Raw genomic sequence first — 144,179 nt, 5'->3', positions numbered from 1 at the left:
TTTGATTTATTGCGCTATCTCTAATAGCACCCGAGATATCACCAGATATATATTGGATTTTTCCTTGACCCTGACAGTCCGGCCCCATGTGTCGACGGTTTTCTCGGTCCCTCGTGGTCCGAGGTCGATCCCGCTGCACAGATTCATGCGACAGGGCCTCCTGCAGATAATTCACTTTGGTTTATTGCGCTATCTCTAATAGCACCCGAGATATCACCAGATATATATTGGATATTTCCCTGACCCTGAGTGTCCGGCCCCATGAGACGGTAGTTTTCTCGGCCCCTGGTGGTCCGAGGTCGTTCCCGCTGCACAGATTCATGTTCCAGGGCCTCCTGCAGATAATTCACTTTGGTTTATTGCGCTATCTCTAATAGCACCCGAGATATCTCCAGATATATATTGGAATTTTCCCTGACCCTGACAGTTCGGCACCATGAGACGGTGACTTTCTCGGCCCCTGGTGGTCCGAGGTCGATCCCGCTGCACAGATTCATGCGCTACGGCCTCCTACAGACAATGCACTTTGATTTATTGCGCTATCTGGAATAGCACCCGAGATATCACCAGATATATATTGGATTATTCCCTGACCCTGACAGTTCGGCCCCATGAGACGGTGATTTTCTCGGCCCCTGGTGGTCCGAGGTCGATCTCGCTGCACAGATTCATGCGCCAGGGCCTCCTGCAGACAATGCACTTTGGTTTAATATGCTATATCTAATCGCACCCGAGATATCACCAGATATATATTGGATTTTCCCCTGACCCTGAATGTCCGGCCCCATGAGACGGTAGTTTTCTCGGCCGCTGGTGGTCCGAGGTCGATCCCGCTGCACAGATTCATGCGCCAGGGCCGCCTGCAGATAATTCACATTGGTTTAGTGCGCTATCTGTAAGGGCACCCGAGATATCACCAGATATATATTGAATTTTTCCCCGACCCTGAGTGTCCGGCCCCATGTATCGGTGGTTTTCTCGGCCCCTGGTATTCCGAGGTCGATCCCGCTGCACAGATTCATGCGCCAGGGCCTCCTACAGACAATGCACTTTGATTTAATGGGCTATCTGTAATAGCACCCGAGATATCACCAGATATATATTGGACTTTTCCCTGACCATGACAGTTCGGCCCCATGAGACGGTGATTTTCTCGGCCCCTGGTGGTCCGAGGTCGATCCCGCTGCACAGACTCATGCGCCACGGCCTCCTACAGACAATGCACTTTGATTTATTGCGCTATCTGGAATAGCACCCGAGATATCACCAGATATATATTGGATTTTTCCCTAACCCTGACAGTTCGGCCCCATGAGACGGTGATTTTCTCGGCCCCTGGTGGTCCGAGGTCGATCTCGCTGCACAGATTCATGCGCCAGGGCCTCCTGCAGACAATGCACTTTGGTTTAATATGCTGTATCTAATCGCACCCGAGATATCACCAGATATATATTGGATTTTTCCCTGACCCTGAGTGTCCGGCCCCATGAGACGGTAGTTTTCTCGGCCCCTAGTGGTCCGAGGTCGTTCCCGCTGCACAGATTCATGCGCTAGGGCCTCCTGCAGACAATGAACTTTGATTTATTGCGCTAACTGTAATAGCACCCGAGATATAAGCAGATATATATTGGATTTTTCCCTGACCCTGAGTGTCCGACTCCATGAGACGGTGGTTTTCTCGGCCCCTGGTGGTCCGAAGTCGTTCCCGCTGCACAGATTCATGCGCCAGGGCCGCCTGCAGATAATTCACTTTGGTTTAGTGCGCTATCTGTAAGGGCACCCGAGATATCACCAGATATATATTGGATTTTTCCCTGACCCTGAGTGTCCCACCCCATGAGACGGTGGTTCTCTCGGCCCCTGCTGGTCCGAGGTCGTTCCCGCTGCACAGATTCATGCGCCAGTGCCTCCTACAGACAATGCACTTTGATTTATTGCGTTATCTCTAATAGCACCCGAGATATAACCAGATATATATTGGATTTTTCCTTGACCCTGACAGTCCGGCCCAATGTTTCGATGGTTTTCTCGGTCCCTCGTGGTCCGAGGTCGATCCCGCTGCACAGATTCATGCGCCAGGGCCTCCTGCAGACAACGCACTTTGGTTTAATATGCTATCTCTAATCGCACCCGAGATATCACCAGATATATATTGGATTTTTCCCTGACCCTGAGTGTCCGGCCCCATGAGACGGTAGTTTTCTCGGCCACTAGTGGTCCGAGGTCGTTCCCGCTGCACAGATTCATGCGCTAGGGCCTCCTGCAGACAATGCACTTTGATTTATTGCGCTATCTGTAATAGCAGCCGAGATATCTCCAGATTTATATTGGATTTTTCCCTGACCCTGTGTGTCCGACCCCATGAGACGGTGGTTTTCTCGGCCCCTGGTGGTGCGAGGCCGTTCCCGCTGCACAGATTCATGCGCCAGGGCGTCCTGCAGACAATGCACTTTGATTTATTTCGCTATGTCTAATAGCAACCCAGATATCACCAGATATATATTGGATTTTTCCCTGACCCTGACAGTCCGGCCCCACGAGACGGTGATTTTCTCGACCCCTGGAGGTCCGAGGTCGATCCCGCTGCACAGATTCATGCGCCAGGGCCTCCTACAGACAATGCACTTTGATTTATTGCGTTATCTCTAATAGCACCCGAGATATAACCAGATATATATTGGATTTTTCCTTGACCCTGACAGTCCGGCCCAATGTTTCGATGGTTTTCTCGGTCCCTCGTGGTCCGAGGTCGATCCCGCTGCACAGATTCATGCGCCAGGGCCTCCTGCAGACAACGCACTTTGGTTTAATATGCTATCTCTAATCGCACCCGAGATATCACCAGATATATATTGGATTTTTCCCTGACCCTGAGTGTCCGGCCCCATGAGACGGTAGTTTTCTCGGCCACTAGTGGTCCGAGGTCGTTCCCGCTGCACAGATTCATGCGCTAGGGCCTCCTGCAGACAATGCACTTTGATTTATTGCGCTATCTGTAATAGCACCCGAGATATCACCAGATATATATTGGATTTATCCCTGACCCTGACAGTCCGACCCCATGAGACGGTAGTTTTCTCGACCCCTGGAGGTCCGAGGTCGATCCCGCTGCTCAGATTCATGCGCCAGGGCCTCCTACAGGCAATGCCCTTTGATTTATTGCGCTATCTGTAATAGCACCCGAGATATCACCAGATATATATTGGATTTTTCCCTGACCCTGAGTGTCCGAACCCATGAGACGGTGGTTTTCTCGGCCCCTGGTGTTCCGAAGTCGTTCTCGCTGCACAAATTTATGCGCCAGGGCCGCCTGCAGATAATTCACTTTGGTTTAGTGCGCTATCTGTAACAGCACCCGAGATATCCCCAGATATATATTGAATTTTTCCCCGACCCTGTGTGTCCGGCCCCATGTGTCGGTGGTTTTCTCGGCCCCTGGTGGTCCGAGGTCGATCCCGCTGCACAGATTCATGCGCTAGGGCCTCCTGCAGACAATGCACTTTGATTTATTGCGCTATCTGTAACAGCACCCGAGATATCACCAGATATATATTGGATTTTTCCCTGACCCTGAGTGTCCGGCCCCATGAGACGGAGGTTTTCTAGGCCCCTGGTGGTCGGAGGTCGATCCCGCTGCACAGCTTCATGCGCCAGGGCCTCCTACAGAAAATGCAGTTTGATTTATTGCGCAATCTGTAATAGCACCCGAGATATCACCAGATATATATTGGATTTATCCCTGACCCTGACAGTCCGACCCAATGAGACGGTGGTTTTCTCGGCCCCTGGTGGTCGGAGGTCGTTCCCGCTGCACAGATTCATGCGCCAGGGCTTCCTGCAGACAATTCACTTTGGTTTATTGCGCTATCTGTAATAGCACGCGAGATATCACCAGATATATGCTGGATTTTTACATGACCCTGGGTGACGGATTCCGAATATCTGTAATTTTCTCGGCGCCTGGTGGTCCGAGGTCGTTCCTGCTGCACAGATTCATTCGCCAGTGCCTCCTCCAGACAATGCACTTTGACTTATTGCGCTATCTCTAATAGCACCCGAGATATCACCGGATATATATTGGATTTTTCCTTGACTCTGACAGTCCGACTCCATGAGACGGTGGTTTTCTCGGCCCCTGGTGGTCCGAGGTCGTTCCCGCTGCACAGATTCATGCGCCAAGGCCTCGTGCAGACAATGCACCTTGGTTTATTATGCTATATCTAATAGCACCCGAGATATCACCAGATATATATTGGATTTTCCCCTGACCCTGAATGTCCGGCCCCATGAGACGGTAGTTTTCTCGGCCGCTGGTGGTCCGAGGTCGATCCCGCTGCACAGATTCATGCGCCAGGGCCGCCTGCAGATAATTCACATTGGTTTAGTGCGCTATCTGGAATAGCACCCGAGATATCACCAGATATATATTGGATTTTTCCCTAACCCTGACAGTTCGGCCCCATGAGACGGTGATTTTCTCGGCCCCTGGTGGTCCGAGGTCGATCTCGCTGCACAGATTCATGCGCCAGGGCCTCCTGCAGACAATGCACTTTGGTTTAATATGCTATATCTAATCGCACCCGAGATATCACCAGATATATATTGGATTTTTCCCTGACCCTGAGTGTCCGGCCCCATGAGACGGTAGTTTTCTCGGCCCCTAGTGGTCCGAGGTCGTTCCCGCTGCACAGATTCATGCGCTAGGGCCTCCTGCAGACAATGCACTTTGATTTATTGCGTTATCTCTAATAGCACCCGAGATATAACCAGATATATATTGGATTTTTCCTTGACCCTGACAGTCCGGCCCAATGTTTCGATGGTTTTCTCGGTCCCTCGTGGTCCGAGGTCGATCCCGCTGCACAGATTCATGCGCCAGGGCCTCCTGCAGACAACGCACTTTGGTTTAATATGCTATCTCTAATAGCACCCGAGATATAACCAGATATATATTGGATTTTTCCTTGACCCTGACAGTCCGGCCCAATGTTTCGATGGTTTTCTCGGTCCCTCGTGGTCCGAGGTCGATCCCGCTGCACAGATTCATACGCCGGGGCCTCCTATAGATAATTCACTTTGGTTTGTTGCGCTATCTCTAATAGCACCCGAGATATCACCAGATATATATTGAATTTTTCCCCGACCCTGAGTGTCCGGCCCCATGAGACGGTAGTTTTCTCGGCCGCTAGTGGTCCGAGGTCGTTCCCGCTGCACAGATTCATGCGCTAGGGCCTCCTGCAGACAATGCACTTTGATTTATTGCGCTATCTGTAATAGCACCCGAGATATCACCAGATATATATTGGATTTTTCCCTGACCCTGACAGTTCGGCCCCATGAGACGGTGATTTTCTCGGCCCCTGGTGGTCCGAGGTCGATCTCGCTGCACAGATTCATGCGCCAGGGCCTCCTGCAGACAATGCACTTTGGTTTAATATGCTATCTCTAATCGCACCCGAGATATCACCAGATATATATTGGATTTTTCCCTGACCCTGAGTGTACGGCCCCATGAGACGGTAGTTTTCTCGGCCGCTAGTGGTCCGAGGTCGTTCCCGCTGCACAGATTCATGCGCTAGGGCCTCCTGCAGACAATGCACTTTGATTTATTGCGCTATCTGTAATAGCACCCGAGATATCACCAGATATATATTGGATTTTTCCCTGACCCTGAGTGTCCGGCCCCATGAGACGGTAGTTTTCTCGGCCCCTAGTGGTCCGAGGTCGTTCCCGCTGCACAGATTCATGCGCTAGGGCCTCCTAGAGACAATGCACTTTGATTTATTGCGCTATCTGTAATAGCACCCGAGATATAAGCAGATATATATTGGATTTTTCCCTGACCCTGAGTGTCCGACTCCATGAGACGGTGGTTTTCTCGGCACCTGGTGGTCCGAGGTCGTTCCCGCTGCACAGATTCATGCGCCAGGGCCGCCTGCAGATAATTCACTTTGGTTTAGTGCGCTATCTGTAAGGGCACCCGAGATATCACCAGATTTATATTGGATTTTTCCCTGACCCTGAGTGTCCCACCCCATGAGACGGTGGTTCTCTTGGCCCCAGCTGGTCCGAGGTCGATCCCACTGCACAGTTTCATGCGCTAGGGCCTCCTGCAGACAATGCACTTTGATTTATTGCGTTATCTCTAATAGCACCCGAGATATAACCAGATATATATTGGATTTTTCCTTGACCCTGACAGTCCGGCCCAATGTTTCGATGGTTTTCTCGGTCCCTCGTGGTCCGAGGTCGATCCCGCTGCACAGATTCATACGCCGGGGCCTCCTATAGATAATTCACTTTGGTTTGTTGCCCTATCTCTAATAGCACCCGAGATATCACCAGATATATATTGAATTTTTCCCCGACCCTGAGTGTCCGGCCCCATGTGTCGGTGGTTTTCTCGGCCCCTAGTCGTCCGAGGTCGATCCCGCTGCACAGATTCATGCGCCAGGGCCTCCTACAGACAATGCACTTTGATTTATTGCGCTATCTGTAATAGCACCCGAGATATCACCAGATATATATTGGATTTTTCCCTGACCCTGAGTGTCCGGCCCCATGAGACGGTGGTTTTCTAGGCCCCTGGTGGTCGGAGGTCGATCCCGCTGCACAGATTCATGCGCCAGGGCCTCCTGCAGACAATGCACTTTGGTTTAATATGCTATCTCTAATCGCACCCGAGATATCACCAGATATATATTGGATTTTTCCCTGACCCTGAGTGTCCGGCCCCATGAGACGGTAGTTTTCTCGGCCGCTAGTGGTCCGAGGTCGTTCCCGCTGCACAGATTCATGCGCTAGGGCCTCCTGCAGACAATGCACTTTGATTTATTGCGCTATCTGTAATAGCACCCGAGATATCACCAGATATATATTGGATTTTTCCCTGACCCTGAGTGTCCGGCCCCATGAGACGGTGGTTTTCTAGGCCCCTGGTGGTCGGAGGTCGATCCCGCTGCACAGCTTCATGCGCCAGGGCCTCCTACAGAAAATGCAGTTTGATTTATTGCGCTATCTGTAATATCACCCGAGATATCACCAGATATATATTGGATTTATCCCTGACCCTGACAGTCCGACCCAATGAGACGGTGGTTTTCTCGGCCCCTGGTGGTCGGAGGTCGTTCCCGCTGCATAGATTCATGCGCCAGGGCTTCCTGCAGACAATTCACTTTGGTTTATTGCGCTATCTGTAATAGCACGCGAGATATCACAAGATATATGCTGGATTTTTACATTACCCTGGGTGACGGATTCCGAATATCTGTAATTTTCTCGGCGCCTGGTGGTCCGAGGTCGTTCCTGCTGCACAGATTCATTCGCCAGTGCCTCCTACAGACAATGCACTTTGACTTATTGCGCTATCTCTAATAGCACCCGAGATATCACCAGATATATATTGCATTTTTCCCTGAACCTGACACTCCGGCCCCATGAGACGGTGATTTTCTCGGCCCATGGTGGTCCGAGGTCGTTCCCGCTGCACAGATTCATGTTCCAGGGCCTCCTGCAGATAATTCACTTTGGTTTATTGCGCTATCTCTAATAGCACCCGAGATATCACCAGATATATATTGGAATTTTCCCTGACCCTGAGTGTCCGACTCGATGAGACGGTGGTTTTCTCGGCCCCTGGTGGTCCGAGGTCGTTCCCGCTGCACAGATTCATGCGCCAAGGCCTCGTGCAGACAATGCACCTTGGTTTATTATGCTATATCTAATAGCACCCGAGATATCACCAGACATATATTGAATTTTTCCCCGACCCTGAGTGTCCGGCCCCATGTATCGGTGGTTTTCTCGGCCCCTGGTATTCCGAGGTCGATCCCGCTGCTCAGATTCATGTTCCAGGGCCTCCTGCAGATAATTCACTTTGGTTTATTGCGCTATCTCTAATAGCACCCGAGATATCACCAGATATATATTGGAATTTTCCCTGACCCTGAGTGTCCGACTCGATGAGACGGTGGTTTTCTCGGCCCCTGGTGGTCCGAGGTCGTTCCCGCTGCACAGATTCATGCGCCAGGGCCTCCTACAGGCAATGCACTTTGATTTATTGCGTTATCTCTAATAGCACCCGAGATATAACCAGATATATATTGGATTTTTCCTTGACCCTGACAGTCCGGCCCAATGTTTCGATGGTTTTCTCGGTCCCTCGTGGTCCGAGGTCGATCCCGCTGCACAGATTCATGCGCCAGGGCCTCCTGCAGACAACGCACTTTGGTTTAATATGCTATCTCTATTCGCACCCGAGATATCACCAGATATATATTGGATTTTTCCCTGACCCTGAGTGTCCGGCCCCATGAGACGGTAGTTTTCTCGGCCACTAGTGGTCCGAGGTCGTTCCCGCTGCACAGATTCATGCGCTAGGGCCTCCTGCAGACAATGCACTTTGATTTATTGCGCTATCTGTAATAGCAGCCGAGATATCTCCAGATTTATATTGGATTTTTCCCTGACCCTGTGTGTCCGAACCCATGAGACGGTGGTTTTCTCGGCCCCTGGTGGTGCGAGGCCGTTCCCGCTGCACAGATTCATGCGCCAGGGCGTCCTGCAGACAATGCACTTTGATTTATTTCGCTATGTCTAATAGCAACCCAGATATCACCAGATATATATTGGATTTTTCCCTGACCCTGACAGTCCGGCCCCACGAGACGGTGATTTTCTCGACCCCTGGAGGTCCGAGGTCGATCCCGCTGCACAGATTCATGCGCCAGGGCCTCCTACAGACAATGCACTTTGATTTATTGCGTTATCTCTAATAGCACCCGAGATATAACCAGATATATATTGGATTTTTCCTTGACCCTGACAGTCCGGCCCAATGTTTCGATGGTTTTCTCGGTCCCTCGTGGTCCGAGGTCGATCCCGCTGCACAGATTCATGCGCCAGGGCCTCCTGCAGACAACGCACTTTGGTTTAATATGCTATCTCTAATCGCACCCGAGATATCACCAGATATATATTGGATTTTTCCCTGACCCTGAGTGTCCGGCCCCATGAGACGGTAGTTTTCTCGGCCACTAGTGGTCCGAGGTCGTTCCCGCTGCACAGATTCATGCGCTAGGGCCTCCTGCAGACAATGCACTTTGATTTATTGCGCTATCTGTAATAGCACCCGAGATATCACCAGATATATATTGGATTTATCCCTGACCCTGACAGTCCGACCCCATGAGACGGTAGTTTTCTCGACCCCTGGAGGTCCGAGGTCGATCCCGCTGCTCAGATTCATGCGCCAGGGCCTCCTACAGGCAATGCCCTTTGATTTATTGCGCTATCTGTAATAGCACCCGAGATATCACCAGATATATATTGGATTTTTCCCTGACCCTGAGTGTCCGAACCCATGAGACGGTGGTTTTCTCGGCCCCTGGTGTTCCGAAGTCGTTCTCGCTGCACAAATTTATGCGCCAGGGCCGCCTGCAGATAATTCACTTTGGTTTAGTGCGCTATCTGTAACAGCACCCGAGATATCCCCAGATATATATTGAATTTTTCCCCGACCCTGTGTGTCCGGCCCCATGTGTCGGTGGTTTTCTCGGCCCCTGGTGGTCCGAGGTCGATCCCGCTGCACAGATTCATGCGCTAGGGCCTCCTGCAGACAATGCACTTTGATTTATTGCGCTATCTGTAACAGCACCCGAGATATCACCAGATATATATTGGATTTTTCCCTGACCCTGAGTGTCCGGCCCCATGAGACGGAGGTTTTCTAGGCCCCTGGTGGTCGGAGGTCGATCCCGCTGCACAGCTTCATGCGCCAGGGCCTCCTACAGAAAATGCAGTTTGATTTATTGCGCAATCTGTAATAGCACCCGAGATATCACCAGATATATATTGGATTTATCCCTGACCCTGACAGTCCGACCCAATGAGACGGTGGTTTTCTCGGCCCCTGGTGGTCGGAGGTCGTTCCCGCTGCACAGATTCATGCGCCAGGGCTTCCTGCAGACAATTCACTTTGGTTTATTGCGCTATCTGTAATAGCACGCGAGATATCACCAGATATATGCTGGATTTTTACATGACCCTGGGTGACGGATTCCGAATATCTGTAATTTTCTCGGCGCCTGGTGGTCCGAGGTCGTTCCTGCTGCACAGATTCATTCGCCAGTGCCTCCTCCAGACAATGCACTTTGACTTATTGCGCTATCTCTAATAGCACCCGAGATATCACCGGATATATATTGGATTTTTCCCTAACCCTGACAGTTCGGCCCCATGAGACGGTGATTTTCTCGGCCCCTGGTGGTCCGAGGTCGATCTCGCTGCACAGATTCATGCGCCAGGGCCTCCTGCAGACAATGCACTTTGGTTTAATATGCTATATCTAATCGCACCCGAGATATCACCAGATATATATTGGATTTTTCCCTGACCCTGAGTGTCCGGCCCCATGAGACGGTAGTTTTCTCGGCCCCTAGTGGTCCGAGGTCGTTCCCGCTGCACAGATTCATGCGCTAGGGCCTCCTGCAGACAATGCACTTTGATTTATTGCGTTATCTCTAATAGCACCCGAGATATAACCAGATATATATTGGATTTTTCCTTGACCCTGACAGTCCGGCCCAATGTTTCGATGGTTTTCTCGGTCCCTCGTGGTCCGAGGTCGATCCCGCTGCACAGATTCATGCGCCAGGGCCTCCTGCAGACAACGCACTTTGGTTTAATATGCTATCTCTAATAGCACCCGAGATATAACCAGATATATATTGGATTTTTCCTTGACCCTGACAGTCCGGCCCAATGTTTCGATGGTTTTCTCGGTCCCTCGTGGTCCGAGGTCGATCCCGCTGCACAGATTCATACGCCGGGGCCTCCTATAGATAATTCACTTTGGTTTGTTGCGCTATCTCTAATAGCACCCGAGATATCACCAGATATATATTGAATTTTTCCCCGACCCTGAGTGTCCGGCCCCATGAGACGGTAGTTTTCTCGGCCGCTAGTGGTCCGAGGTCGTTCCCGCTGCACAGATTCATGCGCTAGGGCCTCCTGCAGACAATGCACTTTGATTTATTGCGCTATCTGTAATAGCACCCGAGATATCACCAGATATATATTGGATTTTTCCCTGACCCTGACAGTTCGGCCCCATGAGACGGTGATTTTCTCGGCCCCTGGTGGTCCGAGGTCGATCTCGCTGCACAGATTCATGCGCCAGGGCCTCCTGCAGACAATGCACTTTGGTTTAATATGCTATCTCTAATCGCACCCGAGATATCACCAGATATATATTGGATTTTTCCCTGACCCTGAGTGTCCGGCCCCATGAGACGGTAGTTTTCTCGGCCCCTAGTGGTCCGAGGTCGTTCCCGCTGCACAGATTCATGCGCTAGGGCCTCCTAGAGACAATGCACTTTGATTTATTGCGCTATCTGTAATAGCACCCGAGATATAAGCAGATATATATTGGATTTTTCCCTGACCCTGAGTGTCCGACTCCATGAGACGGTGGTTTTCTCGGCACCTGGTGGTCCGAGGTCGTTCCCGCTGCACAGATTCATGCGCCAGGGCCGCCTGCAGATAATTCACTTTGGTTTAGTGCGCTATCTGTAAGGGCACCCGAGATATCACCAGATTTATATTGGATTTTTCCCTGACCCTGAGTGTCCCACCCCATGAGACGGTGGTTCTCTTGGCCCCAGCTGGTCCGAGGTCGATCCCACTGCACAGTTTCATGCGCTAGGGCCTCCTGCAGACAATGCACTTTGATTTATTGCGTTATCTCTAATAGCACCCGAGATATAACCAGATATATATTGGATTTTTCCTTGACCCTGACAGTCCGGCCCAATGTTTCGATGGTTTTCTCGGTCCCTCGTGGTCCGAGGTCGATCCCGCTGCACAGATTCATACGCCGGGGCCTCCTATAGATAATTCACTTTGGTTTGTTGCCCTATCTCTAATAGCACCCGAGATATCACCAGATATATATTGAATTTTTCCCCGACCCTGAGTGTCCGGCCCCATGTGTCGGTGGTTTTCTCGGCCCCTAGTCGTCCGAGGTCGATCCCGCTGCACAGATTCATGCGCCAGGGCCTCCTACAGACAATGCACTTTGATTTATTGCGCTATCTGTAATAGCACCCGAGATATCACCAGATATATATTGGATTTTTCCCTGACCCTGAGTGTCCGGCCCCATGAGACGGTGGTTTTCTAGGCCCCTGGTGGTCGGAGGTCGATCCCGCTGCACAGATTCATGCGCCAGGGCCTCCTGCAGACAATGCACTTTGGTTTAATATGCTATCTCTAATCGCACCCGAGATATCACCAGATATATATTGGATTTTTCCCTGACCCTGAGTGTCCGGCCCCATGAGACGGTAGTTTTCTCGGCCGCTAGTGGTCCGAGGTCGTTCCCGCTGCACAGATTCATGCGCTAGGGCCTCCTGCAGACAATGCACTTTGATTTATTGCGCTATCTGTAATAGCACCCGAGATATCACCAGATATATATTGGATTTTTCCCTGACCCTGAGTGTCCGGCCCCATGAGACGGTGGTTTTCTAGGCCCCTGGTGGTCGGAGGTCGATCCCGCTGCACAGCTTCATGCGCCAGGGCCTCCTACAGAAAATGCAGTTTGATTTATTGCGCTATCTGTAATATCACCCGAGATATCACCAGATATATATTGGATTTATCCCTGACCCTGACAGTCCGACCCAATGAGACGGTGGTTTTCTCGGCCCCTGGTGGTCGGAGGTCGTTCCCGCTGCATAGATTCATGCGCCAGGGCTTCCTGCAGACAATGCACTTTGACTTATTGCGCTATCTCTAATAGCACCCGAGATATCACCAGATATATATTGCATTTTTCCCTGAACCTGACACTCCGGCCCCATGAGACGGTGATTTTCTCGGCCCATGGTGGTCCGAGGTCGTTCCCGCTGCACAGATTCATGTTCCAGGGCCTCCTGCAGATAATTCACTTTGGTTTATTGCGCTATCTCTAATAGCACCCGAGATATCACCAGATATATATTGGAATTTTCCCTGACCCTGAGTGTCCGACTCGATGAGACGGTGGTTTTCTCGGCCCCTGGTGGTCCGAGGTCGTTCCCGCTGCACAGATTCATGCGCCAAGGCCTCGTGCAGACAATGCACCTTGGTTTATTATGCTATATCTAATAGCACCCGAGATATCACCAGACATATATTGAATTTTTCCCCGACCCTGAGTGTCCGGCCCCATGTATCGGTGGTTTTCTCGGCCCCTGGTATTCCGAGGTCGATCCCGCTGCTCAGATTCATGTTCCAGGGCCTCCTGCAGATAATTCACTTTGGTTTATTGCGCTATCTCTAATAGCACCCGAGATATCACCAGATATATATTGGAATTTTCCCTGACCCTGAGTGTCCGACTCGATGAGACGGTGGTTTTCTCGGCCCCTGGTGGTCCGAGGTCGTTCCCGCTGCACAGATTCATGCGCCAGGGCCTCCTACAGGCAATGCCCTTTGATTTATTGCGCTATCTGTAATAGCACCCGAGATATCACCAGATATATATTGGATTTTTCCCTGACCCTGAGTGTCCGAACCCATGAGACGGTGGTTTTCTGGGCCCCTGGTGGTCCGAAGTCGTTCTCGCTGCACAGATTTATGCGCCAGGGCCGCCTGCAGATAATTCACTTTTGTTTAGTGCGCTATCTGTAACAGCACCCGAGATATCCCCAGATATATATTGAATTTTTCCCCGACCCTGAGTGTCCGGCCCCATGTGTCGGTGGTTCTCTCGGCCCCTGGTGGTCCGAGGTCGATCCCGCTGCACAGATTCATGCGCCAGGGCCTCCTACGGACAATGCACTTTGATTTATTGGGCTATCTGTAATAGCACCCGAGATATCACCAGATATATATTGGACTTTTCCCTGACCCTGAGAGTTCGGCCCCATGAGACGGTGATTTTCTCGGCCCCTGGTGGTCCGAGGTCGATCTCGCTGCACAGATTCATGCGCCAGGGCCTCCTGCAGACAATGCACTTTGGTTTAATATGCTATATCTAATCGCACCCGAGATATCACCAGATATATATTGGATTTTTCCCTGACCCTGAGTGTCCGGCCCCATGAGACGGTAGTTTTCTCGGCCCCTAGTGGTCCGAGGTCGTTCCCGCTGCACAGATTCATGCGCGAGGGCCTCCTGCAGACAATGCACTTTGATTTATTGCGCTATCTGTAATAGCACCCGAGATATAAGCAGATATATATTGGATTTTTCCCTGACCCTGAGTGTCCGGCCCCATGAGACTGTAGTTTTCTCGGCCCCTAGTGGTCCGAGGTCGTTCCCGCTGCACAGATTCATGCGCTAGGGCCTCCTGCAGACAATGCACTTTGATTTATTGCGCTATCTGTAATAGCACCCGAGATATAAGCAGATATATATTGGATTTTTCCCTGACCCTGAGTGTCCCACCCCATGAGACGGTGGTTCTCTCGGCCCCAGCTGGTCCGAGGTCGATCCCACTGCACAGTTTCATGCGCTAGGGCCTCCTGCAGACAATGCACTTTGATTTATTGCGTTATCTCTAATAGCACCCGAGATATAACCAGATATATATTGGATTTTTCCTTGACCCTGACAGTCCGGCCCAATGTTTCGATGGTTTTCTCGGTCCCTCGTGGTCCGAGGTCGATCCCGCTGCACAGATTCATACGCCGGGGCCTCCTATAGATAATTCACTTTGGTTTGTTGCGCTATCTCTAATAGCACCCGAGATATCACCAGATATATATTGAATTTTTCCCCGACCCTGAGTGTCCGGCCCCATGTGTCGGTGGTTTTCTCGGCCCCTAGTCGTCCGAGGTCGATCCCGCTGCACAGATTCATGCGCCAGGGCCTCCTACAGACAATGCACTTTGATTTATTGCGCTATCTGTAATAGCACCCGAGATATCACCAGATATATATTGGATTTTTCCCTGACCCTGACAGTTCGGCCCCATGAGACGGTGATTTTCTCGGCCCCTGGTGGTCCGAGGTCGATCTCGCTGCACAGATTCATGCGCCAGGGCCTCCTGCAGACAATGCACTTTGGTTTAATATGCTATCTCTAATCGCACCCGAGATATCACCAGATATATATTGGATTTTTCCCTGACCCTGAGTGTCCGGCCCCATGAGACGGTAGTTTTCTCGGCCGCTAGTGGTCCGAGGTCGTTCCCGCTGCACAGATTCATGCGCTAGGGCCTCCTGCAGACAATGCACTTTGATTTATTGCGCTATCTGTAATAGCACCCGAGATATCACCAGATATATATCGGATTTTTCCCTGACCCTGAGTGTCCGGCCCCATGAGACGGTGGTTTTCTAGGCCCCTGGTGGTCGGAGGTCGATCCCGCTGCACAGCTTCATGCGCCAGGGCCTCCTACAGAAAATGCAGTTTGATTTATTGCGCTATCTGTAATATCACCCGAGATATCACCAGATATATATTGGATTTATCCCTGACCCTGACAGTCCGACCCAATGAGACGGTGGTTTTCTCGGCCCCTGGTGGTCGGAGGTCGTTCCCGCTGCATAGATTCATGCGCCAGGGCTTCCTGCAGACAATTCACTTTGGTTTATTGCGCTATCTGTAATAGCACGCGAGATATCACAAGATATATGCTGGATTTTTCCCTGACCCTGAGTGTCCGAACCCATGAGACGGTGGTTTTCTCGGCCCCTGGTGGTCCGAAGTCGTTCTCGCTGCACAGATTTATGCGCCAGGGCCGCCTGCAGATAATTCACTTTTGTTTAGTGCGCTATCTGTAACAGCACCCGAGATATCCCCAGATATATATTGAATTTTTCCCCGACCCTGAGTGTCCGGCCCCATGTGTCGGTGGTTTTCTCGGCCCCTGGTGGTCCGAGGTCGATCCCGCTGCACAGATTCATGCGCCACGGCCTCCTACAGACCATGCACTTTGATTTATTGCGCTATCTGGAATAGCACCCGAGATATCACCAGATATATATTGGATTTTTCCCTGACCCTGACAGTTCGGCCCCATGAGACGGTGATTTTCTCGGCCCCTGGTGGTCCGAGGTCGATCGCGCTGCACAGATTCATGCGCCAGGGCCTCCTGCAGACAATGCACTTTGGTTTAATATGCTATATCTAATCGCACCCGAGATATCACCAGATATATATTGGATTTTTCCCTGACCCTGAGTGTCCGGCCCCATGAGACGGTAGTTTTCTCGGCCCCTAGTGGTCCGAGGTCGTTCCCGCTGCACAGATTCATGCGCGAGGGCCTCCTGCAGACAATGCACTTTGATTTATTGCGCTATCTGTAATAGCACCCGAGATATAAGCAGATATATATTGGATTTTTCCCTGACCCTGAGTGTCCGACTCCATGAGACGGTGGTTTTCTCGGCCCCTGGTGGTCCGAGGTCGTTCCCGCTGCACAGATTCATTCGACAGGTCGTCCTGCAGACAATGCACTTTGATTTATTTCGCTATGTCTAATAGCAACCGAGATATCACCAGATATATATTGGATTTTTCCCTGACCCTGACAGTCCGGCCCCACGAGACGGTGATTTTCTCGACCCCTGGAGGTCCGAGGTCGATCCCGCTGCACAGACTCATGCGCCAGGGCCTCCTACAGACAATGCACTTTGATTTATTGCGTTATCTCTAATAGCACCCGAGATATAACCAGATATATATTGGATTTTCCCCTGACACTGAGTGTCCGGCCCCATGAGACGGTGGTTTTCTCGGCCCCTGGTGGTCCCAGGACGTTCCAGCTGCACAGATTCATGCGCCAGGGCCCCCTGCAGATAATTCACTTAGGTTTATTGCGCTATCTGTAAGAGCACCCGAGATATCACCAGATATATATTGAATTTTTCCGCGACCCTGCGTGTCCGGCCCCATGTGTCGGTGGTTTCCTCGGCCCCTGGTGGTCCGAGGTCGATCCCGCTGCACAGATTCATGCGCCAGGTCCCCCTACAGATAATTCACTTTGATTTATTGCACTATCTGTAATAGCACACGAGATATCACCAGATATATATTGGATTTTTCTCTGACCCTGACAGTCCGGCCCCATGTGTCGGTGGTTTTCTCGGACCCTGGTGGTCCCAGGTCGTTCCAGCTGCACAGATTCATGCGCCAGGGCCTCCTGCACACAATGCACTTTGATTTATTGCGCTATCTCTAATACCACCCGAGATATCACCAGATATATATTGGATTTTTCCGTGACCCTGAGTGTCCGGCCCCATGAGACGGTAGTTTTCTCGGCCCCTGCTGGTCCGAGGTCGTTCACGCTGCACAGATTCATGCGCCAGGGCCTCCTACAGACAATGCACTTTGATTTATTGCGCTATCTGTAATAGCACCCGAGATATCACCAGATATATAGTGGATTTTTCCCTGACCCTGACAGTCCGGCCCCATGAGACGGTGGTTTTCTCGGCCCCTGGTGGTCCGAGCTCGATCCCGCTGCACAGATTCATGCGACAGGGCCTCCTACAGAGAATGCACTTTGATTTATTGCGCTATCTGTAATAGCACCCGAGATATCACCAGATATATATTGGATTTTCCCCTGACACTGAGTGTCCTGCCCCATGAGACGGTGGTTTTCTCGGCCCCTGGTGGTCCCAGGTCGTTCCAGCTGCACAGATTCATGCGCCAGGGCCCCCTGCAGATAATTCACTTAGGTTTATTGCGCTATCTGTAAGAGCACCCGAGATATCACCAGATATATATTGAATTTTTCCGCGACCCTGCGTGTCCGGCCCCATGTGTCGGTGGTTTCCTCGGCCCCTGGTGGTCCGAGGTCGATCCCGCTGCACAGATTAATGCGCCAGGGCCTCCTACAGACAATGCTCTTTGATTTATTGCGCTATCTGTAATAGCACCCGAGATGTCACCAGATATATATTGGATTTTGCCCTGACCCTGACAGTACGGCCCCATGAGACGGTGATTTTCTCGGCCCCTGGTGGTCCGAGGTCGATCCCGCTGCACAGATTCATGCGCCAGTGCCTCCTGCAGATAATGCACTTTTGTTTATTGCGCTATCTGTAATAGCACCCGAGATATCACCAGATATATATTGGATTTTCCCTGACCCTGAGTGTCCGGCCCCATGAGACGATGGTTTTCTCGGCCCCTGGTGGTCCGAGGTCGTTCCCGCTGCACAGATGCATGCGCCAGGGACTCCTGCAAGATAATTCACTTTGGTTTATGGCGCTATCTCTAATTTCACCCGAGATATCAGCAGATATATATTGGATTTTCCCCTGACCCTGAGTGTCCGGCCCCATGAGACGGTGGTTTTCTCGGCCCCTGGTGGTCCGAGGTCGTTCCCGCTGCACAGATGCATGCGCCAGGGCCTCCTGCAGATAATTCACTATGATTTATCGCGCTATCTCTAACAGCACCCGAGATATCACCAGATATATATTGGATTTTTCCCCGACCCTGAGTGTCCGGCGCCATGAGACGGTGGTTTTGTCGGCCCCTGTTGGTGCAAGGTCGTTCCCGCTGCACAGATTCATGCGCCATGGCCTCCTACAGACAATGCACTTTGATTTATTGCGCTATCTCTAATAGCACCCGAGATATCACCAGATATATATATTTTATTTTTCCCTGACCCTGACAGTCCGGCCCCATGTGTCTGTGGTTTTCTCGGCCCCTGGTGGGCCGAGGTCGTTCCCGCTGCACAAATGCATGCGCCAGGGACTCCTGCAAGATAATTCACTTTGGTTTATGGCGCTATCTCTAATTTCACCCGAGATATCACCAGATATATATTGGATTTTCCCCTGACACTGAGTGTCCGGCCCCATGAGACGGGGGTTTTCTCGGCCCCTAGTGGTCCGAGGTCGTTCCCGCTGCACAGATTCATATGCCAGGGCCTCCTGCAGATAATTCACTTTGGTTTACTGCGCTATCTCTAATAGCACCCGAGATATCACCAGATATATATTGGATTTTTCCCTGACCCTGAGTGCCCGGCCCCATGAGACGGTGGTTTTCTCGGCCCCTGGTGGCCCGAGGTCGTTCCCGCCGCCCTGATTCATGCGCCAGGGCCTCCTGCAGACAATGCACTTTGATTTATTGCTCTATCTCTAATAGCACCCGAAATATCACCAGATATATATTGGATTTTCGCTTGACCCTGAGTGTCCGGCCCCATGAGACTGTAGTTTTCTCGGCCCCTGGTGGTCCGAGGTCGTTCCCGCTGCACAGATTCATGCGCCAGGGCCTGTCTACAGACAATGCACTTTGGTTTATTATGATATCTCTAATCGCACCCGCGATATCACCAGATATATATTGGATTTTTCCCTGACCCAGAGTGTCCGACCCCATGAGACGGTGGTTTTCTCGGCCCCTGGTTGTCCGAGGTCGTCCCCGCTGCACAGATTCATGCGCCAGGGCCTCCTGCAGACAATGCACTTTGATTTATTGCGCTATCTCAAATAGCACCCGAGATATCACCAGATATATATTGGATTTTGCCCTGACCCTGAGTGTCCGGCCCCAGGAGACTGTGGTTTTCTCGGCCCATGGTGGTCCGAGGTCGTTCCCGCAGCACAGATTCATGCGCCAGGGCCTCCTACAGACAATGCACTTTGATTTATTGCGCTATCTGTAGTAGCACCCGAGATATCACCAGATATATATTGGATTTTTCCCTGACCCTGACAGTCCGGCCCCATGAGACGGTGATTTTCTCGGCACCTCGTGGTCCGAGGTCGTTCCCGCTGCACAGATTCATGCGCTAGGGCCTCCTGCAGACAATGCACTTTGATTTATTGCGCTATCTGTAATAGCACCCGAGATATCACCATATATATTGGATTTTCCCCTGACTCTGAGTGTCCGGCCCCACGAGACGGTGGTTTTCTCGACCCCTGGTTGTCCGAGGTCGATCCCGCTGCACAGATTCATGCGCCAGGGCCTCCTGCAGACAATGCACTTTTATTTATTGCGCTATCTATAATAGCACCCGAGATATCACCAGATATATATTGGATTTTCCCCTGACCCTGAGTGTCCGGCCCCATGAGACGGTGGTTTTCTTGGCACCTGGTGGTCCGAGGTCGTTCCCGCTGCACAGATTCATGCGCCAGGGCCTCCTGCAGACAATGCACTTTGATTTTTTGCGCTATCTGTGATAGCCCCCGAGATATCACCAGATATATATTGGATTTTTCCCCGTCCCTGTCAGTCCGGCCCCATGTGTCCATGGTTTTCTCGGTCCCTCGTGGTCCGAGGTCGATCACGCTGCACAGATTAATGCGCCAGGGCCTCCTGCAGACAATGCACTTTGATTTACTGCGCTATCTCTAATAGCACCCGAGATATCACCAGATATATATTGGATTTTTCTCTGACCCTGACAGTCCGGCCCCATGTGTCGGTGGTTTTCTCGGACCCTGGTGGTCCCAGGTCGTTCCAGCTGCACAGATTCATGCGCCCGGGCCTCCTGCACACAATGCACTTTGATTTATTGCGCTATCTCTAATACCACCCGAGATATCACCAGATATATATTGGATTTTTCCGTGACCCTGAGTGTCCGGCCCCATGAGACGGTAGTTTTCTCGGCCCCTGCTGGTCCGAGGTCGTTCACGCTGCACAGATTCATGCGCCAGGGTCTCCTACAGACAATGCACTTTGATTTATTGCGCTATCTGTAATAGCACCCGAGATATCACCAGATATATAGTGGATTTTTCCCTGACCCTGACAGTCCGGCCCCATGAGACGGTGATTTTCTCGGCCCCTGGTGGTCCGAGGTCGTTCCCGCTGCACACATTCATGCGCTAGGTCCTCCTGCAGACAATGCACTTTGATTTATTGCGCTATCTCTAATAGCACCCGAGATATCACCAGATATATATTGGATTTTTCTCTGACCCTGAAGGATGGCCCCATGTGTCGGTGATTTTCTCGGCCCCTGGTGGTCCGAGGTCGATCCCGCTGCACAGAATCATGCGCCATGGCCTCCTACAGACAATGCACTTTGATTTATTGCGCTATCTCTAATACCACCCGAGATATCACCAGATATATATTGGATTTTTCCGTGACCCTGAGTGTCCGGCCCCATGAGACGGTAGTTTTCTCGGCCCCTGCTGGTCCGAGGTCGTTCACGCTGCACAGATTCATGCGCCAGGGCCTCCTACAGACAATGCACTTTGATTTATTGCGCTATCTGTAATAGCACCCGAGATATCACCAGATATATAGTGGATTTTTCCCTGACCCTGACAGTCCGGCCCCATGAGACGGTGATTTTCTCGGCCCCTGGTGGTCCGAGGTCGTTCCCGCTGCACACATTCATGCGCTAGGTCCTCCTGCAGACAATGCACTTTGATTTATTGCGCTATCTCTAATAGCACCCGAGATATCACCAGATATATATTGGATTTTTCTCTGACCCTGACAGTCCGGCCCCATGTGTCGGTGATTTTCTCGGCCCCTGGTGGTCCGAGGTCGATCCCGCTGCACAGAATCATGCGCCATGGCCTCCTACAGACAATGCACTTTGATTTAATGCGCTATCTCTAATAGCACCCGAGATATCACCAGATATATATTGGATTTATCCCTGACCCTGACAGTCCGACCCCATGAGGCGGTGGTTTTCTCGGCCCCTGGTGGTCCGTGGTCGTTCCCGCTGTACAGATTCATTCGCCAGTGCCACCCACAGACAATGCACTTTGATATATCGCGCTATCTGTAATAGCACCCGAGATATCACCAGATATATAGTGGATTTTTCCCTGACCCTGACAGTCCGGCCCCATGAGACGGTGATTTTCTCGGCCCCTGGTGGTCCGAGGTCGTTCCCGCTGCACACATTCATGCGCTAGGTCCTCCTGCAGACAATGCACTTTGATTTATTGCGCTATCTCTAATAGCACCCGAGATATCACCAGATATATATTGGATTTTTCTCTGACCCTGACAGTCCGGCCCCATGTGTCGGTGATTTTCTCGGCCCCTGGTGGTCCCAGGTAGTTCCAGCTGCACATATTCATGCGCCAGGGCCTCCTGCAGACAATGCACTTTGATTTATTGCGCTATCTGTAATAGCACCCGAGATATAAGCAGATATATATTGGATTTTTCCCTGACCCTGAGTGTCCGACTCCATGAGACGGTGGTTTTCTCGGCCCCTGGTGGTCCGAGGTCGTTCCCGCTGCACAGATTCATTCGACAGGTCGTCCTGCAGACAATGCACTTTGATTTATTTCGCTATGTCTAATAGCAACCGAGATATCACCAGATATATATTGGATTTTTCCCTGACCCTGACAGTCCGGCCCCACGAGACGGTGATTTTCTCGACCCCTGGAGGTCCGAGGTCGATCCCGCTGCACAGACTCATGCGCCAGGGCCTCCTACAGACAATGCACTTTGATTTATTGCGTTATCTCTAATAGCACCCGAGATATAACCAGATATATATTGGATTTTCCCCTGACACTGAGTGTCCGGCCCCATGAGACGGTGGTTTTCTCGGCCCCTGGTGGTCCCAGGACGTTCCAGCTGCACAGATTCATGCGCCAGGGCCCCCTGCAGATAATTCACTTAGGTTTATTGCGCTATCTGTAAGAGCACCCGAGATATCACCAGATATATATTGAATTTTTCCGCGACCCTGCGTGTCCGGCCCCATGTGTCGGTGGTTTCCTCGGCCCCTGGTGGTCCGAGGTCGATCCCGCTGCACAGATTCATGCGCCAGGTCCCCCTACAGATAATTCACTTTGATTTATTGCACTATCTGTAATAGCACACGAGATATCACCAGATATATATTGGATTTTTCTCTGACCCTGACAGTCCGGCCCCATGTGTCGGTGGTTTTCTCGGACCCTGGTGGTCCCAGGTCGTTCCAGCTGCACAGATTCATGCGCCAGGGCCTCCTGCACACAATGCACTTTGATTTATTGCGCTATCTCTAATACCACCCGAGATATCACCAGATATATATTGGATTTTTCCGTGACCCTGAGTGTCCGGCCCCATGAGACGGTAGTTTTCTCGGCCCCTGCTGGTCCGAGGTCGTTCACGCTGCACAGATTCATGCGCCAGGGCCTCCTACAGACAATGCACTTTGATTTATTGCGCTATCTGTAATAGCACCCGAGATATCACCAGATATATAGTGGATTTTTCCCTGACCCTGACAGTCCGGCCCCATGAGACGGTGGTTTTCTCGGCCCCTGGTGGTCCGAGCTCGATCCCGCTGCACAGATTCATGCGACAGGGCCTCCTACAGAGAATGCACTTTGATTTATTGCGCTATCTGTAATAGCACCCGAGATATCACCAGATATATATTGGATTTTCCCCTGACACTGAGTGTCCTGCCCCATGAGACGGTGGTTTTCTCGGCCCCTGGTGGTCCCAGGTCGTTCCAGCTGCACAGATTCATGCGCCAGGGCCCCCTGCAGATAATTCACTTAGGTTTATTGCGCTATCTGTAAGAGCACCCGAGATATCACCAGATATATATTGAATTTTTCCGCGACCCTGCGTGTCCGGCCCCATGTGTCGGTGGTTTCCTCGGCCCCTGGTGGTCCGAGGTCGATCCCGCTGCACAGATTAATGCGCCAGGGCCTCCTACAGACAATGCTCTTTGATTTATTGCGCTATCTGTAATAGCACCCGAGATGTCACCAGATATATATTGGATTTTGCCCTGACCCTGACAGTACGGCCCCATGAGACGGTGATTTTCTCGGCCCCTGGTGGTCCGAGGTCGATCCCGCTGCACAGATTCATGCGCCAGTGCCTCCTGCAGATAATGCACTTTTGTTTATTGCGCTATCTGTAATAGCACCCGAGATATCACCAGATATATATTGGATTTTCCCTGACCCTGAGTGTCCGGCCCCATGAGACGATGGTTTTCTCGGCCCCTGGTGGTCCGAGGTCGTTCCCGCTGCACAGATGCATGCGCCAGGGACTCCTGCAAGATAATTCACTTTGGTTTATGGCGCTATCTCTAATTTCACCCGAGATATCAGCAGATATATATTGGATTTTCCCCTGACCCTGAGTGTCCGGCCCCATGAGACGGTGGTTTTCTCGGCCCCTGGTGGTCCGAGGTCGTTCCCGCTGCACAGATGCATGCGCCAGGGCCTCCTGCAGATAATTCACTATGATTTATCGCGCTATCTCTAACAGCACCCGAGATATCACCAGATATATATTGGATTTTTCCCCGACCCTGAGTGTCCGGCGCCATGAGACGGTGGTTTTGTCGGCCCCTGTTGGTGCAAGGTCGTTCCCGCTGCACAGATTCATGCGCCATGGCCTCCTACAGACAATGCACTTTGATTTATTGCGCTATCTCTAATAGCACCCGAGATATCACCAGATATATATATTTTATTTTTCCCTGACCCTGACAGTCCGGCCCCATGTGTCTGTGGTTTTCTCGGCCCCTGGTGGGCCGAGGTCGTTCCCGCTGCACAAATGCATGCGCCAGGGACTCCTGCAAGATAATTCACTTTGGTTTATGGCGCTATCTCTAATTTCACCCGAGATATCACCAGATATATATTGGATTTTCCCCTGACACTGAGTGTCCGGCCCCATGAGACGGGGGTTTTCTCGGCCCCTAGTGGTCCGAGGTCGTTCCCGCTGCACAGATTCATATGCCAGGGCCTCCTGCAGATAATTCACTTTGGTTTACTGCGCTATCTCTAATAGCACCCGAGATATCACCAGATATATATTGGATTTTTCCCTGACCCTGAGTGCCCGGCCCCATGAGACGGTGGTTTTCTCGGCCCCTGGTGGCCCGAGGTCGTTCCCGCCGCCCTGATTCATGCGCCAGGGCCTCCTGCAGACAATGCACTTTGATTTATTGCTCTATCTCTAATAGCACCCGAAATATCACCAGATATATATTGGATTTTCGCTTGACCCTGAGTGTCCGGCCCCATGAGACTGTAGTTTTCTCGGCCCCTGGTGGTCCGAGGTCGTTCCCGCTGCACAGATTCATGCGCCAGGGCCTGTCTACAGACAATGCACTTTGGTTTATTATGATATCTCTAATCGCACCCGCGATATCACCAGATATATATTGGATTTTTCCCTGACCCAGAGTGTCCGACCCCATGAGACGGTGGTTTTCTCGGCCCCTGGTTGTCCGAGGTCGTCCCCGCTGCACAGATTCATGCGCCAGGGCCTCCTGCAGACAATGCACTTTGATTTATTGCGCTATCTCAAATAGCACCCGAGATATCACCAGATATATATTGGATTTTGCCCTGACCCTGAGTTTCCGGCCCCAGGAGACTGTGGTTTTCTCGGCCCATGGTGGTCCGAGGTCGTTCCCGCAGCACAGATTCATGCGCCAGGGCCTCCTACAGACAATGCACTTTGATTTATTGCGCTATCTGTAGTAGCACCCGAGATATCACCAGATATATATTGGATTTTTCCCTGACCCTGACAGTCCGGCCCCATGAGACGGTGATTTTCTCGGCACCTCGTGGTCCGAGGTCGTTCCCGCTGCACAGATTCATGCGCTAGGGCCTCCTGCAGACAATGCACTTTGATTTATTGCGCTATCTGTAATAGCACCCGAGATATCACCATATATATTGGATTTTCCCCTGACTCTGAGTGTCCGGCCCCACGAGACGGTGGTTTTCTCGACCCCTGGTTGTCCGAGGTCGATCCCGCTGCACAGATTCATGCGCCAGGGCCTCCTGCAGACAATGCACTTTTATTTATTGCGCTATCTATAATAGCACCCGAGATATCACCAGATATATATTGGATTTTCCCCTGACCCTGAGTGTCCGGCCCCATGAGACGGTGGTTTTCTTGGCACCTGGTGGTCCGAGGTCGTTCCCGCTGCACAGATTCATGCGCCAGGGCCTCCTGCAGACAATGCACTTTGATTTTTTGCGCTATCTGTGATAGCCCCCGAGATATCACCAGATATATATTGGATTTTTCCCCGTCCCTGTCAGTCCGGCCCCATGTGTCCATGGTTTTCTCGGTCCCTCGTGGTCCGAGGTCGATCACGCTGCACAGATTAATGCGCCAGGGCCTCCTGCAGACAATGCACTTTGATTTACTGCGCTATCTCTAATAGCACCCGAGATATCACCAGATATATATTGGATTTTTCTCTGACCCTGACAGTCCGGCCCCATGTGTCGGTGGTTTTCTCGGACCCTGGTGGTCCCAGGTCGTTCCAGCTGCACAGATTCATGCGCCCGGGCCTCCTGCACACAATGCACTTTGATTTATTGCGCTATCTCTAATACCACCCGAGATATCACCAGATATATATTGGATTTTTCCGTGACCCTGAGTGTCCGGCCCCATGAGACGGTAGTTTTCTCGGCCCCTGCTGGTCCGAGGTCGTTCACGCTGCACAGATTCATGCGCCAGGGTCTCCTACAGACAATGCACTTTGATTTATTGCGCTATCTGTAATAGCACCCGAGATATCACCAGATATATAGTGGATTTTTCCCTGACCCTGACAGTCCGGCCCCATGAGACGGTGATTTTCTCGGCCCCTGGTGGTCCGAGGTCGTTCCCGCTGCACACATTCATGCGCTAGGTCCTCCTGCAGACAATGCACTTTGATTTATTGCGCTATCTCTAATAGCACCCGAGATATCACCAGATATATATTGGATTTTTCTCTGACCCTGAAGGATGGCCCCATGTGTCGGTGATTTTCTCGGCCCCTGGTGGTCCGAGGTCGATCCCGCTGCACAGAATCATGCGCCATGGCCTCCTACAGACAATGCACTTTGATTTATTGCGCTATCTCTAATACCACCCGAGATATCACCAGATATATATTGGATTTTTCCGTGACCCTGAGTGTCCGGCCCCATGAGACGGTAGTTTTCTCGGCCCCTGCTGGTCCGAGGTCGTTCACGCTGCACAGATTCATGCGCCAGGGCCTCCTACAGACAATGCACTTTGATTTATTGCGCTATCTGTAATAGCACCCGAGATATCACCAGATATATAGTGGATTTTTCCCTGACCCTGACAGTCCGGCCCCATGAGACGGTGATTTTCTCGGCCCCTGGTGGTCCGAGGTCGTTCCCGCTGCACACATTCATGCGCTAGGTCCTCCTGCAGACAATGCACTTTGATTTATTGCGCTATCTCTAATAGCACCCGAGATATCACCAGATATATATTGGATTTTTCTCTGACCCTGACAGTCCGGCCCCATGTGTCGGTGATTTTCTCGGCCCCTGGTGGTCCGAGGTCGATCCCGCTGCACAGAATCATGCGCCATGGCCTCCTACAGACAATGCACTTTGATTTAATGCGCTATCTCTAATAGCACCCGAGATATCACCAGATATATATTGGATTTATCCCTGACCCTGACAGTCCGACCCCATGAGGCGGTGGTTTTCTCGGCCCCTGGTGGTCCGTGGTCGTTCCCGCTGTACAGATTCATTCGCCAGTGCCACCCACAGACAATGCACTTTGATATATCGCGCTATCTGTAATAGCACCCGAGATATCACCAGATATATAGTGGATTTTTCCCTGACCCTGACAGTCCGGCCCCATGAGACGGTGATTTTCTCGGCCCCTGGTGGTCCGAGGTCGTTCCCGCTGCACACATTCATGCGCTAGGTCCTCCTGCAGACAATGCACTTTGATTTATTGCGCTATCTCTAATAGCACCCGAGATATCACCAGATATATATTGGATTTTTCTCTGACCCTGACAGTCCGGCCCCATGTGTCGGTGATTTTCTCGGCCCCTGGTGGTCCCAGGTAGTTCCAGCTGCACATATTCATGCGCCAGGGCCTCCTGCACACAATGCACTTTGATTTATTGCGCTATCTCTAATACCACCCGAGATATCACCATATATATATTGGATTTTCCCCTGACCCGGAGTGTCCAACCCCATGAGACGGTGGTTTTCTCGGCCCCTCGTGGCCCGAGGTCGATCCCGCTGCACAGATTCATGCGCCAGGGCCTCCTAAAGACAATGCACTTTGATTTATTGCGCTATCTCTAATAGCACCCGAGATATCACCAGATATATATTGGATTTTTCTCTGACCCTGACAGTCCGGCCCCATGTGTCGGTGATTTTCTCGGCCCCTGGTGGTCCCAGGTAGTTCCAGCTGCACATATTCATGCGCCAGGGCCTCCTGCACACAATGCACTTTGATTTATTGCGCTATCTCTAATACCACCCGAGATATCACCAGATATATATTGGATTTTCGCTTGACCCTGAGTGTCCGGCCCCATGAGACTGTAGTTTTCTCGGCCCCTGGTGGTCCGAGGTCGTTCCCGCTGCACAGATTCATGCGCCAGGGCCTGTCTACAGACAATGCACTTTGGTTTATTATGCTATCTCTAATCGCACCCGCGATATCACCAGATATATATTGGATTTTTCCCTGACCCAGAGTGTCCGACCCCATGAGACGGTGGTTTTCTCGGCCCCTGGTTGTCCGAGGTCGTCCCCGCTGCACAGATTCATGCGCCAGGGCCTCCTGCAGACAATGCACTTTGATTTATTGCGCTATCTCAAATAGCACCCGAGATATCACCAGATATATATTGGATTTTGCCCTGATCCTGAGTGTCCGGCCACAGGAGACTGTGGTTTTCTCGGCCCATGGTGGTCCGAGGTCGTTCCCGCAGCACAGATTCATGCGCCAGGGCCTCCTACAGACAATGCACTTTGATTTATTGCGCTATCTGTAGTAGCACCCGAGATATCACCAGATATATATTGGATTTTTCCCTGACCCTGACAGTCCGGCCCCATGAGACGGTGATTTTCTCGGCACCTCGTGGTCCGAGGTCGTTCCCGCTGCACAGATTCATGCGCTAGGGCCTCCTGCAGACAATGCACTTTGATTTATTGCGCTATCTGTAATAGCACCCGAGATATCACCATATATATTGGATTTTCCCCTGACTCTGAGTGTCCGGCCCCACGAGACGGTGGTTTTCTCGACCCCTGGTTGTCCGAGGTCGATCCCGCTGCACAGATTCATGCGCCAGGGCCTCCTGCAGACAATGCACTTTGATTTTTTGCGCTATCTGTGATAGCCCCCGAGATATCACCAGATATATATTGGATTTTTCCCCGTCCCTGTCAGTCCGGCCCCATGTGTCCATGGTTTTCTCGGTCCCTCGTGGTCCGAGGTCGATCACGCTGCACAGATTAATGCGCCAGGGCCTCCTGCAGACAATGCACTTTGATTTACTGCGCTATCTCTAATAGCACCCGAGATATCACCAGATATATATTGGATTTTTCTCTGACCCTGACAGTCCGGCCCCATGTGTCGGTGGTTTTCTCGGACCCTGGTGGTCCCAGGTCGTTCCAGCTGCACAGATTCATGCGCCCGGGCCTCCTGCACACAATGCACTTTGATTTATTGCGCTATCTCTAATACCACCCGAGATATCACCAGATATATATTGGATTTTTCCGTGACCCTGAGTGTCCGGCCCCATGAGACGGTAGTTTTCTCGGCCCCTGCTGGTCCGAGGTCGTTCACGCTGCACAGATTCATGCGCCAGGGTCTCCTACAGACAATGCACTTTGATTTATTGCGCTATCTGTAATAGCACCCGAGATATCACCAGATATATAGTGGATTTTTCCCTGACCCTGACAGTCCGGCCCCATGAGACGGTGATTTTCTCGGCCCCTGGTGGTCCGAGGTCGTTCCCGCTGCACACATTCATGCGCTAGGTCCTCCTGCAGACAATGCACTTTGATTTATTGCGCTATCTCTAATAGCACCCGAGATATCACCAGATATATATTGGATTTTTCTCTGACCCTGAAGGATGGCCCCATGTGTCGGTGATTTTCTCGGACCCTGGTGGTCCGAGGTCGATCCCGCTGCACAGAATCATGCGCCATGGCCTCCTACAGACAATGCACTTTGATTTATTGCGCTATCTCTAATACCACCCGAGATATCACCAGATATATATTGGATTTTTCCGTGACCCTGAGTGTCCGGCCCCATGAGACGGTAGTTTTCTCGGCCCCTGCTGGTCCGAGGTCGTTCACGCTGCACAGATTCATGCGCCAGGGCCTCCTACAGACAATGCACTTTGATTTATTGCGCTATCTGTAATAGCACCCGAGATATCACCAGATATATAGTGGATTTTTCCCTGACCCTGACAGTCCGGCCCCATGAGACGGTGATTTTCTCGGCCCCTGGTGGTCCGAGGTCGTTCCCGCTGCACACATTCATGCGCTAGGTCCTCCTGCAGACAATGCACTTTGATTTATTGCGCTATCTCTAATAGCACCCGAGATATCACCAGATATATATTGGATTTTTCTCTGACCCTGACAGTCCGGCCCCATGTGTCGGTGATTTTCTCGGCCCCTGGTGGTCCGAGGTCGATCCCGCTGCACAGAATCATGCGCCATGGCCTCCTACAGACAATGCACTTTGATTTAATGCGCTATCTCTAATAGCACCCGAGATATCACCAGATATATATTGGATTTATCCCTGACCCGGAGTGTCCGACCCCATGAGACGGTGGTTTTCTCGGCCCCTCGTGGCCCGAGGTCGATCCCGCTGCACAGATTCATGCGCCAGGGCCTCCTAAAGACAATGCACTTTGATTTATTGCGCTATCTCTAATAGCACCCGAGATATCACCAGATATATATTGGATTTTTCTCTGACCCTGACAGTCCGGCCCCATGTGTCGGTGATTTTCTCGGCCCCTGGTAGTCCCAGGTAGTTCCAGCTGCACATATTCATGCGCCAGGGCCTCCTGCACACAATGCACTTTGATTTATTGCGCTATCTCTAATACCACCCGAGATATCACCAGATATATATTGGATTTTCGCTTGACCCTGAGTGTCCGGCCCCATGAGACTGTAGTTTTCTCGGCCCCTGGTGGTCCGAGGTCGTTCCCGCTGCACAGATTCATGCGCCAGGGCCTGTCTACAGACAATGCACTTTGGTTTATTATGCTATCTCTAATCGCACCCGCGATATCACCAGATATATATTGGATTTTTCCCTGACCCAGAGTGTCCGACCCCATGAGACGGTGGTTTTCTCGGCCCCTGGTTGTCCGAGGTCGTCCCCGCTGCACAGATTCATGCGCCAGGGCCTCCTGCAGACAATGCACTTTGATTTATTGCGCTATCTCAAATAGCACCCGAGATATCACCAGATATATATTGGATTTTGCCCTGATCCTGAGTGTCCGGCCACAGGAGACTGTGGTTTTCTCGGCCCATGGTGGTCCGAGGTCGTTCCCGCAGCACAGATTCATGCGCCAGGGCCTCCTACAGACAATGCACTTTGATTTATTGCGCTATCTGTAGTAGCACCCGAGATATCACCAGATATATATTGGATTTTTCCCTGACCCTGACAGTCCGGCCCCATGAGACGGTGATTTTCTCGGCACCTCGTGGTCCGAGGTCGTTCCCGCTGCACAGATTCATGCGCTAGGGCCTCCTGCAGACAATGCACTTTGATTTATTGCGCTATCTGTAATAGCACCCGAGATATCACCATATATATTGGATTTTCCCCTGACTCTGAGTGTCCGGCCCCACGAGACGGTGGTTTTCTCGACCCCTGGTTGTCCGAGGTCGATCCCGCTGCACAGATTCATGCGCCAGGGCCTCCTGCAGACAATGCACTTTTATTTATTGCGCTATCTATAATAGCACCCGAGATATCACCAGATATATATTGGATTTTCCCCTGACCCTGAGTGTCCGGCCCCATGAGACGGTGGTTTTCTTGGCACCTGGTGGTCCGAGGTCGTTCCCGCTGCACAGATTCATGCGCCAGGGCCTCCTGCAGACAATGCACTTTGATTTTTTGCGCTATCTGTGATAGCCCCCGAGATATCACCAGATATATATTGGATTTTTCCCCGTCCCTGTCAGTCCGGCCCCATGTGTCCATGGTTTTCTCGGTCCCTCGTGGTCCGAGGTCGATCACGCTGCACAGATTAATGCGCCAGGGCCTCCTGCAGACAATGCACTTTGATTTACTGCGCTATCTCTAATAGCACCCGAGATATCACCAGATATATATTGGATTTTTCTCTGACCCTGACAGTCCGGCCCCATGTGTCGGTGATTTTCTCGGCCCCTGGTGGTCCGAGGTCGATCCCGCTGCACAGAATCATGCGCCATGGCCTCCTACAGACAATGCACTTTGATTTATTGCGCTATCTCTAATACCACCCGAGATATCACCAGATATATATTGGATTTTTCCGTGACCCTGAGTGTCCGGCCCCATGAGACGGTAGTTTTCTCGGCCCCTGCTGGTCCGAGGTCGTTCACGCTGCACAGATTCATGCGCCAGGGCCTCCTACAGACAATGCACTTTGATTTATTGCGCTATCTGTAATAGCACCCGAGATATCACCAGATATATAGTGGATTTTTCCCTGACCCTGACAGTCCGGCCCCATGAGACGGTGATTTTCTCGGCCCCTGGTGGTCCGAGGTCGTTCCCGCTGCACACATTCATGCGCTAGGTCCTCCTGCAGACAATGCACTTTGATTTATTGCGCTATCTCTAATAGCACCCGAGATATCACCAGATATATATTGGATTTTTCTCTGACCCTGACAGTCCGGCCCCATGTGTCGGTGATTTTCTCGGCCCCTGGTGGTCCGAGGTCGATCCCGCTGCACAGAATCATGCGCCATGGCCTCCTACAGACAATGCACTTTGATTTATTGCGCTATCTCTAATAGCACCCGAGATATCACCAGATATATATTGGATTTATCCCTGACCCTGACAGTCCGACCCCATGAGGCGGTGGTTTTCTCGGCCCCTGGTGGTCCGTGGTCGTTCCCGCTGTACAGATTCATTCGCCAGTGCCACCCACAGACAATGCACTTTGATATATCGCGCTATCTGTAATAGCACCCGAGATATCACCAGATATATAGTGGATTTTTCCCTGACCCTGACAGTCCGGCCCCATGAGACGGTGATTTTCTCGGCCCCTGGTGGTCCGAGGTCGTTCCCGCTGCACACATTCATGCGCTAGGTCCTCCTGCAGACAATGCACTTTGATTTATTGCGCTATCTCTAATAGCACCCGAGATATCACCAGATATATATTGGATTTTTCTCTGACCCTGACAGTCCGGCCCCATGTGTCGGTGATTTTCTCGGCCCCTGGTGGTCCGAGGTCGATCCCGCTGCACAGAATCATGCGCCATGGCCTCCTACAGACAATGCACTTTGATTTATTGCGCTATCTCTAATAGCACCCGAGATATCACCAGATATATATTGGATTTATCCCTGACCCTGACAGTCCGACCCCATGAGGCGGTGGTTTTCTCGGCCCCTGGTGGTCCGTGGTCGTTCCCGCTGTACAGATTCATTCGCCAGTGCCACCCACAGACAATGCACTTTGATATATCGCGCTATCTGTAATAGCACCCGAGATATCACCAGATATATAGTGGATTTTTCCCTGACCCTGACAGTCCGGCCCCATGAGACGGTGATTTTCTCGGCCCCTGGTGGTCCGAGGTCGTTCCCGCTGCACACATTCATGCGCTAGGTCCTCCTGCAGACAATGCACTTTGATTTATTGCGCTATCTCTAATAGCACCCGAGATATCACCAGATATATATTGGATTTTTCTCTGACCCTGACAGTCCGGCCCCATGTGTCGGTGATTTTCTCGGCCCCTGGTGGTCCCAGGTAGTTCCAGCTGCACATATTCATGCGCTAGGTCCTCCTGCAGACAATGCACTTTGATTTATTGCGCTATCTCTAATAGCACCCGAGATATCACCAGATATATATTGGATTTTTCTCTGACCCTGACAGTCCGGCCCCATGTGTCGGTGATTTTCTCGGCCCCTGGTGGTCCCAGGTAGTTCCAGCTGCACATATTCATGCGCCAGGGCCTCCTGCACACAATGCACTTTGATTTATTGCGCTATCTCTAATACCACCCGAGATATCACCATATATATATTGGATTTTCCCCTGACCCGGAGTGTCCGACCCCATGAGACGGTGGTTTTCTCGGCCCCTCGTGGCCCGAGGTCGATCCCGCTGCACAGATTCATGCGCCAGGGCCTCCTAAAGACAATGCACTTTGATTTATTGCGCTATCTCTAATAGCACCCGAGATATCACCAGATATATATTGGATTTTTCTCTGACCCTGACAGTCCGGCCCCATGTGTCGGTGATTTTCTCGGCCCCTGGTGGTCCCAGGTAGTTCCAGCTGCACATATTCATGCGCCAGGGCCTCCTGCACACAATGCACTTTGATTTATTGCGCTATCTCTAATACCACCCGAGATATCACCATATATATATTGGATTTTCCCCTGACCCGGAGTGTCCGACCCCATGAGACGGTGGTTTTCTCGGCCCCTCGTGGCCCGAGGTCGATCCCGCTGCACAGATTCATGCGCCAGGGCCTCCTGCAGACAATGCACTTTGATTTATTGCGCTATCTCTAATAGCACCCGAGATATCACCAGATATATATTGGATTTTTCTCTGACCCTGACAGTCCGGCCCCATGTGTCGGTGATTTTCTCGGCCCCTGGTGGTCCGAGGTCGATCCCGCTGCACAGAATCATGCGCCATGGCCTCCTACAGACAATGCACTTTGATTTATTGCGCTATCTCTAATACCACCCGAGATATCACCAGATATATATTGGATTTTTCCGTGACCCTGAGTGTCCGGCCCCATGAGACGGTAGTTTTCTCGGCCCCTGCTGGTCCGAGGTCGATCCCGCTGCACAGATTCATGCGCCACGGCCTCCTACAGACAATGCACTTTGATTTATTGCGCTATCTGTAATAGCACCCGAGATATCACCATATATATATTGAATTTTTCCCGGACCCTGAGTGTCCGGCCCCATGTATCGGTGGTTTTCTCGGCCCCTGGTATTCCGAGGTCGATCCTGCTGCTCAGATTCATGCGCCAGGGCCTCCTACAGGCAATGCCCTTTGATTTATTGCGCTATCTGTAATAGCACCCGAGATATCACCAGATATATATTGGATTTTTCCCTGACCCTGACAGTTCGGCCCCATGAGACGGTGATTTTCTCGGCCCCTGGTGGTCCGAGGTCGATCTCGCTGCACAGATTCATGCGCCAGGGCCTCCTGCAGACAATGCACTTTGGTTTAATATGCTATATCTAATCGCACCCGAGATATCACCAGATATATATTGGATTTTTCCCTGACCCTGAGTGTCCGGCCCCATGAGACGGTAGTTTTCTCGGCCCCTAGTGGTCCGAGGTCGTTCCCGCTGCACAGATTCATGCGCCAGGGACTCCTGCAAGATAATTCACTTTGGTTTATGGCGCTATCTCTAATTTCACCCGAGATATCAGCAGATATATATTGGATTTTCCCCTGACCCTGAGTGTCCGGCCCCATGAGACGGTGGTCTTCTCGGCCCCTGGTGGTGCGAGGTCGTTCCCGCTGCACAGATGCATGCGCCAGGGCCTCCTGCAGATAATTCACTATGATTTATCGCGCTATCTCTAACAGCACCCGAGATATCACCAGATATATATTGGATTTTTCCCAGACCCTGAGTGTCCGGCCCCATGAGACGGTGGTTTTGTCGGCCCCTGGTGGTGCAAGGTCGTTCCCGCTGCACAGATTCATGCGCCATGGCCTCCTACAGACAATGCACTTTGATTTTTTGCGCTATCTGTAATAGCACCCGAGATATCACCAGATGTATATTGGATTTTTCCCTGACCCTGAGTTTCCGACTCCATGAGACGGTGGTTTTCTCGGCCCCTGGTGGTCCGAGGTCGTGCCCGCTGCACAGATTCATGCGCCAGGGCCTCCTGCAGACAATGCACTTTGATTTATTGCGCTTTCTCTAATACCACCCGAGATATCACCATATATATATTGGTTTTTCCCCTGACCCGGAGTGTCCGGCCCCATGAGACGGTGGTTTTCTCGGTCCCCGGTGGTCCGCGGTCGTTCCCGCTGCACATATTCATGCGCTAGGTCCCCCTACAGATCATTCACTTTGATTTATTGCGCTATCTGTAATAGCACCCGAGATATCACCAGATATATATTGGATTTTTCTCTGACCCTGACAGTCCGGCCCCATGTGTCGGTGGTTTTCTCGGCCCCTGGTGGTCCCAGGTCGTTCCAGCTGCACAGATTCATGCGCCAGGGCCCCCTGCAGATAATTCACTTTGGTTTAGTGCGCTATCTGTAAGAGCACCCGAGATATCACCAGATATATATTGGATTTTTCCCTGACCCTGAGTGTCCGGCCCCATGAGACGGTAGTTTTCTCGGCCCCTAGTGGTCCGAGGTCGTTCCCGCTGCACAGATTCATGCGCTAGGGCCTCCCGCAGACATTGCACTTTGATTTATTGCGCTATCTGTAATAGCACCCGAGATATAAGCAGATATATATTGGATTTTTCCCTGACCCTGAGTGTCCGACTCCATGAGACGGTGGTTTTCTCGGCCCCTGGTGGTCCGAGGTCGTTCCCCCTGCACAGATTCATGCGCCAGGGCCGCCTGCAGATAATTCACTTTGGTTTAGTGCGCTATCTGTAAGGGCACCCGAGATATCACCAGACATATATTGAATTTTTCCCCGACCCTGCGTGTGCGGCCCCATGTGTCGGTGGTTTTCTCGGCCCCTGGTGGTCCGAGGTCGATCCCATTGAACAGTTTTATGCGCCAGGGATTCCTGCAAACAATTCACTTAGGTTTATTGCGCTATCTGTAAGAGCACCCGAGATATCACCAGATATATATTGGATTTTTCCGTGACCCTGAGTGTCCGGCCCCATGAGACGGTAGTTTTCTCGGCCCCTGCTGGTCCGAGGTCGTTCACGCTGCACAGATTCATGCGCCAGGGCCTCCTACAGACAATGCACTTTGATTTATTGCGCTATCTGTAATAGCACCCGAGATATCACCAGATATATAGTGGATTTTTCCCTGACCCTGACAGTCCGGCCCCATGAGACGGTGATTTTCTCGGCCCCTGGTGGTCCGAGGTCGTTCCCGCTGCACACATTCATGCGCTAGGTCCTCCTGCAGACAATGCACTTTGATTTATTGCGCTATCTCTAATAGCACCCGAGATATCACCAGATATATATTGGATTTTTCCCCGTCCCTGACAGTCCGGCCCCATGTGTCCATGGTTTTCTCGGTCCCTCGTGGTCCGAGGTCGATCACGCTGCACAGATTAATGCGCCAGGGCCTCCTGCAGACAATGCACTTTGATTTACTGCGCTATCTCTAATAGCACCCGAGATATCACCAGATATATATTGGATTTTTCTCTGACCCTGACAGTCCGGCCCCATGTGTCGGTGGTTTTCTCGGACCCTGGTGGTCCCAGGTCGTTCCAGCTGCACAGATTCATGCGCCCGGGCCTCCTGCACACGATGCACTTTGATTTATTGCGCTATCTCTAATACCACCCGAGATATCACCAGATATATATTGGATATTTCCGTGACCCTGAGTGTCCGGCCCCATGAGACGGTAGTTTTCTCGGCCCCTGCTGGTCCGAGGTCGTTCACGCTGCACAGATTCATGCGCCAGGGCCTCCTACAGACAATGCACTTTGATTTATTGCGCTATCTGTAATAGCACCCGAGATATCACCAGATATATAGTGGATTTTTCCCTGACCCTGACAGTCCGGCCCCATGAGACGGTGATTTTCTCGGCCCCTGGTGGTCCGAGGTCGTTCCCGCTGCACACATTCATGCGCTAGGTCCTCCTGCAGACAATGCACTTTGATTTATTGCGCTATCTCTAATAGCACCCGAGATATCACCAGATATATATTGGATTTTTCTCTGACCCTGACAGTCCGGCCCCATGTGTCGGTGATTTTCTCGGCCCCTGGTGGTCCGAGGTCGATCCCGCTGCACAGAATCATGCGCCATGGCCTCCTACAGACAATGCACTTTGATTTATTGCGCTATCTCTAATACCACCCGAGATATCACCAGATATATATTGGATTTTTCCGTGACCCTGAGTGTCCGGCCCCATGAGACGGTAGTTTTCTCGGCCCCTGCTGGTCCGAGGTCGTTCACGCTGCACAGATTCATGCGCCAGGGCCTCCTACAGACAATGCACTTTGATTTATTGCGCTATCTGTAATAGCACCCGAGATATCACCAGATATATAGTGGATTTTTCCCTGACCCTGACAGTCCGGCCCCATGAGACGGTGATTTTCTCGGCCCCTGGTGGTCCGAGGTCGTTCCCGCTTCACACATTCATGCGCTAGGTCCTCCTGCAGACAATGCACTTTGATTTATTGCGCTATCTCTAATAGCACCCGAGATATCACCAGATATATATTGGATTTTTCTCTGACCCTGACAGTCCGGCCCCATGTGTCGGTGATTTTCTCGGCCCCTGGTGGTCCGAGGTCGATCCCGCTGCACAGAATCATGCGCCATGGCCTCCTACAGACAATGCACTTTGATTTATTGCGCTATCTCTAATAGCACCCGAGATATCACCAGATATATATTGGATTTATCCCTGACCCTGACAGTCCGACCCCATGAGGCGGTGGTTTTCTCGGCCCCTGGTGGTCCGTGGTCGTTCCCGCTGTACAGATTCATTCGCCAGTGCCACCCACAGACAATGCACTTTGATATATCGCGCTATCTGTAATAGCACCCGAGATATCACCAGATATATAGTGGATTTTTCCCTGACCCTGACAGTCCGGCCCCATGTGTCGGTGATTTTCTCGGCCCCTGGTGGTCCCAGGTAGTTCCAGCTGCACATATTCATGCGCCAGGGCCTCCTGCACACAATGCACTTTGATTTATTGCGCTATCTCTAATACCACCCGAGATATCACCATATATATATTGGATTTTCCCCTGACCCGGAGTGTCCGACCCCATGAGACGGTGGTTTTCTCGGCCCCTCGTGGCCCGAGGTCGATCCCGCTGCACAGATTCATGCGCCAGGGCCTCCTGCAGACAATGCACTTTGATTTATTGCGCTATCTCTAATAGCACCCGAGATATCACCAGATATATATTGGATTTTTCCTTGACCCTGACAGTCCGGCCCCATGTGGCGGTAGTTTTCTCGGACCCTGGTGGTCCCAGGTCGTTCCAGCTGCACAGATTCATGCGCCAGGGCCTCCTGCACACAATGCACTTTGATTTATTGCGCTATCTGTAATAGCACCCGAGATATCACCAGATATATAGTGGATTTTTCCCTGACCCTGACAGTCCGGCCCCATGAGACGGTGATTTTCTCGGCCCCTGGTGGTCGGAGGTCGTTCCCGCTGCACACATTCATGCGCTAGGTCCTCCTGCAGACAATGCACTTTGATTTATTGCGCTATCTCTAATAGCACCCGAGATATCACCAGATATATATTGGATTTTTCTCTGACCCTGACAGTCCGGCCCCATGTGTCGGTGATTTTCTCGGCCCCTGGTGGTCCGAGGTCGATCCCGCTGCACAGAATCATGCGCCATGGCCTCCTACAGACAATGCACTTTGATTTATTGCGCTATCTCTAATACCACCCGTGATATCACCAGATATATATTGGATTTTTCCGTGACCCTGAGTGTCCGGCCCCATGAGACGGTAGTTTTCTCGGCCCCTGCTGGTCCGAGGTCGTTCACGCTGCACACATTCATGCGCTAGGTCCTCCTGCTGACAATGCACTTTGATTTATTGCGCTATCTCTAATAGCACCCGAGATATCACCAGATATATATTGGATTTTTCTCTGACCCTGACAGTCCGGCCCCATGTGTCGGTGATTTTCTCGGCCCCTGGTGGTCCCAGGTAGTTCCAGCTGCACATATTCATGCGCTGGGTCCTCCTGCAGACAATGCACTTTGATTTATTGCGCTATCTCTAATAGCACCCGAGATATCACCAGATATATATTGGATTTTTCTCTGACCCTGACAGTCCGGCCCCATGTGTCGGTGATTTTCTCGGCCCCTGGTGGTCCCAGGTAGTTCCAGCTGCACATATTCATGCGCCAGGGCCTCCTGCACACAATGCACTTTGATTTATTGCGCTATCTCTAATACCACCCGAGATATCACCATATATATATTGGATTTTCCCCTGACCCGGAGTGTCCGACCCCATGAGACGGTGGTTTTCTCGGCCCCTCGTGGCCCGAGGTCGATCCCGCTGCACAGATTCATGCGCCAGGGCCTCCTGCAGACAATGCACTTTGATTTATTGCGCTATCTCTAATAGCACCCGAGATATCACCAGATATATATTGGATTTTTCTCTGACCCTGAAGGATGGCCCCATGTGTCGGTGATTTTCTCGGCCCCTGGTGGTCCGAGGTCGATCCCGCTGCACAGAATCATGCGCCATGGCCTCCTACAGACAATGCACTTTGATTTATTGCGCTATCTCTAATACCACCCGAGATATCACCAGATATATATTGGATTTTTCCGTGACCCTGAGTGTCCGGCCCCATGAGACGGTAGTTTTCTCGGCCCCTGCTGGTCCGAGGTCGTTCACGCTGCACAGATTCATGCGCCAGGGCCTCCTACAGACAATGCACTTTGATTTATTGCGCTATCTGTAATAGCACCCGAGATATCACCAGATATATAGTGGATTTTTCCCTGACCCTGACAGTCCGGCCCCATGAGACGGTGATTTTCTCGGCCCCTGGTGGTCCGAGGTCGTTCCCGCTGCACACATTCATGCGCTAGGTCCTCCTGCAGACAATGCACTTTGATTTATTGCGCTATCTCTAATAGCACCCGAGATATCACCAGATATATATTGGATTTTTCTCTGACCCTGACAGTCCGGCCCCATGTGTCGTTGATTTTCTCGGCCCCTGGTGGTCCGAGGTCGATCCCGCTGCACAGAATCATGCGCCATGGCCTCCTACAGACAATGCACTTTGATTTAATGCGCTATCTCTAATAGCACCCGAGATATCACCAGATATATATTGGATTTATCCCTGACCCGGAGTGTCCGACCCCATGAGACGGTGGTTTTCTCGGCCCCTCGTGGCCCGAGGTCGATCCCGCTGCACAGATTCATGCGCCAGGGCCTCCTACAGACAATGCACTTTGATTTATTGCGCTATCTGGAATAGCACCTGAGATATCACCAGATATATATTGGATTTTTCCCTGACCCTGACAGTTCGGCCCCATGAGACGGTGATTTTCTCGGCCCCTGGTGGTCCGAGGTCGATCTCGCTGCACAGATTCATGCGCCAGGGCCTCCTGCAGACAATGCACTTTGGTTTAATATGCTATATCTAATCGCACCCGAGATATCACCAGATATATATTGGATTTTTCCCTGACCCTGAGTGTCCGGCCCCATGAGACGGTAGTTTTCTCGGCCCCTAGTGGTCCGAGGTCGTTCCCGCTGCACAGATTCATGCGCCAGGGACTCCTGCAAGATAATTCACTTTGGTTTATGGCGCTATCTCTAATTTCACCCGAGATATCAGCAGATATATATTGGATTTTCCCCTGACCCTGAGTGTCCGGCCCCATGAGACGGTGGTCTTCTCGGCCCCTGGTGGTCCGAGGTCGTTCCCGCTGCACAGATGCATGCGCCAGGGCCTCCTGCAGATAATTCACTATGATTTATCGCGCTATCTCTAACAGCACCCGAGATATCACCAGATATATATTGGATTTTTCCCCGACCCTGAGTGTCCGGCCCCATGAGACGGTGGTTTTGTCGGCCCCTGGTGGTGCAAGGTCGTTCCCGCTGCACAGATTCATGCGCCATGGCCTCCTACAGACAATGCACTTTGATTTTTTGCGCTATCTGTAATAGCACCCGAGATATCACCAGATGTATATTGGATTTTTCCCTGACCCTGAGTTTCCGACTCCATGAGACGGTGGTTTTCTCGGCCCCTGGTGGTCCGAGGTCGTGCCCGCTGCACAGATTCATGCGCCAGGGCCTCCTGCAGACAATGCACTTTGATTTATTGCGCTTTCTCTAATACCACCCGAGATATCACCATATATATATTGGTTTTTCCCCTGACCCGGAGTGTCCGGCCCCATGAGACGGTGGTTTTCTCGGTCCCCGGTGGTCCGCGGTCGTTCCCGCTGCACATATTCATGCGCTAGGTCCCCCTACAGATCATTCACTTTGATTTATTGCGCTATCTGTAATAGCACCCGAGATATCACCAGATATATATTGGATTTTTCTCTGACCCTGACAGTCCGGCCCCATGTGTCGGTGGTTTTCTCGGCCCCTGGTGGTCCCAGGTCGTTCCAGCTGCACAGATTCATGCGCCAGGGCCCCCTGCAGATAATTCACTTTGGTTTAGTGCGCTATCTGTAAGAGCACCCGAGATATCACTAGATATATATTGGATTTTTCCCTGACCCTGAGTGTCCGGCCCCATGAGACGGTAGTTTTCTCGGCCCCTAGTGGTCCGAGGTCGTTCCCGCTGCACAGATTCATGCGCTAGGGCCTCCCGCAGACATTGCACTTTGATTTATTGCGCTATCTGTAATAGCACCCGAGATATAAGCAGATATATATTGGATTTTTCCCTGACCCTGAGTGTCCGACTCCATGAGACGGTGGTTTTCTCGGCCCCTGGTGGTCCGAGGTCGTTCCCCCTGCACAGATTCATGCGCCAGGGCCGCCTGCAGATAATTCACTTTGGCTTAGTGCGCTATCTGTAAGGGCACCCGAGATATCACCAGACATATATTGAATTTTTCCCCGACCCTGAGTGTCCGGCCCCATGTGTCGGTGGTTTTCTCGGCCCCTGGTGGTCCGAGCTCGATCCCGCTGCACAGATTCATGCGACAGGGCCTCCTACAGAGAATGCACTTTGATTTATTGCGCTATCTGTAATAGCACCCGAGATATCACCAGATATATATTGGATTTTCCCCTGACACTGAGTGTCCGGCCCCATGAGACGGTGGTTTTCTCGGCCCCTGGTGGTCCGAGGTCGATCCCATTGAACAGTTTTATGCGCCAGGGATTCCTGCAAACAATTCACTTAGGTTTATTGCGCTATCTGTAAGAGCACCCGAGATATCACCAGATATATATTGGATTTTTCCGTGACCCTGAGTGTCCGGCCCCACGAGACGGTGATTCTCTCGACCCCTGGAGGTCCGAGGTCGATCCCGCTGCACAGATTCATGCGCCAGGGCCTCCTACAGACAATGCACTTTGATATATTGCGTTATCTCTAATAGCACCCGAGATATAACCAGATATATATTGGATTTTTCCTTGACCCTGACAGTCCGGCCCAATGTTTCGATGGTTTTCTCGGACCCTCGTGGTCCGAGGTCGATCCCGCTGCACTGATTCATACGCCGGGGCCTCCTATAGATAATTCACTTTGGTTTGTTGCGCTATCTCTAATAGCACCCGAGATATCACCAGATATATATTGAATTTTTCCCCGTCCCTGAGTGTCCGGCCCCATGTGTCGGTGGTTTTCTCGGCCCCTAGTCGTCCGAGGTCGATCCCGCTGCACAGATTCATGCGCCAGGGCCTCCTACAGACAATGCACTTTGATTTATTGCGCTATCTGTAATAGCACCCGAGATATCAGCAGATATATATTGGATTTTTCCCTGACCCTGACAGTTCGGCCCCATGAGACGGTGATTTTCTCGGCCCCTGGTGGTCCGAGGTCGATCTCGCTGCACAGATTCATGCGCCAGGGCCTCCTGCAGACAATGCACTTTGGTTTAATATGCTATCTCTAATCGCACCCGAGATATCACCAGATATATATTGGATTTTTCCCTGACCCTGAGTGTCCGGCCCCATGTGACGGTAGTTTTCTCGGCCGCTAGTGGTCCGAGGTCGTTCCCGCTGCACAGATTCATGCGCTAGGGCCTCCTGCAGACAATGCACTTTGATTTATTGCGCTATCTGTAATAGCACCCGAGATATCACCAGATATATATTGGATTTTTCCCTGACCCTGAGTGTCCGGCCCCATGAGACGGTGGTTTTCTAGGCCCCTGGTGGTCGGAGGTCGATCCCGCTGCACAGCTTCATGCGCCAGGGCCTCCTACAGACAATGCACTTTGATTTATTGCGCTATCTCTAATAGCACCCGAGATATCACCAGATATATATTGGATTTTTCCTTGACCCTGACAGTCCGGCCCCATGTGTCGATGGTTTTCTCGGTCCCTCGTGGTCCGAGGTCGATCCCGCTGCACAGATTCATGCGACAGGGCCTCCTGCAGATAATTCACTTTGGTTTATTGCGCTATCTCTAATAGCACCCGAGATATCACCAGATATATATTGGATATTTCCCTGACCCTGAGTGTCCGGCCCCATGAGACGGTAGTTTTCTCGGCCCCTGGTGGTCCGAGGTCGTTCCCGCTGCACAGATTCATGCGCCGAGGCCTCGTGCAGACAATGCACCTTGGTTTATTATGCTATATCTAATAGCACCCGAGATATCACCAGATATATATTGGATTTTCCCCTGACCCTGAATGTCCGGCCCCATGAGACGGTAGTTTTCTCGGCCGCTGGTGGTCCGAGGTCGATCCCGCTGCACAGATTCATGCGCCACGGCCTCCTACAGACAATGCACTTTGATTTATTGCGCTATCTGTAATAGCACCCGAGATATCACCATATATATATTGAATTTTTCCCCGACCCTGAGTGTCCGGCCCCATGTATCGGTGGTTTTCTCGGCCCCTGGTATTCCGAGGTCGATCCCGCTGCTCAGATTCATGCGCCAGGGCCTCCTACAGGCAATGCCCTTTGATTTAGTGCGCTATCTGTAACAGCACCCGAGATATCCCCAGATATATATTGAATTTTTCCCCGACCCTGAGTGTCCGGCCCCATGTGTCGGTGGTTTTCTCGGCCCCTGGTGGTCCGAGGTCGATCCCGCTGCACAGATTCATGCGCCACGGCCTCCTACAGACAATGCACTTTGATTTATTGCGCTATCTGGAATAGCACCTGAGATATCACCAGATATATATTGGATTTTTCCCTGACCCTGAGTGTCCGGCCCCATGAGACGGTGGTTTTCTCGGCCCCTGGTGGTCCGAGGTCGTTCCCGCTGCACAGATTCATGCGCCAGGGCCGCCTGCAGATAATTCACTTTGGTTTAGTGCGCTATCTGTAAGGGCACCCGAGATATCACAAGATATATATTGGATTTTTCCTTGACCCTGACAGTCCGGCCCCATGAGACGGTGATTTTCTCGGCCCCTGGTGGTCCGAGGTCGTTCCCACTGCACAGTTTAATGCGCTAGGGCCTCCTGCAGACAATGCACTTTGATTTATTGCGCTATCTGTAATAGCAGCCGAGATATCTCCAGATTTATATTGGATTTTTCCCCTGACCCTGACAGTCCGGCCCCATGTGTCGATGGTTTTCTCGGCGCCTGGTGGTCCGAGGTCGTTCCTGCTGCACAGATTCATTCGCCAATGCCTCCTACAGACAATGCACTTTGATTTATTGCGCTATCTCTAATAGCACCCGAGATATCACCAGATGTATATTGGATTTTTCCCTGACCCTGAGTTTCCGACTCCATGAGACGGTGGTTTTCTCGGCCCCTGGTGGTCCGAGGTCGTGCCCGCTGCACAGATTCATGCGCCAGGGCCTCCTGCAGACAATGCACTTTGATTTATTGCGCTTTCTCTAATACCACCCGAGATATCACCAGATATATATTGAATTTTTCCGCGACCCTGCGTGTCCGGCCCCATGTGTCGGTGGTTTTCTCGGCCCCTGGTGGTCCGAGGTCGATCCCGCTGCACAGATTAATGCGTCAGGGCCTCCTACAGACAATGCTCTTTGATTTATTGCGCTATCTGTAATAGCACCCGAGATATCACCAGATATATATGGATTTTGCCCTGACCCTGAGTGTCCGGCCCCATGAGACGGTGGTTTTCTCGGCCCTCGTGGCCCGAGGTCGATCCCGCTGCACAGATTCATGCGCCAGTGCCTCCTGCAGATAATGCACTTTTGTTTATTGCGCTATCTGTAATAGCACCCGAGATATCACCAGATATATATTGGATTTTTCCCTGACCCTGAGTGTCCGGCCCCATGAGACGATGGTTTTCTCGGCCACTGGTGGTCCGAGGTCGTTCCCGCTGCACAGATGCATGCGCCAGGGACTCCTGCAAGATAATTCACTTTGGTTTTTGGCGCTATCTCTAATTTCACCCGAGATATCAGCAGATATATATTGGATTTTCCCCTGACCCTGAGTGTCCGGCCCCATGAGACGGTGGTTTTCTCGGCCCCTGGTGGTCCGAGGTCGTTCCCGCTGCACAGATGCATGCGCCAGGGCCTCCTGCAGATAATTCACTATGATTTATCGCGCTATCTCTAACAGCACCCGAGATATCACCAGATATATATTGGATTTTTCCCCGACCCTGAGTGTCCGGCCCGATGAGACGGTGGTTTTGTCGGCCCCTGGTGGTGCAAGGTCGTTCCCGCTGCACAGATTCATGCGCCAGGGCCTCCTACAGACAATGCACTATGGTTTATTATGCTATCTCTAATACCACCCGAGATATCACCATATATATATTGGATTTTCCCCTGACCCGGAGTGTCCGGCCCCATGAGACGGTGGTTTTCTCGGCCCTCGTGGCCCGAGGTCGATCCCGCTGCACAGATTCATGCGCCAGGGCCTCCTGCAGACAATGCACTTTGATTTATTGCGCTATCTCTAATACCACCCGAGATATCACCAGATATATAATGGTTTTTCCCCTGACCCTGACAGTCCGGCCCCATGTGTCGATGGTTTTCTCGGCGCCTGGTGGTCCGAGGTCGTTCCTGCTGCACAGATTCATTCGCCAATGCCTCCTACAGACAATGCACTTTGATTTATTGCGCTATCTCTAATAGCACCCGAGATATCACCAGATGTATATTGGATTTTTCCCTGACCCTGAGTTTCCGACTCCATGAGACGGTGGTTTTCTCGGCCCCTGGTGGTCCGAGGTCGTGCCCGCTGCACAGATTCATGCGCCAGGGCCTCCTGCAGACAATGCACTTTGATTTATTGCGCTTTCTCTAATACCACCCGAGATATCACCATAGATATATTGGTTTTTCCCCTGACCCGGAGTGTCCGGCCCCATGAGACGGTGGTTTTCTCGGTTCCCGGTGGTCCGCGGTCGTTCCCGCTGCACATATTCATGCGCTAGGTCCCCCTACAGATCATTCACTTTGATTTATTGCGCTATCTGTAATAGCACCCGAGATATCACCAGATATATATTGGATTTTTCTCTGACCCTGACAGTCCGGCCCCATGTGTCGGTGGTTTTCTCGGCCCCTGGTGGTCCCAGGTCGTTCCAGCTGCACAGATTCATGCGCCAGGGCCTCCTGCAGACAATGCACTTTGATTTTTTGCGCTATCTGTAATAGCCCCCGAGATATCACCAGATATATATTGGATTTTTCCCCGTCCCTGACAGTCCGGCCCCATGTGTCGATGGTTTTCTCGGCGCCTGGTGGTCCGAGGTCGTTGCTGCTGCACAGATTCATTCGCCAATGCCTCCTACAGACAATGCACTTTGATTTATTGCGCTATCTCTAATAGCACCCGAGATATCACCAGATGTATATTGGATTTTTCCCTGACCCTGAGTTTCCGACTCCATGAGACGGTGGTTTTCTCGGCCCCTGGTGGACCGAGGTCGTGCCCGCTGCACAGATTCATGCGCCAGGGCCTCCTGCAGACAATGCACTTTGATTTATTGCGCTTTCTCTAATACCACCCGAGATATCACCATATATATATTGGTTTTTCCCCTGACCCGGAGTGTCCGGCCCCATGAGACGGTGGTTTTCTCGGTTCCCGGTGGTCCGCGGTCGTTCCAGCTGCACAGATTCATGCGCCAGAGCCCCCTGCAGATAATTCACTTTGGTTTAGTGCGCTATCTGTAAGAGCACCCGAGATATCACCAGATATATATTGGATTTTTCCCTGACCCTGACAGTCCGGCCCCATGAGACGGTGATTTTCTCGGCCCCTGGTGGTACGAGGTCGTTCCCGCTGCACAGATGCATGCGCCAGGGCCTCATAGAGACAATGCACTTTGATTTATTGCGCTATCTCTAATAGCACCAGAGATATCACCATATATATATTGGTTTTTCCCCTGACCCGGAGTGTCCGGCCCCATGAGACGGTGGTTTTCTCGGACCCCGGTGGTCCGCGGTCGTTCCCGCTGCACAGATTCATGCGCCAGGGCCTCCTGCAGACAATGCACTTTGATTTATTGCGCTATCTCTAATACCACCCGAGATATCACCATATATATAATGGTTTTTCCCCTGACCCTGACAGTCCGGCCCCATGTGTCGATGGTTTTCTCGGCGCCTGGTGGTCCGAGGTCGTTCCTGCTGCACAGATTCATTCGCCAATGCCTCCTACAGACAATGCACTTTGATTTATTGCGCTATCTCTAATAGCACCCGAGATATCACCAGATGTATATTGGATTTTTCCCTGACCCTGAGTTTCCGACTCCATGAGACGGTGGTTTTCTCGGCCCCTGGTGGTCCGAGGTCGTGCCCGCTGCACAGATTCATGCGCCAGGGCCTCCTGCAGACAATGCACTTTGATTTATTGCGCTTTCTCTAATACCACCCGAGATATCACCAGATATATATTGAATTTTTCCGCGACCCTGCGTGTCCGGCCCCATGTGTCGGTGGTTTTCTCGGCCCCTGGTGGTCCGAGGTCGATCCCGCTGCACAGATTAATGCGTCAGGGCCTCCTACAGACAATGCTCTTTGATTTATTGCGCTATCTGTAATAGCACCCGAGATATCACCAGATATATATGGATTTTGCCCTGACCCTGAGTGTCCGGCCCCATGAGACGGTGGTTTTCTCGGCCCTCGTGGCCCGAGGTCGATCCCGCTGCACAGATTCATGCGCCAGTGCCTCCTGCAGATAATGCACTTTTGTTTATTGCGCTATCTGTAATAGCACCCGAGATATCACCAGATATATATTGGATTTTCCCCTGACCCTGAGTGTCCGGCCCCATGAGACGATGGTTTTCTCGGCCACTGGTGGTCCGAGGTCGTTCCCGCTGCACAGATGCATGCGCCAGGGACTCCTGCAAGATAATACACTATGATTTATCGCGCTATCTCTAACAGCACCCGAGATATCACCAGATATATATTGGATTTTTCCCCGACCCTGAGTGTCCGGCCCGATGAGACGGTGGTTTTGTCGGCCCCTGGTGGTGCAAGGTCGTTCCCGCTGCACAGATTCATGCGCCATGGCCTCCTACAGACAATGCACTTTGATTTTTTGCGCTATCTGTAATAGCACCCGAGAAATCATCAGATACATCCTGGATTTTTCCCTGACCCTGAGTGTCCGGCCCCATGAGACGGTGTTTTTCTCGGTCCCTGGTGGTCCGAGGTCGTTCCCGCTGCACAGATTCATGCGCCAGGGCCTCCTACAGACAATGCACTTTGGTTTATTATGCTATCTCTAATACCACCCGAGATATCACCATATATATATTGGATTTTCCCCTGACCCGGAGTGTCCGGCCCCATGAGACGGTGGTTTTCTCGCCCCTGGTGGCCCGAGGTCGTTCCCGCCGCCCTGATTCATGCGCCAGGGCCTCCTGCAGACAATGCACTTTGATTTATTGCTCTATCTCTAATAGCACCCGAAATATCACCAGATATATATTGGATTTTCGCTTGACCCTGAGTGTCCGGCCCCATGAGACTGTAGTTTTCTCGGCCCCTGGTGGTCCGAGGTCGTTCCCGCTGCACAGATTCATGCGCCAGGGCCTGTCTACAGACAATGCACTTTGGTTTATTATGCTATCTCTAATCGCACCCGCGATATCACCAGATATATATTGGATTTTTCCCTGACCCAGAGTGTCCGACCCCATGAGACGGTGGTTTTCTCGGCCCCTGGTTGTCCGAGGTCGTCCCCACTGCACAGATTCATGCGCCAGGGCCTCCTGCAGACAATGCACTTTGATTTATTGCGCTATCTCAAATAGCACCCGAGATATCACCAGATATATATTGGATTTTTCCCTGACCCTGACAGTCCGGCCCCATGCGGCGGTAGTTTTCTCGGCCCCTGGTGGTCCGAGGTCGTTCCCGCTGCACAGATTCATGCGCCAGGTCCCCCTACAGATAATTCACTTTGATTTATTGCACTATCTGTAATAGCACCCGAGATATCACCAGATATATATTGGATTTTTCTCTGACCCTGACAGTCCGGCCGCATGTGTCGGTGCTTTTCTCGGCCCCTGGTGGTCCCAGGTCGTTCCAGCTGCACAGATTCATGCGCCAGGGCCTCCTGCACACAATGCACTTTGATTTATTGCGCTATCTCTAATACCACCCGAGATATCACCATATATATATTGGATTTTCCCCTGACCCGGAGTGTCCGGCCCCATGAGACGGTGGTTTTCTCGGCCCTCGTGGCCCGAGGTCGATCCCGCTGCACAGATTCATGCGCCAGGGCCTCCTGCAGACAATGCACTTTGATTTATTGCGCTATCTCTAATACCACCCGAGATATCACCATATATATATTGGATTTTCCCCTGACCCTGAGTGTCCGGCCCCATGAGACGGTGGTTTTCTCGGCCCCTGGTGGTCCGAGGTCGTTCCCGCTGCACAGATGCATGCGCCAGGGCCTCCTGCAGATAATTCACTATGATTTATCGCGCTATCTCTAACAGCACCCGAGATATCACCAGATATATATTGGATTTTTCCCCGACCCTGAGTGTCCGGCGCCATGAGACGGTGGTTTTGTCGGCCCCTGGTGGTGCAAGGTCGTTCCCGCTGCACAGATTCATGCGCCATGGCCTCCTACAGACAATGCACTTTGATTTTTTGCGCTATCTGTAATAACACCCGAGATATCACCAGATATATATTGCATTTTTCCCTGACCCTGACACTCCGGCCCCATGTGTCTGTGGTTTTCTCGGCCCCTGGTGGGCCGAGGTCGTTCCCGCTGCACAAATGCATGCGCCAGGGACTCCTGCAAGATAATTCACTTTGGTTTATGGCGCTATCTCTAATTTCACCCGAGATATCACCAGATATATATTGGATTTTCCCCTGACACTGAGTGTCCGGCCCCATGAGACGGTGGTTTTCTCGGCCCCTGGTGGTCCGAGGTCGTTCCCGCTGCACAGATTCATGCGCCAGGGCCTCCTGCAGATAATTCACTTTGGTTTACTGCGCTATCTCTAATAGCACCCGAGATATCACCAGATATATATTGGATTTTTCCCTGACCCTGAGTGCCCGGCCCCATGAGACGGTGGTTTTATCGGCCCCTGGTGGCCCGAGGTCGTTCCCGCCGCCCTGATTCATGCGCCAGGGCCTCCTGCAGACAATGCACTTTGATTTATTGCTCTATCTCTAATAGCACCCGAAATATCACCAGATATATATTGGATTTTCGCTTGACCCTGAGTGTCCGGCCCCATGAGACTGTAGTTTTCTCGGCCCCTGGTGGTCCGAGGTCGTTCCCGCTGCACAGATTCATGCGCCAGGGCCTGTCTACAGACAATGCACTTTGGTTTATTATGCTATCTCTAATCGCACCCGCGATATCACCAGATATATATTGGATTTTTCCCTGACCCAGAGTGTCCGACCCCATGAGACGGTGGTTTTCTCGGCCCCTGGTTGTCCGAGGTCGTCCCCACTGCACAGATTCATGCGCCAGGGCCTCCTGCAGACAATGCACTTTGATTTATTGCGCTATCTCAAATAGCACCCGAGATATCACCAGATATATATTGGATTTTTCCCTGACCCTGACAGTCCGGCCCCATGCGGCGGTAGTTTTCTCGGCCCCTGGTGGTCCGAGGTCGTTCCCGCTGCACAGATTCATGCGCCAGGTCCCCCTACAGATAATTCACTTTGATTTATTGCACTATCTGTAATAGCACCCGAGATATCACCAGATATATATTGGATTTTTCTCTGACCCTGACAGTCCGGCCGCATGTGTCGGTGCTTTTCTCGGCCCCTGGTGGACCCAGGTCGTTCCAGCTGCACAGATTCATGCGCCAGGGCCTCCTGCACACAATGCACTTTGATTTATTGCGCTATCTCTAATACCACCCGGGATATCACCATATATATATTGGATTTTCCCCTGACCCGGAGTGTCCGGCCCCATGAGACGGTGGTTTTCTCGGCCCTCGTGGCCCGAGGTCGATCCCGCTGCACAGATTCATGCGCCAGGGCCTCCTGCAGACAATGCACTTTGATTTATTGCGCTATCTCTAATACCACCCGAGATATCACCATATATATAATGGTTTTACCCCTGACCCTGACAGTCCGGCCCCATGTGTCGATGGTTTTCTCGGCGCCTGGTGGTCCGAGGTCGTTCCTGCTGCACAGATTCATTCGCCAATGCCTCCTACAGACAATGCACTTTGATTTATTGCGCTATCTCTAATAGCACCCGAGATATCACCAGATGTATATTGGATTTTTCCCTGACCCTGAGTTTCCGACTCCATGAGACGGTGGTTTTCTCGGCCCCTGGTGGTCCGAGGTCGTGCCCGCTGCACAGATTCATGCGCCAGGGCCTCCTGCAGACAATGCACTTTGATTTATTGCGCTATCTGTAATAGCACCCGAGATATCACCAGATATATATGGATTTTGCCCTGACCCTGAGTGTCCGGCCCCATGAGACGGTGGTTTTCTCGGCCCTCGTGGCCCGAGGTCGATCCCGCTGCACAGATTCATGCGCCAGTGCCTCCTGCAGATAATGCACTTTTGTTTATTGCGCTATCTGTAATAGCACCCGAGATATCACCAGATATATATTGGATTTTTCCCTGACCCTGAGTGTCCGGCCCCATGAGACGATGGTTTTCTCGGCCACTGGTGGTCCGAGGTCGTTCCCGCTGCACAGATGCATGCGCCAGGGACTCCTGCAAGATAATTCACTTTGGTTTTTGGCGCTATCTCTAATTTCACCCGAGATATCAGCAGATATATATTGGATTTTCCCCTGACCCTGAGTGTCCGGCCCCATGAGACGGTGGTTTTCTCGGCCCCTGGTGGTCCGAGGTCGTTCCCGCTGCACAGATGCATGCGCCAGGGCCTCCTGCAGATAATTCACTATGATTTATCGCGCTATCTCTAACAGCACCCGAGATATCACCAGATATATATTGGATTTTTCCCCGACCCTGAGTGTCCGGCCCGATGAGACGGTGGTTTTGTCGGCCCCTGGTGGTGCAAGGTCGTTCCCGCTGCACAGATTCATGCGCCATGGCCTCCTACAGACAATGCACTTTGATTTTTTGCGCTATCTGTAATAGCACCCGAGAAATCATCAGATACATCCTGGATTTTTCCCTGACCCTGAGTGTCCGGCCCCATGAGACGGTGTTTTTCTCGGTCCCTGGTGGTCCGAGGTCGTTCCCGCTGCACAGATTCATGCGCCAGGGCCTCCTACAGACAATGCACTTTGGTTTATTATGCTATCTCTAATACCACCCGAGATATCACCATATATATATTGGATTTTCCCCTGACCCGGAGTGTCCGGCCCCATGAGACGGTGGTTTTCTCGGCCCTCGTGGCCCGAGGTCGATCCCGCTGCACAGATTCATGCGCCAGGGCCTCCTGCAGACAATGCACGTTGATTTATTGCGCTATCTCTAATACCACCCGAGATATCACCAGATATATAATGGTTTTTCCCCTGACCCTGACAGTCCGGCCCCATGTGTCGATGGTTTTCTCGGCGCCTGGTGGTCCGAGGTCGTTCCTGCTGCACAGATTCATTCGCCAATGCCTCCTACAGACAATGCACTTTGATTTATTGCGCTATCTCTGATAGCACCCGAGATATCACCAGATGTATATTGGATTTTTCCCTGACCCTGAGTTTCCGACTCCATGAGACGGTGGTTTTCTCGGCCCCTGGTGGTCCGAGGTCGTGCCCGCTGCACAGATTCATGCGCCAGGGCCTCCTGCAGACAATGCACTTTGATTTATTGCGCTTTCTCTAATACCACCCGAGATATCACCATAGATATATTGGTTTTTCCCCTGACCCGGAGTGTCCGGCCCCATGAGACGGTGGTTTTCTCGGTTCCCGGTGGTCCGCGGTCGTTCCCGCTGCACATATTCATGCGCTAGGTCCCCCTACAGATCATTCACTTTGATTTATTGCGCTATCTGTAATAGCACCCGAGATATCAGCAGATATATATTGGATTTTTCTCTGACCCTGACAGTCCGGACCCATGTGTCGGTGGTTTTCTCGGCCCCTGGTGGTCCCAGGTCGTTCCAGCTGCACAGATTCATGCGCCAGGGCCCCCTGCAGATAATTCACTATGGTTTAGTGCGCTATCTGTAAGAGCACCCGAGATATCACCAGATATATATTGGATTTTACCCTGACCCTGACAGTCCGGCCCCATGAGACGGTGATTTTCTCGGCCCCTGGTGGTACGAGGTCGTTCCCGCTGCACAGATTCATGCGCCAGGGCCTCTTAGAGACAATGCACTTTGATTTATTGCGCTATCTCTAATAGCACCCGAGATATCACCATATATATATTGGTTTTTCCCCTGACCCGGAGTGTCCGGCCCCATGAGACGGTGGTTTTCTCGGACCCCGGTGGTCCGCGGTCGTTCCCGCTGCACAGATTCATGCGCCAGGTCCCCCTACAGATAATTCACTTCGATTTATTGCACTATCTGTAATAGCCCCCGAGATATCACCAGATATATATTGGATTTTTCCCCGACCATGAGTGTCCGGCCCCATGTGTCGGTGATTTTCTCGGCCCCTGGTGGTCCGAGGTCGATCGCGCTGCACAGAATCATGCGCCATGGCCGCCCACAGACAATGCACTTTGATTTATTGCGCTATCTCTAATAGCACCCGAGATATCACCAGATATATATTGGATTTTTCCGTGACCCTGAGTGTCCGGCCCCATGAGACGGTAGTTTTCTCGGCCCCTGCTGGTCCGAGGTCGTTCACGCTGCACAGATTCATGCGCCAGGGCCTCCTGCAGACAATGCACTTTTATTTATTGCGCTATCTATAATAGCACCCGAGATATCACCAGATATATATTGGATTTTCCCCTGACACTGAGTGTCCGGCCCCATGAGACGGTGGTTTTCTCGGCACCTGGTGGTCCGAGGTCGTTCCCGCTGCACAGATTCATGCGCCAGGGCCTCCTGCAGACAATGCACTTTGATTTTTTGCGCTATCTGTAATAGCCCCCGAGATATCACCAGATATATATTGGATTTTTCCCCGTCCCTGACAGTCCGGCCCCATGTGTCGATGGTTTTCTCGGCGCCTGGTGGTCCGAGGTCGTTCCTGCTGCACAGATTCATTCGCCAATGCCTCCTACAGACAATGCACTTTGATTTATTGCGCTATCTCTAATAGCACCCGAGATATCACCAGATGTATATTGGATTTTTCCCTGACCCTGAGTTTCCGACTCCATGAGACGGTGGTTTTCTCGGCCCATGGTGGACCGAGGTCGTGCCCGCTGCACAGATTCATGCGCCAGGGCCTCCTGCAGACAATGCACTTTGATTTATTGCGCTTTCTCTAATACCACCCGAGATATCACCATATATATATTGGTTTTTCCCCTGACCCGGAGTGTCCGGCCCCATGAGACGGTGGTTTTCTCGGTTCCCGGTGGTCCGCGGTCGTTCCAGCTGCACAGATTCATGCGCCAGAGCCCCCTGCAGATAATTCACTTTGGTTTAGTGCGCTATCTGTAAGAGCACCCGAGATATCACCAGATATATATTGGATTTTTCCCTGACCCTGACAGTCCGGCCCCATGAGACGGTGATTTTCTCGGCCCCTGGTGGTACGAGGTCGTTCCCGCTGCACAGATGCATGCGCCAGGGCCTCATAGAGACAATGCACTTTGATTTATTGCGCTATCTCTAATAGCACCAGAGATATCACCATATATATATTGGTTTTTCCCCTGACCCGGAGTGTCCGGCCCCATGAGACAGTGGTTTTCTCGGACCCCGGTGGTCCGCGGTCGTTCCCGCTGCACAGATTCATGCGCCAGGTCCCCCTACAGATAATTCACTTCGATTTATTGCACTATCTGTAATAGCCCCCGAGATATCACCAGATATATATTGGATTTTTCCCCGACCATGAGTGTCCGGCCCCATGTGTCGGTGATTTTCTCGGCCCCTGGTGGTCCGAGGTCGATCCCGCTGCACAGAATCATGCGCCAGGGCCTCCTGCAGACAATGCACTTTGATTTATTGCGCTTTCTCTAATACCACCCGAGATATCACCATATATATATTGGTTTTTCCCCTGACCCGGAGTGTCCGACTCCATGAGACGGTGGTTTTCTCGGCCCCTGGTGGTCCGAGGTCGTTCCCGCTGCACAGATTCATGCGCTAGGGCCTCCTGCAGACAATGCACTTTGATTTATTGCGCTATCTGTAATAGCACCCGAGATATAAGCAGATATATATTGGATTTTTCCCTGACCCTGAGTGTCCGACTCCATGAGACGGTGGTTTTCTCGGCCCCTGGTGGTCCGAGGTCGTTCCCGCTGCACAGATTCATGCGCCAGGGCCGCCTGCAGATAATTCACTTTGGTTTAGTGCGCTATCTGTAAGGGCACCCGAGATATCACCAGACATATATTGAATTTTTCCCCGACCCTGAGTGTCCGGCCCCATGTGTCGGTGGTTTTCTCGGCCCCTGGTGGTCCGAGCTCGATCCCGCTGCACAGATTCATGCGACAGGGCCTCCTACAGAGAATGCACTTTGTATTATTGCGCTATCTGTAATAGCACCCGAGATATCACCAGATATATATTGGATTTTCCCCTGACACTGAGTGTCCGGCCCCATGAGACGGTGGTTTTCTCGGCCCCTGGTGGTCCGAGGTCGATCCCATTGAACAGTTTTATGCGCCAGGGATTCCTGCAAACAATTCACTTAGGTTTATTGCGCTATCTGTAAGAGCACCCGAGATATCACCAGATATATATTGAATTTTTCCGCGACCCTGCGTGTCCGGCCCCATGTGTCGGTGGTTTCCTCGGCCCCCGGTGGTCCGAGGTCGATCCCGCTGCACAGATTAATGCGCCAGGGCCTCCTACAGACAATGCTCTTTGATTTATTGCGCTATCTGTAATAGCACCCGAGATGTCACCAGATATATATTGGATTTTGCCCTGACCCTGACAGTACGGCCCCATGAGACGGTGATTTTCTCGGCCCCTGGTGGTCCGAGGTCGATCCCGCTGCACAGATTCATGCGCCAGTGCCTCCTGCAGATAATGCACTTTTGTTTATTGCGCTATCTGTAATAGCACCCGAGATATCACCAGATATATATTGGATTTTCCCTGACCCTGAGTGTCCGGCCCCATGAGACGATGGTTTTCTCGGCCCCTGGTGGTCCGAGGTCGTTCCCGCTGCACAGATGCATGCGCCAGGGACTCCTGCAAGATAATTCACTTTGGTTTATGGCGCTATCTCTAATTTCACCCGAGATATCAGCAGATATATATTGGATTTTCCCCTGACCCTGAGTGTCCGGCCCCATGAGACGGTGGTTTTCTCGGCCCCTGGTGGTCCGAGGTCGTTCCCGCTGCACAGATGCATGCGCCAGGGCCTCCTGCAGATAATTCACTATGATTTATCGCGCTATCTCTAACAGCACCCGAGATATCACCAGATATATATTGGATTTTTCCCCGACCCTGAGTGTCCGGCGCCATGAGACGGTGGTTTTGTCGGCCCCTGGTGGTGCAAGGTCGTTCCCGCTGCACAGATTCATGCGCCATGGCCTCCTACAGACAATGCACTTTGATTTTTTGCGCTATCTGTAATAGCACCCGAGATATCACCAGATATATATTGCATTTTTCCCTGACCCTGACACTCCGGCCCCATGAGACGGTGATTTTCTCGGCCCGTGGTGGTCCGAGGTCGATCCCGCTGCACAGATTCATGCGCCAGGGCCTCCTACAGACAATGCACTTTGATTTATTGCGCTATCTCTAATAGCACCCGAGATATCACCAGATATATATATTGTATTTTTACCTGACCCTGACAGTCCGGCCCCAGGTGTCTGTGGTTTTCTCGGCCCCTGGTGGGCCGAGGTCGTTCCCGCTGCACAAATGCATGCGCCAGGGACTCCTGCAAGATAATTCCCTTTGGTTTATGGCGCTATCTCTAATTTCACCCGAGATATCACCAGATATATATTGGATTTTCCCCTGACACTGAGTGTCCGGCCCCATGAGACGGTGGTTTTCTCGGCCCCTGGTGGTCCGAGGTCGTTCCCGCTGCACAGATTCATGCGCCAGGGCGTCCTGCAGATAATTCACTTTGGTTTACTGCGCTATCTCTAATAGCACCCGAGATATCACCAGATATATATTGGATTTTTCCCTGACCCTGAGTGCCCGGCCCCATGAGACGGTGGTTTTCTCGGCCCCTGGTGGCCCGAGGTCGTTCCCGCCGCCCTGATTCATGCGCCAGGGCCTCCTGCAGACAATGCACTTTGATTTATTGCTCTATCTCTAATAGCACCCGAAATATCACCAGATATATATTGGATTTTCGCTTGACCCTGAGTGTCCGGCCCCATGAGACTGTAGTTTTCTCGGCCCCTGGTGGTCCGAGGTCGTTCCCGCTGCACAGATTCATGCGCCAGGGCCTGTCTACAGACAATGCACTTTGGTTTATTATGCTATCTCTAATCGCACCCGCGATATCACCAGATATATATTGGATTTTTCCCTGACCCAGAGTGTCCGACCCCATGAGACGGTGGTTTTCTCGGCCCCTGGTTGTCCGAGGTCGTCCCCACTGCACAGATTCATGCGCCAGGGCCTCCTGCAGACAATGCACTTTGATTTATTGCGCTATCTCAAATAGCACCCGAGATATCACCAGATATATATTGGATTTTTCCCTGACCCTGACAGTCCGGCCCCATGCGGCGGTAGTTTTCTCGGCCCCTGGTGGTCCGAGGTCGTTCCCGCTGCACAGATTCATGCGCCAGGTCCCCCTACAGATAATTCACTTTGATTTATTGCACTATCTGTAATAGCACCCGAGATATCACCAGATATATATTGGATTTTTCTCTGACCCTGACAGTCCGGCCGCATGTGTCGGTGCTTTTCTCGGCCCCTGGTGGTCCCAGGTCGTTCCAGCTGCACAGATTCATGCGCCAGGGCCTCCTGCACACAATGCACTTTGATTTATTGCGCTATCTCTAATACCACCCGAGATATCACCATATATATATTGGATTTTCCCCTGACCCGGAGTGTCCGGCCCCATGAGACGGTGGTTTTCTCGGCCCTCGTGGCCCGAGGTCGATCCCGCTGCACAGATTCATGCGCCAGGGCCTCCTGCAGACAATGCACTTTGATTTATTGCGCTATCTCTAATACCACCCGAGATATCACCATATATATAATGGTTTTTCCCCTGACCCTGACAGTCCGGCCCCATGTGTCGATGGTTTTCTCGGCGCCTGGTGGTCCGAGGTCGTTCCTGCTGCACAGATTCATTCGCCAATGCCTCCTACAGACAATGCACTTTGATTTATTGCGCTATCTCTAATAGCACCCGAGATATCACCAGATGTATATTGGATTTTTCCCTGACCCTGAGTTTCCGACTCCATGAGACGGTGGTTTTCTCGGCCCCTGGTGGTCCGAGGTCGTGCCCGCTGCACAGATTCATGCGCCAGGGCCTCCTGCAGACAATGCACTTTGATTTATTGCGCTTTCTCTAATACCACCCGAGATATCACCAGATATATATTGAATTTTTCCGCGACCCTGCGTGTCCGGCCCCATGTGTCGGTGGTTTTCTCGGCCCCTGGTGGTCCGAGGTCGATCCCGCTGCACAGATTAATGCGCCAGGGCCTCCTACAGACAATGCTCTTTGATTTATTGCGCTATCTGTAATAGCACCCGAGATATCACCAGATATATATGGATTTTGCCCTGACCCTGAGTGTCCGGCCCCATGAGACGGTGATTTTCTCGGCCCCTGGTGGTCCGAGGTCGATCCCGCTGCACAGATTCATGCGCCAGTGCCTCCTGCAGATAATGCACTTTTGTTTATTGCGCTATCTGTAATAGCACCCGAGATATCACCAGATATATATTGGATTTTTCCCTGACCCTGAGTGTCCGGCCCCATGAGACGATGGTTTTCTCGGCCACTGGTGGTCCGAGGTCGTTCCCGCTGCACAGATGCATGCGCCAGGGACTCCTGCAAGATAATTCACTTTGGTTTTTGGCGCTATCTCTAATTTCACCCGAGATATCAGCAGATATATATTGGATTTTCCCCTGACCCTGAGTGTCCGGCCCCATGAGACGGTGGTTTTCTCGTCCCCTGGTGGTCCGAGGTCGTTCCCGCTGCACAGATGCATGCGCCAGGGCCTCCTGCAGATAATTCACTATGATTTATCGCGCTATCTCTAACAGCACCCGAGATATCACCAGATATATATTGGATTTTTCCCCGACCCTGAGTGTCCGGGCCGATGAGACGGTGGTTTTGTCGGCCCCTGGTGGTGCAAGGTCGTTCCCGCTGCACAGATTCATGCGCCATGGCCTCCTACAGACAATGCACTTTGATTTTTTGCGCTATCTGTAATAGCACCCGAGAAATCATCAGATACATCCTGGATTTTTCCCTGACCCTGAGTGTCCGGCCCCATGAGACGGTGTTTTTCTCGGTCCCTGGTGGTCCGAGGTCGTTCCCGCTGCACAGATTCATGCGCCAGGGCCTCCTACAGACAATGCACTTTGGTTTATTATGCTATCTCTAATACCACCCGAGATATCACCATATATATATTGGATTTTCCCCTGACCCGGAGTGTCCGGCCCCATGAGACGGTGGTTTTCTCGGCCCTCGTGGCCCGAGGTCGATCCCGCTGCACAGATTCATGCGCCAGGGCCTCCTGCAGACAATGCACTTTGATTTATTGCGCTATCTCTAATACCACCCGAGATATCACCAGATATATATTGGATTTTTCCGTGACCCTGAGTGTCCGGCCCCATGAGACGGTAGTTTTCTCGGCCCCTGCTGGTCCGAGGTCGTTCACGCTGCACAGATTCATGCGCCAGGGCCTCCTGCAGACAATGCACTTTGATTTTTTGCGCTATCTGTAATAGCCCCCGAGATGTCACCAGATATATATTGGATTTTTCCCCGTCCCTGACAGTCCGGCCCCATGTGTCGATGGTTTTCTCGGCGCCTGGTGGTCCGAGGTCGTTCCTGCTGCACAGATTCATTCGCCAATGCCTCCTACAGACAATGCACTTTGATTTATTGCGCTATCTCTAATAGCACCCGAGATATCACCAGATGTATATTGGATTTTTCCCTGACCCTGAGTTTCCGACTCCATGAGACGGTGGTTTTCTCGGCGCCTGGTGGTCCGAGGTCGTTCCTGCTGCACAGATTCATTCGCCAATGCCTCCTACAGACAATGCACTTTGATTTATTGCGCTATCTCTAATAGCACCCGAGATATCACCAGATGTATATTGGATTTTTCCCTGACGCTGAGTTTCCGACTCCATGAGACGGTGGTTTTCTCGGCCCCTGGTGGTCCGAGGTCGTGCCCGCTGCACAGATTCATGCGCCAGGGCCTCCTGCAGACAATGCACTTTGATTTATTGCGCTTTCTCTAATACCACCCGAGATATCACCATATATATATTGGTTTTTCCCCTGACCCGGAGTGTCCGGCCACATGAGACGGTGGTTTTCTCGGTTCCCGGTGGTCCTTGGTCGTTCCCGCTGCACATATTCATGCGCTAGGTCCCCCTACAGATCATTCACTTTGATTTATTGCGCTATCTGTAATAGCACCCGAGATATCACCAGATATATATTGGATTTTTCTCTGACCCTGACAGTCCGGCCCCATGTGTCGGTGGTTTTCTCGGCCCCTGGTGGTCCCAGGTCGTTCCAGCTGCACAGATTCATGCGCCAGAGCCCCCTGCAGATAATTCACTTTGGTTTAGTGCGCTATCTGTAAGAGCACCCGAGATATCACCAGATATATATTGGATTTTTCCCTGACCCTGACCGTCCGGCCCCATGAGACGGTGATTTTCTCGGCCCCTGGTGGTACGAGGTCGTTCCCGCTGCACAGATTCATGCGCCAGGGCCTCTTAGAGACAATGCACATTGATTTATTGCGCTATCTCTAATAGCACCCGAGATATCACCATATATATATTGGTTTTTCCCCTGACCCGGAGTGTCCGGCCCCATGAGACGGTGGTTTTCTCGGACCCCGGTGGTCCGCGGTCGTTCCCGCTCCACAGATTCATGCGCCAGGTCCACCTACAGATAATTCACTTCGATTTATTGCACTATCTGTAATAGCCCCCGAGATATCACCAGATATATATTGGATTTTTCCCCGACCATGAGTGTCCGGCCCCATGTGTCGGTGATTTTCTCGGCCCCTGGTTGTCCGAGGTCGATCCCGCTGCACAGAATCATGCGCCATGGCCTCCCACAGACAATGCTCTTTGATTTATTGCGCTATCTCTAATAGCACCCGAGATATCACCAGATATATATTGGATTTATCCCTGACCCTGACAGTCCGACCCCATGAGGCGGTGGTTTTCTCGGCCCCTGGTGGTCCGTGGTCGTTCCCGCTGTACAGATTCATTCGCCAGTGCCACCCACAGACAATGCACTTTGATATATCGCGCTATCTCTAATAGCACCCGAGATATCATCAGATACATCCTGGATTTTTCCCTGACCCTGAGTGTCCGGCCCCATGAGACGGTGTTTTTCTCGGTCCCTGGTGGTCCGAGGTCGTTCCCGCTGCACGCATTCATGCGCCAGGGCCTCCTACAGACAATGCACTTTGATATATCGCGCTATCTCTAATAGCACCCGAGATATCATCAGATACATCCTGGATTTTTCCCTGACCCTGAGTGTCCGGCCCCATGAGACGGTGTTTTTCTCGGTCCCCGGTGGTCCGAGGTCGTTCCCGCTGCACGCATTCATGCGCCAGGGCCTCCTACAGACAATGCACTTTGATTTATTGCGCTATCTGTAATAGCACCCGTGATATCACCTGATATATATTGGATTTTTAACTGACCCTGACAGTCCGGCCCCATGTGTCGGTGGTTTTCTCGGCCCCTGGTGGTCCGAGGACGTTCCCGCTGTAGAGATTCATGCGCCAGGGCCTCCTACAGACAATGCTCTTTGATTTATTGCGCTATCTGTAATAGCACCCCAGATATCACCAGATATATATTGAATTTTTCCCCGACCCTGAGTGTCCGGCCCCATGTGTCGGTGGTTTTCTCGGCCCCTGGTGGTCCGAGGTCGATCCCGCTGCACAGATTCATGCGCCAGGGCCTCCTACAGACAATGCACTTTGATTTATTGCGCTATCTCTAATACCACCCGAGATATCACCAGATATATATTGGATTTTTCCGTGACCCTGAGTGTCCGGCCCCATGAGACGGTAGTTTTCTCGGCCCCTGCTGGTCCGAGGTCGTTCACGCTGCACAGATTCATGCGCCAGGGCCTCCTGCAGACAATGCACTTTTATTTATTGCGCTATCTATAATAGCACCCGAGATATCACCAGATATATATTGGATTTTCCCCTGACCCTGAGTGTCCGGCCCCATGAGACGGTGGTTTTCTCGGCACCTGGTGGTCCGAGGTCGTTCCCGCTGCATAGATTCATGCGCCAGGGCCTCCTGCAGACAATGCACTTTGATTTTTTGCGCTATCTGTAATAGCCCCCGAGATATCACCAGATATATATTGGATTTTTCCCCGTCCCTGACAGTCCGGCCCCATGTGTCGATGGTTTTCTCGGCGCCTGGTGGTCCGAGGTCGTTCCTGCTGCACAGATTCATTCGCCAATGCCTCCTACAGACAATGCACTTTGATTTATTGCGCTATCTCTAATAGCACCCGAGATATCACCAGATGTATATTGGATTTTTCCCTGACCCTGAGTTTCCGACTCCATGAGACGGTGGTTTTCTCGGCCCCTGGTGGTCCGAGGTCGTGCCCGCTGCACAGATTCAAGCGCCAGGGCCTCCTGCAGACAATGCACTTTGATTTATTGCGCTTTCTCTAATACCACCCGAGATATCACCATATATATATTGGTTTTTCCCCTGACCCGGAGTGTCCGGCCACATGAGACGGTGGTTTTCTCGGTTCCCGGTGGTCCGCGGTCGTTCCCGCTGCACATATTCATGCGCTAGGTCCCCCTACAGATCATTCACTTTGATTTATTGCGCTATCTGTAATAGCACCCGAGATATCACCAGATATATATTGGATTTTTCTCTGACCCTGACAGTCCGGCCCCATGTGTCGGTGGTTTTCTCGGCCCCTGGTGGTCCCAGGTCGTTCCAGCTGCACAGATTCATGCGCCAGAGCCCCCTGCAGATAATTCACTTTGGTTTAGTGCGCTATCTGTAAGAGCACCCGAGATATCACCAGATATATATTGGATTTTTCCCTGACCCTGACAGTCCGGCCCCATGAGACGGTGATTTTCTCGGCCCCTGGTGGTACGAGGTCGTTCCCGCTGCACAGATTCATGCGCCAGGGCCTCTTAGAGACAATGCACATTGATTTATTGCGCTATCTCTAATAGCACCCGAGATATCACCATATATATATTGGTTTTTCCCCTGACCCGGAGTGTCCGGCCCCATGAGACGGTGGTTTTCTCGGACCCCGGTGGTCCGCGGTCGTTCCCGCTCCACAGATTCATGCGCCAGGTCCCCCTACAGATAATTCACTTCGATTTATTGCACTATCTGTAATAGCCCCCGAGATATCACCAGATATATATTGGATTTTTCCCCGACCATGAGTGTCCGGCCCCATGTGTCGGTGATTTTCTCGGCCCCTGGTTGTCCGAGGTCGATCCCGCTGCACAGAATCATGCGCCATGGCCTCCCACAGACAATGCTCTTTGATTTATTGCGCTATCTCTAATAGCACCCGAGATATCACCAGATATATATTGGATTTATCCCTGACCCTGACAGTCCGACCCCATGAGGCGGTGGTTTTCTCGGCCCCTGGTGGTCCGTGGTCGTTCCCGCTGTACAGATTCATTCGCCAGTGCCACCCACAGACAATGCACTTTGATATATCGCGCTATCTCTAATAGCACCCGAGATATCATCAGATACATCCTGGATTTTTCCCTGACCCTGAGTGTCCGGCCCCATGAGACGGTGTTTTTCTCGGTCCCTGGTGGTCCGAGGTCGTTCCCGCTGCACGCATTCATGCGCCAGGGCCTCCTACAGACAATGCACTTTGATATATCGCGCTATCTCTAATAGCACCCGAGATATCATCAGATACATCCTGGATTTTTCCCTGACCCTGAGTGTCCGGCCCCATGAGACGGTGTTTTTCTCGGTCCCCGGTGGTCCGAGGTCGTTCCCGCTGCACGCATTCATGCGCCAGGGCCTCCTACAGACAATGCACTTTGATTTATTGCGCTATCTGTAATAGCACCCGTGATATCACCTGATATATATTGGATTTTTAACTGACCCTGACAGTCCGGCCCCATGTGTCGGTGGTTTTCTCGGCCCCTGGTGGTCCGAGGACGTTCCCGCTGTAGAGATTCATGCGCCAGGGCCTCCTACAGACAATGCTCTTTGATTTATTGCGCTATCTGTAATAGCACCCGAGATATCACCAGATATATATTGAATTTTTCCCCGACCCTGAGTGTCCGGCCCCATGTGTCGGTGGTTTTCTCGGCCCCTGGTGGTCCGAGGTCGATCCCGCTGCACAGATTCATGCGCCAGGGCCTCCTACAGACAATGCACTTTGATTTATTGCGCTATCTCTAATACCACCCGAGATATCACCAGATATATATTGGATTTTTCCGTGACCCTGAGTGTCCGGCCCCATGAGACGGTAGTTTTCTCGGCCCCTGCTGGTCCGAGGTCGTTCACGCTGCACAGATTCATGCGCCAGGGCCTCCTGCAGACAATGCACTTTTATTTATTGCGCTATCTATAATAGCACCCGAGATATCACCAGATATATATTGGATTTTCCCCTGACCCTGAGTGTCCGGCCCCATGAGACGGTGGTTTTCTCGGCACCTGGTGGTCCGAGGTCGTTCCCGCTGCATAGATTCATGCGCCAGGGCCTCCTGCAGACAATGCACTTTGATTTTTTGCGCTATCTGTAATAGCCCCCGAGATATCACCAGATATATATTGGATTTTTCCCCGTCCCTGACAGTCCGGCCCCATGTGTCGATGGTTTTCTCGGCGCCTGGTGGTCCGAGGTCGTTCCTGCTGCACAGATTCATTCGCCAATGCCTCCTACAGACAATGCACTTTGATTTATTGCGCTATCTCTAATAGCACCCGAGATATCACCAGATGTATATTGGATTTTTCCCTGACCCTGAGTTTCCGACTCCATGAGACGGTGGTTTTCTCGGCCCCTGGTGGTCCGAGGTCGTGCCCGCTGCACAGATTCATGCGCCAGGGCCTCCTGCAGACAATGCAGTTTGATTTATTGCGCTTTCTCTTATACCACCCGAGATATCACCATATATATATTGGTTTTTCCCCTGACCCGGAGTGTCCGGCCCCATGAGACGGTGGTTTTCTCGGTTCCCGGTGGTCCGCGGTCGTTCCCGCTGCACATATTCATGCGCTAGGTCCCCCTACAGATCATTCACTTTGATTTATTGCGCTATCTGTAATAGCACCCGAGATATCACCAGATATATATTGGATTTTTCCCTGACCCTGACAGTCCGGCCCCATGTGTCGGTGGTTTTCTCGGCACCTGGTGGTCCCAGGTCGTTCCAGCTGCACAGATTCATGCGCCAGAGCCCCCTGCAGATAATTCACTTTGGTTTAGTGCGCTATCTGTAAGAGCACCCGAGATATCGCCAGATATATATTGGATTTTTCCCTGACCCTGACAGTCCGGCCCCATGAGACGGTGATTTTCTCGGCCCCTGGTGGTACGAGGTCGTTCCCGCTGCACAGATTCATGCGCCAGGGCCTCTTAGAGACAATGCACTTTGATTTATTGCGCTATCTCTAATAGCACCCGAGATATCACCATATATATATTGGTTTTTCCCCTGACCCGGAGTGTCCGGCCCCATGTGTCGGTGATTTTCTCGGTCCCTGGTGGTCCGAGGTCGATCCCGCTGCACAGAATCATGCGCCATGGCCTCCCACAGACAATGCACCTTGATTTATTGCGCTATCTCTAATAGCACCCGAGATATCACCAGATATATATTGGATTTTAACATGGTCTTGGGTGACGGAATCCGAATATCTGAAATTTTCTCGGCCCCTGGTGGTCCGAGGTAGTTCCCGCTGCAGAGATTCATGCACCAGGGCCCCCTGCAGATAATTCACTTTGGTTTATTGCGCTATCTCTAATAGCACCCGTGATATCACCTGATATATATTGGATTTTTAACTGACCCTGACAGTCCGACCCCATGAGGCGGTGGTTTTCTCGGCCCCTGGTGGTCCGTGGTCGTTCCCGCTGTACAGATTCATTCGCCAGTGCCACCCACAGACAATGCACTTTGATATATCGCGCTATCTCTAATAGCACCCGAGATATCATCAGATACATCCTGGATTTTTCCCTGACCCTGAGTGTCCGGCTCCATGAGACGGTGTTTTTCTCGGTCCCTGGTGGTCCGAGGTCGTTCCCGCTGCACGCATTCATGCGCCAGGGCCTCCTACAGACAATGCACTTTGATTTATTGCGCTATCTGTAATAGCACCCGTGATATCACCTGATATATATTGGATTTTTAACTGACCCTGACAGTCCGGCCCCATGTGTCGGTGGTTTTCACGGCCCCTGGTGGTCCGAGGACGTTCCCGCTGTAGAGATTCATGCGGCATGGCCTCCTACAGACAATGCACTTTGATTTATTGCGCCATCACTATTACCACCCGAGATATCACCAGATATATATTGGATTTTTCCGTGACCCTGAGTGTCCGGCCCCATGAGACGGTAGTTTTCTCGGCCCCTGCTGTTCCGAGGTCGTTCACGCTGCACAGATTCATGCGCCAGGGCCTCCTACAGACAATGCACTTTGATTTATTGCGCTATCTGTAATAGCACCCGAGATATCACCAGATATATAGTGGATTTTTCCCTGACCCTGAGTGTCCGGTCCCATGAGACGGTGGTTTTCTCGGCCCCTGGTGGTCCGAGGTCGTTCCCACTGCACCCATTCATGCGCCAGGGCCTCCTGCAGATAATTCACTTTGGTTTATTGCGCTATCTCTAATAGCACCCGAGATATCACCAGGTATATATTGGATTTTCCCCTGACCCTGAGTGTCCGGCCCCATGAGACGGTGGTTTTCTCGGCCCCTGGTGGGCCGAGGTCGTTCCCGCTGCCCAGATTTATGCGCCAGGGCCTCCTACAGATAATTCACTTTTATTTATCGCGCTATCTCTAATATTACCCGAGATATCTCCAGATATATATTGGATTTTCCCCTGACCCTGAGTGTGCGGCCCCATGAGACTGTGGTTTTCTCGGTCCCTGGTGGTCCGACGTCGTTCCCGCTGCACAGATTTATGCGCCAGGGCCTCCTATATACAATGCACTTTGATTTATTGCGCTATCTGTAATAGCACCGGAGAATACACCACATATATATTGGATTTTTCCCTGACCCTGAGTGTTCCGCCCCATGAGACGGTGGTTTACTCGGCCCCTGGTGGTCCGAGGTCGTTCCCGCTGCACAGATTTATACGCCAGGGCCTCCTATAGACAATGCACTTTGATTTATTGCGCTATCTGTAATAGCACCGGAGATATCACCAGATATATATTGGATTTTTCCCTGACCCTGAGTGTCCCGCCCCATGAGACGGTGGTTTTCTCGGCCCCTGGTGGTCCGAGCTCGTTCCCGCTGGCCAGATTCATGCGCCAGGGCCTCCTACAGACAATGCACTTTGATTTATTGCGCTATCTCTACTAGCACCCGAGATATCACCAGATATATATTGGATTTTTCCCTGACCCTGAGTGTCCGGCCCCATGAGACGATGGTTTTCTCGGCCCCTGGTGGTCCGAGGTCGTTCCCGCTGCACAGATGCATGCGCCAGGGACTCCTGCAAGATAATTCACTTTGGTTTATGGCGCTATCTCTAATTTCACCCGAGATATCAGCAGATATATATTGGATTTTCCCCTGACCCTGAGTGTCCGGCCCCATGAGACGGTGGTTTTCTCGGCCCCTGGTGGTCCGAGGTCGTTCCCGCTGCACAGATGCATGCGCCAGGGCCGCCTGCAGATAATTCACTATGATTTATCGCGCTATCTCTAACAGCACCCGAGATATCACCAGATATATATTGGATTTTTCCCCGACCCTGAGTGTCCGGCGCCATGAGACGGTGGTTTTGTCGGCCCCTGGTGGTGCAAGGTCGTTCCCGCTGCACAGATTCATGCGCCATGGCCTCCTACAGACAATGCACTTTGATTTTTTGCGCTATCTGTAATAGCACCCGAGATATCACCAGATATATATTGCATTTTTCCCTGACCCTGACACTCCGGCCCCATGAGACGGTGATTTTCTCGGCCCGTGGTGGTCCGAGGTCGATCCCGCTGCACAGATTCATGCGCCAGGGCCTCCTACAGACAATGCACTTTGATTTATTGCGCTATCTCTAATAGCACCCGAGATATCACCAGATATATATATTGGATTTTTCCCTGACCCTGACAGTCCGGCCCCAGGTGTCTGTGGTTTTCTCGGCCCCTGGTGGGCCGAGGTCGTTCCCGCTGCACAAATGCATGCGCCAGGGACTCCTGCAAGATAATTCCCTTTGGTTTATGGCGCTATCTCTAATTTCACCCGAGATATCACCAGATATATATTGGATTTTCCCCTGACACTGAGTGTCCGGCCCCATGAGACGGTGGTTTTCTCGGCCCCTGGTGGTCCGAGGTCGATCCCGCTGCACAGATTCATGCGCCAGGGCCTCCTGCAGACAATGCACTTTGATTTATTGCACTATCTGTAATAGCACCCGAGATATCACCAGATATATATTGGATTTTTCTCTGACCCTGACAGTCCGGCCGCATGTGTCGGTGCTTTTCTCGGCCCCTGGTGGTCCCAGGTCGTTCCAGCTGCACAGATTCATGCGCCAGGGCCTCCTGCACACAATGCACTTTGATTTATTGCGCTATCTCTAATACCACCCGAGATATCACCATATATATATTGGATTTTTCCCTGACCCGGAGTGTCCGGCCCCATGAGACGGTGGTTTTCTCGGCCCTCGTGGCCCGAGGTCGATCCCGCTGCACAGATTCATGCGCCAGGGCCTCCTGCAGACAATGCACTTTGATTTATTGCGCTTTCTCTAATACCACCCGAGATATCACCATAGATATATTGGTTTTTCCCCTGACCCGGAGTGTCCGGCCCCATGAGACGGTGGTTTTCTCGGTTCCCGGTGGTCCGCGGTCGTTCCCGCTGCACATATTCATGCGCTAGGTCCCCCTACAGATCATTCACTTTGATTTATTGCGCTATCTGTAATAGCACCCGAGATATCACCAGATATATATTGGATTTTTCTCTGACCCTGACAGTCCGGCCCCATGTGTCGGTGGTTTTCTCGGCCCCTGGTGGTCCCAGGTCGTTCCAGCTGCACAGATTCATGCGCCAGGGCCCCCTGCAGATAATTCACTTTGGTTTAGTGCGCTATCTGTAAGAGCACCCGAGATATCACCAGATATATATTGGATTTTTCCCTGACCCTGACAGTCCGGCCCCATGAGACGGTGATTTTCTCGGCCCCTGGTGGTACGAGGTCGTTCCCGCTGCACAGATTCATGCGCCAGGGCCTCTTAGAGACAATGCACTTTGATTTATTGCGCTATCTCTAATAGCACCCGAGATATCACCATATATATATTGGTTTTTCCCCTGACCCGGAGTGTCCGGCCCCATGAGACGGTGGTTTTCTCGGACCCCGGTGGTCCGCGGTCGTTCCCGCTGCACAGATTCATGCGCCAGGTCCCCCTACAGATAATTCACTTCGATTTATTGCACTATCTGTAATAGCCCCCGAGATATCACCAGATATATATTGGATTTTTCCCCGACCATGAGTGTCCGGCCCCATGTGTCGGTGATTTTCTCGGCCCCTGGTTGTCCGAGGTCGATCCCGCTGCACAGAATCATGCGCCATGGCCTCCCACAGACAATGCACTTTGATTTATTGCGCTATCTCTAATAGCACCCGAGATATCACCAGATATATATTGGATTTTAACATGGTCATGGGTGACGGAATCCGAATATCTGAAATTTTCTCGGCCCCTGGTGGTCCGAGGTAGTTCCCGCTGCACAGATTCATGCACCAGGGCCCCCTGCAGATAATTCACTTTGGTTTATTGCGCTATCTCTAATAGCACCCGAGATATCACCAGATATATATTGGATTTATCCCTGACCCTGACAGTCCGACCCCATGAGGCGGTGGTTTTCTCGGCCCCTGGTGGTCCGTGGTCGTTCCCGCTGTACAGATTCATTCGCCAGTGCCACCCACAGACAATGCACTTTGATATATCGCGCTATCTCTAATAGCACCCGAGATATCATCAGATACATCCTGGATTTTTCCCTGACCCTGAGTGTCCGGCCCCATGAGACGGTGTTTTTCTCGGTCCCTGGTGGTCCGAGGTCGTTCCCGCTGCACGCATTCATGCGCCAGGGCCTCCTACAGACAATGCACTTTGATTTATTGCGCTATCTGTAATAGCACCCGTGATATCACCTGATATATATTGGATTTTTAACTGACCCTGACAGTCCGGCCCCATGTGTCGGTGGTTTTCTCGGACCCTGGTGGTCCGAGGACGTTCCCGCTGTAGAGATTCATGCGCCAGGGCCTCCTACAGACAATGCTCTTTGATTTATTGCGCTATCTGTAATAGCACCCGAGATATCACCAGATATATATTGAATTTTTCCCCGACCCTGAGTGTCCGGCCCCATGTGTCGGTGGTTTTCTCGGCCCCTGGTGGTCCGAGGTCGATCCCGCTGCACAGATTCATGCGCCAGGGCCTCCTACAGACAATGCACTTTGATTTATTGCGGTATCTGTAATAGCACCCGAGATATCACCAGATATATATTGGATTTTGCCCTGACCCTGAGTGTCCGGCCCCAGGAGACTGTGGTTTTCTCGGCCCATGGTGGTCCGAGGTCGTTCCCGCTGCACAGATGCATGCGCCAGGGACTCCTGCAGATAATTCACTTTGGTTTATGGCGCTATCTCTAATAGCACCCGAGATATCACCATATATATATTGGATTTTCCCCTGACCCGGAGTGTCCAGCCCCATGAGTCGGTGGTTTTCTCGGCCCCCGGTGGTCCGCGGTCGTTCCCGCTGCACAGAATCATGCGCCATGGCCTCCTACAGACAATGCACTTTGATTTATTGCGCTATCTCTAATACCACCCGAGATATCACCAGATATATATTGGATTTTTCCGTGACCCTGAGTGTCCGGCCCCATGAGACGGTAGTTTTCTCGGCCCCTGCTGGTCCGAGGTCGTTCACGCTGCACAGATTCATGCGCCAGGGCCTCCTGCAGACAATGCACTTTTATTTATTGCGCTATCTATAATAGCACCCGAGATATCACCAGATATATATTGGATTTTCCCCTGACCCTGAGTGTCCGGCCCCATGAGACGGTGGTTTTCTCGGCACCTGGTGGTCCGAGGTCGTTCCCGCTGCACAGATTCATGCGCCAGGGCCTCCTGCAGACAATGCACTTTGATTTTTTGCGCTATCTGTAATAGCCCCCGAGATGTCACCAGATATATATTGGATTTTTCCCCGTCCCTGACAGTCCGGCCCCATGTGTCGATGGTTTTCTCGGCGCCTGGTGGTCCGAGGTCGTTCCTGCTGCACAGATTCATTCGCCAATGCCTCCTACAGACAATGCACTTTGATTTATTGCGCTATCTCTAATAGCACCCGAGATATCACCAGATGTATATTGGATTTTTCCCTGACCCTGAGTTTCCGACTCCATGAGACGGTGGTTTTCTCGGCGCCTGGTGGTCCGAGGTCGTTCCTGCTGCACAGATTCATTCGCCAATGCCTCCTACAGACAATGCACTTTGATTTATTGCGCTATCTGTAATAGCCCCCGAGATATCACCAGATATATATTGGATTTTTCCCCGTCCCTGACAGTCCGGCCCCATGTGTCGATGGTTTTCTCGGCGCCTGGTGGTCCGAGGTCGTTCCTGCTGCACAGATTCATTCGCCAATGCCTCCTACAGACAATGCACTTTGATTTATTGCGCTATCTCTAATAGCACCCGAGATATCACCAGATGTATATTGGATTTTTCCCTGACCCTGAGTTTCCGACTCCATGAGACGGTGGTTTTCTCGGCCCCTGGTGGTCCGAGGTCGTGCCCGCTGCACAGATTCAAGCGCCAGGGCCTCCTGCAGACAATGCACTTTGATTTATTGCGCTTTCTCTAATACCACCCGAGATATCACCATATATATATTGGTTTTTCCCCTGACCCGGAGTGTCCGGCCACATGAGACGGTGGTTTTCTCGGTTCCCGGTGGTCCGCGGTCGTTCCCGCTGCACATATTCATGCGCTAGGTCCCCCTACAGATCATTCACTTTGATTTATTGCGCTATCTGTAATAGCACCCGAGATATCACCAGATATATATTGGATTTTTCTCTGACCCTGACAGTCCGGCCCCATGTGTCGGTGGTTTTCTCGGCCCCTGGTGGTCCCAGGTCGTTCCAGCTGCACAGATTCATGCGCCAGAGCCCCCTGCAGATAATTCACTTTGGTTTAGTGCGCTATCTGTAAGAGCACCCGAGATATCACCAGATATATATTGGATTTTTCCCTGACCCTGACAGTCCGGCCCCATGAGACGGTGATTTTCTCGGCCCCTGGTGGTACGAGGTCGTTCCCGCTGCACAGATTCATGCGCCAGGGCCTCTTAGAGACAATGCACATTGATTTATTGCGCTATCTCTAATAGCACCCGAGATATCACCATATATATATTGGTTTTTCCCCTGACCCGGAGTGTCCGGCCCCATGAGACGGTGGTTTTCTCGGACGCCGGTGGTCCGCGGTCGTTCCCGCTCCACAGATTCATGCGCCAGGTCCCCCTACAGATAATTCACTTCGATTTATTGCACTATCTGTAATAGCCCCCGAGATATCACCAGATATATATTGGATTTTTCCCCGACCATGAGTGTCCGGCCCCATGTGTCGGTGATTTTCTCGGCCCCTGGTTGTCCGAGGTCGATCCCGCTGCACAGAATCATGCGCCATGGCCTCCCACAGACAATGCTCTTTGATTTATTGCGCTATCTCTAATAGCACCCGAGATATCACCAGATATATATTGGATTTATCCCTGACCCTGACAGTCCGACCCCATGAGGCGGTGGTTTTCTCGGCCCCTGGTGGTCCGTGGTCGTTCCCGCTGTACAGATTCATTCGCCAGTGCCACCCACAGACAATGCACTTTGATATATCGCGCTATCTCTAATAGCACCCGAGATATCATCAGATACATCCTGGATTTTTCCCTGACCCTGAGTGTCCGGCCCCATGAGACGGTGTTTTTCTCGGTCCCTGGTGGTCCGAGGTCGTTCCCGCTGCACGCATTCATGCGCCAGGGCCTCCTACAGACAATGCACTTTGATATATCGCGCTATCTCTAATAGCACCCGAGATATCATCAGATACATCCTGGATTTTTCCCTGACCCTGAGTGTCCGGCCCCATGAGACGGTGTTTTTCTCGGTCCCCGGTGGTCCGAGGTCGTTCCCGCTGCACGCATTCATGCGCCAGGGCCTCCTACAGACAATGCACTTTGATTTATTGCGCTATCTGTAATAGCACCCGTGATATCACCTGATATATATTGGATTTTTAACTGACCCTGACAGTCCGGCCCCATGTGTCGGTGGTTTTCTCGGCCCCTGGTGGTCCGAGGACGTTCCCGCTGTAGAGATTCATGCGCCAGGGCCTCCTACAGACAATGCTCTTTGATTTATTGCGCTATCTGTAATAGCACCCGAGATATCACCAGATATATATTGAATTTTTCCCCGACCCTGAGTGTCCGGCCCCATGTGTCGGTGGTTTTCTCGGCCCCTGGTGGTCCGAGGTCGATCCCGCTGCACAGATTCATGCGCCAGGGCCTCCTACAGACAATGCACTTTGATTTATTGCGCTATCTCTAATACCACCCGAGATATCACCAGATATATATTGGATTTTTCCGTGACCCTGAGTGTCCGGCCCCATGAGACGGTAGTTTTCTCGGCCCCTGCTGGTCCGAGGTCGTTCACGCTGCACAGATTTATGCGCCAGGGCCTCCTGCAGACAATGCACTTTTATTTATTGCGCTATCTATAATAGCACCCGAGATATCACCAGATATATATTGGATTTTCCCCTGACCCTGAGTGTCCGGCCCCATGAGACGGTGGTTTTCTCGGCACCTGGTGGTCCGAGGTCGTTCCCGCTGCATAGATTCATGCGCCAGGGCCTCCTGCAGACAATGCACTTTGATTTTTTGCGCTATCTGTAATAGCCCCCGAGATATCACCAGATATATATTGGATTTTTCCCCGTCCCTGACAGTCCGGCCCCATGTGTCGATGGTTTTCTCGGCGCCTGGTGGTCCGAGGTCGTTCCTGCTGCACAGATTCATTCGCCAATGCCTCCTACAGACAATGCACTTTGATTTATTGCGCTATCTCTAATAGCACCCGAGATATCACCAGATGTATATTGGATTTTTCCCTGACCCTGAGTTTCCGACTCCATGAGACGGTGGTTTTCTCGGCCCCTGGTGGTCCGAGGTCGTGCCCGCTGCACAGATTCAAGCGCCAGGGCCTCCTGCAGACAATGCACTTTGATTTATTGCGCTTTCTCTAATACCACCCGAGATATCACCATATATATATTGGTTTTTCCCCTGACCCGGAGTGTCCGGCCACATGAGACGGTGGTTTTCTCGGTTCCCGGTGGTCCGCGGTCGTTCCCGCTGCACATATTCATGCGCTAGGTCCCCCTACAGATCATTCACTTTGATTTATTGCGCTATCTGTAATAGCACCCGAGATATCACCAGATATATATTGGATTTTTCTCTGACCCTGACAGTCCGGCCCCATGTGTCGGTGGTTTTCTCGGCCCCTGGTGGTCCCAGGTCGTTCCAGCTGCACAGATTCATGCGCCAGAGCCCCCTGCAGATAATTCACTTTGGTTTAGTGCGCTATCTGTAAGAGCACCCGAGATATCACCAGATATATATTGGATTTTTCCCTGACCCTGACAGTCCGGCCCCATGAGACGGTGATTTTCTCGGCCCCTGGTGGTACGAGGTCGTTCCCGCTGCACAGATTCATGCGCCAGGGCCTCTTAGAGACAATGCACATTGATTTATTGCGCTATCTCTAATAGCACCCGAGATATCACCATATATATATTGGTTTTTCCCCTGACCCGGAGTGTCCGGCCCCATGAGACGGTGGTTTTCTCGGACCCCGGTGGTCCGCGGTCGTTCCCGCTCCACAGATTCATGCGCCAGGTCCCCCTACAGATAATTCACTTCGATTTATTGCACTATCTGTAATAGCCCCCGAGATATCACCAGATATATATTGGATTTTTCCCCGACCATGAGTGTCCGGCCCCATGTGTCGGTGATTTTCTCGGCCCCTGGTTGTCCGAGGTCGATCCCGCTGCACAGAATCATGCGCCATGGCCTCCCACAGACAATGCTCTTTGATTTATTGCGCTATCTCTAATAGCACCCGAGATATCACCAGATATATATTGGATTTATCCCTGACCCTGACAGTCCGACCCCATGAGGCGGTGGTTTTCTCGGCCCCTGGTGGTCCGTGGTCGTTCCCGCTGTACAGATTCATTCGCCAGTGCCACCCACAGACAATGCACTTTGATATATCGCGCTATCTCTAATAGCACCCGAGATATCATCAGATACATCCTGGATTTTTCCCTGACCCTGAGTGTCCGGCCCCATGAGACGGTGTTTTTCTCGGTCCCTGGTGGTCCGAGGTCGTTCCCGCTGCACGCATTCATGCGCCAGGGCCTCCTACAGACAATGCACTTTGATATATCGCGCTATCTCTAATAGCACCCGAGATATCATCAGATACATCCTGGATTTTTCCCTGACCCTGAGTGTCCGGCCCCATGAGACGGTGTTTTTCTCGGTCCCCGGTGGTCCGAGGTCGTTCCCGCTGCACGCATTCATGCGCCAGGGCCTCCTACAGACAATGCACTTTGATTTATTGCGCTATCTGTAATAGCACCCGTGATATCACCTGATATATATTGGATTTTTAACTGACCCTGACAGTCCGGCCCCATGTGTCGGTGGTTTTCTCGGCCCCTGGTGGTCCGAGGACGTTCCCGCTGTAGAGATTCATGCGCCAGGGCCTCCTACAGACAATGCTCTTTGATTTATTGCGCTATCTGTAATAGCACCCGAGATATCACCAGATATATATTGAATTTTTCCCCGACCCTGAGTGTCCGGCCCCATGTGTCGGTGGTTTTCTCGGCCCCTGGTGGTCCGAGGTCGATCCCGCTGCACAGATTCATGCGCCAGGGCCTCCTACAGACAATGCACTTTGATTTATTGCGCTATCTCTAATACCACCCGAGATATCACCAGATATATATTGGATTTTTCCGTGACCCTGAGTGTCCGGCCCCATGAGACGGTAGTTTTCTCGGCCCCTGCTGGTCCGAGGTCGTTCACGCTGCACAGATTCATGCGCCAGGGCCTCCTGCAGACAATGCACTTTTATTTATTGCGCTATCTATAATAGCACCCGAGATATCACCAGATATATATTGGATTTTCCCCTGACCCTGAGTGTCCGGCCCCATGAGACGGTGGTTTTCTCGGCACCTGGTGGTCCGAGGTCGTTCCCTCTGCATAGATTCATGCGCCAGGGCCTCCTGCAGACAATGCACTTTGATTTTTTGCTCTATCTGTAATAGCCCCCGAGATATCACCAGATATATATTGGATTTTTCCCCGTCCCTGACAGTCCGGCCCCATGTGTCGATGGTTTTCTCGGCGCCTGGTGGTCCGAGGTCGTTCCTGCTGCACAGATTCATTCGCCAATGCCTCCTACAGACAATGCACTTTGATTTATTGCGCTATCTCTAATAGCACCCGAGATATCACCAGATGTATATTGGATTTTTCCCTGACCCTGAGTTTCCGACTCCATGAGACGGTGGTTTTCTCGGCCCCTGGTGGTCCGAGGTCGTGCCCGCTGCACAGATTCATGGGCCAGGGCCTCCTGCAGACAATGCAGTTTGATTTATTGCGCTTTCTCTTATACCACCCGAGATATCACCATATATATATTGGTTTTTCCCCTGACCCGGAGTGTCCGGCCCCATGAGACGGTGGTTTTCTCGGTTCCCGGTGGTCCGCGGTCGTTCCCGCTGCACATATTCATGCGCTAGGTCCCCCTACAGATCATTCACTTTGATTTATTGCGCTATCTGTAATAGCACCCGAGATATCACCAGATATATATTGGATTTTTCTCTGACCCTGACAGTCCGGCCCCATGTGTCGGTGGTTTTCTCGGCACCTGGTGGTCCCAGGTCGTTCCAGCTGCACAGATTCATGCGCCAGAGCCCCCTGCAGATAATTCACTTTGGTTTAGTGCGCTATCTGTAAGAGCACCCGAGATATCGCCAGATATATATTGGATTTTTCCCTGACCCTGACAGTCCGGCCCCATGAGACGGTGATTTTCTCGGCCCCTGGTGGTACGAGGTCGGTCCCGCTGCACAGATTCATGCGCCAGGGCCTCTTAGAGACAATGCACTTTGATTTATTGCGCTATCTCTAATAGCACCCGAGATATCACCATATATATATTGGTTTTTCCCCTGACCCGGAGTGTCCGGCCCCATGTGTCGGTGATTTTCTCGGTCCCTGGTGGTCCGAGGTCGATCCCGCTGCACAGAATCATGCGCCATGGCCTCCCACAGACAATGCACCTTGATTTATTGCGCTATCTCTAATAGCACCCGAGATATCACCAGATATATATTGGATTTTAACATGGTCTTGGGTGACGGAATCCGAATATCTGAAATTTTCTCGGCCCCTGGTGGTCCGAGGTAGTTCCCGCTGCAGAGATTCATGCACCAGGGCCCCCTGCAGATAATTCACTTTGGTTTATTGCGCTATCTCTAATAGCACCCGTGATATCACCTGATATATATTGGATTTTTAACTGACCCTGACAGTCCGACCCCATGAGGCGGTGGTTTTCTCGGCCCCTGGTGGTCCGTGGTCGTTCCCGCTGTACAGATTCATTCGCCAGTGCCACCCACAGACAATGCACTTTGATATATCGCGCTATCTCTAATAGCACCCGAGATATCATCAGATACATCCTGGATTTTTCCCTGACCCTGAGTGTCCGGCCCCATGAGACGGTGTTTTTCTCGGTCCCTGGTGGTCCGAGGTCGTTCCCGCTGCACGCATTCATGCGCCAGGGCCTCCTACAGACAATGCACTTTGATTTATTGCGCTATCTGTAATAGCACCCGTGATATCACCTGATATATATTGGATTTTTAACTGACCCTGACAGTCCGGCCCCATGTGTCGGTGGTTTTCACGGCCCCTGGTGGTCCGAGGACGTTCCCGCTGTAGAGATTCATGCGGCATGGCCTCCAACAGACAATGCACTTTGATTTATTGCGCCATCACTATTACCACCCGAGATATCACCAGATATATATTGGATTTTTCCGTGACCCTGAGTGTCCGGCCCCATGAGACGGTAGTTTTCTCGGCCCCTGCTGTTCCGAGGTCGTTCACGCTGCACAGATTCATGCGCCAGGGCCTCCTACAGACAATGCACTTTGATTTATTGCGCTATCTGTAATAGCACCCGAGATATCACCAGATATATAGTGGATTTTTCCCTGACCCTGAGTGTCCGGTCCCATGAGACGGTGGTTTTCTCGGCCCCTGGTGGTCCGAGGTCGTTCCCACTGCACCCATTCATGCGCCAGGGCCTCCTGCAGATAGTTCACTTTGGTTTATTGCGCTATCTCTAATAGCACCCGAGATATCACCAGGTATATATTGGATTTTCCCCTGACCCTGAGTGTCCGGCCCCATGAGACGGTGGTTTTCTCGGCCCCTGGTGGGCCGAGGTCGTTCCCGCTGCCCAGATTTATGCGCCAGGGCCTCCTACAGATAATTCACTTTTATTTATCGCGCTATCTCTAATATTACCCGAGATATCTCCAGATATATATTGGATTTTCCCCTGACCCTGAGTGTGCGGCCCCATGTGACTGTGGTTTTCTCGGTCCCTGGTGGTCCGACGTCGTTCCCGCTGCACAGATTTATGCGCCAGGGCCTCCTATATACAATGCACTTTGATTTATTGCGCTATCTGTAATAGCACCGGAGAATACACCACATATATATTGGATTTTTCCCTGACCCTGAGTGTTCCGCCCCATGAGACGGTGGTTTACTCGGCCCCTGGTGGTCCGAGGTCGTTCCCGCTGCACAGATTTATACGCCAGGGCCTCCTATAGACAATGCACTTTGATTTATTGCGCTATCTGTAATAGCACCGGAGATATCACCAGATATATATTGGATTTTTCCCTGACCCTGAGTGTCCCGCCCCATGAGACGGTTGTTTTCTCGGCCCCTGGTGGTCCGAGCTCGTTCCCGCTGGCCAGATTCATGCGCCAGGGCCTCCTACAGACAATGCACTTTGATTTATTGCGCTATCTCTACTAGCACCCGAGATATCACCAGATATATATTGGATTTTTCCCTGACCCTGAGTGCCCGGCCCCATGAGACGGTGGTTTTCTCGGCCCCTGGTGGTCCGAGCTCGTTCCCGCTGGAAACATTCATGCGCCAGGGCCTCCTACAGACAATGCACTTTGATTTATTGCGCTATCTCTAATAGCATCCGAGATATCACCAGATATATATTGGATTTTCCCCTTACCCTGACAGTCCGGCCCCATGAGACGGTGGTTTTCTCGGCCCCTGGTGGTTCGAGGTCGTTCCCGCTATCCAGATTCATGCGCGAGGGCCTCCTACAGACAATGCACTTTGATTTATTGCGCTATCTCTAATAGCACCCGAGATATCACCAGATATATATTGGATTTTCCCCTGACCCTGAGTGTCCGGCCCCATGAGACGGTGGTTTTCTCGGCCCCTGGTGGTCCGAGGTCGTTCCCGCTGCACAGATTCATGCGACAGGGTTTCCTGCAGACAATGCATTTTGATTTATTGCGCTATCTGTAATAGCACCCGAGTTATCACCAGATATATATTGGATTTTTTCCGGACCCTGAGTGTCCGGCCCCATGAGACTGTGGTTTTCTCGACCCCTGGTGTTCCGAGTTCGATCCCGCTGAACAGATTCATGCGACAGGGTTTCCTGCAGACAATTCACTTTCGTTTATTGCGCTGTCTGTAATAGCACCCGAGATATCCGCAGATAGATGCTGGATTTTTACATGACCGTGGGTGACGGATTCCGAATATCTGTAATTTTCTCGGCCCCTGGTGGTCCGAGGTAGTTCCTGCTGCACACACTCATGCGCCAGGGCTTGCTGCAGACAATGCACTTTGGTTTATTGCGCTATCTGTAATAGCACCCGAGATATCACCAGATATATATTGGATTTTTCCCTGACCCTGAGCGTCCAGCCCCATGAGACGGTGGTTTTCTCGTCCTCTGGTGGTCCGAAGTTGTTCCCGCTGCACAGATTCATGCGCCAGGGCCTCCTGCAGATAATTCACTTTGGTTTATTGCGCTATCTCTAATAGCACCCGAGAGATCACCAGATATATATTGGATTTTTCCCCGACCCTGAGTGTCCGGCCCCATGAGACGGTAGTTTTCTCGGCCCCTGGTGGTCCCAGGTCGTTACCGCTGCACAGATTCATGCGCTTGGACCTCCTGCAGGCAATGCACTTTGATTTATTGCACTATCTCTAATAGCACCCGAGATATCACCAGATATATATTGCATTTTTCCCTGACCCTGACAGTCCGGCCCCATGGGACGGTGGTATTCTCGGCCCCTGGTGGTCCGAGGTCGTCCCCGCTGCACAGATTCATGCGCCAGGGCCTCCCGCAGATAATTCACTTTGATTTATTGCGCTGTCTCTAATAGCACCCGAGATATCACCAGAAATATATTGGATTTTTCCCTGACCCTGACAGTCCGGCCCCATCAGACGGTGAATTTCTCGGCCCCTGGTGGTCCGAGGTCGATCCCGCTGCACAGGTTCATGCGCCAGGGCCTCCTGCAGATAATACACTTTGGTTTATTGCGCTATCTCTAATAGCACCCGAGATATCACCAGATATATATTGGATTTTTCCCTGACGCTGAGTGTCCGGCCCAAACAGATGGTGGTTTTATTGTCCCCTGGTGGTCCGAGGTCGTTCCCGCTGCCCAGATTCATGCGTCAGGGCCTCCTGCAGATAATTCACTTTGGTTCATTGCGCTATCTCTAATAGCACCCGAGATATCACCATATATATATTGGATTTTCCCCCGACCCTGAGCGTCCGGCTCCATGAGGCGGAGGTTTTCTGGACCCCTGGGGGTCCGAGGTCTTTCCCGCTGCACAGATTCATGCGCCAGGGCCTCCTACAGACAATGCACTCTGATTTATTGCGCTATCTGTAATAGCACCCGAGATATCACCATATATATATTGGATTTTTCCCCGACCCTGACAGTCCGGCCCCATGTGTTGGTGGTTTTGTCGGCCCCTGGTTTTCCGAGGTCGTTCCCGCTGCACAGATTCAGGCGCCAGGGCCTCCTGCAGACAATGCACTTTGGCTTATTGCGCTATCTCTAATAGCACCCGAGATATCACCAGATATATATTGGATTTTTCCCCGACCCTGAGTGTCCGGCCCCATGAGACGGTAGTTTTCTCGGCCCCTGGTGGTCCCAGGTCGTTACCGCTGCACAGATGCATGCGCTGGGACCTCCTGCAGGCAATGCACTTTGATTTATTGCACTATCTCTAATAGCACCCGAGATATCACCAGATATATATTGGTTTTTCCCTGACCCTGAGTGTCCGGCCTCATGTGTCGGTGGTTTTCTCGGCCCCTGGTGGTCCGAGGTCGTTCCCGCTGCACAGAATCATGCGCCAGGGCCACCTACAGACAATGCACTTTGGTTTATTGCGCTATCTGTAATAGCAACCGAGATATCACCAGATATATATTGGTTTTTTCCTTGACCCTGAGTGTCCGGCCCCATGAGACGGTGATTTTCTCGGCTCCTGGTGGTCCGAGGTCGTTCCCGCTGCACAGATGCATGCGCCAGGGCCTCCTGCAGATAATTCACTATGGTTTATTGCGCTATCTCTAATAGCACCCGAGATATCACCAGATATATATTGGATTTTCCCCTGACCCTGAGGGTCCGGCCCCATGAGACTGTGGTTTTCTCGGCCCCTGGTCGTCCGAGGTCGTTCCGCTGCACAGATTCATGCGCCAGGGCCTCCTGCAGATAATTCACTTTGGTTTATTGCGCTATCTCTAATAGCACCCGAGATATCACCAGATATATATTGGATTTTTCCCTGACCCTGAGTGTCCGGCCCAAAGAGATGGTGGTTTTATTGTCCCCTGGTGGTCCGAGGTCTTTCCCGCTGCACAGATTCATGCGCCAGGGCCTCCTACAGACAATGCACTCTGATTTATTGCGCTATCTGTAATAGCACCCGAGATATCACCATATATATATTGGATTTTTCCCCGACCCTGACAGTCCGGCCCCATGTGTCGGTGGTTTTCTCGGCCCCTGGTTTTCCCAGGTCGTTCCCGCGGCACAGATTCATGCGCCAGGGCCTCCTGCAGACAATGCACTTTGGCTTATTGCGCTATCTCTAATAGCACCCGAGATATCACCAGATATATATTGGATTTTTCCCCGACCCTGAGTGTCCGGCCCCATGAGACGGTAGTTTTCTCGGCCCCTGGTGGTCCCAGGTCGTTACCGCTGCACAGATTCATGCGCTTGGACCTCCTGCAGGCAATGCACTTTGATTTATTGCACTATCTCTAATAGCAACCGAGATATCACCAGATATATATTGCATTTTTCCCTGACCCTGACAGTCCGGCCCCATGGGACGGTGGTATTCTCGGCCCCTGGTGGTCCGAGGTCGTCCCCGCTGCACAGATTCATGCGCCAGGGCCTCCTGCAGATAATTCACTTTGATTTATTGCGCTGTCTCTAATAGCACCCGAGATATCACCAGATATATATTGGATTTTTCCCTGACCCTGACAGTGCGGCCCCATCAGACGGTGAATTTCTCGGCCCCTGGTGGTCCGAGGTCGATCCCGCTGCACAGATTCATGCGCCAGGGCCTCCTGCAGATAATACACTTTGGTTTATTGCGCTATCTCTAATAGCACCCGAGATATCACCAGATATATATTGGATTTTTCCCTGACCCTGAGTGTCCGGCCCAAACAGATGGTGGTTTTATTGTCCCCTGGTGGTCCGAGGTCGTTCCCGCTGCCCAGATTCATGCGCCAGGGCCTCCTGCAGATAATTCACTTTGGTTCATTGCGCTATCTCTAATAGCACCCGAGATATCACCATATATATATTGGATTTTCCCCCGACCCTGAGCGTCCGGCCCCATGAGGCGGAGGTTTTCTGGACCCCTGGGGGTCCGAGGTCTTTCCCGCTGCACAGATTCATGCGCCAGGGCCTCCTACAGACAATGCACTCTGATTTATTGCGCTATCTGTAATAGCACCCGAGATATCACCATATATATATTGGATTTTTCCCCGACCCTGACAGTCCGGCCCCATGTGTTGGTGGTTTTGTCGGCCCCTGGTTTTCCGAGGTCGTTCCCGCTGCACAGATTCAGGCGCCAGGGCCTCCTGCAGACAATGCACTTTGGCTTATTGCGCTATCTCTAATAGCACCCGAGATATCACCAGATATATATTGGATTTTTCCCCGACCCTGAGTGTCCGGCCCCATGAGACGGTAGTTTTCTCGGCCCCCGGTGGTCTCAGGTCGTTACCGCTGCACAGATGCATGCGCTGGGACCTCCTGCAGGCAATGCACTTTGATTTATTGCACTATCTCTAATAGCACCCGAGATATCACCAGATATATATTGGTTTTTCCCTGACCCTGAGTGTCCGGCCTCATGTGTCGGTGGTTTTCTCGGCCCCTGGTGGTCCGAGGTCGTTCCCGCTGCACAGAATCATGCGCCAGGGCCACCTACAGACAATGCACTTTGATTTATTGCGCTATCTGTAATAGCACCCGAGAAAGCACCATATATATGCTGGATTTTTATATGACTTTGGGTGACGGATACCGAAAATCTGTAATGTTCTCGGCCCCTGGTGGTCCGAGGTCGTTCCCGCTGCACAGATTCATGCGCCAGGGCATCCTACGGACAATGCACTTTGATTTATTGCGCTAACTCTAATAGCACCCGAGATATCACCGGATATATATTTGATTATTCCCTGACCCTGAGTGTCCGGCCCCATGAGACGGTGGTTTTCTCGGCCCCTGGTGGTCCGAGGTCGTTCCCGCTGCACAGATTCATCCGCCAGGGTCACCTGCAGATAAATAACTTTGGTTTATTGCGCTATCTCTAATAGCACCCGAGATATCACCAGATATATATTGGATTTTCCCCTGACCCTGAGTGTCCGGCCCCATGAGACGGAGGTTTTCTCGGCCCCTGGTGGTCCGAGGTCGTTCCCGGTGCACGGATTCATGCGCCAGGGCCTCCTGCAGATAATTCACTTTGGTTTATTGCGCTATCTCCAATAGCACCCGAGATATCACCAGATATATATTGGATTTTCCCCTGACCCTGAGGGTCCGGCCCCATGTGTCGGTGGTTTTCTCGGCCCCTGGTTTTCCCAGGTCGTTCCCGCGGCACAGATTCACGCGCCAGGGCCTCCTACAGATAATTCACTTTGGATTATTGCGCCATCTCTAATAGCACCCGAGATATCACCAGATATATATTGGATTTTCCCCTGACCCTGAGTGTCCGGCACCATGAGACTGTGGTTTTCTCGGCCCCTGGTGGTCCGAGGTCGTTCCCGCTGCACAGATGAATGCGCCAGGGCCCCCTGCATATAATTCACTTTGATTTATTGCGCCATCTCTAATAGCCCCCGAGATATCATCGGATATATATTTGATTATTCCCTGACCCTGAGTGTCCGGCCCCATGAGACGGTGGTTTTCTCGGCCCCTGCTGGTCCGAGGTCGTTCCCGCTGCACAGATACATGCGCCAGGGCCTCCTACAGACAATGCACTTTGATTTATTGCGCTATCTGTAATAGCACCCGAGATATCACCAGATATATATAGGATTTTTCCCTGACCCTGAGCGTCCAGCCCCATGAGACGGTGGTTTTCTCGTCCTCTGGTGGTCCGAAGTTGTTCCCGCTGCACAGATTCATGCGCCAGGGCCTCCTGCAGATAATTCACTTTGGTTTATTGCGCTATCTCTAATAGCACCCGAGAGATCACCAGATAGATATTGGATTTTACCCTGACCCTTAGTGTCCGGCCCCATGAGACGGTGGTTTTCTCGGCCCCTGGTGGTCCGAGGTCGTTCCCGCTATCCAGATTCATGCGCCAGGGCAACCTGCAGATAATTCAGTTTGGTTTATTGCGCTATCCTTAATAGCACCCGAGATATCACCAGATATATATTGGATTTTTCCCTGACCCTGAGTGTCCGGCCCCAGGAGACTGTGGTTTTCTCGGCCCCTGGTGGTCCGAGGTCGTCCCCGCTGCACAGATTCATGCACCAGGGCCTCCTACAGACAATGCACTTTGATTTATTGCGCTATCTGTAATAGCACCCGAGATATCACCAGATATATATTGGATTTTTACATGTCCTTGGGTGACGGATACCGAAAATCTGTAATTTTCTTGGCCCCTGGTGGTCCGAGGTCGTTGCTGCTGCACAGATTCATGCGCCAGGGCCTCCTGCAGACAATGCACTTTGATTTATCGCGCTATCTGTAATAGCACCCGAGATAACACCAGAAATATATTGGATTTTTCCCTGACCCTGAGTGTCCGGTCCGATGAGACGGTGGTTTTCTCGGCCCCTGGTGGTCCGAGGTCGTTCCCAATGCACCCATTCATGCGCCAGGGCCTCCTGCACATAATTCACTTTGGTTTATTGCGCTATCTGTAATAGCACCCGAGATATCACCAGATATATATTGGATTTTGCCCTGACCCTGAGTGTCCGGCCCCAGGAGACTGTGGTTTTCTCGGCCCCTGGTGGTCCGAGGTCGTTCCCGCAGCACAGATTCATGCGCCAGGGACACCTGCAGATAATTCACTTTGGTTTATGGCGCTATCTCTTATAGCACACGAGATATCACCAGATATATATTGGATTTTCCCCTGACCCTGAGTGTCCGGCACCATGAGACTGTGGTTTTCTCGGCCCCTGGTGGTCCGAGTTCGATCCCGCTGAACAGATTCATGCGACAGGGTTTCCTGCAGACAATTTACTTTGGTTTATTGCGCTATCTGTAATAGCACCCGCGATATCACCAGATAGATGCTGGATTTTTAAATGACCGTGGGTGACGGATTCCGAATATCTGTAATTTTCTCGGCCCCTGGTGGTCCGAGGTCGTTCCCGCTGCACAGATTCATGCGCAAGGGCCTCATACCGACAATGCACTTTGATTTATTGCGGTATCTCTAATAGCACCCGAGATATCACCAGATATATATTGGATTTTTCCCTGACCCAGAGTGTCCGACCCCATGAGACGGTGGTTTTCTCTGCCCCTGGTTGTCCGAGGTCGTCCCCACTGCACAGATTCATGCGCCAGGGCCTCCTGCAGACAATGCACTTTGATTTATTGCGCTATCTCAAATAGCACCCGAGATATCACCAGATATATATTGGATTTTTCCCTGACCCTGACAGTCCGGCCCCATGCGGCGGTAGTTTTCTCGGCCCCTGGTGGTCCGAGGTCGTTCCCGCTGCACAGATTCATGCGCCAGGTCCCCCTACAGATAATTCACTTTGAATTATTGCACTATCTGTAATAGCACCCGAGATATCACCAGATATATATTGGATTTTTCTCTGACCCTGACAGTCCGGCCGCATGTGTCGGTGCTTTTCTCGGCCCCTGGTGGTCCCAGGTCGTTCCAGCTGCACAGATTCATGCGCCAGGGCCTCCTGCACACAATGCACTTTGATTTATTGCGCTATCTCTAATACCACCCGAGATATCACCATATATATATTGGATTTTCCCCTGACCCGGAGTGTCCGGCCCCATGAGACGGTGGTTTTCTCGGCCCTCGTGGCCCGAGGTCGATCCCGCTGCACAGATTCATGCGCCAGGGCCTCCTGCAGACAATGCACTTTGATTTATTGCGCTATCTCTAATACCACCCGAGATATCACCATATATATATTGGATTTTCCCCTGACCCTGAGTGTCCGGCCCCATGAGACGGTGGTTTTCTCGGCCCCTGGTGGTCCGAGGTCGTTCCCGCTGCACAGATGCATGCGCCAGGGCCTCCTGCAGATAATTCACTATGATTTATCGCGCTATCTCTAACAGCACCCGAGATATCACCAGATATATATTGGATTTTTCCCCGACCCTGAGTGTCCGGCGCCATGAGACGGTGGTTTTGTCGGCCCCTGGTGGTGCAAGGTCGTTCCCGCTGCACAGATTCATGCGCCATGGCCTCCTACAGACAATGCACTTTGATTTTTTGCGCTATCTGTAAAAACACCCGAGATATCACCAGATATATATTGCATTTTTCCCTGACCCTGACACTCCGGCCCCATGAGACGGTGATTTTCTCGGCCCGTGGTGGTCCGAGGTCGATCCCGCTGCACAGATTCATGTGCCAGGGCCTCCTACAGACAATGCACTTTGATTTATTGCGCTATCTCTAATAGCACCCGAGATATCACCAGATATATATATTGGATTTTTCCCTGACCCTGACAGTCCGGCCCCATGTGTCTGTGGTTTTCTCGGCCCCTGGTGGGCCGAGGTCGTTCCCGCTGCACAAATGCATGCGTCAGGGACTCCTGCAAGATAATTCACTTTGGTTTATGGCGCTATCTCTAATTTCACCCGAGATATCACCAGATATATATTGGATTTTCCCCTGACACTGAGTGTCCGGCCCCATGAGACGGTGGTTTTCTCGGCCCCTGGTGGTCCGAGGTCGTTCCCGCTGCACAGATTCATGCGCCAGGGCCTCCTGCAGATAATTCACTTTGGTTTACTGCGCTATCTCTAATAGCACCCGAGATATCACCAGATATATATTGGATTTTTCCCTGACCCTGAGTGCCCGGCCCCATGAGACGGTGGTTTTCTCGGCCCCTGGTGGCCCGAGGTCGTTCCCGCCGCCCTGATTCATGCGCCAGGGCCTCCTGCAGACAATGCACTTTGATTTATTGCTCTATCTCTAATAGCACCCGAAATATCACCAGATATATATTGGATTTTCGCTTGACCCTGAGTGTCCGGCCCCATGAGACTGTAGTTTTCTCGGCCCCTGGTGGTCCGAGGTCGTTCCCGCTGCACAGATTCATGCGCCAGGGCCTGTCTACAGACAATGCACTTTGGTTTATTATGCTATCTCTAATCGCACCCGCGATATCACCAGATATATATTGGATTTTTCCCTGACCCAGAGTGTCCGACCTCATGAGACGGTGGTTTTCTCGGCCCCTGGTTGTCCGAGGTCGTCCCCACTGCACAGATTCATGCGCCAGGGCCTCCTGCAGACAATGCACTTTGATTTATTGCGCTATCTCAAATAGCACCCGAGATATCACCAGATATATATTGGATTTTTCCCTGACCCTGACAGTCCGGCCCCATGCGGCGGTAGTTTTCTCGGCCCCTGGTGGTCCGAGGTCGTTCCCGCTGCACAGATTCATGCGCCAGGTCCCCCTACAGATAATTCACTTTGATTTATTGCACTATCTGTAATAGCACCCGAGATATCACCAGATATATATTGGATTTTTCTCTGACCCTGACAGTCCGGCCGCATGTGTCGGTGCTTTTCTCGGCCCCTGGTGGACCCAGGTCGTTCCAGCTGCACAGATTCATGCGCCAGGGCCTCCTGCACACAATGCACTTTGATTTATTGCGCTATCTCTAATACCACCCGAGATATCACCATATATATATTGGATTTTCCCCTGACCCGGAGTGTCCGGCCCCATGAGACGGTGGTTTTCTCGGCCCTCGTGGCCCGAGGTCGATCCCGCTGCACAGATTCATGCGCCAGGGCCTCCTGCAGACAATGCACTTTGATTTATTGCGCTTTCTCTAATACCACCCGAGATATCACCATATATATAATGGTTTTACCCCTGACCCTGACAGTCCGGCCCCATGTGTCGATGGTTTTCTCGGCGCCTGGTGGTCCGAGGTCGTTCCTGCTGCACAGATTCATTCGCCAATGCCTCCTACAGACAATGCACTTTGATTTATTGCGCTATCTCTAATAGCACCCGAGATATCACCAGATGTATATTGGATTTTTCCCTGACCCTGAGTTTCCGACTCCATGAGACGGTGGTTTTCTCGGCCCCTGGTGGTCCGAGGTCGTGCCCGCTGCACAGATTCATGCGCCAGGGCCTCCTGCAGACAATGCACTTTGATTTATTGCGCTATCTGTAATAGCACCCGAGATATCACCAGATATATATGGATTTTGCCCTGACCCTGAGTGTCCGGCCCCATGAGACGGTGGTTTTCTCGGCCCTCGTGGCCCGAGGTCGATCCCGCTGCACAGATTCATGCGCCAGTGCCTCCTGCAGATAATGCACTTTTGTTTATTGCGCTATCTGTAATAGCACCCGAGATATCACCAGATATATATTGGATTTTTCCCTGACCCTGAGTGTCCGGCCCCATGAGACGATGGTTTTCTCGGCCACTGGTGGTCCGAGGTCGTTCCCGCTGCACAGATGCATGCGCCAGGCACTCCTGCAAGATAATTCACTTTGGTTTTTGGCGCTATCTCTAATTTCACCCGAGATATCAGCAGATATATATTGGATTTTCCCCTGACCCTGAGTGTCCGGCCCCATGAGACGGTGGTTTTCTCGGCCCCTGGTGGTCCGAGGTCGTTCCCGCTGCACAGATGCATGCGCCAGGGCCTCCTGCAGATAATTCACTATGATTTATCGCGCTATCTCTAACAGCACCCGAGATATCACCAGATATATATTGGATTTTTCCCCGACCCTGAGTGTCCGGCCCGATGAGACGGTGGTTTTGTCGGCCCCTGGTGGTGCAAGGTCGTTCCCGCTGCACAGATTCATGCGCCATGGCCTCCTACAGACAATGCACTTTGATTTTTTGGGCTATCTGTAATAGCACCCGAGAAATCATCAGATACATCCTGGATTTTTCCCTGACCCTGAGTGTCCGGCCCCATGAGACGGTGTTTTTCTCGGTCCCTGGTGGTCCGAGGTCGTTCCCGCTGCACAGATTCATGCGCCAGGGCCTCTTAGAGACAATGCACTTTGATTTTTTGGGCTATCTGTAATAGCACCCGAGAAATCATCAGATACATCCTGGATTTTTCCCTGACCCTGAGTGTCCGGCCCCATGAGACGGTGGTTTTCTCGGACCCCGGTGGTCCGCGGTCGTTCCCGCTGCACAGATTCATGCGCCAGGTCCCCCTACAGATAATTCACTTCGATTTATTGCACTATCTGTAATAGCCCCCGAGATATCACCAGATATATATTGGATTTTTCCCCGACCATGAGTGTCCGGCCCCATGCGTCGGTGATTTTCTCGGCCCCTGGTGGTCCGAGGTCGATCCCGCTGCACAGAATCATGCGCCATGGCCGCCCACAGACAATGCACTTTGATTTATTGCGCTATCTCTAATAGCACCCGAGATATCACCAGATATATATTGGATTTTTCCGTGACCCTGAGTGTCCGGCCCCATGAGACGGTAGTTTTCTCGGCCCCTGCTGGTCCGAGGTCGTTCACGCTGCACAGATTCATGCGCCAGGGCCTCCTGCAGACAATGCACTTTTATTTATTGCGCTATCTATAATAGCACCCGAGATATCACCAGATATATATTGGATTTTCCCCTGACACTGAGTGTCCGGCCCCATGAGACGGTGGTTTTCTCGGCACCTGGTGGTCCGAGGTCGTTCCCGCTGCACAGATTCATGCGCCAGGGCCTCCTGCAGACAATGCACTTTGATTTTTTGCGCTATCTGTAATAGCCCCCGAGATATCACCAGATATATATTGGATTTTTCCCCGTCCCTGACAGTCCGGCCCCATGTGTCGATGGTTTTCTCGGCGCCTGGTGGTCCGAGGTCGTTCCTGCTGCACAGATTCATTCGCCAATGCCTCCTACAGACAATGCACTTTGATTTATTGCGCTATCTCTAATAGCACCCGAGATATCACCAGATGTATATTGGATTTTTCCCTGACCCTGAGTTTCCGACTCCATGAGACGGTGGTTTTCTCGGCCCATGGTGGACCGAGGTCGTGCCCGCTGCACAGATTCATGCGCCAGGGCCTCCTGCAGACAATGCACTTTGATTTATTGCGCTTTCTCTAATACCACCCGAGATATCACCATATATATATTGGTTTTTCCCCTGACCCGGAGTGTCCGGCCCCATGAGACGGTGGTTTTCTCGGTTCCCGGTGGTCCGCGGTCGTTCCAGCTGCACAGATTCATGCGCCAGAGCCCCCTGCAGGTAATTCACTTTGGTTTAGTGCGCTATCTGTAAGAGCACCCGAGATATCACCAGATATATATTGGATTTTTCCCTGACCCTGACAGTCCGGCCCCATGAGACGGTGATTTTCTCGGCCCCTGGTGGTACGAGGTCGTTCCCGCTGCACAGATGCATGCGCCAGGGCCTCATAGAGACAATGCACTTTGATTTATTGCGCTATCTCTAATAGCACCAGAGATATCACCATATATATATTGGTTTTTCCCCTGACCCGGAGTGTCCGGCCCCATGAGACGGTGGTTTTCTCGGACCCCGGTGGTCCGCGGTCGTTCCCGCTGCACAGATTCATGCGCCAGGTCCCCCTACAGATAATTCACTTCGATTTATTGCACTATCTGTAATAGCCCCCGAGATATCACCAGATATATATTGGATTTTTCCCCGACCATGAGTGTCCGGCCCCATGTGTCGGTGATTTTCTCGGCCCCTGGTGGTCCGAGGTCGATCCCGCAGCACAGAATCATGCGCCAGGGCCTCCTGCAGACAATGCACTTTGATTTATTGCGCTTTCTCTAATACCACCCGAGATATCACCATATATATATTGGTTTTTCCCCTGACCCGGAGTGTCCGACTCCATGAGACGGTGGTTTTCTCGGCCCCTGGTGGTCCGAGGTCGTTCCCGCTGCACAGATTCATGCGCTAGGGCCTCCTGCAGACAATGCACTTTGATTTATTGCGCTATCTGTAATAGCACCCGAGATATAAGCAGATATATATTGGATTTTTCCCTGACCCTGAGTGTCCGACTCCATGAGACGGTGGTTTTCTCGGCCCCTGGTGGTCCGAGGTCGTTCCCGCTGCACAGATTCATGCGCCAGGGCCGCCTGCAGATAATTCACTTTGGTTTAGTGCGCTATCTGTAAGGGCACCCGAGATATCACCAGACATATATTGAATTTTTCCCCGACCCTGAGTGTCCGGCCCCATGTGTCGGTGGTTTTCTCGGCCCCTGGTGGTCCGAGCTCGATCCCGCTGCACAGATTCATGCGACAGGGCCTCCTACAGAGAATGCACTTTGAATTATTGCGCTATCTGTAATAGCACCCGAGATATCACCAGATATATATTGGATTTTCCCCTGACACTGAGTGTCCGGCCCCATGAGACGGTGGTTTTCTCGGCCCCTGGTGGTCCGAGGTCGATCCCATTGAACAGTTTTATGCGCCAGGGATTCCTGCAAACAATTCACTTAGGTTTATTGCGCTATCTGTAAGAGCACCCGAGATATCACCAGATATATATTGAATTTTTCCGCGACCCTGCGTGTCCGGCCCCATGTGTCGGTGGTTTCCTCGGCCCCCGGTGGTCCGAGGTCGATCCCGCTGCACAGATTAATGCGCCAGGGCCTCCTACAGACAATGCTCTTTGATTTATTGCGCTATCTGTAATAGCACCCGAGATGTCACCAGATATATATTGGATTTTGCCCTGACCCTGACAGTACGGCCCCATGAGACGGTGATTTTCTCGGCCCCTGGTGGTCCGAGGTCGATCCCGCTGCACAGATTCATGCGCCAGTGCCTCCTGCAGATAATGCACTTTTGTTTATTGCGCTATCTGTAATAGCACCCGAGATATCACCAGATATATATTGGATTTTCCCTGACCCTGAGTGTCCGGCCCCATGAGACGAAGGTTTTCTCGGCCCCTGGTGGTCCGAGGTCGTTCCCGCTGCACAGATGCATGCGCCAGGGACTCCTGCAAGATAATTCACTTTGGTTTATGGCGCTATCTCTAATTTCACCCGAGATATCAGCAGATATATATTGGATTTTCCCCTGACCCTGAGTGTCCGGCCCCATGAGACGGTGGTTTTCTCGGCCCCTGGTGGTCCGAGGTCGTTCCCGCTGCACAGATGCATGCGCCAGGGCCTCCTGCAGATAATTCACTATGATTTATCGCGCTATCTCTAACAGCACCCGAGATATCACCAGATATATATTGGATTTTTCCCCGACCCTGAGTGTCCGGCGCCATGAGACGGTGGTTTTGTCGGCCCCTGGTGGTGCAAGGTCGTTCCCGCTGCACAGATTCATGCGCCATGGCCTCCTACAGACAATGCACTTTGATTTTTTGCGCTATCTGTAATAGCACCCGAGATATCACCAGATATATATTGCATTTTTCCCTGACCCTGACACTCCGGCCCCATGAGACGGTGATTTTCTCGGCCCGTGGTGGTCCGAGGTCGATCCCGCTGCACAGATTCATGCGCCAGGGCCTCCTACAGACAATGCACTTTGATTTATTGCGCTATCTCTAATAGCACCCGAGATATCACCAGATATATATATTGGATTTTTCCCTGACCCTGACAGTCCGGCCCCAGGTGTCTGTGGTTTTCTCGGCCCCTGGTGGGCCGAGGTCGTTCCCGCTGCACAAATGCATGCGCCAGGGACTCCTGCAAGATAATTCACTTCGGTTTATGGCGCTATCTCTAATTTCACCCGAGATATCACCAGATATATATTGGATTTTCCCCTGACACTGAGTGTCCGGCCCCATGAGACGGTGGTTTTCTCGGCCCCTGGTGGTCCGAGGTCGTTCCCGCTGCACAGATTCATGCGCCAGGGCCTCCTGCAGATAATTCACTTTGGTTTACTGCGCTATCTCTAATAGCACCCGAGATATCACCAGATATATATTGGATTTTTCCCTGACCCTGAGTGCCCGGCCCCATGAGACGGTGGTTTTCTCGGCCCCTGGTGGCCCGAGGTCGTTCCCGCCGCCCTCATTCATGCGCCAGGGCCTCCTGCAGACAATGCACTTTGATTTATTGCTCTATCTCTAATAGCACCCGAAATATCACCAGATATATATTGGATTTTCGCTTGACCCTGAGTGTCCGGCCCCATGAGACTGTAGTTTTCTCGGCCCCTGGTGGTCCGAGGTCGTTCCCGCTGCACAGATTCATGCGCCAGGGCCTGTCTACAGACAATGCACTTTGGTTTATTATGCTATCTCTAATCGCACCCGCGATATCACCAGATATATATTGGATTTTTCCCTGACCCAGAGTGTCCGACCCCATGAGACGGTGGTTTTCTCGGCCCCTGGTTGTCCGAGGTCGTCCCCACTGCACAGATTCATGCGCCAGGGCCTCCTGCAGACAATGCACTTTGATTTATTGCGCTATCTCAAATAGCACCCGAGATATCACCAGATATATATTGGATTTTTCCCTGACCCTGACAGTCCGGCCCCATGCGGCGGTAGTTTTCTCGGCCCCTGGTGGTCCGAGGTCGTTCCCGCTGCACAGATTCATGCGCCAGGTCCCCCTACAGATAATTCACTTTGATTTATTGCACTATCTGTAATAGCACCCGAGATATCACCAGATATATATTGGATTTTTCTCTGACCCTGACAGTCCGGCCGCATGTGTCGGTGCTTTTCTCGGCCCCTGGTGGTCCCAGGTCGTTCCAGCTGCACAGATTCATGCGCCAGGGCCTCCTGCACACAATGCACTTTGATTTATTGCGCTATCTCTAATACCACCCGAGATATCACCATATATATATTGGATTTTCCCCTGACCCGGAGTGTCCGGCCCCATGAGACGGTGGTTTTCTCGGCCCTCGTGGCCCGAGGTCGATCCCGCTGCACAGATTCATGCGCCAGGGCCTCCTGCAGACAATGCACTTTGATTTATTGCGCTATCTCTAATACCACCCGAGATATCACCATATATATAATGGTTTTTCCCCTGACCCTGACAGTCCGGCCCCATGTGTCGATGGTTTTCTCGGCGCCTGGTGGTCCGAGGTCGTTCCTGCTGCACAGATTCATTCGCCAATGCCTCCTACAGACAATGCACTTTGATTTATTGCGCTATCTCTAATAGCACCCGAGATATCACCAGATGTATATTGGATTTTTCCCTGACCCTGAGTTTCCGACTCCATGAGACGGTGGTTTTCTCGGCCCCTGGTGGTCCGAGGTCGTGCCCGCTGCACAGATTCATGCGCCAGGGCCTCCTGCAGACAATGCACTTTGATTTATTGCGCTTTCTCTAATACCACCCGAGATATCACCAGATATATATTGAATTTTTCCGCGACCCTGCGTGTCCGGCCCCATGTGTCGGTGGTTTTCTCGGCCCCTGGTGGTCCGAGGTCGATCCCGCTGCACAGATTAATGCGCCAGGGCCTCCTACAGACAATGCTCTTTGATTTATTGCGCTATCCGTAATAGCACCCGAGATATCACCAGATATATATGGATTTTGCCCTGACCCTGAGTGTCCGGCCCCATGAGACGGTGATTTTCTCGGCCCCTGGTGGTCCGAGGTCGATCCCGCTGCACAGATTCATGCGCCAGTGCCTCCTGCAGATAATGCACTTTTGTTTATTGCGCTATCTGTAATAGCACCCGAGATATCACCAGATATATATTGGATTTTTCCCTGACCCTGAGTGTCCGGCCCCATGAGACGATGGTTTTCTCTGCCACTGGTGGTCCGAGGTCGTTCCCGCTGCACAGATGCATGCGCCAGGGACTCCTGCAAGATAATTCACTTTGGTTTTTGGCGCTATCTCTAATTTCACCCGAGATATCAGCAGATATATATTGGATTTTCCCCTGACCCTGAGTGTCCGGCCCCATGAGACGGTGGTTTTCTCGGCCCCTGGTGGTCCGAGGTCGTTCCCGCTGCACAGATGCATGCGCCAGGGCCTCCTGCAGATAATTCACTATGATTTATCGCGCTATCTCTAACAGCACCCGAGATATCACCAGATATATATTGGATTTTTCCCCGACCCTGAGTGTCCGGCCCGATGAGACGGTGGTTTTGTCGGCCCCTGGTGGTGCAAGGTCGTTCCCGCTGCACAGATTCATGCGCCATGGCCTCCTACAGACAATGCACTTTGATTTTTTGCGCTATCTGTAATAGCACCCGAGAAATCATCAGATACATCCTGGATTTTTCCCTGACCCTGAGTGTCCGGCCCCATGAGACGGTGTTTTTCTCGGTCCCTGGTGGTCCGAGGTCGTTCCCGCTGCACAGATTCATGCGCCAGGGCCTCCTACAGACAATGCACTTTGGTTTATTATGCTATCTCTAATACCACCCGAGATATCACCATATATATATTGGATTTTCCCCTGACCCGGAGTGTCCGGCCCCATGAGACGGTGGTTTTCTCGGCCCTCGTGGCCCGAGGTCAATCCCGCTGCACAGATTCATGCGCCAGGGCCTCCTGCAGACAATGCACTTTGATTTATTGCGCTATCTCTAATACCACCCGAGATATCACCAGATATATAATGGTTTTTCCCCTGACCCTGACAGTCCGGCCCCATGTGTCGATGGTTTTCTCGGCGCCTGGTGGTCCGAGGTCGTTCCTGCTGCACAGACTCATTCGCCAATGCCTCCTACAGACAATGCACTTTGATTTATTGCGCTATCTCTAATAGCACCCGAGATATCACCAGATGTATATTGGATTTTTCCCTGACCCTGAGTTTCCGACTCCATGAGACGGTGGTTTTCTCGGCCCCTGGTGGTCCGAGGTCGTGCCCGCTGCACAGATTCATGCGCCAGGGCCTCCTGCAGACAATGCACTTTGATTTATTGCGCTTTCTCTAATACCACCCGAGATATCACCATAGATATATTGGTTTTTCCCCTGACCCGGAGTGTCCGGCCCCATGAGACGGTGGTTTTCTCGGTTCCCGGTGGTCCGCGGTCGTTCCCGCTGCACACATTCATGCGCTAGGTCCCCCTACAGATCATTCACTTTGATTTATTGCGCTATCTGTAATAGCACCCGAGATATCACCAGATATATATTGGATTTTTCTCTGACCCTGACAGTCCGGCCCCATGTGTCGGTGGTTTTCTCGGACCCTGGTGGTCCGAGGACGTTCCCGCTGTAGAGATTCATGCGCCAGGGCCTCCTACAGACAATGCTCTTTGATTTATTGCGCTATCTGTAATAGCACCCGAGATATCACCAGATATATATTGAATTTTTCCCCGACCCTGAGTGTCCGGCCCCATGTGTCGGTGATTTTCTCGGCCCCTGGTGGTCCGAGGTCGATCCCGCTGCACAGAATCATGCGCCATGGCCGCCCACAGACAATGCACTTTGATTTATTGCGCTATCTCTAATAGCACCCGAGATATCACCAGATATATATTGGATTTTTCCGTGACCCTGACAGTCCGGCCCCATGAGACGGTGATTTTCTCGGCCCCTGGTGGTACGAGGTCGTTCCCGCTGCACAGATTCATGCGCCAGGGCCTCTTAGAGACAATGCACTTTTGTTTATTGCGCTATCTGTAATAGCACCCGAGATATCACCAGATATATATTGGATTTTTCCCTGACCCTGAGTGTCCGGCCCCATGAGACGATGGTTTTTTCTGCCACTGGTGGTCCGAGGTCGTTCCCGCTGCACAGATGCATGCGCCAGGGACTCCTGCAAGGTAATTCACTTTGGTTTTTGGCGCTATCTCTAATTTCACCCGAGATATCAGCAGATATATATTGGATTTTCCCCTGACCCTGAGTGTCCGGCCCCATGAGACGGTGGTTTTCTCGGCCCCTGGTGGTCCGAGGTCGTTCCCGCTGCACAGATGCATGCGCCAGGGCCTCCTGCAGATAATTCACTATGATTTATCGCGCTATCTCTAACAGCACCCGAGATATCACCAGATATATATTGGATTTTTCCCCGACCCTGAGTGTCCGGCCCGATGAGACGGTGGTTTTGTCGGCCCCTGGTGGTGCAAGGTCGTTCCCGCTGCACAGATTCATGCGCCATGGCCTCCTACAGACAATGCACTTTGATTTTTTGCGCTATCTGTAATAGCACCCGAGAAATCATCAGATACATCCTGGATTTTTCCCTGACCCTGAGTGTCCGGCCCCATGAGACGGTGTTTTTCTCGGTCCCTGGTGGTCCGAGGTCGTTCCCGCTGCACAGATTCATGCGCCAGGGCCTCCTACAGACAATGCACTTTGGTTTATTATGCTATCTCTAATACCACCCGAGATATCACCATATATATATTGGATTTTCCCCTGACCCGGAGTGTCCGGCCCCATGAGACGGTGGTTTTCTCGGCCCTCGTGGCCCGAGGTCAATCCCGCTGCACAGATTCATGCGCCAGGGCCTCCTGCAGACAATGCACTTTGATTTATTGCGCTATCTCTAATACCACCCGAGATATCACCAGATATATAATGGTTTTTCCCCTGACCCTGACAGTCCGGCCCCATGTGTCGATGGTTTTCTCGGCGCCTGGTGGTCCGAGGTCGTTCCTGCTGCACAGATTCATTCGCCAATGCCTCCTACAGACAATGCACTTTGATTTATTGCGCTATCTCTAATAGCACCCGAGATATCACCAGATGTATATTGGATTTTTCCCTGACCCTGAGTTTCCGACTCCATGAGACGGTGGTTTTCTCGGCCCCTGGTGGTCCGAGGTCGTGCCCGCTGCACAGATTCATGCGCCAGGGCCTCCTGCAGACAATGCACTTTGATTTATTGCGCTTTCTCTAATACCACCCGAGATATCACCATAGATATATTGGTTTTTCCCCTGACCCGGAGTGTCCGGCCCCATGAGACGGTGGTTTTCTCGGTTCCCGGTGGTCCGCGGTCGTTCCCGCTGCACATATTCATGCGCTAGGTCCCCCTACAGATCATTCACTTTGATTTATTGCGCTATCTGTAATAGCACCCGAGATATCACCAGATATATATTGGATTTTTCTCTGACCCTGACAGTCCGGCCCCATGTGTCGGTGGTTTTCTCGGACCCTGGTGGTCCGAGGACGTTCCCGCTGTAGAGATTCATGCGCCAGGGCCTCCTACAGACAATGCTCTTTGATTTATTGCGCTATCTGTAATAGCACCCGAGATATCACCAGATATATATTGAATTTTTCCCCGACCCTGAGTGTCCGGCCCCATGTGTCGGTGATTTTCTCGGCCCCTGGTGGTCCGAGGTCGATCCCGCTGCACAGAATCATGCGCCATGGCCGCCCACAGACAATGCACTTTGATTTATTGCGCTATCTCTAATAGCACCCGAGATATCACCAGATATATATTGGATTTTTCCGTGACCCTGACAGTCCGGCCCCATGAGACGGTGATTTTCTCGGCCCCTGGTGGTACGAGGTCGTTCCCGCTGCACAGATTCATGCGCCAGGGCCTCTTAGAGACAATGCACTTTGATTTATTGCGCTATCTCTAATAGCACCCGAGATATCACCATATATATATTGGTTTTTCCCCTGACCCGGAGTGTCCGGCCCCATGAGACGGTGGTTTTCTCGGACCCCGGTGGTCCGCGGTCGTTCCCGCTGCACAGATTCATGCGCCAGGTCCCCCTACAGATAATTCACTTCGATTTATTGCACTATCTGTAATAGCCCCCGAGATATCACCAGATATATATTGGATTTTTCCCCGACCATGAGTGTCCGGCCCCATGTGTCGGTGATTTTCTCGGCCCCTGGTGGTCCGAGGTCGATCCCGCTGCACAGAATCATGCGCCATGGCCGCCCACAGACAATGCACTTTGATTTATTGCGCTATCTCTAATAGCACCCGAGATATCACCAGATATATATTGGATTTTTCCGTGACCCTGAGTGTCCGGCCCCATGAGACGGTAGTTTTCTCGGCCCCTGCTGGTCCGAGGTCGTTCACGCTGCACAGATTCATGCGCCAGGGCCTCCTACAGACAATGCACTTTGATTTATTGCGCTATCTCTAATAGCACCCGAGATATCACCAGATGTATATTGGATTTTTCCCTGACCCTGAGTTTCCGACTCCATGAGACGGTGGTTTTCTCGGCCCCTGGTGGACCGAGGTCGTGCCCGCTGCACAGATTCATGCGCCAGGTCCCCCTACAGACAATGCACTTTGATTTATTGCGCTTTCTCTAATACCACCCGAGATATCACCATAGATATATTGGTTTTTCCCCTGTCCCGGAGTGTCCGGCCCCATGAGACGGTGGTTTTCTCGGTTCCCGGTGGTCCGCGGTCGTTCCCGCTGCACATATTCATGCGCTAGGTCCCCCTACAGATCATTCACTTTGATTTATTGCGCTATCTGTAATAGCACCCGAGATATCACCAGATATATATTGGATTTTTCTCTGACCCTGACAGTCCGGCCCCATGTGTCGGTGGTTTTCTCGGCCCCTGGTGGTCCCAGGTCGTTCCAGCTGCACAGATTCATGCGCCAGGGCCCCCTGCAGATAATTCACTTTGGTTTAGTGCGCTATCTGTAAGAGCACCCGAGATATCACCAGATATATATTGGATTTTTCCCTGACCCTGACAGTCCGGCCCCATGAGACGGTGATTTTCTCGGCCCCTGGTGGTACGAGGTCGTTCCCGCTGCACAGATTCATGCGCCAGGGCCTCTTAGAGACAATGCACTTTGATTTATTGCGCTATCTCTAATAGCACCCGAGATATCACCATATATATATTGGTTTTTCCCCTGACCCGGAGTGTCCGGCCCCATGAGACGGTGGTTTTCTCGGACCCCGGTGGTCCGCGGTCGTTCCCGCTGCACAGATTCATGCGCCAGGTCCCCCTACAGATAATTCACTTCGATTTATTGCACTATCTGTAATAGCCCCCGAGATATCACCAGATATATATTGGATTTTTCCCCGACCATGAGTGTCCGGCCCCATGTGTCGGTGATTTTCTCGGCCCCTGGTGGTCCGAGGTCGATCCCGCTGCACAGAATCATGCGCCATGGCCGCCCACAGACAATGCACTTTGATTTATTGCGCTATCTCTAATAGCACCCGAGATATCACCAGATATATATATTGGATTTTTCCGTGACCCTGAGTGTCCGGCCCCATGAGACGGTAGTTTTCTCGGCCCCTGCTGGTCCGAGGTCGTTCACGCTGCACAGATTCATGCGCCAGGGCCTCCTACAGACAATGCACTTTGATTTATTGCGCTATCTCTAATAGCACCCGAGATATCACCAGATGTATATTGGATTTTTCCCTGACCCTGAGTTTCCGACTCCATGAGACGGTGGTTTTCTCGGCCCCTGGTGGACCGAGGTCGTGCCCGCTGCACAGATTCATGCGCCAGGGCCTCCTGCAGACAATGCACTTTGATTTATTGCGCTTTCTCTAATACCACCCGAGATATCACCATATATATATTGGTTTTTCCCCTGACCCGGAGTGTCCGGCCCCATGAGACGGTGGTTTTCTCGGTTCCCGGTGGTCCGCGGTCGTTCCAGCTGCACAGATTCATGCGCCAGAGCCCCCTGCAGATAATTCACTTTGGTTTAGTGCGCTATCTGTAAGAGCGCCCGAGATATCACCAGATATATATTGGATTTTTCCCTGACCCTGACAGTCCGGCCCCATGAGACGGTGATTTTCTCGGCCCCTGGTGGTACGAGGTCGTTCCCGCTGCACAGATGCATGCGCCAGGGCCTCTTAGAGACAATGCACTTTGATTTATTGCGCTATCTCTAATAGCACCAGAGATATCACCATATATATATTGGTTTTTCCCCTGACCCGGAGTGTCCGGCCCCATGAGACGGTGGTTTTCTCGGACCCCGGTGGTCCGCGGTCGTTCCCGCTGCACAGATTCATGCGCCAGGTCCCCCTACAGATAATTCACTTCGATTTATTGCACTATCTGTAATAGCCCCCGAGATATCACCAGATATATATTGGATTTTTCCCCGACCATGAGTGTCCGGCCCCATGTGTCGGTGATTTTCTCGGCCCCTGGTTGTCCGAGGTCGATCCCGCTGCACAGAATCATGCGCCATGGCCTCCCACAGACAATGCACTTTGATTTATTGCGCTATCTCTAATAGCACCCGAGATATCACCAGATATATATTGGATTTTAACATGGTCTTGGGTGACGGAATCCGAATATCTGAAATTTTCTCGGCCCCTGGTGGTCCGAGGTAGTTCCCGCTGCACAGATTCATGCACCAGGGCCCCCTGCAGATAATTCACTTTGGTTTATTGCGCTATCTCTAATAGCACCCGAGATATCACCAGATATATATTGGATTTATCCCTGACCCTGACAGTCCGACCCCATGAGGCGGTGGTTTTCTCGGCCCCTGGTGGTCCGTGGTCGTTCCCGCTGTACAGATTCATTCGCCAGTGCCACCCACAGACAATGCACTTTGATATATCGCGCTATCTCTAATAGCACCCGAGATATCATCAGATACATCCTGGATTTTTCCCTGACCCTGAGTGTCCGGCCCCATGAGACGGTGTTTTTCTCGGTCCCTGGTGGTCCGAGGTCGTTCCCGCTGCACGCATTCATGCGCCAGGGCCTCCTACAGACAATGCACTTTGATTTATTGCGCTATCTGTAATAGCACCCGTGATATCACCTGATATATATTGGATTTTTAACTGACCCTGACAGTCCGGCCCCATGTGTCGGTGGTTTTCTCGGACCCTGGTGGTCCGAGGACGTTCCCGCTGTAGAGATTCATGCGCCAGGGCCTCCTACAGACAATGCTCTTTGATTTATTGCGCTATCTGTAATAGCACCCGAGATATCACCAGATATATATTGAATTTTTCCCTGACCCTGAGTGTCCGGCCCCATGTGTCGGTGGTTTTCTCGGCCCCTGGTGGTCCGAGGTCGATCCCGCTGCACAGATTCATGCGCCAGGGCCTCCTACAGACAATGCACTTTGATTTATTGCGGTATCTGTAATAGCACCCGAGATATCACCAGATATATATTGGATTTTGCCCTGACCCTGAGTGTCCGGCCCCAGGAGACTGTGGTTTTCTCGGCCCATGGTGGTCCGAGGTCGTTCCCGCTGCACAGATTCATGCGCCAGGGCCTCCTGCAGACAATGCACTTTGATTTTTTGCGCTATCTGTAATAGCCCCCGAGATGTCACCAGATATATATTGGATTTTTCCCCGTCCCTGACAGTCCGGCCCCATGTGTCGATGGTTTTCTCGGCGCCTGGTGGTCCGAGGTCGTTCCTGCTGCACAGATTCATTCGCCAATGCCTCCTACAGACAATGCACTTTGATATATTGCGCTATCTCTAATAGCACCCGAGATATCACCAGATGTATATTGGATTTTTCCCTGACCCTGAGTTTCCGACTCCATGAGACGGTGGTTTTCTCGGCCCCTGGTGGTCCGAGGTCGTGCCCGCTGCACAGATTCATGCGCCAGGGCCTCCTGCAGACAATGCACTTTGATTTATTGCGCTTTCTCTAATACCACCCGAGATATCACCATATATATATTGGTTTTTCCCCTGACCCGGAGTGTCCGGCCACATGAGACGGTGGTTTTCTCGGTTCCCGGTGGTCCGCGGTCGTTCCCGCTGCACATATTCATGCGCTAGGTCCCCCTACAGATCATTCACTTTGATTTATTGCGCTATCTGTAATAGCACCCGAGATATCACCAGATATATATTGGATTTTTCTCTGACCCTGACAGTCCGGCCCCATGTGTCGGTGGTTTTCTCGGCCCCTGGTGGTCCCAGGTCGTTCCAGCTGCACAGATTCATGCGCCAGAGCCCCCTGCAGATAATTCACTTTGGTTTAGTGCGCTATCTGTAAGAGCACCCGAGATATCACCAGATATATATTGGATTTTTCCCTGACCCTGACAGTCCGGCCCCATGAGACGGTGATTTTCTCGGCCCCTGGTGGTACGAGGTCGTTCCCGCTGCACAGATTCATGCGCCAGGGCCTCTTAGAGACAATGCACATTGATTTATTGCGCTATCTCTAATAGCACCCGAGATATCACCATATATATATTGGTTTTTCCCCTGACCCGGAGTGTCCGGCCCCATGAGACGGTGGTTTTCTCGGACCCCGGTGGTCCGCGGTCGTTCCCGCTGCACAGATTCATGCGCCAGGTCCCCCTACAGATAATTCACTTCGATTTATTGCACTATCTGTAATAGCCCCCGAGATATCACCAGATATATATTGGATTTTTCCCCGACCATGAGTGTCCGGCCCCATGTGTCGGTGATTTTCTCGGCCCCTGGTTGTCCGAGGTCGATCCCGCTGCACAGAATCATGCGCCATGGCCTCCCACAGACAATGCACTTTGATTTATTGCGCTATCTCTAATAGCACCCGAGATATCACCAGATATATATTGGATTTTAACATGGTCTTGGGTGACGGAATCCGAATATCTGAAATTTTCTCGGCCCCTGGTGGTCCGAGGTAGTTCCCGCTGCACAGATTCATGCACCAGGGCCCCCTGCAGATAATTCACTTTGGTTTATTGCGCTATCTCTAATAGCACCCGAGATATCACCACATATATATTGGATTTATCCCTGACCCTGACAGTCCGACCCCATGAGGCGGTGGTTTTCTCGGCCCCTGGTGGTCCGTGGTCGTTCCCGCTGTACAGATTCATTCGCCAGTGCCACCCACAGACAATGCACTTTGATATATCGCGCTATCTCTAATAGCACCCGAGATATCATCAGATACATCCTGGATTTTTCCCTGACCCTGAGTGTCCGGCCCCATGAGACGGTGTTTTTCTCGGTCCCTGGTGGTCCGAGGTCGTTCCCGCTGCACGCATTCATGCGCCAGGGCCTCCTACAGACAATGCACTTTGATTTATTGCGCTATCTGTAATAGCACCCGTGATATCACCTGATATATATTGGATTTTTAACTGACCCTGACAGTCCGGCCCCATGTGTCGGTGGTTTTCACGGCCCCTGGTGGTCCGAGGACGTTCCCGCTGTAGAGATTCATGCGCCAGGGCCTCCTACAGACAATGCACTTTGATTTATTGCGCTATCTGTAATAGCACCCGAGATATCACCAGATATATAGTGGATTTTTCCCTGACCCTGAGTGTCCGGTCCCATGAGACGGTGGTTTTCTCGGCCCCTGGTGGTCCGAGGTCGTTCCCACTGCACCCATTCATGCGCCAGGGCCTCCTGCAGATAATTCACTTTGGTTTATTGCGCTATCTCTAATAGCACCCGAGATATCACCAGGTATATATTGGATTTTCCCCTGACCCTGAGTGTCCGGCCCCATGAGACGGTGGTTTTCTCGGCCCCTGGTGGGCCGAGGTCGTTCCCGCTGCCCAGATTTATGCGCCAGGGCCTCCTACAGATAATTCACTTTTATTTATCGCGCTATCTCTAATATTACCCGAGATATCTCCAGATATATATTGGATTTTCCCCTGACCCTGAGTGTGCGGCCCCATGAGACTGTGGTTTTCTCGGTCCCTGGTGGTCCGACGTCGTTCCCGCTGCACAGATTTATGCGCCAGGGCCTCCTATATACAATGCACTTTGATTTATTGCGCTATCTGTAATAGCACCGGAGAATACACCACATATATATTGGATTTTTCCCTGACCCTGAGTGTTCCGCCCCATGAGACGGTGGTTTACTCGGCCCCTGGTGGTCCGAGGTCGTTCCCGCTGCACAGATTTATGCGCCAGGGCCTCCTATAGACAATGCACTTTGATTTATTGCGCTATCTGTAATAGCACCGGAGATATCACCAGATATATATTGGATTTTTCCCTGACCCTGAGTGTCCCGCCCCATGAGACGGTGGTTTTCTCGGCCCCTGGTGGTCCGAGCTCGTTCCCGCTGGCCAGATTCATGCGCCAGGGCCTCCTACAGACAATGCACTTTGATTTATTGCGCTATCTCTACTAGCACCCGAGATATCACCAGATATATATTGGATTTTTCCCTGACCCTGAGTGCCCGGCCCCATGAGACGGTGGTTTTCTCGGCCCCTGGTGGTCCGAGCTCGTTCCCGCTGGCCAGATTCATGCGCCAGGGCCTCCTACAGACAATGCACTTTGATTTATTGCGCTATCTCTAATAGCATCCGAGATATCACCAGATATATATTGGATTTTCCCCTTACCCTGACAGTCCGGCCCCATGAGACGGTGGTTTTCTCGGCCCCTGGTGGTTCGAGGTCGTTCCCGCTATCCAGATTCATGCGCGAGGGCCTCCTACAGACAATGCACTTTGATTTATTGCGCTATCTCTAATAGCACCCGAGATATCTCTAGATATATATTGGATTTTTCCCTGACCCTGAGTGTCCGGCCCAATGAGATGGTGGTTTTCACGGCCCCTGGTGATCCGAGGTCGCTCCCGCTGCACAGAATCATGCGCCAGGGCTTGCTGCAGACAATGCACTTTGATTTATTGCGCTATCTCTAATAGCACCCGAGATATCACCAGATATATATTGGATTTTCCCCTGACCCTGAGTGTCCGGCCCCATGAAACGGTGGTTTTCTCGGCCCCTGGTGGTCCGAGGTCGTTCCCGCTGCACAGATTCATGCGACAGGGTTTCCTGCAGACAATGCATTTTGATTTATTGCGCTATCTGTAATAGCACCCGAGTTATCACCAGATATATATTGGATTTTTTCCGGACCCTGAGTGTCCGGCCCCATGAGACTGTGGTTTTCTCGACCCCTGGTGTTCCGAGTTCGATCCCGCTGAACAGATTCATGCGACAGGGTTTCCTGCAGACAATTCACTTTCGTTTATTGCGCTGTCTGTAATAGCACCCGAGATATCCCCAGATAGATGCTGGATTTTTACATGACCGTGGGTGACGGATTCCGAATATCTGTAATTTTCTCTGCCCCTGGTGGTCCGAGGTAGTTCCTGCTGCACACACTCATGCGCCAGGGCTTGCTGCAGACAATGCACTTTGGTTTATTGCGCTATCTGTAATAGCACCCGAGATATCACCAGATATATATTGGATTTTTTCCGGACCCTGAGTGTCCGGCCCCATGAGACTGTGGTTTTCTCGACCCCTGGTGTTCCGAGTTCGATCCCGCTGAACAGATTCATGCGACAGGGTTTCCTGCAGACAATTCACTTTCGTTTATTGCGCTGTCTGTAATAGCACCCGAGATATCCCCAGATAGATGCTGGATTTTTACATGACCGTGGGTGACGGATTCCGAATATCTGTAATTTTCTCGGCCCCTGGTGGTCCGAGGTAGTTCCTGCTGCACACACTCATGCGCCAGGGCTTGCTGCAGACAATGCACTTTGGTTTATTGCGCTATCTGTAATAGCACCCGAGATATCACCAGATATATATTGGATTTTTCCCTGACCCTGAGCGTCCAGCCCCATGAGACGGTGGTTTTCTCGTCCTCTGGTGGTCCGAAGTTGTTCCCGCTGCACAGATTCATGCGCCAGGGCCTCCTGCAGATAATTCACTTTGGTTTATTGCGCTATCTCTAATAGCACCCGAGATATCACCATATATATATTGGATTTTTCCCCGACCCTGACAGTCCGGCCCCATGTGTTGGTGGTTTTGTCGGCCCCTGGTTTTCCGAGGTCGTTCCCGCTGCACAGATTCAGGCGCCAGGGCCTCCTGCAGACAATGCACTTTGGCTTATTGCGCTATCTCTAATAGCACCCGAGATATCACCAGATATATATTGGATTTTTCCCCGACCCTGAGTGTCCGGCCCCATGAGACGGTAGTTTTCTCGGCCCCTGGTGGTCCCAGGTCGTTACCGCTGCACAGATGCATGCGCTGGGACCTCCTGCAGGCAATGCACTTTGATTTATTGCACTATCTCTAATAGCACCCGAGATATCACCAGATATATATTGGTTTTTCCCTGACCCTGAGTGTCCGGCCTCATGTGTCGGTGGTTTTCTCGGCCCCTGGTGGTCCGAGGTCGTTCCCGCTGCACAGAATCATGCGCCAGGGCCACCTACAGACAATGCACTTTGGTTTATTGCGCTATCTGTAATAGCACCCGAGATATCACCAGATATATATTGGTTTTTTCCTTGACCCTGAGTGTCCGGCCCCATGAGACGGTGATTTTCTCGGCTCCTGGTGGTCCGAGGTCGTTCCCGCTGCACAGATGCATGCGCCAGGGCCTCCTGCAGATAATTCACTATGGTTTATTGCGCTATCTCTAATAGCACCCGAGATATCACCAGATATATATTGGATTTTCCCCTGACCCTGAGGGTCCGGCCCCATGAGACTGTGGTTTTCTCGGCCCCTGGTCGTCCGAGGTCGTTCCGCTGCACAGATTCATGCGCCAGGGCCTCCTGCAGATAATTCACTTTGGTTTATTGCGCTATCTCTAATAGCACCCGAGATATCACCAGATATATATTGGATTTTTCCCTGACCCTGAGTGTCCGGCCCAAAGAGATGGTGGTTTTATTGTCCCCTGGTGGTCCGAGGTCTTTCCCGCTGCACAGATTCATGCGCCAGGGCCTCCTACAGACAATGCACTCTGATTTATTGCGCTATCTGTAATAGCACCCGAGATATCACCATATATATATTGGATTTTTCCCCGACCCTGACAGTCCGGCCCCATGTGTCGGTGGTTTTCTCGGCCCCTGGTTTTCCCAGGTCGTTCCCGCGGCACAGATTCATGCGCCAGGGCCGCCTGCAGACAATGCACTTTGGCTTATTGCGCTATCTCTAATAGCACCCGAGATATCACCAGATATATATTGGATTTTTCCCCGACCCTGAGTGTCCGGCCCCATGAGACGGTAGTTTTCTCGGCCCCTGGTGGTCCCAGGTCGTTACCGCTGCACAGATTCATGCGCTTGGACCTCCTGCAGGCAATGCACTTTGATTTATTGCACTATCTCTAATAGCACCCGAGATATCACCAGATATATATTGCATTTTTCCCTGACCCTGACAGTCCGGCCCCATGGGACGGTGGTATTCTCGGCCCCTGGTGGTCCGAGGTCGTCCCCGCTGCACAGATTCATGCGCCAGGGCCTCCTGCAGATCATTCACTTTGATTTATTGCGCTGTCTCTAATAGCACCCGAGATATCACCAGATATATATTGGATTTTTCCCTGACCCTGACAGTGCGGCCCCATCAGACGGTGAATTTCTCGGCCCCTGGTGGTCCGAGGTCGATCCCGCTGCACAGATTCATGCGCCAGGGCCTCCTGCAGACAATGCACTCTGATTTATTGCGCTATCTGTAATAGCACCCGAGATATCACCATATATATATTGGATTTTTCCCCGACCCTGACAGTCCGGCCCCATGTGTTGGTGGTTTTGTCGGCCCCTGGTTTTCCGAGGTCGTTCCCGCTGCACAGATTCAGGCGCCAGGGCCTCCTGCAGACAATGCACTTTGGCTTATTGCGCTATCTCTAATAGCACCCGAGATATCACCAGATATATATTGGATTTTTCCCCGACCCTGAGTGTCCGGCCCCATGAGACGGTAGTTTTCTCGGACCCTGGTGGTCTCAGGTCGTTACCGCTGCACAGATGCATGCGCTGGGACCTCCTGCAGGCAATGCACTTTGATTTATTGCACTATCTCTAATAGCACCCGAGATATCACCAGATATATATTGGTTTTTCCCTGACCCTGAGTGTCCGGCCTCATGTGTCGGTGGTTTTCTCGGCCCCTGGTGGTCCGAGGTCGTTCCCGCTGCACAGAATCATGCGCCGGGGCCACCTACAGACAATGCACTTTGATTTATTGCGCTATCTGTAATAGCACCCGAGAAAGCACCATATATATGCTGGATTTTTATATGACTTTGGGTGACGGATACCGAAAATCTGTAATGTTCTCGGCCCCTGGTGGTCCGAGGTCGTTCCCGCTGCACAGATTCATGCGCCAGGGCATCCTACGGACAATGCACTTTGATTTATTGCGATAACTCTAATAGCACCCGAGATATCACCGGATATATATTTGATTATTCCCTGACCCTGAGTGTCCGGCCCCATGAGACGGTGGTTTTCTCGGCCCCTGGTGGTCCGAGGTCGTTCCCGCTGCACAGATTCATCCGCCAGGGTCACCTGCAGATAAATAACTTTGGTTTATTGCGCTATCTCCAATAGCACCCGAGATATCACCAGATATATATTGGATTTTCCCCTGACCCTGAGTGTCCGGCCCCATGAGACGGAGGTTTTCTCGGCCCCTGGTGGTCCGAGGTCGTTCCGGCTGCACAGATTCACGCGCCAGGGCCTCCTACAGACAATGCACTTTGATTTATTGCGCTATCTGTAATAGCACCCGAGATATCACCAGATATATATAGGATTTTTCCCTGACCCTGAGCGTCCAGCCCCATGAGACGGTGGTTATCTCGTCCTCTGGTGGTCCGAAGTTGTTCCCGCTGCACAGATTCATGCGCCAGGGCCACCTGCAGATAATTCACTTTGGTTTATTGCGCTATCTCTAATAGCACCCGAGAGATCACCAGATAGATATTGGATTTTACCCTGACCCTTAGTGTCCGGCCCCATGAGACGGTGGTTTTCTCGGCCCCTGGTGGTCCGAGGTCGTTCCCGCTATCCAGATTCATGCGCCAGGGCAACCTGCAGATAATTCAGTTTGGTTTATTGCTCTATCCTTAATAGCACCCGAGATATCACCAGATATATATTGGATTTTCCCCTGACCCTGACTGTCCGGCACCATGACACTGTGGTTTTCTCGGCCCCTGGTGGTCCGAGGTCGTTCCCGCTTCACAGATTCATGCGCCAGGGCCTTCTACAGATATTTAACGTTGGTTTATTGCGCTATCTCTAATAGCACCCGAGATATCACCAGATATATATTGGTTTTTTCCTTGACCCTGAGTGTCCGGCACCATGAGACTGTGGTTTTCTCGGCCCCTGGTGGTCCGAGTTCGATCCCGCTGAACAGATTCATGCGACAGGGTTTCCTGCAGACAAATTACTTTGGTTTATTGCGCTATCTGTAATAGCACCCGCGATATCACCAGATAGATGCTGGATTTTTAAATGACCGTGGGTGACGGATTCCGAATATCTGTAATTTTCTCGGCCCCTGGTGGTCCGAGGTCGTTCCCGCTGCACAGATTCATGCGCAAGGGCCTCATACCGACAATGCACTTTGATTTATTGCGCTATCTCTAATAGCACCCGAGATATCACCAGATATATATTGGATTTTTCCCTGACCCTGAGTGTCCGGCCCCATGAGACGGTGGTTTTCTCGGCCCCTGGTGGTCCGAGTTCGATCCAGCTGAACAGATTCATGCGCCAGGGCCCCCTGCAGATAATTCACTTTGGTTTATTGCGCTATCCCTAATAGCACCCGAGATATCACCAGATATATATTGGATTTCTCCCTGACCCTGAGTGTCCGGCCCCATGTGATGGTGGTTTTCTCGGCCCCTGGTGGTCCGAGGTCGTTCCCACTGCGCAGATTCATGCGCCAGGGCCTCCTGCAGATAATTCACTTTGGTTTATTGCGCTAACTCTAATAGCACCCGTGATATCACCAGATTTATATTGGATTTTCCCCTGACCCTGAGTGTCCGGCCCCATGAGACTCTGGTTTTCTCGGCCCCTGGTGGTCCGAGGTCGTTCCCGCTGCACAGATTCATGCGCCAGGGCCTCCTGCAGATAATTCACTTTGGTTTATTGCACTATCTCTAATAGCACCCGAGATATCACCAGATTTATATTGGATTTTCCCCTGACCCTGAGTGTCCGGCCCCATGAGACTGTGGTTTTCTCGGCCCCTGGTGGTCCGAGGTCGTTCCCACTGCGCAGATTCATGCGCCAGGGCGTTCTGCAGATAATGCACTTTGATTTATTGCGCTATCTGTAATAGCACCCAAGATATCACCAGATATATATTGGATTTTTCCCTGACCCTGAATGTCCGGTCCCATGAGACGGTGGTTTTCTCGGCCCCTGGTGGTCCGAGGTTGTTCCCGCTGCACAGATTCATGCACCAGGGCCTCCTGCAGATAATTCACTTTGGTTTATTGCGCTATCTGTAATAGCACCCGAGATATCACCAGATTTATATTGGATTTTCCCCTGACCCTGAGTGTCCGGCCCCATGAGACTGTGGCTTTCTCGGCCCCTGGTGGTCCGAGGTCGTTCCCGCTGCCCAGATTCATGCGCAAGGGCCTCCTACGGGCAATGCACTTTGATTTACTGCGCTATCTCTAATAGCACCCGAGATATCACCAGATATATATTGGATTTTCCCCTGACCCTGAGTGTCCGGCCCCATGAGACTGTGGTTTTCTCGGCCCCTGGTGGTCCGAGGTCGTTCCCACTGCGCAGATTCATGCGCCAGGGCCTCCTGCAGATAATTCACTTTGGTTTATTGCGCTAACTCTAATAGCACCCGTGATATCACCAGATTTATATTGGATTTTCCCCTGACCCTGAGTGTCCCGCCCCATGAGACTCTGGTTTTCTCGGCCCCTGGTGGTCCGAGGTCGTTCCCGCTGCACAGATTCATGCGCCAGGGCCTCCTGCAGATAATTCACTTTGGTTTATTGCACTATCTCTAATAGCACCCGAGATATCACCAGATTTATATTGGATTTTCTCCTGACCCTGAGTGTCCGGCCCCATGAGACTGTGGTTTTCTCGGCCCCTGGTGGTCCGAGGTCGTTCCCACTGCGCAGATTCATGCGCCAGGGCGTTCTGCAGATAATGCACTTTGATTTATTGCGCTATCTGTAATAGCACCCAAGATATCACCAGATATATATTGGATTTTTCCCTGACCCTGAGTGTCCGGTCCCATGAGACGGTGGTTTTCTCGGCCCCTGGTGGTCCGAGGTTGTTCCCGCTGCACAGATTCATGCACCAGGGCCTCCTGCAGATAATTCACTTTGGTTTATGGCGCTATATCTAATAGCACCCGAGATATCACCAGGTATATATTGGATTTTCCCCTGACCATGAGTGTCCGGCCCCATGAGACTGTGGTTTTCTCGGCCCCTGGTGGTCCGAGGTCGTTCCCGCTGCACAGATTCATGCGCCGGGGCCTCCTACAGACAATGCACTTTGATTTATTTCGCTATCTGTAATAGCACCCGAGATATCACCAGAAATATATTGGAGTCTTCCCTGACCCTGAGTGTCCGACCCCATGGGACGGTGGTTTTCTCGGCCCCTGGTGGTCCGAGGTCGTTCCCGCTGCACAGATTCATGCGCCAGGGCCTCCTACAGACAATGCACTTTGATTTATTGCGCTATCTCTTATAGCACCCGAGATATCAGCAGATATATATTGGATTTTTCCCTGTCCCTGAATGTCCGGCCCCATGAGAAGGTGTTTTTCTCGGCCCCTGGTGGTCCGAGGTCGTTCCCGCTGCCCAGATTTATGCGCAGGGGCCTCCTACGGACAATGCACTTTGATTTATTGCGCTATCTGTAATAGCACCCGAGATATCACCAGATATATATTGGATTTTTCCCTGACCCTGAGTGTCCGGCCCCATGAGACGGTGGTTTTCTCGGCCCCTGGTGGTCCGAGGTCGTTCCCGCTGCACAGATTCATGCGCCAGGGCCACCTGCAGATAATTCACTTTGGTTTATTGCGCTATCTCTAATAGCACCCGAGATATCACCAGATATATATTGGATTTTTCCCTGACCCTGAGTGTCCGGCCCTATGGGACGGTGGTTTTCTCGGCCCCTGGTGGTCCGAGGTCGTTCCCGCTGCACAGATTCATGCGCCAGGGCCTCCTACAGACAATGAACTTTGATTTATTGCGCTATCTGTAATAGCACCCGAGATATCACCAGATATATATTGGATTTTTCCCTGACCCTAAGTGTCCGGCCCCATGAGACGGTGGTTTTCTCGGCACCTGGTGGTTCGAGGTCGTTCCCGCTGCACAGATTCATGCGCCAGGGCCTCCTGCAGATAATTCACCTTGGCTTATTGCGCTATCTCTAATAGAACCCGAGATATCACCAGATATAAATTGGATTTTCCCCTGACCCTGAGTGTCCGGCCCCATGAGACTGTGGTTTTGTCGGCCCCTGGTGGTCCGAGGTTGTTCCCGCTGCGCAGATTCATGCGCCAGGGCCTCCTGCAGATAATTCACCTTCGCTTATTGCGCTATCTCTAATAGCACCCGAGATATCACCAGATATATATTGGATTTTGCCCTGACCCTGAGTGTCCGGCCCCATGGGACGGTGTTTTTCTCGGCCCCTGGTGGTCCGAGGTCGTTCCCGCTGCCCAGATTTATGCGCAGGGGCCTCCTACGGACAATGCACTTTGATTTATTGCGCTATCTGTAATAGCACCCGAGATATCTCCAGATATATATTGGATTTTCTCCTGACCCTGAGTGTCCGGCCCCATGAGACTGTGGTTCTCTCGGCCCTTGGTGGTCCGAGGTCGTTCCCGCTGCCTAGATTCATGCGCCAGGGCCTACTACAGACAATGCACTTTGTTTTATTGGGCTATCTGTAATAGCACCCGAGATATCACCAGATATATATTGGATTTTTCCCTGACCCTGAGTGTCCGGCCCTATGGGACGGTGGTTTTCTCGGCCCCTGGTGGTCCGAGGTCGTTCCCGCTGCACAGATTCATGCGCCAGGGCCTCCTACAGACAATGAACTTTGATTTATTGCGCTATCTGTAATAGCACCCGAGATATCACCAGATATATATTGGATTTTTCCCTGACCCTAAGTGTCCGGCCCCATGAGACGGTGGTTTTCTCGGCACCTGGTGGTTCGAGGTCGTTCCCGCTGCACAGATTCATGCGCCAGGGCCTCCTGCAGATAATTCACCTTGGCTTATTGCGCTATCTCTAATAGAACCCGAGATATCACCAGATATAAATTGGATTTTCCCCTGACCCTGAGTGTCCGGCCCCATGAGACTGTGGTTTTGTCGGCCCCTGGTGGTCCGAGGTTGTTCCCGCTGCGCAGATTCATGCGCCAGGGCCTCCTGCAGATAATTCACCTTCGATTATTGCGCTATCTCTAATAGCACCCGAGATATCACCAGATATATATTGGATTTTGCCCTGACCCTGAGTGTCCGGCCCCATGGGACGGTGTTTTTCTCGGCCCCTGGTGGTCCGAGGTCGTTCCCGCTGCCCAGATTTATGCGCAGGGGCCTCCTACGGACAATGCACTTTGATTTATTGCGCTATCTGTAATAGCACCCGAGATATCTCCAGATATATATTGGATTTTCTCCTGACCCTGAGTGTCCGGCCCCATGAGACTGTGGTTCTCTCGGCCCTTGGTGGTCCGAGGTCGTTCCCGCTGCCTAGATTCATGCGCCAGGGCCTACTACAGACAATGCACTTTGTTTTATTGGGCTATCTGTAATAGCACCCGAGATATCACCAGATATATATTGGATTTTTCCCTGACCCTGAGTGTCCGGCCCCATGAGACGGTGGTTTTCTCGGCCCCTGGTGGTCCGAGGTCGTTCCCGCTTCACAGATTCATGCGCCAGGATCTCCTACAGGCAATGCACTTTGATTTATTGGGCTATCTGTAATAGCACCCGAGATATCACCAGATATATATTGGATTTTTCCCTGACCCTGAGTGTCCGGCCCCATGAGACGGTGGTTTTCTCGGCACCTGGTGGTCCGAGGTCGTTCCCGCTGCCCAGATTTATGCGCAGGGTCCTCCTACGGACAATGCACTTTGATTTATTGCGCTATCTGTAATAGCACCCGAGATATCACCAGATATATATTGGATTTTTCCCTGACCCTGAGTGCCCGGCCCCATGTGTCGGTGATTTTCTCGGACCCTGGTGATCCGAGGTAGATACCGCTACACAGATTCATGCGCCAGGGCCTCCTACAGACAATGCACTTTGATTTATTGCGCTATCTCTAATAGCACCCGAGATATCACCGGATATATACTGGATTTTTCCCTGACCCTGAGTGTCCGGCCCCATGAGACGGTGGTTTTCTCGGCCCCTGGTGGTCCGAGGTCGTTCCCTTCTGCACAGATTCATGCGCCAGGGCCTCCTGCAGATAATTCACTTTGATTTATGGCGCTATCTGTAATAGAAGCCGAGATATCACCAGATATATATTGGATTTTTCCCTGACCCTGAGTGCCCGGCACCATGTGTCGGTGGTTTTCTCGGCCCCTGGTGGCCCGAGGTCGATCTCGATGCACAGATTCATGCGCTAGGGCCTCCTGCAGACAATTCACTTTGATATATCGCTCTATCTCTAATAGCACCCGAGATATCATCAGATACATCCTAGATTTTTACATGACCTTGGGTCTCCGGCACCATGTGTCGGTGGTTTTCTCGGCTCCTGGTGGTCTAAGGTCGTTCCCGCTGCACAGATTCATGCGCCAGGGCCCCCTGCAGATAATTCACTTTGGTTTTGTGCGCTATCTGTAAGAGCACCCGAGATATCACCAGAAATATATTGGATTTTTCCCTGACCCTGAGTCTCCGGCCCCATGTGTCGGTGGTTTCCGCGGCCCCTGGTGGTCCGAGGTCGTTCCCGCTGCACAGACTCATGCGCCAGGGCCTCCTACTGACAATGCACTTTGATTTATTGCACGATCTGAAATAGCACCCGAGATATCATCAGATATATATTGGATTTTTCCCTGACCCTGAGTGTCCGGCCCCATGAGACGATTGTTTTCTCGGCCCCTGGTGGTCCGAGGTCGTTCCCGCTGCACAGATTCATGCGCCAGGGCCTCCTGCAGATAATTCACTTTGATTTATCGCGCTATCTCTAATAGCACCCGAGATATCACCAGATATATATTGGATTTCTCTCTGACCCTGAGTGTCCGGCCCCATGAGACGGTGGTTTTATCGGCCCCTGGTGGTCCGAGGTCGTTCCCGCTGCACAGATTCATGCGCTAGGGCCTCCTGCACACAATGCACTTTGATATATCGCTCTATCTCTAATAGCACCCGAGATATCATCAGATAGATCCTGGATTTTTACATGACCTTGGGTGTCCGGCACCATGTGTCGGTGGTTTTCTCGGCCCCTGGTGGTCCGAGGTCGATCCCGCTGCACCGATTCATGCGCCAGGGCCTCCTACAGATAATGCACTTTGATTTATTGCGCTATCTGTAATAGCACCCGAGATATCACCAGATATATATTGGATTTTTCACCGACCCTGAGTGTCCGGCCCCATGAGACGGTGGTTTCCTCAGCTCCTGGTGGTCCGAGCTCGTTCCCGCTGCACAGATGCATGCGCCAGGGCCTCCTGCACATAATTCACTTTGATTTATCGCGCTATCTCTAATAGCACCCGAGATATCACCAGATATATATTGGATTTTACCCTGACCCTTAGTATCCGGCCCCATGAGTCGGTGGTTTTCGCGGCCCCTGGTGGTCCGAGGTCGTTCCCGCTGCACAGATTCATGCGCCAGGGCCTCCTGCAGACAATGCACTTTGATTTATGGAGCTATCTGTAATAGCACCCGAGATATCACCAGATATATATTGGATTTTTCCCTGACCCTGAGTGTCCGGCCCCATGTGTCGGTGGTTTTCTCGGCCCCTGGTGGTCCGAGGTCGATCCCGCTGCACAGATTCATGCGCCAGGGCCTCCTACAGACAATGCACTTTGATTTATCGCGCTATCTGTAATAGCATCCGAGATATCACCAGATATATAATGGGTTTTACATGACCTTGGATGTCCGGCCCCATGAGATGGTGGTTTTCTCGGTCCCTGGTGGTCCGAGGGCGACCCGCTGCACAGATTCATGCGCCAGGGCCTCCTGCAGACAGTGCACTTTGATTAATCGCGCTGTCTGTAATATCACCCGAGAAAGCACCATATATATGCTGGATTTCTACATGACTTTGGGTGATCGGCCCCATGAGACGGTGGTTTTCTCGGCCCCAGGTGGTCCGAGGTTGTTCCCGCTACACAGGTTCATGCGCCAGGGCCTCCTACAGATAATGCACTTTGATTTATTGCGCTATCTGTAATAGCACCCGAGATATCACCAGATATATATTGGATTTTTCACCGACCCTGAGTGTCCGGCCCCATGAGACGGTGGTTTCCTCAGCTCCTGGTGGCCCGAGCTCGTTCCCGCTGCACAGATGCATGCGCCAGGGCCTCCTGCACATAATTCACTTTGATTTATCGCGCTATCTCTAATAGCACCCGAGATATCACCAGATATATATTGGATTTTACCCTGACCCTGAGTGCCCGGCACCATGTGTCGGTGGTTTTCTCGACCCCTGGTGGTCGGAGGTCGATCTCGCTGCACAGATTCATGCGCTAGGGCCTCCTGCAGACAATTCACTTTGATATATCGCTCTATCTCTAATAGCACCCAAGATATCATCAGATACATTCTAGATTTTTACATGACCTTGGGTCTCCGGCACCATGTGTCGGTGGTTTTCTCGGCCCCTGGTGGTCTAATGTCGTTCCCGCTGCACAGATTCATGCGCCAGGGCCCCCTGCAGATAATTCACTTTGGTTTTGTGCGCTATCTGTAAGAGCACCCGAGATATCACCAGAAATATATTGGATTTTTCCCTGACCCTGAGTCTCCGGCCCCATGTGTCGGTGGTTTCCTCGGCCCCTGGTGGTCCGAGGTCGATCCCGCTGCACCCATTCATGCGCCAGGGCCTCCTACAGACAATGCACTTTGATTTATTGCGCTATCTGTAATAGCACCCGAGATATCACCAGATATATATTGGATTTTTCCCTGACCCTGAGTGTCCGGCCCCATGTGTCGGTGGTTTTCTCCTCCCCTGGTGGTCCGAGGTCGATCCCGCTGCACAGATTCATGCGCCAGGGCCTCCTACAGACAATGCACTTTGATTTATCGCGCTATCTGTAATAGCATCCGAGATATCACCAGATATATAATGGATTATTCCCTTACCCTGAGTGTCCGGCCCCATGAGATGGTGGTTTTCTCGGCCTCTGGTGGTCCGAGGTCCGTCCGTCTGCACAGATTCATGCGCCAGGGCCTCCAGCAGATAATTCACTTTAATTTATTGCACTATCTGTAATAGCACCCGAGATATCACCATATATATATTGGATTTTCCCCTGACCCTGAGTGTCCGGCCCCATGAGACGGTGGTTTTCTCGACCCCTGGGGGTCCGAGGTCGTTCTCGCTGCACAGATTCATGCGCCAGGGTCTCCTACAGACAATGCACTTTGATTTCTTGCGGTATCTGTAATAGCACCCGAGATATCACTAGATATATATTTTATTTTCCCCTGACACTGAGTGTCGGGCCCCATGTGACGGTGGTTTTCTCGGCCCCTGGTGGTCCCTGGTCGTTCCCGGTGCACAGATTCATGCGCCAGGGCCTGCTGCAGATAATTCACTTTGGATTATATTGCTATCTCTAATAGCACCCTAGATATCAACAGATAAATATTGGATTTTTCCCTGACCCTGAGTGTCCGACCCCATGAGACGGTGGTTTTCTTAGCCCCTGGTGGTCCGAGGTCGTTCCCGCTGCACAGATTCATGCGCCAGGGCCACCTGCAGATAATTCACTTTGATTTATTGCGCTAGCTCTAATAGCACACGAGATATCACCAGATATATATTGGATTTTTCCCTGACCCTGATTGTCCGGCCCCATGAGACGGTGGTTTTCTCGGCCCCTGGTGGTCCGAGGTCGTTCCTGCTTCACAGATGCATGCGACAGGGCCTCCTGCAGATAATTCACTTTGGTTTATTGCTCTATCTCTAATAGCACCCGAGATATCACCAGATATATATTGGATTTTCCACTGACCCTGAGTGTCCGGCCTCATGAGACGGTGGTTTCCACGGCCCCTGGTGGTCCGAGGTCGTTCCCGCTGCCCAGATTCATGCGCCAGGGCTTCCTGCAGACAATGCACTTTGGTTTATTGCGCTATCTCTAATAGCACCCGAGATATCACCAGATATATATTGGATTTTTCTCTGACCCTGAGTGTCCGGCCCCATGAGACGGTAGTTTTCTCGGCCCCTGGTGGTCCGAGGTCGTTCCCGCAGCACAGTTTCATGCGCGAGGGCCTCCTACAGACAATGCACTTTGATTTATTGCGCTATCTGTAATAGCACCCGAGATATCACCAGATATATATTGGATTTTTCCTTGACCCTGAGTGTCCGACCCCATGAGACGGTGGTTTTCTCGGCCCCTGGTTGTCCGAGGTCGTTCCCGCAGCACAGATTCATGCGCGAGGGCCTCCTACAGACAATGCACTTTGATTTATAGCGCTATCTGTAAGAGCACGCGAGATATCACCAGATATATATTGGATTTTCCTTTGACCCTAAGTGTCCGGCCCCATGAGACGGTAGTTTTCTCGGCCCCTGGTGGTCCGAGGTCGTTCCCGCAGCACAGATTCATGCGCCAGGGCTTCCTGCAGACAATGCACTTTGGTTTATTGCGCTATCTCTAATAGCACCCGAGATATCACCAGATATGTATTGGATTTTTCCCTGACCCTGAGTGCCCGGCACCATGTGCCGGTGGTTTTCTCGGCCCCTGGTGGTCCGAGGTCGATCTCGATGCACAGATTCATGCGCTAGGGCCTCCTGCAGACAATTCACTTTGATATATCGCTCTATCTCTAATAGCACCCGAGATATCATCAGATACATCCTAGATTTTTACATGACCTTGGGTCTCCGGCACCATGTGTCGGTGGTTTTCTCGGCCCCTGGTGGTCTAAGGTCGTTCCCGCTGCACAGATTCATGCGCCAGGGCCCCCTGCAGATAATTCACTTTGGTTTTGTGCGCTATCTGTAAGAGCACCCGAGATATCACCAGAAATATATTGGATTTTTCCCTGACCCTGAGTCTCCGGCCCCATGTGTCGGTGGTTTCCTCGGCCCCTGGTGGTCCGAGGTCGATCCCGCTGCACCCATTCATGCGCCAGGGCCTCCTACAGACAATGCACTTTGATTTATTGCGCTATCTGTAATAGCACCCGAGATATCACCAGATATATATTGGATTTTTCCCTGACCCTGAGTGTCCGGCCCCATGTGTCGGTGGTTTTCTCGGCCCCTGGTGGTCCGAGGTCGATCCCGCTGCACAGATGCATGCGCCAGGGCCTCGTGCAGATAATTCCCTTTGGTTTATTGCGCTATCTCTAATAGCACCCGAAATATCACCAGATATATATTGGATTTTCCCCTGACCCTGAGTGTCCGGCCCCGTGAGACGGTGGTTTTCTCGGCCCCTGGAGGTCCGAGGTCGATCCTGCTATACAGATTCATGCGCCAGGGCCTCCTGCAGACAATGCACTTTGGTTTATTGCGCTATCTCTAATAGCACCCGACATATCACCAGATATATATTGGATTTTTCCCTGACCCTGAGTGTCCGGCCCCATGAGATGGTGGTTTTCTCGGCCTCTGGTGGTCCGAGGTCGTCCCGCTGCACAGATTCATGCGCCAGGGCCTCCTACAGACAATGCACTTTGATTTATTGCGCTATCTGTAATAGCACCCGAGATATCACCAGATATATATTGGATTTTTCCCTGACCCTGAGCTTCCGGCCCCATGAGACGGTGGTTGTCTCGGCCCCTGGTGGTCCGAGGTCGATCCTGCTATACAGATTCATGCGCCAGGGCCTCCTGCAGACAATGCACTTTGGTTTATTGCGCTATCTCTAATAGCACCCGACATATCACCATATATATATTGGATTTTTCCCCGACCCTGAGTGTGCGGCCCCATGAGACGGTGGTTTTCTCGGCCCCTGGTGGTCCGAGGTCGATCCAGCTATACAGATTCATGCGCCAGGGCCTCCTGCAGACAATGCACTTTGATTTATTGTGCTATCTCTAATAGCACCCGAGATATCACCAGACATATATTGGATTTCCCCCTGACCCTGAGTGTCCGGCCCCATGAGACGGTGGTTTTCTCGGCCCCTGGTGGTACGAGGTCGTTCCCGCAGCCCAGATTCATGCGCCAGGGCCTCCTACAGACAATACACTTTGGTTTATTGCGCTATCTGTAATAGCACCCGAGATATCACCAGATATATATTGGATTTTCCCCTGACCCTGAGTGTCCGGCCCCATGTGTCGATGGTTTTCTCGGCCCCTGGTGGTCCGAGGTCGTTCCCGCTGCACAGATTCATGCGCCAGGGCCTCCTGCAGATAATTTACTCTGGTCTATTGCGCTATCTCTAATAGCTCCCGAGATATTACCTGATATATATTGGATTTTCCCCTGACCCTGAGTGACCGGCCCCATGAGACTGTGGTTTTCTCGGCCCCTGGTGGTCCGAGGTCGTCCCCGCTGCACAGATTCATGCGCCAGGGCCTCCTGCAGACAATGCACTTCGATTTATTGCGCTATCTGTAATAGCACCCTAGATATCACCAGATATATATTGGATTTTCCCCTGACACTGAGTGTCCGGCCCCATGTGTCGGTGGTTTTCTCGGCCCCTGGTGGTCCGAGATCGTTCCCGCTGCACAGATGCATGCGCCAGGGCCTCCTTGAGACAATGCACTTTGGTCTATTGCGCTATCTGTAATAGCACCCGAGATATCACCAGATATATGCTGGATTTTTACATGACCTTGGGTGACGGATTCCGAATATCTGTAATTTTCTCGGCCCCTGGTGGTCCGAGGTCGTTCCCGCTGCACAGATTGATGCGCCAGGGTCTCCTGCAGACAATGCACTTCGATTTATTGCGCTATCTGTAATAGCACCCTAGATATCACCAGATATATATCGGATTTTTCCCTGACCCTGAGTGTCCGGCCCCATGAGACGGTGGTTTTCTCGGCCCCTGGTGGTCCGAGGTCGTTCCCGCTGCACAGGTGCATGCGCCAGGGTCTCCTACAGACAATGCAGTTTGATTCATTTCGCTATCTGTAATAGCACACGAGATATCACCAGATATATATTGGATTTTCCCCCAACCCTGAGTGTCCGGCCCCATGAGACTGTGGTTTTCTCGGCCCCTAGTGGTCCGAGGTCGTTCCCGCTGCCCAGATTCATGCGCCAGGGCCTCCTGCTGATAATTCACTTTGGTTTATTGCGTTATCTCTAATAGCACCCGAGATATCACCAGATATATATTGGATTTTTCCCTGACCCTGAGGGTCCGGCCCCATGAGACGGTGGTTTTCTGGGCCCCTGGTGGTCCGAGGTCGTCCCCGCTGCACAGATTCATGCGCCAGGGCCTCCTGCAGATAATTCACTTTGGTTTATTGCGCTATCTCCAATAGCTCCCGAGATATTACCTGATATATATTGGGTTTCCCCTGACCCTGAGTGTCCGGCCCCATGAGACTGTGGTTTTCTCGGCCCCTCGTGGTCCGAGGTCGGTCCCGCTGAACAGATTCATGCGCCAGGGCTTCCTGCAGACAATTCACTTTGGTTTATTGCGCTATCTGTAATAGCATCCGAGATATCACCTAATATATGCTAGATTTTTACATGACCTTGGGTGACGGATTCTGAATATCTGTAATTTTCTCGGCCCCCGGTGGTTCGAGGTCGTTCCTCCTGCACAGATTCATTCGCCAGTGCCTCCTACAGACAATGCACTTTGATTTATTGCGCTATCTCTAATAGCACCCGAGATATCACCAGATATATATTGGATTTTTCTCTGTCCCTGACAGTCCGGCCCCATGAGACGGTGATATTCTCGGCCCCTGGTGGTTCGAGGTCGATCCCGCTGCACAGATTCATGCGCCAGGGCCTCCTACAGACAATGCACTTTGATTTATAGCGCTATGTGTAATAGCACCCGAGATATCACCAGATATATATTGGATTTTCCCCTGACACTGTGTGTCCGGCCCCATGAGCCTGTGGTTTTCTCGGCCCCTGGTGGTCCGAGATCGTTCCCGCTGCACAGATTCATGCGCCAGTGCCTCCTACAGACAATGCACTTTGATTTATTGCGCTATCTCTAATAGCTCCCGAGATATTACCAGATATATATTGGATTTTCCCCTGACCCAGAGTGTCCGGCCACATGAGACTGTGGTTTTCTCGGCCCCTGGTGGTCCGAGGTCGTTCCCGCCGCTCAGATTCATGCGCCAGGGCCTCCTGCAGATAATACACTTTGGTTTATTGCGCTATCTCTAATAGCTCCAGAGATATCACCAGATATATATCGGATTTTTCCCTGACCCTGAGTGTCCGGCCCCATGTGTCGGTGGTTTTCTCGGCCCCTGGTGGTCCGAGGTCGTTCCCGCTGCACAGATGCATGCGCCAGGGCCTCCTACAGACAATGCACTTTGATTTATTTCGCTATCTGTAATAGCACCCGAGATATCACCAGATATATATTGGATTTTCCCCTGACCCTGAGTGTCCGGCCCCATGACACTGTGGTTTTCTCGGCCCCTGGTGGTCCGAGGTCGTTCCCGCTGCACAGATTCATGCGCCAAGGCCTCCTACAGACAATTCACTTTGGTGTATTGCGCTATCTCTAATAGCACCCGAGATATCACCAGATATATATTGGATTTTCCCCTGACCCTGAGTGTCCGGCCCCATGAGACTGTGGTTTTCTCGGCCCCTGGTGGTCCGAGGTCGTTCCCGCTGCACAGATTCATGCGCCAGGGACTCCTACAGACAATGCACTTTGATTTATTGCGCTATCTGTAATAGCACCCGAGATATCACCAGATATATATTGGATTTTCTCCTGACACTGAGTGTCCGAACCCAAGAGGCTGTGGTTTTCTCGGCCCCTGGTGGTCCGAGGTCGTTCCCGCTGCACAGATTCATGCGCCAGGGACTCCTACAGACAATTCACTTGGGTTTATTGCGCTATCTCTAATAGCACCCGAGATATCACCAGATATATATTGGATTTTCCCCTGACCCTGAGTGTCCGGCACCGTGAGACGGTGGTTTTCTTGGCCCCTGGTGGTCCGAGGTAGTTCCCGCTGCACAGATTCATGCGCCAGTGCCTCCTACAGATAATTCACTTTTGTTTATTGGGCTATCTCTAATAGCACCCGAGATATCACCAGATATATATTGGATTTTCCCCTGACCCTGAGTGTCCGGCCCCATGAGACGGTGGTTTTCTCAGCCCCTGGTGGTCCGAGGTCGTTCCCGCTGCACAGATTCATGCGCCAGGGCCTCCTGCAGATAACTCACTTTGGTTTATTGCGCTATCTCTAATAGCACCCGAGATATCACCGGATATATATTGTATTTTTCTCTGTCCCTGAGTGTCCGGCCCCATGTGTCGGTGGTTTTCTCGGCCCCTGGTGGTCCGAGGTCGTTGCCGCTGCACAGATTCATGCGCCAGTGCCTCCTACAGACAATTCACTTTGGTTTATTGCGCTATCTCTAATAGCACCCGAGATATCACCAGATATATATTGGATTATTCCCTGACCCTGAGTGCCCGGCCCCATGAGACGGTGGTTTTCTCGGCCCCTGGTGGTCCGAGGTCGTTCCCGCTGCACAGATTAATGCTGCAGGGACTTCTGCAGATAATTCACTTTGGTTTATTGCGCTATCTCTAATAGCACCCGAGATATCACCAGATATATATTGGATTTTTCTCTGACCCTGAGTGTCCGGCCCCATGAGACTGTGGTTTTCTCGGCCCCTGGTGGTCCGACGTCGTTCCCGCTGCCCTGATGCATGCGCCAGGGCCTCGTGCAGATAATTCACTTTGGTTTATTGCGCTATCTCTAATAGCACCCGAGATATCACCAGATATATATTGGATTTTTCCCTGACCCTGAGTGCCCGGCCCCATGAGACGGTGGTTTTCTCGGCCCCTGGTGGTCCGACGTCGTTCCCGCTGCCCTGATGCATGCGCCAGGGCCTCGTGCAGATAATTCACTTTGGTTTATTGCGCTATCTCTAATAGCACCCGAGATATCACCAGATATATATTGGATTTTTCCCTGACCCTGAGTGCCCGGCCCCATGAGACGGTGGTTTTCTCGGCCCCTGGTGGTCCGAGGTCGTTCCCGCTGCACAGATTCATGCTCCAGGGACTCCTGCAGATAATTCACTTTGGTTTATTGCGCTATCTCTAATAGCACCCGAGATATCACCAGATATATATTGGATTTTCCACTGACCCTAAGTGTCCGGCCCCATGAGACTGTGGTTTTCTCGGCCCCTGGTGGTCCGAGGTCGTTCCCGCTGCCCAGATTCATGCGCCAGGGCCTCCTACAGACAATGCACTTTGATTTATATGCGCTATCTGTAATAGCACCCGAGAAAGCTCCATATATATGCTGGATTTTTACATGACTTTGGGTGACGGATACCGAAAATCTGTAATTTTATCGGCCCCTGGTGGTCCGAGGTCGTTCCCGCTGCACGGATTCATGCGCCAGGGCCTCCTGCAGACAATTCACTTTGGTTTATTGCGCTATCTCTAATAGCACCCGACATATCACCAGATATATATTGGATTTTCCCTTACCCTGAGTGTCCGATCCCATGAGACTGTGGTTTTCTCGGCCCCTGGTTGTCCGAGGTCGTTGCCGCTGCACAGATTCATGCGCCAGGGCCTCCTACAGACAATTCACTTTGGTTTATTGCGCTATCTCTAATAGCACCCGACATATCACCAGATATATATTGGATTTTTCCCCGACCCTGAGTGTTCGGCCCCATGAGACGGTGGTTTTCTCGGCCCCTGGTGGTCCGAGGTCGTTCACGCTGCACAGATTCATGCGCCAGGGCCTCCTGCAGACAATGCACTTTGATTTATTGCGCTATCTCTAATAGCACCCGAGATATCACCAGATATATATTGGATTTTTCCCTGACCCTGACAGTCCGGCCCCATGTATCGATGGTTTTCTCGGTCCCTCGTGGTCCGAGGTCGATCCCGCTGAACAGATTCATGCGCCAGGGCCTCCTGCAGATAATTCACTTTGGTTTGTCGGAATGTAGAGTGTTATTTAATATTCGCGACAAATATGTTTTCAAGTTATTTATTTGCGTAGATGAGTGTTCGGAGGCAGAACGGGTAATGTGTTGTAATGTAAAGTAATGTAATGTAAAAAGGTGTTTCCTCGCGCCTTTCCGCCTTATTTATCCTAGTCTTCGGAAAGGCGTTACCCCTTAGAAACTTCGAGGGTGGAGCTAGTTCCCTTCTCCAACGTCGCCTCGATTTTTGGTAGGAGAAAAACTGTGCGTTTCTAATTTGTAATGTTTTTTTCGAGCCGCGCTGACCGTGCGGCCGAAGAAGCCTTAACGGGACATGGCTGGCAGCGTTTATGGTAGGGTAGCCTATTCAGCTACGCACGTGTAAAAAGTGTAAAATTTTTTCGCCGACTTACAGACTTTAGGGTAGGCTTAATTGCCTATACCTAAACGTCTGTAAGCGGTCAATGCTATTTCCTACCAACGCTGCGAGCCACGTACCGCTACAGGTTTATTGCGCTATCTCTAGTAGCACCCGAGATATCACCAGATATATTGGATTTTCCCCTGACCCTGAGTGTCCGGCCCCATGAGACTGTGGTTTTCTCGGCCCCTGGTGGTCCGAGATCGTTCCCGCTGCACAGATTCATGCGCCAGGGCCTCCTACAGATAATTCACTTTCGTTTATTGCGCTATCTCTAATAGCTCCCGACATATCACCAGATATATATTGGATTTTTCCCTGACCCCGAATGTCCGGCCCCATGAGACGGTGGTATTCTCGGCCCCTGGTGGTCCGATGTCGTTGCCGCTGCACAGATTCATGCGCCAGGTCCACCTACAGACAATGCACTTTGAGTTATCGCTCTATCTCTAATAGCACCCGAGATATCACCAGATATATATTGGATTTTTCCCTGACCACGAGTGTCCAGCCCCATGAGACGGTGGTTGTCTCGGCCCCTGGTGGTCCGAGGTCGTTTCCGCTGCACAAATTCATGCGCCAGGGCCTCCTACGGACAATGCACTTTGATTTATTGCGCTATCTGTAATAGCACCCGAGATATCACCAGATATATATTGGATTTTTCCCTGACCCTGAGCGTCCGGCCCCATGAGACGGTGGTTTTCTCGGCCCCTGGTGGTCCGAAGTCGTTCCCGCTGCCCAGATTCTTGCGCCAGGTCCTCCTACAGACAATGCACTTTGAGTTATCGCTCTATCTCTAATAGCACCCGAGATATCACCAGATATATATTGGATTTTCCCCTGACCCTGAGTGTCCGGCCCCATGAGATGGTGGTTTTCTCGGCCCCTGGTGGTCCGAGGTCGTACCCGCTGCACAGGTTCATGCGGCAGGGCATCCCGCAAACAAAGCACTTTTATTTATCGCGCTATCTCTAATAGCACCTGAGATACCTCCTGATATATACTGGATTTTCCCCTGACCCTGAGTGTCCGGCCACATAAGATGGTGGTTTTCTCGGCCCCCTGTGATCCGAGGTCGTTCCCGCTGCACAGAATCATGCTCCAGGGCTTCCTGCAGACAATGCACTTTGATATATCGCGCTATCTCTAATAGCACCCGAGATATCATCAGATACATCCTGGATTTTTACATGACCTTGGGTGTCCGGCACCATGTGTCGGTGGTTTTCTCGGCCCCCGGTGGTCCGAGGTCGTTCCCGCTGCACAGATTCATGCGCCAGGGCCCCCTGCAGATAATTCAGTTTGGTTTAGTGCGCTATCTGTAATAGCACCCGAGATATCACCAGATATATATTGGATTTTTCCACGACCCTGAGTGTCCGGCCCCATGAGACGGTTGTTTTCTCGGCCCCTGGTGGTCCGGGGTCGTTCCCGCTGCACAGATGCATGCGCCAGGGCCTCCTACAGACAATGCACTTTGATTTATTGCGCTATCTGTAATAGCACCCGAGATATCACCAGATATATATTGGATTTTTCCCTGACCCTGAGTGTCCGACCCCATGTGTCGGTGGTTTTCTCGGCCCCCGGTGGTTCGAGGTCGTTCTCGCTGCACAGATTCATGCGCCAGGGCCCCCTGCAGATAATTCAGTTTGGTTTAGTGCGCTATCTGTAATAGCACCCGAGATATCACCAGATATATATTGGATTTTTCGACGACCCTGAGTGTCCGGCCCCATGAGACGGTTGTTTTCTCGGCCCCTGGTGGTCCAGGGTCGTTCCCGCTGCACAGATGCATGCGCCAGGGCGCCCTGCTGATAATGCACTTTGATTTATTGCGCTATCTGTAATAGCACCCGAGATATCACCAGGTATATATTGGATTTTTCCCTGACCCTGAGTGTCCGACCCTATGAGACGGTGGTTTTCTCGGCCCCTGGTGGTGCGAGGTCGTTCCCGCTGCACAGATTCATGCGCCAGGGCCTCCTGCAGACAATGCACTTTGGTTTATTGCGCAATCTCTAATAGCACCCGAGATATCACCAGATATATATTGGATTTTTCCCTGACCCTGAGTGTCCGGCCCTATGAGACGGTAGCTTACTCGGCCCCTGGTGGTCCGAGGTCGTTCCCGCTGCACAGATTCATGCGCGAGGGCCTCCTACAGACAATGCACTTTGATTTATTGCGCTATCTGTAATAGCACCCGAGATATCACCAGATATATATTGGATTTTTCCTGACCCTGAGTGTCCGACCCCATGAGACGGTGGTTTTCTCGGCCCCTGGTGGTCCGAGGTCGTTCCCGCAGCACAGATTCATGCGCCAGGGCCTCCTGCAGATAATTCACTTTGATTTATTGCGCTATCTGTAATAGCAGCCGAGATATCACCAGATATATATTGGATTTTTCCTTGACACTGACAGTCCTGCCCCATGTGTCGATGGTTTTCTCGGTCCCTCGTGGTCCGAGGTCGTTCCCGCTGCACAGATTCATGCGCCAGGGCCCCCTGCAGATAATTCACTTTGATTTATTGCGCTATCTCTAATAGCACTCGAGATATCACCAGATGTATGCTGGATTTTTACATGACCTTGGGTGACGGATTCCGAATATCTGTAATTTTCTCGGCGCCTGGTGGTCCGAGGTCGTTCCTGCTGCACAGGTTCATTCGCCAGTGTCTCCTACAGACAATGCACTTTGATTTATTGCGCTATCCCTAATAGCACCCGAGATATCATCAGATACATCCTGGATTTTTAGATGACCTTGGGTGTCCGGCACCATGTGTCGGTGGTTTTCTCGGCCCCTGGAGGTCCGAGGTCGCTCCCGCTGCACAGATGCATGCGCCAGGGCCTCCTACGGACAATGCACTTTGATTTATTGCGCTATCCCTAATAGCACCCGAGATATCACCAGAAATATATTGGATTTTCCCTTACCCTGAGTGTCCGATCCCATGAGACTGTGGTTTTCTCGGCCCCTGGTTGTTCGAGGTCGTTACCGCTGCACAGATTCATGCGCCAGAGCCTAATACAGACAATGCACTTTGAATTATTGCACTATCTGTAATAGCACCCGAGAAAGCTCCATATGTATGCTGGATTTTTACATGACTTTGGGTGACGGATACCGAAAATCTGTAATTTTCTCGGCCCCTGGTGGTCCAATGTCGTTCCTGCTGCACAGATGCATGCGCAACGGCCCCTACGGACAATGCACTTTGATTTATTGCGCTATCTCTAATAGCACCCGAGATATCACCAGATATATATTGGATTTTTCCCTGACCCTGAGTGTCCGGCCCCATGAGACCTCGGGCCACCAGGGGCCGAGAAAACCACCGTCTCATGGGGCCGGACAGCCAATGTCATGTAAAAATCCAGCATATATCTGGAGATATCTCGGGTTCTATTACAGATAGCGCACTAAACCAAAGTGGATTATCTGCAGGGGGCCCTGGCGCATGAATCTGTGCTGCGGAAACGACCTCGGACCACCAGGGGCCGAGAAAACCACCGACACATGGTGCCGGTCACCCAAGGTCATGTAAAAATCCAGGATATATCTGATGATAGCTCGGGTGCTATTAGAGATAGCGCGATAAATTAAAGTGCATTGTGTGCATAAGGCCCTTGCGCATGAATCTGTGCAGCAGCAACGACCTCGGCCCTCCAGGGGCCGAGAAACTTACAGATTTTCGGTATCCGTCACCCAAAGTCATGTAAAAATCTTGCATATATATGGTGCTTTCTCGGGTGCTATTACAGATAGCGCAATAAATCAAAGTGCATTGTCTGCAGGAGGCCCTGGCGCATGAATATGTGCAGCGGGAACGACCTCCGACCACCAGGGTCCGAGAAAACCACCGTCTCATGGGTCCGGACACTCAGGGTCGGGGAAAAATCCAATATATATCTGGTGATATTTCGGGTGCTATTAGAGATAGCGCAATAAACCAAAGTGAATTATCTGCAGGAGGCCCTGGCGCATGAATATGTGCAGCGGGAACGACCTCCGACCACAAGGGCCGAGAAAACCACCGTCACATGGGGACGGACACTCAGGGTCAGGGGAAAATCCAATATATATCTGGTGATATCTCGGGTGCTGTTAGAGATAGCGCAATAAATCAAAGTGCATTGTCTGTAGGAGGCCCTGGCGCATGAATCTGGGCAGCGGGAACGACCTCGGACCACCAGGGGCCGAGAGAACCACCGTCTCATGGGGCCGGACACTCAGGGTCATGGGAAAATCCAATATATATCTGGTGATATCTCGGGTGCTATTAGAGATAGCATAATAAACCAAAGTGAATTATCTGGAGGAGGCCCTGGCGCAGGCATCTGTGCAGCGGGGACGACCTCGGACCACCAGGGGTCGAGAAAGCCACAGACTCATGGGGCCGGACACTCAGGGTCATGGGAAAATCCAATATATATCTGGTGATATCTCGGGTGCTATTAGAGATAGCGCAAGAAACCAAAGTGAATTATCTGGTGGAGGCCCTGGCGCAGGCATCTGTGCAGCGGGGACGACCTCGGACCACCAGGGGTCGAGAAAGCCACAGTCTCATGGAGTCGGACACTCAGGGTCAGGGGAAAATCCAATGTATATCTGGTGATATCTCGGGTGCTATTAGAGCTAGCGCAATAAATCAAAGTGCATTGTCTGTAGGAGGCCCTGGCGCATGAATCTGGGCAGCGGGAACGACCTCGGACCACCAGGGGCCGAGAAAATTACAGATTTTCGGTATCCGTCACCCAAGGTCATGTAAAAATCTAGCATATATCTGGTGATATCTCGGGTACTATTTGAGATAGCGCAATAAACCATAATGCATTGTCTGAAGCAGGCCCTGGCGCATGAATCTGTGCTGCGGGAACGACCTCGGACCACCAGGGGCCGAGAAAACCACCGTCTCATGGGGCCGGACACTCAGGGTCAGGGAAAAATCCAATATATATCTGGTGATATCTCGGGTGCTATTACAGATAGCGCACTAAACCAAAGTGAATTATCTGCAGCGGGCCCTGGCGCATGAATCTGTGCAGCGGGAACGACCTGGGACCACCAGGGCCCGAGAAAACCTCCGACACATGGGGCCGGACACCCAAGGTCATGTAAAAACCCAGGATGTATCTGATGATATCTCGGGTGCTATTAGAGATAGCGCAATAAATCAAAGTGCACTGTCCGTAGGAGGCCCTTGCGCATGAATCTGTGCAGCAGGAGCGACATCGGAACACCAGGGGCCGAGAAAATTACAGATTTTCGGTATCCGTCACCCAAAGACATGTAAAAATCCAGCATATATATGGAGCTTTCTCGGGTGCTATTACAGATAGCGCATTAAATCAAAGTGCATTGCCTGCAGGAAGCCCTGGCGCATGAATCTGTGCATCGGGAACTACCTCGGACCACCAGGGGCCGAGAAAACCACCGTCTCATGGGGCCGGACACTCAGGGTCAGGGAAAAATCCAATATATATCTGGTGATATCTCGGGTGCTATTACCTGATAGCGCAATAAATCAAAGTGCATTGTCTGTAGGAGGCCCTGGCGCATGAATCTGTGCAGCAGGAACTACCTCGGAACACCACGGGCCGAGAAAACCACCGTCTCATGGGGACGGACACTCAGGGTCAGGGAAAAATCCAATATATATCTGGTGATATCTCGGGTACTATTACCTGATAGCGCAATAAATCAAAGTGCATTTTCTGCAGGAGGCCCTGGCGCAGGCATCTGTGCAGCGGGAACGACCTCGGACCACCAGGGGTCGAGAAAAACACAGTCTCATGGGGCCGGACACTCAGGGTCGGGGAAAAATCCAATATATATCTGGTGATATCTGGGGTGCTATTACAGATAGCGCACTAAACCAAAGTGAAGTATCTGCAGCGGGCCCTGGCGCATGAATCTGTGCAGCGGGAACGACCTCGGACCACCAGGGCCCGAGAAAACCACCGACACATGGGGCCGGACACCCAAGGTCATGTAAAAACCCAGGATGTATCTGATGATATCTCGGGTGCTATTAGAGATAGCGCAATAAATCAAAGTGCACTGTCCGTAGGAGGCCCTTGCGCATGAATCTGTGCAGCAGGAGCGACATCGGAACACCAGGGGCCGAGAAAATTACAGATTTTCGGTATCCGTCACCCAAAGACATGTAAAAATCCAGCATATATATGGAGCTTTCTCGGGTGCTATTACAGATAGCGCATTAAATCAAAGTGCATTGCCTGCAGGAAGCCCTGGCGCATGAATCTGTGCATCGGGAACTACCTCGGACCACCAGGGGCCGAGAAAACCACCGTCTCATGGGGCCGGACACTCAGGGTCAGGGAAAAATCCGATATATATCTGGTGATATCACGGGTGCTATTACAGATAGCGCAATAAATCAAAGTGCATTGTCCGTAGGAGGCCCTGGCGCATGAATCTGTGCAGCGGGTACGACCTCGGACCACCAGGGGCCGAGAAAACCACCGTTTCATGGGGCCGGACACTCAGGGTCAGTGGAAAATCCTATATATATCTGGTGATATCTCGTGTGCTATTAGAGATAGCGCAATAAACAAAAGTGAATTATCTGCAGGTGGCCCTGTCGCGTGAATCTGTGCAGCGGGAACGACCTCGGACCACCAGGGGACGAGAAAACCACCGTCTCATGTTGCCGGACACTCAGGGTCAGGGAAAAATCCAATATATATCTGGTGATATCTCGGGTGCTCTTACAGATAGCGCAATAAATCAAAGTGCATTGTCTGTAGGAGGCCCTGGCGCATGAATCTGTGCAGCAGGATCGACCTCGGACCACCAGGGGCCGATAAAACCACCGACACATGGTGCCGGACACTCAGGGTCAGGGAAAAATCCAATATATATCTGGTGATATCTCGGGTGCTCTTACAGATAGCGCAATAAACCAAAGTGAATTGTCTCCAGGAAGCCCTGGCGCATGAATCTGTTCAGGGGGATCGACCTCGGACCACGAGGGACCGAGAAATCCATCGACACATGGGGCCGGACTGTCAGGGTCAGGGAAAAATCCAATATATATCTGGTGATATCTCGGGTGCTATTAGAGATAGCGCAACAAATCAAAGTGCATTGTCTGTCGGAGGCCCTGGCGCATGAATCTGTGCAGCGGGAACGACCCCGGACCACCAGGGGCCGAGAAAACCACCGTCTCATGGGTCCGGACACCCAGGGTCGGGGAAAAATCCAATATATATCTGGTGATATCTCGGGTGCTATTAGAGATATCGCAATAAATCAAAGTGCATTGTTTGTAATAGTTCCTGGCGCATGAATCTGGGCAGCGCGAACGACCTCGGACCACCAGGGGCCGAGAGAACCACCGTCTCATGGGGCCGGACACTCAGGGTCATGTGAAAACCCAGGTTGTATCTGATGATATCTCGGGTGCTATTAGAAATAGCGCAATCAATCAAAGTGCACTGTCCTTTGGAGGACCTTGCGCATGAATCTGTGCAGCACTAACGACATCGGAACACCAGGGGCCGAGAAAATTACAGATTTTCGGTATCCGTCATCCAAAGACATGTAAATATCCAGCATATATATGGAGCTTTCTCGGGTGCTATTACAGATAGCGCATTAAATCAAAGTGCATTGTCTGTAAGAGGCCCTTGCGCATGAATCTGTGCAGCAGGAACGACATCGGACCACCAGGGGTCGAGAAAACCACCGTCGCATGGGGCCGGACACTCAGGGTCAGGGGAAAATCCAATATATATCTGGTGATATCTCGGGTGCTATTAGAGATAGCGCAATAAATCAAAGTGCATTGTCTGTAATAGGCCCTGGCGCATGAATCTGGGCAGCGCGAACGACCTCGGGCCACCAGGGGCCGAGAGAACCACCGTCTCATGGGGCCGGACACTCAGGGTCAGGGAAAAATCCAAGATATATCTGGTGATATCTCGGGTGCTATTACCTGGTAGCGCAATAAACCAAAGTGAATTATCTACAGGAGGCCCTGGCGCATGAATCTGTGCAGCAGGAACGAATTCGGACCACCAGGGGCCGAGAAAACCACCGTCTCATGGGGCCGGACACTCAGGGTCAGGGGGAAATCCAACATATATCTGGTGATATCTCGGGTGCTATTAGAGATAGCGCAATAAATCGAAGTGCATTGTCTGCAGGAGGTCCTGTCGCATGAATCTGTGCAGCAGGAACGAATTCGGACCACCAGGGGCCGAGAAAACCACCGTCTCATGGGGCCGGACACTCAGGGTCAGGGGGAAATCCAACATATATCTGGTGATATCTCGGGTGCTATTAGAGATAGCGCAATAAATCAAAGTGCATTGTCTGCAGGAGGTCCTGTCGCATGAATCTGTGCAGCAGGAACAACCTCGGACCAGCAGGGGCCGAGAAAACCACCGTCTCATGGGGCCGGACAGTCAGGGTCAGGGAAAAATCAAATATATATCTGGCGATATCTCGGGTGCTATTACAGATAGTACAATAAATCAAAGTGCATTGTCTGTAGGAGGCCCTGGCGCATGAATCTGTGCAGCGGGAACGACCTCGGACCACCAGGGGCCGAGAAAACCACCGACACATGGTGCCGGACACCCAAGGTCATGTAAAAATCCAGGATGTATCTGATGATATCTCGGTGCCATTAGAGATATAGCGATATATCAAAGTGCATTGTCTGCAGGAGGCCCTAGCGCATGAATCTGTGCAGCGGGAACGAGCTCGGACCACTAGGGGCCGAGAAAACCGCCGACACATGGGGCCGGACACTCTGGGTAAGGGAAAAATCCAATATATATCTGGTGATATCTCGGGTGCTATTACAGATAGCGCAATAAATCAAAGTGCATTATCTGTAGGAGGCCCTGGCGCATGAATCTGTGCAGCGGGATCGACCTCAGACCACTAGGGGCCGAGAATACCACCGACACACGGGGCCGGACACTCAGGGTCAGAGAAAAATCCAATATATATCTGGTGATATCTCGGGTGCTCTTACAGATAGCGCACTAAACCATAGTGAGCTATCTGCAGGGGACCCTGGCGCATGAATCTTTGCAGCGGGTACGACCGAGGACCACCAGGGGCCGAGAAAACCACCGACACATGGTGCCGGACACCCAAGGTCATGTAAAAATCCATGATGTATCTGATGATATATCGGGTGCTATTAGAGGTAGCGTGATATATCAAAGTGCATTGTCTGCAGGAGGTCCTGGTGCATGAATCTGCGCAGCGGGATCGACCTCGGAACACTAGGGGCCGAGAAAACCACCGACACATGGGGACGGACACTCAGGGTCAGGGAAAAATCCAATATATATCTGGTGATATCTCGGGTACTATTACCTGATAGCGCAATAAATCAAAGTGCATTTTCTGCAGGAGGCCCTGGCGCAGGCATCTGTGCAGCGGGAACGACCTCGGACCACCAGGGGTCGAGAAAAACACAGTCTCACGGGGCCGGACACTCAGGGTCGGGGAAAAATCCAATATATATCTGGTGATATCTGGGGTGCTATTACAGATAGCGCACTAAACCAAAGTGAAGTATCTGCAGCGGGCCCTGGCGCATGAATCTGTGCAGCGGGAACGACCTCGGACCACCAGGGCCCGAGAAAACCACCGACACATGGGGCCGGACACCCAAGGTCATGTAAAAACCCAGGATGTATCTGATGATATCTCGGGTGCTATTAGAGAGAGCGCAATAAATCAAAGTGCACTGTCCGTAGGAGGCCCTTGCGCATGAATCTGTGCAGCAGGAGCGACATCGGAACACCAGGGGCCGAGAAAATTACAGATTTTCGGTATCCGTCACCCAAAGACATGTAAAAATCCAGCATATATATGGAGCTTTCTCGGGTGCTATTACAGATAGCGCATTAAATCAAAGTGCATTGCCTGCAGGAATCCCTGGCGCATGAATCTGTGCATCGGGAACTACCTCGGACCACCAGGGGCCGAGAAAACCACCGTCTCATGGGGCCGGACACTCAGGGTCAGGGAAAAATCCAATATATATCTGGTGATATCTCGGGTGCTATTACCTGATAGCGCAATAAGTCAAAGTGCATTGTCTGTAGGAGGCCCTGGCGCATGAATCTGTGCAGCAGGAACTACCTCGGAACACCAGGGGCCGAGAAAACCACCGTCTCATGGGGCCGGACACTCAGGGTCAGGGAAAAATCCAATATATATCTGGTGATATCTCGGGTGCTATTACCTGATAGCGCAATAAATCAAAGTGCATTTTCTGCAGGAGGCCCTGGCGCAGGCATCTGTGCAGCGGGAACGACCTCGGACCACCAGGGGTCCAGAAAAACACAGTCTCATGGGGCCGGACACTCAGGGTCGGGGAAAAATCCAATATATATCTGGTGATATCTCGGGTGCTATTACAGATAGCGCAATAAATCAAAGTGCATTGTCTGTAATAGGCCCTGGCGCATGAATCTGGGCAGCGCGAACGACCTCGGAACACTAGGGGCCGAGAAAACCACCGACACATGGGGCCGGACACCCAAGGTCATGTAAAAACCCAGGATGTATCTGATGATATCTCGGGTGCTATTAGAGAGAGCGCAATAAATCAAAGTGCACTGTCCGTAGGAGGCCCTTGCGCATGAATCTGTGCAGCAGGAGCGACATCGGAACACCAGGGGCCGAGAAAATTACAGATTTTCGGTATCCGTCACCCAAAGACATGTAAAAATCCAGCATATATATGGAGCTTTCTCGGGTGCTATTACAGATAGCGCATTAAATCAAAGTGCATTGCCTGCAGGAATCCCTGGCGCATGAATCTGTGCATCGGGAACTACCTCGGACCACCAGGGGCCGAGAAAACCACCGTCTCATGGGGCCGGACACTCAGGGTCAGGGAAAAATCCAATATATATCTGGTGATATCTCGGGTGCTATTACCTGATAGCGCAATAAGTCAAAGTGCATTGTCTGTAGGAGGCCCTGGCGCATGAATCTGTGCAGCAGGAACTACCTCGGAACACCAGGGGCCGAGAAAACCACCGTCTCATGGGGCCGGACACTCAGGGTCAGGGAAAAATCCAATATATATCTGGTGATATCTCGGGTGCTATTACCTGATAGCGCAATAAATCAAAGTGCATTTTCTGCAGGAGGCCCTGGCGCAGGCATCTGTGCAGCGGGAACGACCTCGGACCACCAGGGGTCCAGAAAAACACAGTCTCATGGGGCCGGACACTCAGGGTCGGGGAAAAATCCAATATATATCTGGTGATATCTCGGGTGCTATTACAGATAGCGCAATAAATCAAAGTGCATTGTCTGTAATAGGCCCTGGCGCATGAATCTGGGCAGCGCGAACGACCTCGGAACACTAGGGGCCGAGAAAACCACCGACACATGGTGCCGGACACCCAAGGTCATGTAAAAATCCAGGATGTATCTGATGATATCTCGATGCTATTAGAGATATAGCGATATATCAAAGTGCATTGTCTGCAGGAGGCCCTAGCGCATGAATCTGTGCAGCGGGAACGAGCTCGGACCACTAGGGGCCGAGAAAACCACCGACACATGGGGCCGGACACTCTGGGTAAGGGAAAAATCCCATATATATCTGGTGATATCTCGGGTGCTATTACAGATAGCGCAATAAATCAAAGTGCATTATCTGTAGGAGGCCCTGGCGCATGAATCTGTGCAGCGGGATCGACCTCGGACCACTAGGGGCCGAGAATACCACCGACACACGGGGCCGGACACTCAGGGTCAGAGAAAAATCCAATATATATCTGGTGATATCTCGGGTGCTCTAACAGATAGCGCACTAAACCATAGTGAACTATCTGCAGGGGACCCTGGCGCATGAATCTTTGCAGCGGGTACGACCTCGGACCACCAGGGGCCGAGAAAACCAGCGACACATGGTGCCGGACACCCAAGGTCATGTAAAAATCCATGATGTATCTGATGATATCTCGGGTGCTATTAGAGATAGCGTGATATATCAAAGTGCATTGTCTGCAGGAGGTCCTGGTGCATGAATCTGTGCAGCGGGATCGACCTCGGAACACTAGGGGCCGAGAAAACCACCGAACAATGGGGCCGGACACTCAGGGTCAGGGGGAAATCCAACATATATCTGGTGATATCTCGGGTGCTATTAGAAATAGCGCAATAAATCAAAGTGCATTGTCTGCAGGAGGTCCTGTCGCATGAATCTGTGCAGCAGGAACGACCTCGGACCAGCAGGGGCCGAGAAAACCACCGTCTCATGGGGCCGGACAGTCAGGGTCAGGGAAAAATCAAATATATATCTGGCGATATCTCGGGTGCTATTACAGATAGTACAATAAATCAAAGTGCATTGTCTGTAGGAGGCCCTGGCGCATGAATCTGTGCACCGGGAACGACCTCGGACCACCAGGGGCCGAGAAAACCACCGACACATGGTGCCGGACACCCAAGGTCATGTAAAAATCCAGGATGTATCTGATGATATCTCGGTGCTATTAGAGATATAGCGATATATCAAAGTGCATTGTCTGCAGGAGGCCCTAGCGCATGAATCTGTGCAGCGGGAACGAGCTCGGACCACTAGGGGCCGAGAAAACCACCGACACATGGGGCCGGACACTCTGGGTAAGGGAAAAATCCAATATATATCTGGTGATATCTCGGGTGCTATTACAGATAGCGCAATAAATCAAAGTGCATTGTCTGTAGGAGGCCCTGGCGCATGAATCTGTGCAGCGGGAACGACCTCGGACCACCAGGGGCCGAGAAAACCACCGACACATGGTGCCGGACACCCAAGGTCATGTAAAAATCCAGGATGTATCTGATGATATCTCGGGTGCTATTAGAGATAGCGTGATATATCAAAGTGCATTGTCTGCAGGAGGCCCTGGCGCATGCATCTGTGCAGCGGGAACGACCTCGGACCACCTGGTGCCGAAAAAACCACCATCTGTTTGGGCCGGACACTCAGCGTCAGGGAAAAATCCAATATATATCTGGTGATATCTCGGGTGCTATTACAGATAGCGCAATAAACCAAAGTGCATTGTCTGTAGGAGGCCCTGGCGCATGCATCTGTGCAGCGGGAACGACCTCGGACCACCAGGGGCCCATAAAACCAACGTCTCATGGGGCCGGACACTCAGGGTCAGGGGAAAATCCAATATATATCTGGTGATATCTCGGGTGCTATTAGAGATAGCGCTATAAATCAAAGTGAATTATCTGCAGGAGGCCCTGGCGCATGAATCTGGGCAGCGGGAACGACATTGGACCACCAGGGGCCGAGAAAACCACCGTCTCATGAGGCCGGACACTCAGGATCCGGGAAAAATCCAATATATATCTGGTGATATCTCGGGTGCTATTACAGATAGCGCAATAAACCAAAGTGCATTGTCTGTAGGAGGCCCTGGCGCATGAATCTGTGAAGCGGGAACGACATCGGACCACCAGGGGCCGAGAAAACCACAGTCTCATGGGGCCGGACACTCAGGGTCAGGGAAAAATCCAATATAAATATCTGGTGATATCTCGGGTGCTATTAGAGATAGCGAAATAAATCAAAGTGCATTGTCTGCGGGAGGCCCTGGCGCATGAATCTGTGCTGCGGGAACGACCTCGGACCACCAGGGGCCGAGAAAATCACCGTCTCATGGGGCCGGACTGTCAGGGTCAGGGGAAAATCCAATATATATCTGGTGATATCTCGGGTGCTATTACAGATAGCGCAATAAACCAAAGTGCCTTGTCTGTAGGAGGCCCTGGCGCATGAATCTGAGCAGCGGGAACGACCTCGTACCACCAGGGGCCGAGATAACCACCGTCTAATGGGGCCGAACACTCAGGGTCGGGGAAAAATCCAATATATATCTGGTAATATCTCGGGTGCTATTAGAAATAGCGCAATAAATCAAGGTGCATTGTCTGCAGGAGGCCCTGGCGCATGAATGTGTGCAGCGGGATCGACCTCGGACCACCAGGGGCCGAGAAAACCACAGTCTCATGGGGCCGGACACTCAGGGTCAGGGAAAAATCCAATATATGTCTGGTGATATCTCGGGTGCTATTAGAGATAGCGCAATAAACGAAAGTGCATTGTCTGTAGGAGACCCCGGCACATGAATCTGTGCCGCGGGAATGACCTCGGACCACCAGGGGCCGAGAAAACCACTGACACATGGGGCCGGACACTCAGGGTCATGTAAATATCCAGCATATATCTGGTGATATCTCGGGTGCTATTACAGATAGCTCAATAAACCAAAGTGCATTGTCTGTAGGAGGCCCTGGCGCATGAATCTGTGCAGCGGGAACGACCTCGAACCACCAGGGGCCGAGATAACCACAGTCTCATGGGGCCGGACACTCAGGGTCTGGGAAAAATCCAATATATATCTGGTGATATCTCGGGTGCTATTAGAGATAGCGCAATAAACCAAAGTGAATTGTCTGTTGGAAGCCCTGGCGCATGAATCTGGCCAGCGGGAACGACCTCGGACTACCAGGGGCCGAGAAAACCACCGTCACATGGGGCCGGACACTCAGGGTCAGGGGAAAATCCAATTTATATCTGGTGATATCTCGGGTGCTATTAGTGATAGCGCAATAAGCCAAGGTGAATTATCTGCAGGAGGCCCTGGCGCATGAATGTGTGCAGCGGGAACGACCTCGGACCACCAGGGGCCGAGAAAACCACCGTCTCATGGGGCCGGACAATCAGGGTCAGGGAAAAATCCAATATATATCTGGTGATATCTCGGGTGCTATTAGAGATAGCGAAATAAACCAAAGTGAATTATCTGCAGGAGGCCCTGGCGCATGAATGTGTGCAGCGGGAACGACCTCGGACCACCAGGGGCCGAGATAACCACCATCTCATGAGGCCGGACACTCAGGGTCAGGGGAAAACCCCATATTTATCTGGTGATATCT

Source organism: Nomia melanderi, unplaced genomic scaffold (genome assembly GCF_051020985.1).
Source record: "Nomia melanderi isolate GNS246 unplaced genomic scaffold, iyNomMela1 scaffold0061, whole genome shotgun sequence".
Lineage (NCBI taxonomy): Eukaryota > Metazoa > Arthropoda > Insecta > Hymenoptera > Halictidae > Nomia > Nomia melanderi.
The sequence above is the reverse complement of the archived record's forward strand: the minus strand, read 5'-3'. Positions refer to the sequence as shown.